Source organism: Oncorhynchus masou, chromosome 2 (assembly GCF_036934945.1).
Source record: "Oncorhynchus masou masou isolate Uvic2021 chromosome 2, UVic_Omas_1.1, whole genome shotgun sequence".
NCBI classification, from domain to species: Eukaryota; Metazoa; Chordata; class Actinopteri; order Salmoniformes; family Salmonidae; genus Oncorhynchus; species Oncorhynchus masou.
The window spans coordinates 12824582-12964581 of NC_088213.1; the positions used below are offsets into that span (position 1 = coordinate 12824582).

Here is a 140000-nt window from a genome sequence, read left to right on the forward strand (position 1 = left end):
AGATAACTAAGGTCAGGGCGTGACACTTAGGAAGAGTTCAGAAATCAATATTTGGCGGAATAACCCTGATTTTCAATCACAGCTTTCATGCGTTTTGGCATGTTCTCCTCCAGTCTTTCTCATTGATGTTGAGTGACTTTATGCCACTCCTGTTGCAAAAAAATCAAGCAGCTCGGCTTTGTTTGATGGCTTGTGACCATCCATCTTCCTCTTGATCACATTCCAGAGGTTTTCAATGGGGTTCAGGTCTGGAGATTGGTCTGGCAATGACAGGGACTTGATCTGGTGGTCCTCCATCCACACCTTGATTGACCTGGCTGTGTGCCATGGAGCATTGTCCTGCTGGGAAAACCAATATGCAGAGTTGGGGAACATTGTCAGAGCAGAAGGAAGCAAGTTTTCTTCCAGGACAACCTTGTACGTGGCTTGATTCATGCGTCTTTCACAAAGACAAATCTGCCTGATTCCAGCCTTTCTGAAGCACCCCCAGATCATCACCCATCCTCCACCAAATTTCACAGTGGGTGCAAGACACTGTGGCTTGTTGGCCTCTCCAGGTCTCACACCCACTGTGAAATTTGGTGGAGGATCAGTGATGATCTGGGGGTCAGCATGAATCAAGCCACGTACAAGGTTGTCCTGGAAGAAAACTTGCTTCCTTCTGACAATGTTCCCCAACTCTGAGGATTGTTTTTACCCAAACACATACCTATAAATAGTCAAACCAGAGAAACTGATCATTTTGCAGTCGTCTCTTAATTTTTCCAGAGCTGTATATCTAACCTACATTTAATTACGTAAAGGGCAGGTGCTCAGAGGACATGTTACAAATGGCACTCTATTCCCTACATAGTTCACTATGGGCCCTGGTCAAAAGTAGTGCACTATATAGACAATAGGGTGCCATTTTGGATGTAACCATAATCATTGGCTGTAGAATTCCTGTGACATACAGTTTTCCCTTTCATCTCGTAAATCTCAGTTTTGGACTGAGACTGACTTTATGATCAAAGTGATCATATTTACACTTTGTAGTCAATGTTGACACTAGAATAAGTGTTTCTGACTCATATCGAAGCCACACAGGACATTTTCTAAACGAGAAGTTACTTTTCAGGGGCAGTCGCTCTTTAATATCAGGAAGCACAGAAATAGCAGACATAGCACAGATCTACCGCTTCTCAGAATTGCTTTCAATGAAAACAACAGATCTATAACTCAGACTTTGACGTGAATTTGGTCATATTGTTTTTCAAGTCTGTCAGACACTCTTGAGAGCTTAGAAACTTGCTACGCGAGGCTACATTTTCTAAATCATGGGCAAACTGTCTGTCTTTTTGTTTGCTCTTTCCTTTTGCACCATTGTCAACTCAGGTAATATGGACTATTTACTCTTACCTCAATTAATGATTGTTTTATGTTATAAAATATAAAATGTTCATAACTTATTTTAATATATCTGCTCTCCCAGGTTCAGGATCACATTCTCTGTGGGCACTTGCAACATACATCATCGGAGAGACGCCTTTCCCTGAGTTTACAGTTGTGGGGATGTTGGATGATGTTCAAGTGACTTACTATGACTCCAACATGAAACACTTCATCTACAGGGGTCATAACACCTCAGACAAAATACATGATGACGAAGCTCAGGATGGAGCTTATGTATTCGGAATTATGTACCACCACATGAAGGAGAGATACTTTCACCTAAAGCACCACTTGAATCTCACAAGAGGTGTTCAAGTTCAGCAAAGAATGGCTGGCTGTGAGATGTTGGACAATGGTAAACCAGCCCTGATCATGACAAAGAACACTTTCAATGCAGTTTTTGCAGATCATGCAATATATTACAATATGACACATTTTACATATGATGCTGGTCAACTACTGCAAGGATGGGATGGAATAAGGCAAGCATATCAAAGAACAGTTTATGAGAATTTTTACGTTCCCATTTGCATCAGAACACTGAAGACACTCCTGTCTCGAGAGAAGAACGTTTTGATGCGTAAAGTTCCTCCCAGACTCAGGTTGATAAAGAAAGAGGTTTCTGGAGGGTTCCAGGTGAGCTGCTTTGCGTTTGGTTTCTACCCCCGCCACATCAACATGACCCTGCTGAGAGACGGCCAGCCAGTGGCAGAACAGGAGCTGACAGGGGGGGAGGTGCTGCCTAGTGGAGATGGGAACTACCAGCTGAGGAAGAGTCTGGAGGTCAGTACTGAGGAGCTAAAGAAGAGACACAACTACACCTGTACTGCCTCTCACCTCAGTCTGGACAACAAGCTGGATGTCAGTTGGGAGTCTGGGGCAGAGAGAGTTCACCTATCCACCCTCTCAGTTCTACTGGTGATGCTGCTGGTTGTTATTCTATTGGGCATTTTCATTTGTGTCAAAAGGAGGTGGAGTAACACTGCCTCCCAGTCTAAACTGGTCAACGTTGATGCAACAGTGTCAGAGAAAACAAACCTTTCTTCAGATTCTGAGACCTAATACATTTTTGGGACACTGAGGCAGCTTTGTCGATTCAGCTCAAATCACAATGAAAATATGACTGCCAGAGTACCTATGAGGGAAGACACAAAATGCATGAATGATTGTTATGGTCAGTCAATCTTCCCTTACCCTCAATAAAGGACTGTAAAGGATCCGTTTGGAGAGACTGTTGACAATAACAAATATCTGGTCATTAGTCCAGATCTACATTTATATATTTTATAGGCTGGTTTGGCATCCTGAGCATTAACAAAGGTAATCTGATAGTTAGACAGTTGAAGTCGTAAGTTTACATACACCTTAGCAAAATACATTTAAACTCATTTTTTCACAATTCCTGACATTTAATCCTAGTAAAAATTCCATTTTAGGTCAGTTAGGATTACCACTTTATTTTAAGAATGTGAAATGTCACAATAATAGTAGAGAATGATTTTTAAAAACTTTTATTTCTTGCATCGCATTCCCAGTGGGTCAGATGTTTACATACACTCAATTAGTATTTGGTAGCATTGCCTTTTGTTTAACTTAAATTGTTTAACCTGGGTCAAAAGTTTCAGGTAGCCTTCCACTAGCTTCCCAAAATAAGTTGGGCGAATTTTGGCCCATTCCTCCTGATAGAGCTGGTGTAACGGGGTCAGGTTTGTAGGCCTCCTTGCTCACACACACTTTTTCAGTTCTGCCCACAGATTTTCTATAGGATTGAGGTCAGGGCTTTGTGATGGCCACTCCAATACCTTGACTTTGTTGTCCTTAAGCCATTTTGCCACAACTTTGGAAGTATGCTTGGAGTCATTGTTCATTTGGAAGACCCATTTGCGACCAACAGCATCAATGTAACAGTATAGCTTCTGTCCATCTCCTCACCCCTCCCTGGGCTCGAACCAGGGACCCACACATCGAAAAGTCACCCTCGAAGCATCGTTACCCATCGCGCCACAAAAGCAACGGCCCTTTCAGAGCAAGGGGAACAACTACTCCAAGGTCTCATAGCTAGTAACGTCACATATTGAAACACTATTAGCACGCACCACCGCTAACTAGCTAGCCATTTCACATTGGTTACACTACTACAGAGGCTACATCATGAATGCGCAAATCCGATATGGGTCACATGTAAAACGGAGTGTGAACAGTCAGAAAAAAAAGATTGGATATGGAGAGAAAACAGTACTGGGTTCTTCAGGTGGTTGTGTAATCATAGCCATGGAGCTTTCAATAAATCAGATTTTTGTTAAATATAAAAGCTTGCTAAAGTGCTAACATTCAGCATTTTGACATGTCCCTCTGTCAACCATGTGTCACTTCTAGGAAGATTTCAACCCATTTAATCCCAAAATGTCTCCCAATTTTTATCATCATTGTAAAGCCCTAGCTATTTTTGAGAAGTCAAAGGAACTAAATAAGCTTCAATTCCCCCCTGTCAACAAAACAAGCTTTCATTCCCCCTGTCAACAAAACAAGCTTCCATTCCCCGTCAACAAAACAAGCTTTCATTCCCCGTCAACAAAACAAGCTTTCATTCCCCCGTCAACAAAACAAGCTTTCATTCCCCCCCCGTCAACAAAACAAGCTTTCAAACAAAACAAGCTTTCATTCCCCCGTCAACAAAACAAGCTTTCATTCCCCGTCAACAAAACAAGCTTTCCATTTTCCCCGTCAACAAAACAAGCTTCCATTCCCCCCGTCAACAAAACAAGCTTCCATTCCCCCCGTCAACAAAACAAGCTTTCATTCCCCCCGTCAACAAAACAAGCTTTCATTCCCCCTGTCACAAAAGGATTTAATAATAAATAGTTAACCTTGTTACTTAATTTAGCACTTCATCGGCACTTACTATATTCAGTTGACCAACCCTGGAACGACCCTATAAAAGGATAGCTAAAACTGTCTGGTGAGAGAGAGTGCGATAGAGATGCTGAATTAATAAAATTAAAATAAATAATTCATAAACACATGACAGCTTTATTGATTAGGTATGCCAACAACATAGTAAATATTCATATTCATAATATTCATTACAGATATTACCTAAAAGAGAACACCAGGCCTGACTCGTGAGGTAAGGGGTACCTAGACAGTGGGCAATATTTTCATGGTGCAACAATATTCAAATATGTGCAAAGAATCTGTGTTTTAATATGCCACTTCAGCAAAATGCAAAATAAAAAGGCCACTATTTATGAATCGCTCAGTTTATTAAACTCTAGTTAAATAATCACCTTTTAATAACGCACATTGTTCAAGAAAAGTGTCAAATTAAATTATACTGCCAGATTGTAATGCCTTTCATGGTACTTTTGCACATATTTGACCTACAGTATTTTACACCATGAAGATGTCACTCAGTAAGTCAATAGGATGAAAAGAAAACAGAAAGTCACAGGAGGGTTGAAACATTTATAGGTCTTAGATGTCAGGTCCCAAACCACAAAGTTACAACATTATGGAATATAACACTGCTTCTGGCAACAATACTTTAGAATGATAAACAAGAATCCTCAATTCAAATTTAAATGGTCAATCCTGGATTGGTACGTACATTCATCCAACTGATTTGTTGTATTTAAAATCCCGGATTTTCCCTTTTAAAGGACTTCAGTAACAACATTACTCCCCCCAGGATGGAAGAGACATTGAGGGGAGATGATTCTCAGGGTTACAGGGCTGGTAGAATGGTCCCCGCACACGGTCCGAAACCCACCCTATACCCACTCCCCTCACAGTAACCTAGAGAGAGAGAGGGAGACGGTGAGAGAGGGAAAAATAAATGAAAGGACAACAGACAACACAGACCAACAGGAGCGTGTGTGTGTGAACGGTGTCTAATAGAAGCTGTGGTCACTAACACATAGGTGACAGACCGAGGTTCAAATAGCATTTAACTTCCTGATGGGAGGGGTTTGCACTCCACCTGCCTTCCCAAACACTTCCTCTTTTCTGACTAGGACTGAAGTAGCTGAGGGCTGCTTTATAGAGGGATGTTCTACTTCCAGGGACATGTGGTTGTCTAACCTAGCTAACGTAAGTTCATATAATAACCAATGCCATTCAGCAGACACTTTTATGCAAAGCCACTTACAGTCATGTGTGCATGTACAGTATTTTATATTTCTGTAGTGGGTGGTCCCGGGTTTCTGTAATCAAACCCTGAATCCTGGCAATAGAAGTGCCATGCTCTCACCAACTGAGCAATACAGTTTAATTGTTGAATGCACTGACTGTCAGCTAAATGACCAAAATGTACATCTAAACAACAACAGAGTAATCTCTTGATTTCTGTAGTGGTTCTGTCTGTAACAGTGTTTGTAGAGAGCTCAGTAAGGTTGTATCATGGTTTCTGTAGAGGTTCTGTCTGTAACAGTGTTTGTAGAGAGCTCAGTAAGGTTGTATCATGGTATCTGTAGAGGTTCTGTCTGTAACAGTGTTTGTAGAGAGCTCAGTAAGGTTGTATCATGGTTTCTGTAGTGGTTCTGTCTGTAACAGTGTTTGTAGAGAGCTCAGTAAGGTTGTATCATGGTTTCTGTAGAGGTTTCTGTAACAGTGTTTGTAGGTTCTGTCTGTAACAACAGTGTTTGTAGAGAGCTCAGTAAGGTTGTATCATGGTTTCTGTAGAGGTTCTGTAACAGTGTTTGTAACTCAGTGTTTATCATGGTTTCTGTAGAGAACAGTGTTTGTAGAGAGCTCAGTAAGGTTGTATCATGGTTTCTGTAGTGGTTCTGTCTGTAACAGTGTTTGTAGAGAGCTCAGTAAGGTTGTATCATGGTTTCTGTAGAGGTTCTGTAACAGTGTTTGTAACTCAGTAAGTTTGTAGAGGTTATGTCTGTAACAGTAAGGTTGTATCATGGTTTCTGTAGAGGTTCTGTCTGTAACAGTGTTTGTAGAGAGCTCAGTAAGGTTGTATCATGGTTTCTGTAGTGGTTCTGTCTGTAGGTACAGTGTTTGTAGAGAGCTCACAGTGTTTGTCTGTAACAGTGTTTGAGAGCTCAGTAAGGTTGTATCATGGTTTCTGTAGAGGTTTGTAGAGAGCTGTAAGGTTGTATCATGGTTTCTGTAACAACAGTGTTTGTAGAGAGCTCAGTAAGGTTGTATCATGGTTTCTGTAGTGGTTCTGTCTGTAACAGTGTTTGTAGAGAGCTCAGTAAGGTTGTATCATGGTTTCTGTATTCTGTCTGTAACAGTGTTTGTAGAGAGCTTAAGGTTGTATCATGGTTTCTGTAGAGGTTCTGTCTGTAACAGTGTTTGTAGAGAGCTCAGTAAGGTTGTATCATGGTTTCTCTGTCTGTAACAGTGTTTGTTCTGTCTGGTTCTGTAGGTAACAGTGTTTGTAACAGTGTTTGTAGGGAGCTCAGTAAGGTTGTATCATGGTTTCTGTAGTGGTTCTGTAGGTAACAGTGTTTGTAGGGAGCTCAGTAAGGTTGTATCATGGTTTCTGTAGTGGTTCTGTCTGTAACAGTGTTTGTAGGGAGCTCAGTAAGGTTGTATCATGGTTTCTGTAGTGGTTCTGTCTGTAACAGTGTTTGTAGAGAGCTCAGTAAGGTTGTATCATGGTTTCTGTAGAGGTTCTGTCTGTAGTGTTTGTACCTCCCACCTGTAAGAGTGACCTCTCCATCCTTTAGGAAGGTTCTTGTCTCTCCTCCTCCCAGGTCCACGGTCTTAGAACCCTTCCACGACAACTCCAACATAGAACCAAAGGTTGTAACTGTCTGGATCCTACACACAGAGACAGAGAGAGACAGGCAGAGAGAGAGAGAGAGACAGACAGGCAGACAAAGACAGGCAGGCAAAGAGAGACAGACAGCCACGAGAGACAGAGACAAGAGAGAGAGAGAGTGAGTGGGTCAGGAGAGAGAGACAGTCAATACTGAATAAACAACAACAACTCATCAGAACATACACAGAAAATGTGAACACATGTGAACACTAATTCAGATAGAAAATGCTCAGACACACACAGAATAACACATACACTACCGTTCAATAGTTTGGGGTCACTTAGAAATGTCTTTGTTTTTGAGAAAACAATGAGGAAAAAAGTCCATTAAAATAACATCAAATTGATCAGAAATACATGGTAGACATTGTGAATGTTGTAAATGACTATTGTAGCTGGAAACAGCAGTTGTTTTAATGGAATATCAATATTGGCGTACATAGGCCCCTTATCAGCAACCATCACTACTGTGTTCCAATGCCACGTTGTGTTAGCTAATCCAAGTTTATCATTTTAGAAGGTAATTGATCATTAGAAAACCCTTTTGCAATCGTTAGCACAGCTGAAAACTGGCCTTTAGACTAGTTGAGTATCTGCAGCATCAGCATTTGTGGGTTCGATTACAGGATCAAAATGGCCAGAAACAAAGACGTTTCTTCTGAAACTCGTCAGTCTATTCTTGTTCTGAGAAATGAAGGCTATTCCATGCGAGAAATGATCAAGAAACTGAAGATCTCGTACAACGCTGTGTACTACTCCCTTCACAGAACCAGTCTCAACATCAACAGTGAAGAGGCGACTCCGGGATGCTGGCCTTCTAGGCAGAGTTGCAAAGAAAAAGCCATATCTCAGATTGGCCAATAAAAAATAAAAGATTAAGATCGGCAACACAGACACTGGACAGACAAATCTAAGTTTGAGGTGTTCAGATCACAAAGAGGAACATTCATGAGACGCAGAAACAATGAAAAGATGCTGGAGGAGTGCTTGACGCTATCTGTCAAGGATGGTGGAGGCAATGTGATGGTCTGGGGGTGCTGTGGTGATGATAAAGTGGGAGATCTGTTCAGGGTAAAAGGGATCTTGAAGAAGGAATGGTATCACTCCATTTTGCAACTCCATGCCATACCCTGTGGACGGCGCTTCATTGGAGCCCATTTTTTTAAACCTTTATTTAACTAGGCAAGTCAGTTAAGAATTTGTTCTTATTTTCAATGGAACAGTGGGTTAACTACCTGTTCAGGGGCAGAACGACAGATTTGTACCTTGTCAGCTCGGGGATTCGAACTTGCAACCTTTCGGTTACTAGTCCAACGCTCTAACCACTAGGCTACCCTGCCGCTCCAAATTCCTCCTACAACAGGACAATGACCCAAAGCACAGCTCCAAATGATGCAATAACTATTTAGGGAAGAAGCAGTCAGCTGGTATTCTGTCTATAATGGAGTGGCCAGCACAGTCACCAGATCCCAACCCTATTGAGCTGTTGTGGGAGCAGCTTGACTGTATGGTACGTAAGAAGTGCCCATCAAGCCAATCCAATTTGTGGGAGGTGCTTCAGGAAGCATGGGGTGAAATCTCTTCAGATTACCTCAACAAATTGACAACTAGAATGCCAACTCATTTCATGTATGCTTTCATGGAAAACAAGGACATTTCTAAGTGACCTCAAACTTTTGAACGGTAGTGTATATGCATGCACACACACACTCACCGGTCCACTGATGGTTCCTGAGGCCAGCAGGTCTCCAGGTCTGACGTTACAGCCGTTGACTGTGTGATGGGCTAACTGTTGCTTCATAGTCCAGTACATATACTGGAGAGAGAAAGAGAGAGATGGAGAGAGAGAAGTGAGAGGGAAAGAGAGAAGTGAGTGACACACACCAACACACACACACCATGTGAATACAATGATGCACAATTTAAACACTTGCGCCCCAATCCACCCTTGCCCAGAACACATGTCAATATTGGACTGTAAATTGTGCCTTCCTGTATTATACTGATGTTAAAATGTTTATTCTATTCTACTGAGCCATTTACTTAATGTTAGTAGTCTTATATGTTATTATTGGTTATTGCTGTTGCATTGTGGAGAAGGAACCTGCAAGTAAGCATTTCATTGGACGTTGTATACCATGTGTATCCTGTACATACCACTAATACAACATAACTGTAACACACACAGAAAGACAGGTCTAAAAGAGGCAGTGAGTCAGTCAGAAAGACATCCTGTACATACCACTAATACAACATAACTGTAACACACACAGAAAGACAGGTCAAAAAGAGACAGTGAGTCAGTCAGAAAGACATCCTGTACATACCACTAATACAACATAACTGTAACACACACAGAAAGACAGGTCTAAAAGAGACAGTGAGTCAGTCAGAAAGACATCCTGTACATACCACTAATACAACATAACTGTAACACACACAGAAAGACAGGTCTAAAAGAGACAGTGAGTCAGTCAGAAAGACATCCTGTACATACCACTAATACAACATAACTGTAACACACACAGAAAGACAGGTCAAAAAGAGACAGTGAGTCAGTCAGAAAGACATCCTGTACATACCACTAATACAACATAACTGTAACACACACAGAAAGACAGGTCTAAAAGAGACAGTGAGTCAGTCAGAAAGACATCCTGTACATACCACTAATACAACATAACTGTAACACACACAGAAAGACAGGTCTAAAAGAGGCAGTGAGTCAGTCAGAAAGACATCCTGTACATACCACTAATACAACATAACTGTAACACACACAGAAAGACAGGTCTAAAAGAGGCAGTGAGTCAGTCAGAAAGACATCCTGTACATACCACTAATACAACATAACTGTAACACACACAGAAAGACAGGTCTAAAAGAGGCAGTGAGTCAGTCAGAAAGACATCCTGTACATACCACTAATACAACATAACTGTAACACACACAGAAAGACAGGTCAAAAAGAGACAGTGAGTCAGTCAGAAAGACATCCTGTACATACCACTAATACAACATAACTGTAACATACACAGAAAGACAGGTCTAAAAGAGGCAGTGAGTCAGTCAGAAAGACATCCTGTACATACCACTAATACAACATAACTGTAACACACACAGAAAGACAGGTCTAAAAGAGACAGTGAGTCAGTCAGAAAGACATCCTGTACATACCACTAATACAACATAACTGTAACACACACAGAAAGACAGGTCAAAAAGAGACAGTGAGTCAGTCAGAAAGACATCCTGTACATACCACTAATACAACATAACTGTAACATCGTAGATGCTGTCACTCCTGCACTCTTAACTGCCTCTGACATGACAAATATTAACAACTTAAGAAAATTGAGTGACCTATCCCTTTAATGCAGTAAACACTAATGTATCTCAATGAAGGAAACAATCAATCATCTATTGCTGATTACAAATTATCTATAGGGATAGGTCACTATTTTCTTAAGTTGTTAATATTTGTCATGTCAGAGGCAGTTAAGAGTGCAGGAGTGACAGATCTAAGACAATGCCAGAGGCATCACAGGCTAACGGTTAGCATTGACCATTGAGTTTCAATGTCAGAGCATCACAGTAGTGACCGTGATGTATCGCTAATGTATCTCATCTACAGCTCGTCAAAACCCTGGGCCAGTCCTGCATTCCATAAGAAAGCTGCATTCCAATTCAGAAAGTAAACCATATTCCAAATGTTCCTCATTGAAAATAATTGGAATTTTCGTGTACTTACTAAATTGACTGGAATTGAAATGGAATTGCCCCAACCAAGTCACAAGCAAGTCTGGAGCAGTACAGTTCATCTCTGCATTCTAAGTGCATGTTGAGTCAAGTTTGTTCAAGTCAAGCAAAATATATACAGTGCCTTGCGAAAGTATTCGGCCCCCTTGAACTTTGCGACCTTTTGCCACATTTCAGGCTTCAAACATAAAGATATAAAACTGTATTTTTTGTGAAGAATCAACAACAAGTGGGACACAATCATGAAGTGGAACGACATTTATTGGATATTTCAAACTTTTTTAACAAATCAAAAACTGAAAAATTGGGCGTGCAAAATTATTCAGCCCCTTTACTTTCAGTGCAGCAAACTCTCTCCAGAAGTTCAGTGAGGATCTCTGAATGATCCAATGTTGACCTAAATGACTAATGATGATAAATACAATCCACCTGTGTGTAATCAAGTCTCCGTATAAATGCACCTGCACTGTGATAGTCTCAGAGGTCCGTTAAAAGCGCAGAGAGCATCATGAAGAACAAGGAACACACCAGGCAGGTCCGAGATACTGTTGTGAAGAAGTTTAAAGCATACAAAAAGATTTCCCAAGCTTTAAACATCCCAAGGAGCACTGTGCAAGCGATAATATTGAAATGGAAGGAGTATCAGACCACTGCAAATCTACCAAGACCTGGCCGTACCTCTAAACTTTCAGCTCATACAAGGAGATGACTGATCAGAGATGCAGCCAAGAGGCCCATGATCACTCTGGATGAATTGCAGAGATCTACAGCTGAGGTGGGAGACTCTGTCCATAGGACAACAATCAGTTGTATATTGCACAAATCTGGCCGTTATGGAAGTGGCAAGAAGAAAGCCATTTCTTAAAGATATCCATAAAAAGTGTTGTTTAAAGTTTGCCACAAGCCACCTGGGAGACACACCAAACATGTGGAAGAAGGTGTTCTGGTCAGATGAAACCAAAATTGAAAACAATGCAAAATGTTTGGCGTAAAAGCAACACAGCTCATCACAATGAACACACCATTCCCACTGTCAAACATGGTGGTGGCAGCATCATGGTTTGAGCCTGCTTTTCTTCAGCAGGGATAGGGAAGATGGTTAAAATTGATGGGAAGACGGATGGTGCCAAATACAGGACCATTCTGGAAGAAAACCTGATGGAGTCTGCAAAAGACCTGAGACTGGGACGGAGATTTGTCTTCCAACAAGACAATGATCCAAAACATAAAGCAAAATCTACAATGGAATGGTTCAAAAATAAACATATCCAGGTGTTAGAATGGCCAAGTCAAAGACCAGACCTGAATCCAATCGAGAATCTGTGGAAAGAACTGAAAACTGCTGTTCACAAATGCTCTCCATCCAACCTCACTGAACTCGAGCTGTTTTGCAAGGAGGAATGGGGAAAATTTTCAGTCTCTCGATGTGCAAAACTGATAGAGACATACCCCAAGCGACTTACAGCTGTAATCGCAGCAAAAGGTGGCGCTACAAAGTATTAACTTAAGGGGGCTGAATAATTTTGCACGCCCAATTTTTCAGTTTTTGACTTGTTAAAAAAGTTTGAAATATCCAATAAATGTTGTTCCACTTCATGATTGTGTCCCACTTGTTGTTGATTCTTCACAAAAAAATACAGTTTTATATCTTTATGTTTGAAGCCTGAAATGTGGCAAAAGGTCGCAAAGTTCAAGGGGGCCGAATACTTTCGCAAGGCACTGTATGTGTATGTAGCCAATTAAAATCCGTTTAAAAATTCAGTTTCATACTCACAACAAACATTCCCTCTAAACTTTCGGGGGTGTGCAGTAGTCTGTGAATGCAGCGCAGCTCACAGAAGAAATATCAGACACGAGATTCCCTCCACTTTCTAGACTTTTCACAGTTAGTTAACACTATCAACGTTTCCCTTTACTGTGGCGATTGTGATGGAATCAACACATTAGCCACTGTCAATGCAACATACTGAAACAAAACTAACCATGCTAGAGATGATGTTGTAGGCAGAACGCATCGCAGTAGGATTCTATTGCAACGACTCAGCCCTACTCTACACAGACCGGCGGCATAACCAATCAGAGCTGCAGTAGGCCTGCATGCAAAATGACCATTGCCACATATGGATCAATGCCATTAACTTTGAACTGGACTGTGTTTCCAGCTGTGGTCATGAGTAGATGTGTTTGTTTTGAGATCAAAGCAAGAGCTTCATGTAGTCACGTGTTCATATTCTTTGCTATTTAGTGAGGTATTAGCCCAGTTCTAGATCATTTGTCATCAGCAATAGATGATTGATTGCTTCCTACAAGAACACAAAACATGTACATTTCTAGATATCTTTGAAAAGCAAGACAGATTAACATCTATTTTTTTGTCTTAAAGGGGCAGTGTTGTATTTTGAGACAGGCTTAAATAAACTAAGTAACCAATAGTCATAGGGTAGCATAATTTGTCTGATTCTCTGTAATAATGGTATGGGAATAATAATTAATTTGATTTTGTAAAGTGGTTTCTTGCATCAAACACAAAAACATTTTCAGTCACCTCCTTGTCTGAAGGACAAGTGGATAAACAGGTTAATGTCAAGCCCTGCATTTTTTTTAATGGACTACAATGAACCCCACACATTGACTGTTACTGTAGGCTGAATGAGAGAACAGCTACTTCCATGTTAAAATGTTATGGGATGCATTTTCTCCACTCTGGTAGGCCTCCATTATGATAAAATAGCCAGTGTAGCCTACTTGGTCACTGTTAAAAATATCTTAAAGCAGATACAGCCTCAGTGTTCACAGTAAACATGCACTGGAAGTTGCACAGAATTTTCACAACGTTCAAGTTTGTGCTCATCAGAACTTAAATTATCTCAGTGCCAGAAAAAATGAGGGAACATTGCTCACGACCCCACAAATAAATCCTTCTACGCTTCGAGAAACACTGCTCTACCTCACCAGACCTGTATTAATTGACCATTTTCTGGTCCAATCAGAGGGCCAAGTGTGCGTTTCACTAGCCAATCTGTTGCTCTCTGGCCACGTGGAGAGTAATGTGCCACAAAATGAGTGACAAATAATTTCAAGTCATCAGTCTCAAGTCAAACTTGGGTCCCAAGTTTTGAGGCTCCAAGTCAAAGTCAAGCATAAAGTTAATTTATTTTGTGTCGAATCTGAAGTCATCAAATATGTGACTCGAGTCAGACTTGAGACCAAGTCATGTGACTCGAGTCCACAACTCTGCACATTGATGCAACTGTAGTAAACTATCCAAAGTCTACTTCACCAACTGCTTACCTTGAAGTTGGACTTGCATATAGTGGCTGCTTCCTTCATTGCCTCTCCTGAAAAAAACAACCCACAACAGTTGATTGGGACAGGATATCAACACCTGATATACCCCCTCAATAATACCTCAGAATACATAGGAAGAGCAGTGGAGAGAGTCAGTGGAGAGTCATGAGAGAAAGTCAGGACGGAGAGTCAGTGGAGATAGACAGGAGAGAGAGTCACTGGAGAGTCATGAGAGAGTAGGGACAGAGGTCACTGGAGTTAGTCAGGACAGAGAGTCAGGAGAGAGAGTCAGGAGAGAGTGTCAGGAGAGAGAGTCAGGAGAGAGTGTCAGGAGAGAGTCAGGAGAGAGAGTCAGGAGAGAGAGGAGAGAGAGTCAGGAGAGAGTCAGGAGAGAGAGTCTGTGGAGAGTCAGGAGAGAGAGTCTGGAGTCAGGAGAGTCTGGAGAGAGAGTCTGTGGAGAGTCAGGAGAGAGAGTCTGTGGAGAGTCAGGAGAGAGTCTGTGGAGAGTCAGGAGAGAGAGAATCTGTGGAGAGTCAGGAGAGAGAGTCTGTGGAGAGTCAGGAGACAGAGAGAGTCTGTCAGTGGAGAGTCAGGAGAGAGAGTCTGTGGAGAGAGTCAGGAGAGAGAGTCTGGGAGAGTCAGGAGAGAGAGTCTGTGGAGAGTCAGGAGAGAGAGTCTGTGGAGAGTCAGGAGAGAGAGTCTGTGGAGAGTCAGGAGAGAGTCTGTGGAGAGTCAGGAGAGAGAGTCTGTGGAGAGTCAGGAGAGAGAGTCTGTGGAGAGTCAGGAGAGAGAGTCTGTGGAGAGTCAGGAGAGAGAGTCTGTGGAGAGTCAGGAGAGAGAGAGTCTGTGGAGAGTCAGGAGAGAGAGTCTGTGGAGAGTCAGGAGAGAGAGTCTGTGGAGTCAGGAGAGAGAGTCAGGACAGAGAGTCAGTAGAGAGTCAGTACAGAGAATCAGGACAGAGAATCAGGACAGAGTGTCAGTGGAGAGTCGGGAGAGAGAGTCAGTGGAGAGTCAGGAGAGATAGTCAAGCCAGCGAGTCAGTGGAGAGTCAAGACAGAGTCAGCTCCAGATACAGACTTATCCAGTTTAATTTCCTCCATCAGCTCTATATCACCCCATCTAGACTGCACAGGTTCAACCCAGATATCTCCTCCCTATGTTTTAGATGTGGCTCAGATGAAGGAACATTCCTCCATTCCACTTGGCAGTGTTCAAAACTACACGGTTTCTGGCAGGGGGTATGCGATACCATATCCTCAATTCACGGGGTTGCATTCCCTTTAGACGCGGAGGTCTGTCTACTGGGTAACTTTACTAACACCAATCTTAGGCAAAGCCATACTATAAAGCTAACAGAAATATTGCTAGCGATTGCCAAGAAATGTATTGCCTTGAAATGGAAATTGGATTCCTCCCTGCCAGTTGCAATGTGGCTTTCGGAAGTTAATAGTTGTATCCCTTTGGAGAAAATCACTTACTGCTTGAGGAATAAGTTAAAGACATTTTACAGAATTTGGCAACCTTTTATTGACTATATGGAGAATCTCCCCCCATATCTCATTGATTCAATCTATATATAATCCTCACATAATGTTTCACACGTAATGTATAATATGTAGCCTACGGCAGGTGATCCAATGTCTCGTTATTTTGTTATTTTTTATTTTTTAATTATTGTATGTTTGTTTATATAATTATAATTTATTTTGGTTACGTTCGTCTGTTACTGTCACTTTGTCCTATCGTTGTCTAATATCTTTTCACTTTGTTTTGAATGTTCTTAATTGGAAAATGCAAAAATAAAATACTTAATTTTTTTTTTTTAAAGACAGAGTCAGGACAGAGTCAGTAGAGTGTCAGGAGAGTCAGGACAGAGAGTCAGTGGAGAGTCAGGAGAGATAGTCAGGACAGAGAGTCAGTGGAGAGAAAGTTAGTGGAGAAAGAGAGTCAGTGAAGAGAGAGAGTAAGTGGAGAGAGAGAGTCAGTGAAGAGAGAGAGTAAGTGGAGAGAGAGAGTCAGTGGAGAGAGCGAGTCAGTGGAGAGAGCGAGTCAGTGGAGAGAGCAAGTCAGTGGAGAGAGAGAGTCAGTGGAGAGAGAGAGTAAGTGGAGAGAGCGAGTCAGTGGAGAGAGAGAGTCAGTGGAGAGAGAGAGTAAGTGGAGAGAGAGAGTAAGTGGAGAGAGCGAGTCAGTGGAGAGAGCGAGTCAGAGAATCAGTGGAGAGAGCGAGTCAGTGGAGAGTGAGTCAGGAGAGAGAGAGTCAAGAGAGAGAGGGTCTGGAGAGAGAAAGTCAGGAGCGAGAGAGAGAAAGTCAGAACAGAGAGAATGAACAGTCTTGGTCGTAAGGAATACAAAGCTCTTAATGGTAAATCATTACCTCCCTTGTGTGTGTGTGCTTAATTACCAAGGCAAGGCACTCATTCACCAACAATTCCTTTTTACTGTGTGTCTGTGCACGTACGTGTGTGTTGTGTGTGTTTGTGTAAAACCCAACATACCTTTCACTGACACAAATAAGTTAATGTTGAAGGTGAAGGCATCGTCATGGCATAGATAAGGGAGGGGCTTTGGATCCTGAAACAGAAAGTGGAAATAGAAGAGCATGAAGAGCCACAACACTCTTAGAAAAAAGGGTTCTTCAGCTGACCCCATAGGAGAACCCTTTTTGGTTCCATGTTGAACCTTTTTTGGTTTCAGGTTGAACCCTTTTGGGTTCCATGTAGAAAATTGAGCCCAAAAGGGTTGGAACCAAACAGGTTCTTCAAAGGGTTCTCTTATGGGGACAGCTGAATAACCCTTTTAGATTCTAGATGGCACCTTTTTTTCTAACACAGCGTGGATACTGGCTCTCATTACTAAAAGCTTACCTGAATGGTGAAAATGTAAGTGTTAATGTAATGTAAAATACATCCAGACCATCCGCAGTATAATGTAATGTAAAATACATCCAGACCATCCGCAGTATAATGTAATGTAAAATACATCCAGACCATCCACAGTAGAATGTAATGGAAAATACATCCAGACCATCCGCAGTATAATGTAATGTAAAATACATCCAGACCATCCACAGTATAATGTAATGTAAAATACATCCAGACCACCCGCAGTATAATGTAATGTAAAATACATCCAGACCATCATCCAGACAGTATAATGTAATGGAAAATACATCCAGACCACCCGTATAATGTAATGGAAAATACATCCAGACCATCCCGTATAATGTAATGTAGTATAATGTAATGGAAAATACATCCAGACCATCCGTATAATGTAATGGAAAATACATCCAGACCATCCACAGTATAATGTAATGTAAAATACATCCAGACCACCCGCAGTATAATGTAATGGAAAATACATCCAGACCACCCGCAGTATAATGTAATGGAAAATACATCCAGACCATCCACAGTATAATGTAATGGAAAATACATCCAGACCACCCGCAGTATAATGTAATGGAAAATACATCCTGATATAATGTAATGGAAAATACATCAGACCACCCCAGACCAGTATAATGTAATGACCACCCGCAGTATAATGTAATGGAAAATACATCCAGACCACCCGCAGTATAATGTAATGGAAAATACATCCAGACCATCCACAGTAGAATGTAATGGAAAATACATCCTGACCACCCATAATGTAATGGAAAATACATCCTGACCACCCGCAGTATAATGTAATGGAAAATACATCCTGACCACCCGCATAATGTAATGGAAAATACATCCTGAATGAATGTAAAATACATCCAGACCACCCGCAGTAGAATGTAAAATACATCCAGACCACCCGCAGTAGAATGTAAAATACATCCAGACCACCCGCAGTAGAATATAAAATACACCCAGACCACCCATAATGTAATGTAAAATACATCCAAACCACCCATAATGTAATGTAAAATACATCCAGATCACCCGCAGTATACTATAGGGCAGCAGGACCACCAGGTCTATACTATATTACACTACTATACGGTTTGCGTTCTTCACCTGGACAGTGTTGGGCTCAGCGAAGGGCAGCAGGGCCTCCATAGGAACCACCCAGGGTGAGATGGTTGTCCCAAAGTTCTTCCCCAGAAACGGACCCAGAGGAACGTACTCCCACGCCTGGATATCCCTGGCTGGAACACACACAGGAAGAAGAGTGGTTACCCTTTATTTTACCATTAGATGTTGAACTGGTATTTACTGAATATTCCTCAGTGGACACACAGATCACAGGTAGGTTTGAATACTATGTAACCTGCCCAGTGATGAGTCCATCCTATGTTGATTGGATGATCGTAGACCAACACAGCTAAAGTACCTGTACTAACAGTACCTGTGCATAGCTTCAAAACCTTGGTATTGTGTAGGTGAAGTTGTGGGATGTTCAACTGAACTACTGGTCTTTTTGACTATTGACAATCCAGGAATTATTCTATGAAATATTGTGTTGAGGGATGTGATAAATGATCATGTACTGTAGTCAGCAGGAAAATCTATTTCAACTATCAATACCCCTCTCCTCTACATATTACCCAGGTGGAACCTGGCTCAGACTCCCTTACATCTGGGAGTCTGAGCCGCAGGGGTGTAAAATACGTCCCAAATGGCATCCTATTAACCTGTATAGTGCATTCCTTTTGACCAAAGCCCTGAGTGCTATACACTGAGCGCACAAAACATTATGAACACCTGCCTTTTCCAGACTGACCAGGTGAAAGCTAAGACCCCTTATTGATGTCACTTGTTAAATCCACTTCAATCAGTGTAGATGAAGGGGAGGAGACCGGTTAAAGAAGGATTGTTAAGCCTTGAGACATGGATAGTGTGTGTGTGTTATTCAGAGGGTGACTGGGAAAGACAAAATATTTAAGTGTCTTTGAACGGGGTATGGTAGTAGGTGCCAGGCGCACTGGTTTGTGTCAAGAACTGCAACGCTGCTGGGTTTTTCACACTTAACAGTTTCCTGTGTGTATCAAGAATGGTCCACCACCCAAAGGACATCCAGCCAACTTGACACCACTGTGGGAAGCATTGGAATCGATATGGGATTTGGCACACGAACAATAAGGTGAAGCCTAGTAGGCTGCGTTCCAAATAGCACCCTATTCCCTACAGTGGTGGTAAAAGTACCCAATTGCCATACTTAAGTAAAGATACCTTAATAGAAAATTAAAAGTCGCCCAGCATTATACTACTTGAGTAAAAGACTAAAAGTATTTGGTTTTAAATATCCTTAAGTATCAAAAGTAAAAGTCATTTCAAATTCCTTATAATTAGCAAACCAGACGGCACACTTGTTTTTTAAATGTACGGATAGCCAGGGGCACACTCCACCACTCAGACATCATTTACAAACAAAGCATTTGTGTTTATTGAGTCCGCCAGATCAGAGGCAGTAGGGATGACCAGGGATGTTCGCTTGAGAGAGAAAGAGACAGAGAGAGAGACAGATCGCGACAGAAAGAGAGAAGACGATGTTGAAGTCTCAAGGCTACAGTCGAAACCACTCCTCCTCCTGAGATCGTTCTGCCTCATCAATAATCAATAACCTGTCATGTTTTCCTGAGTAACTTACCCTGATCCCAGTGACTAAATATGAAATGTTTACATCAACATGTATAATGCAGAACTACATTAAGGAACTTAAGTTAGTGTTATTATGGAAAGTGGATGTTTTTCAATTAGTGTTATTGACGTTAGGATTTTTCATTTACTGATATATAATTTTTGGCTAATGATTCTACTATTGGCTGTTATAGTTGATAGATACATTATTTTGATTTTGATTTTTTTTAACCTTTATTTAACTAGGCAAGTCAGTTAAGAACAAATTCTTATTTTTAATGACGGCCTAGGAACAGTGTACCTTGTCAGCTCGGGGATTTGAACTTGCAACCTTTCGGTCACTAGTCCAATGCTCTAACCACTAGGCTACACTAAAATAAAGAAATACGGTATGGTGCTTATTAATTTATGTCTTAAAGTGAGGTGGGCTGTGTAGGTGTGTGGGTATGCACATATGAGTGTGTAAATAAGTGAGTCAGTGTGTGTGTGTTATCGTGACTTGTGAGTGTTCTCATGAGTGAGTAAGCGTGTGTGTAGGTGTTAGTGACTGTGTGTGTACTCATGTGTGTGTGTGTGCGTGTGCATGAGTCTGAGAGTGAGTGTGTGTATAAGTGTGTGTGTGTGTGAGGCCTTACCACTCCAGTCATTCATTAGCACCATGCCAAAGATGTGTTGGTGGGCTCTCTCTATGGGAATGGGCTCACCAAGACGATTACCTCCACCTACAAAGAATGCCTGAGAGAGAAAAAAAAGAGCCAGCAAGAGAGAGACAGAGAAAGAGAGCCAGCAAGAGAGAGAGACAGAGAAAGAGAGCCAGCAAGAGAGAGAGAGAGACAGAGAGAAAGAGAGCCAGCGAGAGAGAGAGACAGAGAGAAAGAGAGCCAGCGAGAGAGAGACATAGAGAGAAAGAGAGCCAGCGAGAGAGACAGAGAGAAAGAGAGCCAGCAAGAGAGAGAGACAGAGAAAGAGAGCCAGCAAAAGAGAGAGAGAGACAGAGAGAAAGAGAGCCAGCGAGAGAGAGACATAGAGAAAGAGAGCCAGCGAGAGAGAGACATAGAGAGAGAAAGAAAGCCAGCGAGAGAGACAGAGAGAGAGACAGAGAGACATAGAAAGAGAGCAAGCGAGAGACAGAGAGACATAGAGAGAAAGAGAGCCAGCGAGAGAGACACAGAGAGAGAGAGAGAAAGAGAGCCAGCGAGAGAGACAGAGAGAGAAAGAGACAGAGAGAGAACGAGAGCCAGCGAGAGAGAGAGAGACAGAGAGAAAGAGAGCCAGCGAGAGAGACAGAGAGACATAGAGAGAGAAAGATAGCCAGCGAGAGAGACAGAGAGAGAAAGAGAGAGACATAGAGAGAGAAAGAGAGCCAGCGAGAGAGACATAGAGAGAAACATAGAGAGAGAAAGAGAGACATAGAAAGAGAGCCAGCGAGAGAGACAGAGAGAGAGACATAGAGAGAGAAAGAGAGCGAGAGAGACAGAGAGAGAGACATAGAGAAAGAGAGCCAGCGAGAGAGACAGAGAGGGATATATAGAGAGAAAGAGAGAGACAGAGAGAGAAAGAGAGACAGGCGAGAGAGAGCCAGTGAGAGAGAGAGACAGAGAGAGAAAGAGAGCCAGCAAGAGAGAAAGAGAGCCAGCGAGAGAAATTAGATAAAAGGCAGAGAGAGTGAGAGAGAGATCATTGTTTTGTGATGCCATTGATATGAACCATCTCCTTGGTTGTAATAAAGTGTAGCCATATAAAGTGTATATTGACCATCTCCAGCTCAATGTCCAGCTGCTTGGACTGGCCAAACACAGGAGGCTTAGCTAAGAGAGAACACAATGGAAGAGGAAGACCGTTAGTGAGGGACACAAAAACAAGGTGACACTGGTCTGAGAGGTTTTGTGTGTGTGTGTGTGCGTGTGTGTTTCTCTTTGAATTCAGAGTCTGCTTTGATTTTCAGACTAGGTGTTGTGTTTCATTACATTGGTCGGGTCTCATCTGTCCAGAGGGTCTCCGTATGGGGGTTCCAGACACCACTATGGAAGAAGCCCTGCCATGATACCCCACGGGCAGCCTCAACCTGAGGGACACAATCAGTCAGTCAGTCAGTCAAACAAACATAATAATAATTTGGGGGGGGGGGGTTATATTTGTCCTGTCACACATAAGTGTTTCTTGCATATCCCAACTCCCCCTAAGACAGCCACAGGGAGTGTGATCACCATTGTCAAGAGCCCCTAGAGACATTGGGGTTAAGTGCCTTGCTCAAGGGCACAGGGACCAATTTTTTTCACCTTATCAGCTCCGGGATTGGAACCAGCAACCTTTTGGTTACTGGCCCAACACTAACCTTGAGGCTACCAATCAATTATTCAGCCAGCCAGCCAGTCCAATAAACAGGCTATTAGACAGCCAGCCAGTCAGTCAGTTAGCCAGCCAGTCAATGCATCAGTCAGCCAGGCAGTCAAACAAACAGCTCGTCAATCAGTCAGGCAATCGTTCAGCCAATCAATCCGTTTGTTTATAGCATTGTACAAATACAGAAATACGGACCCAGAGAGAGTAAGAAATGAAGAAAAATGGAAAGAGAGACAGAAAGAAGAGAGGTTCTACATAGAGGTTCCCAACTGTGACAAAGACAACAGCAGCTGTGGTGTCTGAAGGATGGTGCAGTGTTGGACTGCAGACTCACTGACTGACTGGAAGGATGGTGCAGTGTTGGACTGCAGACTCACTGACTGACTGGAAGGATGGTGCAGTGTTGGACTGCAGACTCACTGACTGACTGGAAGGATGGTGCAGTGTTGGACTGCAGACTCACTGACTGACTGACTGGAAGGATGGTGCAGTGTTGGACTGCAGACTCACTGACTGACTGGAAGGATGGTGCAGTGTTGGACTGCAGACTCACTGACTGACTGGAAGGATGGTGCAGTGTTGGACTGCAGACTCACTGACTGACTGACTGGAAGGATGGTGCAGTGTTGGACTGCAGACTCACTGACTGACTGACTGGAAGGATGGTGGTGCAGTGTTGGACTGCAGACTCACTGACTGACTGACTGGAAGACTGATGGGATGGTGCAGTGTTGGACTGCAGACTCACTGACTGACTGACTGGAAGGATGGTGCAGTGTTGGACTGCAGACTCACTGACTGACTGGAAGGATGGTGCAGTGTTGGACTGCAGACTCACTGACTGACTGGAAGGATGGTGCAGTGTTGGACTGCAGACTCACTGACTGACTGGAAGGATGGTGCAGTGTTGGACTGCAGACTCACTGACTGACTGGAAGGATGGTGCAGTGTTGGACTGCAGACTCACTGACTGACTGGAAGGATGGTGCAGTGTTGGACTGCAGACTCACTGACTGACTGACTGGAAGGATGGTGCAGTGTTGGACTGCAGACTCACTGACTGACTGGAAGGATGGTGCAGTGTTGGACTGCAGACTCACTGACTGACTGGAAGGATGGTGCAGTGTTGGACTGCAGACTCACTGACTGACTGACTGGAAGGATGGTGCAGTGTTGGACTGCAGACTCACTGACTGACTGACTGGAAGGATGGTGCAGTGTTGGACTGCAGACTCACTGACTGACTGGAAGGATGGTGCAGTGTTGGACTGCAGACTCACTGACTGACTGACTGGAAGGATGGTGCAGTGTTGGACTGCAGACTCACTGACTGACTGGAAGGATGGTGCAGTGTTGGACTGCAGACTCACTGACTGACTGGAAGGATGGAAGGATGGTGACTGACTGGAAGGATGGTGCAGTGTTGGACTGCAGACTCACTGACTGACTGGAAGGATGGTGCAGACTGACTGACTGGACAGTGTTGGACTGCAGACTCACTGACTGACTGACTGGAAGGATGGTGCAGTGTTGGACTGCAGACTCACTGACTGACTGGAAGGATGGTGCAGTGTTGGACTGCAGACTCACTGACTGACTGGAAGGATGGTGCAGTGTTGGACTGCAGACTCACTGACTGACTGACTGGAAGGATGGTGCAGTGTTGGACTGCAGACTCACTGACTGACTGGAAGGATGGTGCAGTGTTGGACTGCAGACTCACTGACTGACTGACTGGAAGGATGGTGCAGTGTTGGACTGCAGACTCACTGACTGACTGGACTGGTGCAGGATGGTGCAGTCACTGACTGACTGGAAGGATGGTGCTGTTGGACAGACTCACTGACTGACTGACTGGAAGGATGGTGCAGTGTTGGACTGCAGACTCACTGACTGACTGGAAGGATGGTGCAGTGTTGGACTGCAGACTCACTGACTGACTGACTGGAAGGATGGTGCAGTGTTGGACTGCAGACTCACTGACTGACTGGAAGGATGGTGCAGTGTTGGACTGCAGACTCACTGACTGACTGACTGGAAGGATGGTGCAGTGTTGGACTGCAGACTCACTGACTGACTGACTGGAAGGATGGTGCAGTGTTGGACTGCAGACTCACTGACTGACTGGAAGGATGGTGCAGTGTTGGAAGACTCACTGATGGTGGTGCAGTGTTGGACTGCAGACTGACACTGACTCACTGACTGGAAGGATGGTGCAGTGTTGGACTGCAGACTCACTGACTGACTGGGAAGGATGGTGCAGTGTTGGACTGCAGACTCACTGACTGACTGACTGGAAGGATGGTGGTGCAGTGTTGGACTGCAGACTCACTGACTGACTGGAAGGATGGTGCAGTGTTGGACTGCAGGATGGACTGACTGGAAGGATGGTGCAGTGTTGACTGCAGACTCACTGACTGACTGGAAGGATGGTGCAGTGTTGGACTGCAGACTCACTGACTGACTGACTGGAAGGATGGTGCAGTGTTGGACTGCAGACTCACTGACTGACTGGAAGGATGGTGCAGTGTTGGACTGCAGACTCACTGACTGGAAGGATGGTGCTGACTGCAGACTCACTGACTGGAAGGATGGTGCAGTGTTGGACTGCAGACTCACTGACTGACTGACTGAAGGATGGTGCAGTGTTGGACTGCAGACTCACTGACTGACTGACTGGAGGATGGTGCAGTGACTGCAGACTCACTGACTGACTGGAAGGATGGTGCAGTGTTGGACTGCAGACTCACTGACTGACTGGAAGGATGGTGCAGTGTTGGACTGCAGACTCACTGACTGACTGACTGGAAGGATGGTGCAGTGTTGGACTGCAGACTCACTGACTGACTGGAAGGATGGTGCTGTTGGACTGACTCACTGACTGACTGGAAGGATGGTGCAGTGTTGGACTGCAGACTCACTGACTGACTGACTGGAAGGATGGTGCAGTGTTGGACTGCAGACTCACTGACTGACTGGAAGGATGGTGCAGTGTTGGACTGCAGACTCACTGACTGACTGGAAGGATGGTGCACTGACTGACTGGAAGGATGGTGCAGTGTTGGACTGCAGACTCACTGACTGACTGACTGGAAGGATGGTGCAGTGTTGGACTGCAGACTCACTGACTGACTGACTGGAAGGATGGTGCAGTGTTGGACTGCAGACTCACTGACTGACTGGAAGGATGGTGCAGTGTTGGACTGCAGACTCACTGACTGACTGGAAGGATGGTGCAGTGTTGGACTGCAGACTCACTGACTGACTGACTGGAAGGATGGTGCAGTGTTGGACTGCAGACTCACTGACTGACTGGAAGGATGGTGCAGTGTTGGACTGCAGACTCACTGACTGACTGACTGGACTCACTGGATGGTGCAGTGTTGGACTGCAGACTCACTGACTGACTGACTGGAAGGATGGTGCAGTGTTGGACTGCAGACTCACTGACTGACTGGAAGGATGGTGCAGTGTTGGACTGCAGACTCACTGACTGACTGGAAGGATGGTGCAGTGTTGGACTGCAGACTCACTGACTGACTGAAGGATGGTGCTGTTGGAAGGATGGGAAGGATGCAGTGTTGGACTGCAGACTCACTGACTGACTGACTGACTGGATGGATGGTGCAGTGTTGGAAGGATGGTGCTGCAGACTCACTGACTGACTGGAAGGATGGTGCAGTGTTGGACTGCAGACTCACTGACTGACTGACTGGAAGGATGGTGCAGTGTTGGACTGCAGACTCACTGACTGACTGGAAGGATGGTGCAGTGTTGGACTGCAGACTCACTGACTGACTGGAAGGATGGTGCAGTGTTGGACTGCAGACTCACTGACTGATGGAAGGATGGTGCAGTGTTGGACTGCAGACTCACTGACTGACTGGAAGGATGGTGCAGTGTTGGACTGCAGACTCACTGACTGACTGGAAGGATGGTGCAGTGTTGGACTGCAGACTCACTGACTGACTGACTGGAAGGATGGTGCAGTGTTGGACTGCAGACTCACTGACTGACTGACTGGAAGGATGGTGCAGTGTTGGACTGCAGACTCACTGACTGACTGGAAGGATGGTGCAGTGTTGGACTGCAGACTCACTGACTGACTGACTGGAAGGATGGTGCAGTGTTGGACTGCAGACTCACTGACTGACTGACTGGAAGGATGGTGCAGTGTTGGACTGCAGACTCACTGACTGACTGGAAGGATGGTGCAGTGTTGGACTGCAGACTCACTGACTGACTGACTGGAAGGATGGTGCAGTGTTGGACTGCAGACTCACTGACTGACTGGAAGGATGGTGCAGTGTTGGACTGCAGACTCACTGACTGACTGAAGGATGGTGCAGTGTTGGACTGGAAGGATGACTGGAAGGATGGTGCAGTGTTGGACTGCAGACTCACTGACTGACTGGAAGGATGGTGCAGTGTTGGACTGCAGACTCACTGACTGACTGGAAGGATGGTGCAGTGTTGGACTGCAGACTCACTGACTGACTGACTGGAAGGATGGTGCAGTGTTGGACTGCAGACTCACTGACTGACTGGAAGGATGGTGCAGTGTTGGACTGCAGACTCACTGACTGACTGGAAGGATGGTGCAGTGTTGGACTGCAGACTCACTGACTGACTGAAGGATGGTGGTGTTGGAGGATGGTGGAAGGATGGTGCAGTGTTGGACTGCAGACTCACTGACTGGAAGGATGGTGCAGTGTTGGACTGCAGACTCACTGACTGACTGACTGGAAGGATGGTGCAGTGTTGGACTGCAGACTCACTGACTGACTGACTGGAAGGATGGTGCAGTGTTGGACTGCAGACTCACTGACTGACTGGAAGGATGGTGCAGTGTTGGACTGCAGACTCACTGACTGACTGACTGAAGGATGGTGCAGTGTTGGACTGCAGACTCACTGACTGACTGGAAGGATGGTGCAGTGTTGGACTGCAGACTCACTGACTGACTGGAAGGATGGTGCAGTGTTGGACTGCAGACTCACTGACTGACTGACTGAAGGATGGTGCAGTGTTGGACTGCAGACTCACTGACTGACTGGAAGGATGGTGCAGTGTTGGACTGCAGACTCACTGACTGACTGGAAGGATGGTGCAGTGTTGGACTGCAGACTCACTGACTGACTGGAAGGATGGTGCAGTGTTGGACTGCAGACTCACTGACTGACTGACTGGAAGGATGGTGCAGTGTTGGACTGCAGACTCACTGACTGACTGACTGGAAGGATGGTGCAGTGTTGGACTGCAGACTCACTGACTGACTGGAAGGATGGTGCAGTGTTGGACTGCAGACTCACTGACTGACTGGAAGGATGGTGCAGTGTTGGACTGCAGACTCACTGACTGACTGACTGGAAGGATGGTGCAGTGTTGGACTGCAGACTCACTGACTGACTGGAAGGATGGTGCAGTGTTGGACTGCAGACTCACTCACTGACTGACTGACTGGAAGGATGGTGCAGTGTTGGACTGCAGACTCACTGACTGACTGGAAGGATGGTGCAGTGTTGGACTGCAGACTCAGACTGACACTGACTGAGACTCACTGACTGACTGACTGGAAGGATGGTGCAGTGTTGGACTGCAGACTCACTGACTGACTGGAAGGATGGTACAGTGTTGGGCTGCAGACTCACTGACTGACTGGAAGGATGGTGCAGTGTTGGACTGCAGACTCACTGACTGACTGACTGGGAAGGATGACTGTGGTGCAGTGTTGGACTGCAGACTCACTGACTGACTGGAAGGATGGTGCAGTGTTGGACTGCAGACTCACTGACTGACTGGAAGGATGGTGCAGTGTTGAAGGATGGTGGTGCAGTGTTGGACTGCAGACTCACTGACTGACTGACTGGAAGGATGGTGCAGCGTTGGACTGCAGACTCACTGACTGACTGACTGGAAGGATGGTGCAGTGTTGGACTGCAGACTCACTGACTGGAAGGATGGTGCAGTGTTGGACTGCAGACTCACTGACTGACTGACTGGAAGGATGGTGCAGTGTTGGACTGCAGACTCACTGACTGACTGGAAGGATGGTGCAGTGTTGGACTGCAGACTCACTGACTGACTGGAAGGATGGTGCAGTGTTGGACTGCAGACTCACTGACTGACTGACTGGAAGGATGGTGCAGTGTTGGACTGCAGACTCACTGACTGACTGGAAGGATGGTGCAGTGTTGGGCTGCAGACTCACTGACTGACTGGAAGGATGGTGCAGTGTTGGACTGCAGACTCACTGACTGACTGACTGGAAGGATGGTGCAGTGTTGGACTGCAGACTCACTGACTGACTGACTGGAAGGATGGTGCAGTGTTGGACTGCAGACTCACTGACTGACTGACTGGAAGGATGGTGCAGTCACTGACTGACTGGAAGGATGGTGCTGCAGACTCACTGACTGACTGGAAGGATGGTGCAGTGTTGGACTGCAGACTCACTGACTGACTGACTGGAAGGATGGTGCAGTGTTGGACTGCAGACTCACTGACTGACTGGAAGGATGGTGCAGTGTTGGACTGCAGACTCACTGACTGACTGACTGGAAGGATGGTGCAGTGTTGGACTGCAGACTCACTGACTGACTGACTGGAAGGATGGTGCAGCGTTGGACTGCAGACTCACTGACTGACTGACTGACTGGAAGGATGGTGCAGTGTTGGAGACTCACTGACACTGACTCACTGACTGACTGACTGGAAGGATGGTGCAGCGTTGGACTGCAGACTCACTGACTGACTGACTGACTGGAAGGATGGTGCAGTGTTGGACTGCAGACTCACTGACTGGAAGGATGGTGCAGTGTTGGACTGCAGACTCACTGACTGACTGAAGGATGGTGCTGGAAGGATGGTGGTGCAGTGTTGGACTGCAGACTCACTGACTGACTGACTGGAAGGATGGTGCAGACTCACTGACAGTGTTGGACTGCAGACTCACTGACTGACTGACTGGAAGGATGGTGCAGTGTTGGACTGCAGACTCACTGACTGACTGGAAGGATGGTGCAGTGTTGGACTGCAGACTCACTGACTGACTGACTGGAAGGATGGTGCAGTGTTGGACTGCACTGCAGACTCACTGACTGACTGGAAGACTCACTGACTGACTGGAAGGATGGTGCAGTGTTGGACTGCAGACTCACTGACTGACTGGAAGGATGGTGCAGTGTTGGACTGCAGACTCACTGACTGACTGACTGGAAGGATGGTGCAGTGTTGGACTGCAGACTCACTGACTGACTGGAAGGATGGTGCAGTGTTGGACTGCAGACTCACTGACTGACTGACTGGAAGGATGGTGCAGTGTTGGACTGCAGACTCACTGACTGACTGACTGGAAGGATGGTGCAGTGTTGGACTGCAGACTCACTGACTGACTGGAAGGATGGTGCAGTGTTGGACTGCAGACTCACTGACTGACTGGAAGGATGGTACAGTGTTGGGCTGCAGACTCACTGACTGACTGGAAGGATGGTGCAGACTCACTGACTGACTGACTGGAAGGATGGTGCAGTGTTGGACTGCAGACTCACTGACTGACTGGAAGGATGGTGCAGTGTTGGACTGCAGACTCACTGACTGACTGGAAGGATGGTGCAGTGTTGGACTGCAGACTCACTGACTGACTGACTGGAAGGATGGTGCAGTGTTGGACTGCAGACTCACTGACTGACTGGAAGGATGGTGCAGTGTTGGGCTGCAGACTCACTGACTGACTGGATGGTGCAGTGTTGGACTGGATGGTGCAGTGTTGGACTGCAGACTCACTGACTGACTGGAAGGATGGTGCAGTGTTGGACTGCAGACTCACTGACTGACTGGAAGGATGGTGCAGTGTTGGACTGCAGACTCACTGACTGACTGACTGGAAGGATGGTGCAGTGTTGGACTGCAGACTCACTGACTGACTGGAAGGATGGTGCAGTGTTGGACTGCAGACTCACTGACTGACTGACTGGAAGGATGGTGCAGTGTTGGACTGCAGACTCACTGACTGACTGGAAGGATGGTGCTGTTGGACTGCAGACTCACTGACTGACTGGAAGGATGGTGCAGTGTTGGACTGCAGACTCACTGACTGACTGACTGGAAGGATGGTGCAGTGTTGGACTGCAGACTCACTGACTGACTGGAAGGATGGTGCAGTGTTGGACTGCAGACTCACTGACTGACTGACTGGAAGGATGGTGCAGTGTTGGACTGCAGACTCACTGACTGACTGGAAGGATGGTGCAGTGTTGGACTGCAGACTCACTGACTGACTGGAAGGATGGTGCAGTGTTGGACTGCAGACTCACTGACTGACTGACTGGAAGGATGGTGCAGTGTTGGACTGCAGACTCACTGACTGACTGGAAGGATGGTGCAGTGTTGGACTGCAGACTCACTGACTGACTGACTGGAAGGATGGTGCAGTGTTGGACTGCAGACTCACTGACTGACTGACTGGAAGGATGGTGCAGTGTTGGACTGCAGACTCACTGACTGACTGGAAGGATGGTGCAGTGTTGGACTGCAGACTCACTGACTGACTGGAAGGATGGTGCAGTGTTGGACTGCAGACTCACTGACTGACTGACTGGAAGGATGGTGCAGTGTTGGACTGCAGACTCACTGACTGACTGGAAGGATGGTGCAGTGTTGGACTGCAGACTCACTGACTGACTGACTGGAAGGATGGTGCAGTGTTGGACTGCAGACTCACTGACTGACTGAAGGATGGTACTGTTGGGCTGCAACTCACTGACTGATGGAAGGATGGTGCAGTGTTGGACTGCAGGCTCACTGACTGACTGACTGACTGGAAGGATGGTGCAGTGTTGGACTGCAGACTCACTGACTGACTGGAAGGATGGTGCAGTGTTGGACTGCAGACTCACTGACTGACTGGAAGGATGGTGCAGTGTTGGACTGCAGACTCACTGACTGACTGACTGGAAGGATGGTGCAGTGTTGGACTGCAGACTCACTGACTGACTGACTGGAAGGATGGTGCAGTGTTGGACTGCAGACTCACTGACTGACTGACTGGAAGGATGGTGCAGTGTTGGACTGCAGACTCACTGACTGACTGGAAGGATGGTGCAGTGTTGGGCTGCAGACTCACTGACTGACTGGAAGGATGGTGCAGTGTTGGACTGCAGACTCACTGACTGACTGACTGGAAGGATGGTGCAGTGTTGGACTGCAGACTCACTGACTGACTGGAAGGATGGTGCAGTGTTGGACTGCAGACTCACTGACTGACTGACTGGAAGGATGGTGCAGTGTTGGACTGCAGACTCACTGACTGACTGACTGGAAGGATGGTGCAGTGTTGGACTGCAGACTCACTGACTGACTGGAAGGATGGTGCAGTGTTGGACTGCAGACTCACTGACTGACTGACTGGAAGGATGGTGCAGTGTTGGACTGCAGACTCACTGACTGACTGACTGGAAGGATGGTGCAGTGTTGGACTGCAGACTCACTGACTGACTGGAAGGATGGTGCAGTGTTGGACTGCAGACTCACTGACTGACTGACTGGAAGGATGGTGCAGTGTTGGACTGCAGACTCACTGACTGACTGGAAGGATGGTACAGTGTTGGGCTGCAGACTCACTGACTGACTGGAAGGATGGTGCAGTGTTGGACTGCAGACTCACTGACTGACTGACTGGAAGGATGGTGCAGTGTTGGACTGCAGACTCACTGACTGACTGGAAGGATGGTGCAGTGTTGGACTGCAGACTCACTGACTGACTGGATGGTGCAGTGTTGGACTGCAGACTCACTGACTGACTGACTGGACTCACTGGATGGTGGTGCAGTGTTGGACTGCAGACTCACTGACTGACTGGAAGGATGGTGCAGTGTTGGACTGCAGACTCACTGACTGACTGGAAGGATGGTGCAGTGTTGGACTGCAGACTCACTGACTGACTGACTGGAAGGATGGTGCAGTGTTGGACTGCAGACTCACTGACTGACTGACTGGAAGGATGGTGCAGTGTTGGACTGCAGACTCACTGACTGACTGACTGGAAGGATGGTGCAGTGTTGGACTGCAGACTCACTGACTGACTGACTGGAAGGATGGTACAGTGTTGGGCTGCAGACTCACTGACTGACTGGAAGGATGGTGCAGTGTTGGACTGCAGACTCACTGACTGACTGACTGGAAGGATGGTGCAGTGTTGGACTGCAGACTCACTGACTGACTGGAAGGATGGTGCAGTGTTGGACTGCAGACTCACTGACTGACTGACTGGAAGGATGGTGCAGTGTTGGACTGCAGACTCACTGACTGACTGACTGAAGGATGGTGCAGTGTTGGACTGCAGACTCACTGACTGACTGACTGGAAGGATGGTGCAGTGTTGGACTGCAGACTCACTGACTGACTGGAAGGATGGTGCAGTGTTGGACTGCAGACTCACTGACTGACTGACTGGAAGGATGGTGCAGTGTTGGACTGCAGACTCACTGGAAGGATGGTGCTGACTGACTGACTGGAAGGATGGTGCAGTGTTGGACTGCAGACTCACTGACTGACTGGAAGGATGGTGCAGTGTTGGACTGCAGACTCACTGACTGACTGACTGGAAGGATGGTGCAGTGTTGGACTGCAGACTCACTGACTGACTGACTGGAAGGATGGTGCAGCGTTGGACTGCAGACTCACTGACTGACTGACTGACTGGAAGGATGGTGCAGTGTTGGACTGCAGACTCACTGACTGACTGACTGGAAGGATGGTGCAGTGTTGGACTGCAGACTCACTGACTGACTGACTGTTGGAAGGATGGTGGTGCAGTGGACTGCAGACTCACTGGACTGCAGACTGTTGGACTGACTGACTGACTGAAGGATGGTGCAGTGTTGGACTGCAGACTCACTGACTGACTGGAAGGATGGTGCAGTGTTGGACTGCAGACTCACTGACTGACTGGAAGGATGGTGCAGTGTTGGACTGCAGACTCACTGACTGACTGACTGGAAGGATGGTGCAGTGTTGGACTGCAGACTCACTGACTGACTGGAAGGATGGTGCAGTGTTGGACTGCAGACTCACTGACTGACTGAAGGATGGTGCAGGATGGTGCAGACTCACTGACTGGACTGCAGACTCACTGACTGACTGACTGGAAGGATGGTGCAGTGTTGGACTGCAGACTCACTGACTGACTGGATGGTGCAGTGTTGGACTGCAGACTCACTGACTGACTGACTGGAAGGATGGTGCAGTGTTGGACTGCAGACTCACTGACTGACTGACTGGAAGGATGGTGCAGTGTTGGACTGCAGACTCACTGACTGACTGGAAGGATGGTGCAGTGTTGGACTGCAGACTCACTGACTGACTGACTGGAAGGATGGTGCAGTGTTGGACTGCAGACTCACTGACTGACTGACTGGAAGGATGGTGCAGTGTTGGACTGCAGACTCACTGACTGACTGGAAGGATGGTGCAGTGTTGGACTGCAGACTCACTGACTGACTGACTGGAAGGATGGTGCAGTGTTGGACTGCAGACTCACTGACTGACTGACTGGAAGGATGGTGCAGTGTTGGACTGCAGACTCACTGACTGACTGACTGGAAGGATGGTGCAGTGTTGGACTGCAGACTCACTGACTGACTGACTGGAAGGATGGTGCAGTGTTGGACTGCAGACTCACTGACTGACTGACTGGAAGGATGGTGCAGGATGGTGCAGTGTTGGACTGCAGACTCACTGACTGACTGACTGGAAGGATGGTGCAGTGTTGGACTGCAGACTCACTGACTGACTGACTGGAAGGATGGTGCAGTGTTGGACTGCAGACTCACTGACTGACTGACTGGAAGGATGGTGCAGTGTTGGACTGCAGACTCACTGACTGACTGACTGGAAGGATGGTGCAGTGTTGGACTGCAGACTCACTGACTGACTGACTGGAAGGATGGCGCAGTGTTGGACTGCAGTGAAAGAAGTGAAACAGACTCACAATTAGACTGGATTGGTGTCCTGACTCTGACTGGACATCATAGGTCACAGTACAGCACCAGACCGTGCACTTTCTCTGTTGGACTGCAGACTCACTGACTATCTTGTTCTCTCACTTTTCATTCTTATTTCATCCTTTCTCTTGACTGACTGGAAGGATTTTTGGGCTGCAGACTCACTGACTGACTTATTCTCTCCTTCTGTCTCACTGACTGACTTGGAATTCATCATTTATTTTCTGCAGACTCTCTGACTTACTTATTCTCTCCTGGACTGTCTCTCTTTTTATTCATCTGGAAGGATTTGCAGTGTTGGACTGCAGACTCACTCTACACTGTCTCTCTTTTTATTCATCATGGTTAGTTTTTGGGCATCATTTATTTGGACTCTCAGACTCTTATTCTCTCCTTCTGTCTCTCTTTTTATTCATCATTTATTTTCTCAGACTCACTCTTATTCTCTCCTGGAAGGATGGTGCAGTGTTGGACTCTCTTTTTATTCATCATTTATTTGGACTGCAGACTCACTGACTCTCTTATTCTCTCCTTCTGTCTGACTTTATTCATCATTTATTTTTCCCTGTTGGACTGCAGACTCTCTTATTCTTCTGTCTGACTGGAAGGATGGTGCAGTTCATCATTTATTTATCCCTCTCTCTCTGATTCTCTCCTTCTGTCTCTCTTTTTATTCATCATTTATTTTCACTGCAGACTCACTGACCTGGAAGGATGTCTCTCTGGAAGGATGGTTCATCATTTATTTTGTTGGACTTATTCTCTCCTCTTCTGTCTCTCTTTTTATTCATCATTTATTTTTCCCTCACTGACTCTTATTCTCTCCTGACTGTCTCTGACTTTTATTCATGGTGCATTTATTTATCAGACTCTTATTCTCTCCTCTTCTGACTGACTGGAAGGATGGTCATCATTTATTTAGACCCTCTCTCTCTTATTCTCTCCTTCTGACTCTGGAAGGATGGTTGTTGGACTCATCATTTACCCTCTCCCTCTTATTCTGACTGACTGACTGGAAGGATGGTCAGATTCATCATTTGGATGGTGCAGTGTTGGACTTAGCAGACTCACTGACTTATTCATCTAATAATATGGTTAGCAGACTCACTCTGACTCTCTTGGTGCAGTTATTTTGCAGACTCTCTGACTCTGACTAAGGATGGTGCAGTGTCCTGGACTGCAGACTCACTTTTGACTCAAGGATGGTAGTTTGGTTCTCTCTCTCACTCTTATTCTCTGCAGACTCACTGACTAATAACTGGAAGGATGGTGCAGTTTACATCTTCATCACTTTAATCATTTAGTTAGTGAGTTACTCTGTCTACATCTCTCTATGGTTAATTATTCAGTCTTCTAATCAGTCTGGTGCAGTGTTCACTCATTTAAGGATGGTTCTTCCAGACTCTCTGACTTATGGTCTGTTGGACTGACTGTCTCATCTAACTTTATTCAGTTACTCATTTAAGTTAGTGCAGTTACTGCAGACTCACTAATCATATGGTTAGTTAGTGGTTACAGACTCATCTAAATATGGTTACTCTGACTGACTAATAATATGGAGTTAGATGGTACAGTGTGGGCTACAGACTCACTGACTGACTGGAAGGATGGTGCAGTGTTGGACTGCAGACTGGAAGGATGGTGCAGTGTTGGACTGCAGACTCACTGACTGACTGACTGGAAGGATGGTGCAGTGTTGGACTGCAGACTCACTGACTGACTGGAAGGATGGTTTTACTGGAAGGATGGTGCAGTTGGACTGCAGACTCACTGACTGACTGACTGGAATATGGTTAATTAGTGAGTTAGTGGTTGGACTCTGTCTACATCTAATTGGTGGTTACAGTGTCTACATCTAATAATATGGTTAGTTAGTTACAGAGTTACTGACTTACTGACTCTAATCTGGTTACTGTCTACATCTAATAATATGGTTACTGACTGACTGGAAGGATGGTGTTAGTGTTGGACTCAGACTCTGACATCTAATCAAGGTTAATTAGAGTTACTGCTGTCTCATCTAATCTATGGTTAGTTAGTGAGTTACTGCAGACTATCTAATCCTTATGGTTAAGGTGAGTTACTCTGTCTACATCTAATCAATATGGTTACTGGAAGTTACATGTCTAGTGTTATTTTCTCACTGACTGACTCTAATGGATATGGATGGTAGTTAGGACTGCAGACTCTGTCTGACTCTAAAGGATGGTTTGTTCAGACTCACTCTGACTCTAATCATATGTGGTAGTTAGTGAGTTCTCTGACTGACTCTACTGGAATATGGTTAGTTAGTGTTGGACTCTGTCTACATGGTTAGTTAGTGAGTTCTCTGTCTGGACTAATCTCATTTATTGACTGGAAGGATGGTGCAGTTTGAGACTACATCTAATCATATGGTTAGTTAGTGAGTTACTCACTGACTGATTTGTTAGTTACTCTCACTGATATGGTTAGTTAGTGAGTTACTCTGACTACATCTAACTCAGACTCACTGACTACTGACTGGAAGGATGGTGAGTTACTGCAGACTACTCTAATCATATGGTTAGTTAGTGGACTCTGTCTACATCTAATGGAATATGGTTAGTTAGTGAGACTCTGTCTACATCTAATCATGGATTACTCTGTCTACATCTAATCATATTTTAGTTAGTGAGGTTACATATGGTTAATTAGTGTTGGACTGTCTACATCTAATCATATGGTTAGTTAGTGAGTTACTCTGTCTACTGGAATCATATGGTTAGTTAGTGAGACTACTCTGACTTCTAATCATATGGTTAGTTTGAGTTACTCACTGACTGACTGTTGGACTGCAGACTCATCTAATCTGGAATCATATGGTTAGTTAGTGACTGCAGTCTACATCTAACTGACTGATGGAAGGATGTTACTCTGTCTAGTTAAGTTGGAGTTACTCTGTCTACACTAATCATATGGTTGGTTAGTCACTGTCTCACTTGGAAGTGTCTACATTCATCATATTTACACTGTCTACATCTCAATTATGACTCTTTTACTCTAATCATTGGTTAAGGAGTTACTCTGGGTTCTTTTTATTCATCACATCTAATAATATGTTAGTTGTGAGTTACTGCTCTCACTGTCTACTCTAATCATATGGTTAGTTACTCTGTCTCCATCTTCTGTGAGACTCTAATCATTTTATGGAAGTCTGTCTCTACTTTTTATTCATCATCATTTATGTGTTAGTGAGTTACTCTGTCTACATCTAATAATATGGTTAGTTGTGAGTTACTCTGACTGACTCTTCTGTCTCTCTTTTATTCATCATTTAGTTAGTTTACTCTGTCTACATCTAATCATATGGTTAGTTAGTCCATCTAATCATATGTTAGTTAGTGGACTCACATCTGGTTAGTTATCATTAATCTATCTTTCTTAGTGTTACTCTGTCTACATCTAATCATATGGTTCATTAGTGAGTTACTCTGACTCTTATTCTATCCTTCTGTCTCATCTTTTTATTCATCATTTATTTTCCCTCTGAATTCTCTCCTCTTCATCTAATCATTTGGATTTTTCCTCTCTCTCTATTCTCTCCTCTGTCTCTCTAATTATTCATCATTTATTTGAGTTACTCTCTCTACATCTTATTCTCTCCTCTTCTGTCTCTCTTTTTATTCATCATTTATTTACTCTCCTCTCTTATTCATCTCTCTAATAATATGGTTAGTTAGTGAGTTACTGACTGTCTACTCTAATAATCATTTAAGGATTCATCTAATCATATGGTTAGTTATCATTACATGTCTACATCTAATAATATGGTTAGTTAGTGAGTTACTCTGTCTACATCTTATTCATCATTTATTTATCTATTCTCTCCTTACTTCTGTCTCTGTCTACATCTAATTCATCATTTATTTTCCTCTCCTCTCTTATTCTCTCCTAGTTAGTGAGTTACTCTGTCTCTCTTTTTATTCATCATTTATTTTTCCCTCTCTCTCTTATTCTCTCCTTTCTCTGTCTCATCTATCTTATTTATCATGTCACATCTGGTTAGTTAGTTAGTTACTCTGTCTCTCTTTTATTCATCATTTATTTTCCCTCTCCCTCTTATTCTACTCTAATGTCTCTCTTTTATGGTTTATTTTCCCTGTCTAGTCTCTCTTTTATTCATCATTTATTTATTGGTTAGTTAGTGAGTTACTCTGTCTACATCTAATAATATGGTTAGTTAGTTTACTCTGTCTACATCTAATATATGGTTAGTCTTCTGTTACTCTGTTTAATCATCATTTATTTTTACCTGTCTACATCTAATCATATGGTTAGTTAGTGAGTTACTCTGTCTACATCTAATCAATATGGTTAATTAGTGAGTTACTGTCTACATCTAATCATATGGTTAGTTAACATCTAATAATATGGTTAGTTAGTGAGTTACCAGTTAGTTAGAGTTACTCTGTCTACATCTAATCTATGGTTAGTTACAACTTACTCTGTCTATCAAACATTTTAGAAAAGTTTACATTGTTATCTGAGGAGTTTGACTCTAATCATATGGTTATTCAGTGAGAACTCTGTCTACATCTAATATGGTTAGTTAGTGAGTTACTCTGTCTACATCTAATCATATGGTTAGTTAGTGAGTTACTCTGTCTACATCTAATCATATGGTTAGTTAGTGAGTTACTCTGTCTACATCTAATCATATGGTTAGTTAGTTACTCTGTCTACATCTAATAATATGGTTAGTTAGTGAGTTACTCTGTCTACATCTAATAATATGGTTAGTTAGTGAGTTACTCTGTCTACATCTAATCATATGGTTAGTTAGTGAGTTACTCTGTCTACATCTAATCATATGGTTAGTTAGTGAGTTACTCTGTCTACATCTAATAATATGGTTAGTTAGTGAGTTACTCTGTCTACATCTAATAATATGGTTAGTTAGTGAGTTACTCTGTCTACATCTAATAATATGGTTAGTTAGTGAGTTACTCTGTCTACATCTAATCATATGGTTAGTTAGTGAGTCTACATCTAATCATATGGTTAGTTAGTGAGTTACTCTGTCTACATCTAATAATATGGTTAGTTAGTGTCTACATCTAATCATATGGTTAGTTAGTGAGTTACTCTGTCTACATCTAATAATATGGTTAGTTAGTTACTCTGTCTACATCTAATAATATGGTTAGTTAGTGAGTTACTCTGTCTACATCTTATAATATGGTTAGTTAGTGAGTTACTCTGTCTACATCTAATAATATGGTTAGTTAGTGAGTTACTCTGTCTACATCTAATCATATGGTTAGTTAGTGAGTTACTCTGTCTACATCTAATCATCTAATCATATGGTTATTAGTGAGTTACTCTGTCTACATTAATCATATGGTTAGTTAGTGAGTTACTCTGTCTACATCTAATCATATGGTTAGTTAGTGAGTTACTCTGTCTACATCTAATCATATGGTTAGTTAGTGAGTTACTCTGTCTACATCTAATCATATGGTTAGTTAGTGAGTTACTCTGTCTACATCTAATCATATGGTTAGTTAGTGAGTTACTCTGTCTACATCTAATCATATGGTTAGTTAGTGAGTTACTCTGTCTACATCTAATCATATGGTTAGTTAGTGTCTACATCTAATCATATGGTTAGTTAGTGAGTTACTCTGTCTACATCTAATAATATGGTTAGTTAGTGAGTTACTCTGTCTACATCTAATCATATGGTTAGTTAGTGAGTTACTCTGTCTACATCTAATAATATGGTTAGTTAGTGAGTTACTCTGTCTACATCTAATAATATGGTTAGTTAGTGAGTTACTCTGTCTACATCTAATAATATGGTTAGTTAGTGAGTTACACTGTCTACATCTAATAATATGGTTAGTTAGTTACTCTGTCTACATCTAATAATATGGTTAGTTAGTGAGTTACTCTGTCTACATCTAATAATATGGTTAGTTAGTGAGTTACTCTGTCTACATCTAATAATATGGTTAGTTAGTGAGTTACTCTGTCTACATCTAATAATATGGTTAGTTAGTGAGTTACTCTGTCTACATCTAATAATATGGTTAGTTAGTTACTCTGTCTACATCTAATAATATGGTTAGTTAGTGCATGGGGAATGAAAAACAGAGATATACACTGAGTGAATAAAACATTAAGAACACCTTTCTAATACTGAGTTGCAACCCACCTCCTCAATTCGTCGGAGCATGGACTCTACAAGGTGTTGAAAGCCTTCCACAGGGATGCTGTCCCATGTTGGCTCCAATGCTTCCCACAGTTGTGTCAAGTTGGCTGGATGTCCTTTGTGTGGTGGACCATTCTTGACACACACAGGAAACTGTTCAGTGTGTAAAACCCAGCAGAGTTGCAGTTCACAACAAAACCCGGTACACCTGGCACCTACTACCATACCCCGTTCAAATGCACTTAAATCTTTAGTCTTGCCCATTCACCCTCTGAACGGCACACATACACTATCTATGTTTCAATTTTCTCAATGATTAAATTATTATTTAACCTGTCTCCTCCCCTTCATATACACTGATTGAAGAGGATTTGACAAGTGACATCAATAAGGGATCATATCTTTCACCTGGATAGTCTATGTCACAGAAAGAGCAGATGTTCTTAATGTTTTGTCCACTCAGTGTAGTTGTGGAACAGGGAACCCTACAGGGAACCCTATTCCCTTTGTAGTTTACTACTTAGAAAAGAGCTCTTTGGGCCGAGTGGCGCAGCAGTTTAAGGCTCTGCATCTCAGTGCTAGAGGCATCACTACAGACCCTGGTTCGATTCCAGGCTGCTTCACAACCGGCCGTGATTGGGAGTCCCATAGGGCGGTGCACAGTTGTCACAGTGTCGTCCGGGTTTGGTAGGACGTCATCGTAAATAAGAATTTGTTCTTAACTGACTTGCTTAGTTAAGTAAAGGTAAAAAAAAAAAAAAAGTTGTGCACTATAAAGGGAATAGGATGCCATTTGGGACACAGATGAAGTGTTGGTTGTCATATCATACCAGTTGGGCATCAGGGCATTCTCCTTCCCTCGGAACATAATGCCAACATTGGTGGCATGGTCCCTGGATGAGTAGAAGTCAGTGTAGTCACCTGTGTGTGGTTATATATAGATGCATGTTTGTGTGTGTGATGGAGAGAGAGAAAGAGGGCAATTAAGTGACACTGTTAAATATGTACAGTGAACCAATGATCAGCCTTCAGAACCTTTTATATCAACATTTAGAAAGCAAACAAATCTCACAATCACTAGTAAAGTTATATTGGTTAACAGCGCCCCCTCTTGTTCAAGCATTATACAAACACCTCAATTGCATTGTCTTGACTCCTCGCGTCCTATCTCCTTGCTTCCTTCTCAAACACATTGGATGATCCTCTCATCTGATACAGGGTCAGATTTTGTTTAATACCACTAAGAGTTAAAGTTAGCAATGGCAGAGCCATAAATCTGATCCTAGATCTATGCTTAGGGACAAATCAAGCTCAGTGTAGGGACAATTGTAGGACACATCAAGCTCAGTGAAGAGACAGGAGGAGTGAAATATTGGGTGCATGTCAATAGTCTAAAGTGGCTTCCTCTCCTTGCCTCTTGTCCTACTGTTTAAAAACTCACCTATCTCAGCAGGCAGATGCATGATGGCTGAACTCTTATGGAAGAACGCTCTGAGACATAAACACACACATTACAGAAAAGTAAACATGCTACAAACCACGATAGAAAATTAAAGGATAAGGGAATACAAGAACATAATATGATTTTGATTGTGGCCAAAAACCATATCTTAAACAATTAATATAATAATTCAATATATTTGACATGAACTGTTGAAGTGTTATAGAAGTACTATAAAAGTGATATAAAAGTGTTATTGAATACAGAAGTGCTATAAATTATATACGTGTTATTGAATATAGAAGTGTTATTAATATAGAAGTGCTATAAATTATAGACGTGTTATTGAATATAGAAGTGTTATTGAATATAGCAGTGCTATAAAGTATAGAAGTGTTATTGAATATAAAGTGTTATTGAATATATCAGTGCTATAAATTATAGAAGTGTTAGAATATAGAAGTGCTATAAAGTATAGAAGTGTTATAGAATATAGAAGTGTTATAGAATATAGAAGTGCTATAGAAGTGCTTCTTACATATGGCAAAATCCAATAAATAATAGTAAAAAAGTGCTACAGAAGTGCTGGAGGCTGACCTGCTCCTGAGGCTGACGTCGTCTCTGAGCGTGGTCTCGTTGGCAGACAGCAGCTGCTGTAGACTCCTCCTGGCCTCCCTCCATGCCTCGTACCCCAGACCCATGAACGCATTCAGGGTCGGCTAGTCGAGAGGTTGGAACATATGATGGGGGAAACGCATAGAAATCTAAAGTATTATTTGATTTCATACTGTACATAGCCCTCATAACAAGTAACCCAGCCTGGACCCCCAAGGAGCAAGTAACAGCACAGTGGCAAGGAAAAACAACCTAAAAGGAAGAAACTTCAAGAGAAAACAGGCATGTTTGCAAGTTGAATGCAAGTCCACTTTGTTTTGACGTTGGTGTGGGGGCGGCTCTCACTCATGCAAGCAGGTCTCTTCATTGACGCCCCCAGGGGTGGAAATGGGGGGAACCGGGTTCCAGGAGGGAAAATATCCTCAGGGGAACCTGTGCATTTAAGATTGAATTCAAGGAGTGAAATCATGACAGAAAATATTCTTCTTTCATTTCCTGTTGATACCTCATGTGATTTCAACAGCATGATGAGGCTTTCTCTCCTTGTCTCATTCCCCTATCAGCACTAATGTGACAGAACTGGACAGGCGAAAGACAATTCCCTGTAGGAATTCACCATTGTGCTTTAACGGATCCTGTTATGTCAGAGCAGCACCCAGCTGACGGGGGGAGACAGTTGGGAGGCAGCAGCACACAAGGTCTCCAGACAATAGTGGTATTAGGGACCCATTCACAGGCAGAGGGCGAGAGGTGACACTCCAAACCAATTCACACTACTCGCTTGTAGATTTAATGTACTGTATAGTCCACAATATATGAAGCATACATCCTAATTGATGACTCGGGTATGGATTTTCTCAAGGAAGAAAAGCAGTGCATCGTGGCCATTGAATAGACCTACCCTCCTAGCATACTGCACTATTGGCTACATAAGGTAGGCCCATGTAGCTGTAAGAAAACTAGTGGAGATACATAGTAAACGTGCCATGTTACATTTCCAGGTGAATGCATAATGTATATTGCCATCCGTGCCGATAAGAAATATCAACCATCAATAGGAGACATTGAGGAGCATTATACATTTTGATGGCCTTACCTGGTCAAACACATCCTGGTGATTGGAGAGCACAGGACCTCTGAAGAGTGATTTTATAACGCTCAAATCCAAAATCTGATCTCCAATCGCAACCCCAATCCGGTGCCTGGGCTAAGTGACACGAGACATTCGTGAAAACAGTAAACAGGAATGAAATACCAAAATGGAACGATATTGGAGAAGCTACTTTGTAAACTACAATGTTTCATTCAAGAGAACCTCACGTTTCCACAGTGGTTTGTAACATTTTATCCCAAGAAAATCTATTTACATGCCCTAGTTTTATGGCACAGGAGACGGTGTATGAAACCGATTCAACTAAAAGTACAACACATTTATCGTCATACTCACATTTTCCGGTGTCGAGAACACGCCATATGGTAAATTGTGATAGGAGAAGTCGGACTTTTCGTCAATTTTTACAAAAGACATTTTGAAATTGCAGTTGTACTCCGGTATACTTTCCAAGGTAAGCAACAGCGTGAGTAACTTCTTCCAGATGTTAACCGCAGCCATAGGACAGCCCGCCTCCCACAGAATGAACCAACGACCAATAGGAAACGCTCTCTTATATCCACCCTTTTTCAAGAACTGTTATTAACCCAAAACGGGTTGAAAATGACTCAGCAAAAATGATGCGGTCTAGAACTGATTACGCTTTATTGATTGGGGTGTGATAAATATTACCCTATTAAAAAAGTTAAAAGTTACGAGTGACGTTATTTTGTGATATCAATGAAGTAGACTTAAACTGCGTTTACACAGGCAGCACAATGCTGATTTTTTTCCCCCTACAAATTGGTATTTTGATCAATCACAAAATCTTTTGTCATATTTTTCAGAGATGAGCTGACTGGCCAAATTGCAAATGAGTAATAAAAAAGACGAGAATTGGGCTGCCTGTGTAAAGGCATATGACAGTACTCATTAACATCCAAAACCACTTTTTGGACCTTCATTTGTTTTCTGAGAAAATTGTACCAAATGCATAACGTTTCAAATTTTCAAAAATGTGTTAGAGCTTTATTCAGATCAAAGTTAAGACAGTGAATAAACTAACATAAATACAGAACAATAGATTCAGGTCATACTCCTGTGCACCCATAAATGAACTTTATAATCCTCAAAACGCACAACCGGAAACATGCATACAGGCTATTCATAATCATATGATAAACATCAACTCTTTTACACAGCAGATCACACAGTCTTTAAAATGACTCAATTATACAAAAAGGTCTGGGAGCAACGGCACACTCCTGGTTTCTGCTCTCTCGCTGATAATGTCAAACACAATCTGTTCCGTGGTCTGTGTCAGGCTACATACAGTCCAAAAGGAGGAATGGAAAGATCCTTGATGCTTTTTAACATGCTTGTTTTTTGTAATTTTTTTTAACACCAGAAAAACACAGCCTTTCCAGTAGTAGCCAACAAAGTAATTAAAGCCCAATTAATCAATCTAAATATTGTAACGGTTTAAATCTTCAGATTTTTCATAAACCACAACATTTAAGGGATAAAAGAATTAAAACTACAAAAGGAAACAGGTTAAGTAAAAATACATTTACAAAGACAGTTTTTGCAGCTGACATGCATGATTTTAAAGTGTCCGATAGGAATGGAGCGTTGCTCACATAAACAACTTCAAATCAAAAGAGGAAACGGAGAAAGGAAGAGGTGGTTGATGGTTCATCTAAAAGCGCAGGCTTCCGGGTGGACATCGATTCTCAGCAAATCTGTTTTCAGATCTTCTGTATCTTCTCCCCGACGCAGACAGGGTTCGCCTTCCTGATCTTCTCCGCTGCTTGGGCCTTGTAGTTGAAAGTGCAGTTGTGAACGTCTGAGTACCGGTGCAGGCTGCAGAACACGTTGCCGCATCGGCAGTCGAAGCCTGGGAACACAGACGGAAGAGTTTGAAGGTAAAACAAAAAACTAAATGGCTGACCGCCAAATGTATCTCCAGGATATAAAGTACATGCAGAGACAGAGCGAGAAAAGGGGAACTATTAAATCACTGCACTAAGCCAACAGGAGAATGTGTCAGAACCTTACCCGTGAGGCCGACTTTCTTACGGCAGGAGAAGCAGCGATTCTTCTTGGCGGCTTTGGGTTGGTCTGAGTCCGAGGGTTTGTCCTGTCCGTCTACCGAGGCCTGGTCCGTGTCCTCGGATACCGATACAGACACTGGATGGATCACACAGAACAACAACTTTACAGTCTCGCCTTCTCAGCAATACTGCTGCAGCTTTAAAGGAATTCCCAATACCCATGCTTTTCAGGAGATGGCCCTCCGTTTCACTGTGCTACAGACTAACGCTTCCATCACACAGACAGCGTCATTGCAGTTTGGTACGCCAGAAGTACATTCATTTCCAGTGAAAACACTGCGTTTGCAGCATTGCAGAGCGTTCGGTGTGGTGCATACGGTGGATTTATCGATGTGTCAAACTGTCTGCGTAGACGACATGACAAATGGTAGCAGAAGGTGAATGTTGAACATTCGGAACATACATATCCAGATGTTGCGTACTATTTTGCACAAGGACGCTGTCAGTGTGATCGATGCTTGTTGCCACAACATATTTTCAGTAGGAAATAAAAAAACAGGCGAAAAACGATGCAGACATTTTTACAACACATTTGCTTTTCTTTGTTTAGATTCACTTGTGAACATAATGGGTAGAAAAGCTGATCTTATCTGGCACAAAGCCAGCGCCCTTCCCTGTCATGGAGAAGAGAAGTCACAACTCAAGTGACTGGGTTATTGCATGGTGCCAGTACTTGCCTTTGGGTAAACGTATCACACAGTAAGCATTCAACTGGAAGAATTAAGTGTTTAAGTACTAACCAGTTCCTTTATTGTTCGTTTCTTGATATTTTTTCCTCCTATTAACAAAGTAAACATTTTTATATACACGTGTCCTTTTTAAGTTCATACAAAACCCATATTGTACAGTCTTGACCATATGGATATGAAGGGATGATTTTTAGAAGGGGCCTGAAGATTGGGACTGTGTCCCAGTCCTCTCAGAGCATCCTTTCTTCATTACCTTTGAATAGTAGTGGATGGGGTTTCTACAATACCCTTTCACCCATCGTGACATGGAAGATCAGTGGTCGTGGGGGAAAGTAGATAAGGAAAGGTGGCCATTGGGATTAAGTAGAAACCAAACGGAAGGAAATGTACTGAAACGGGGAGAACCTGAACTTGTTCAATAAGAAACGCTTGTTTTCATTTTTCATTGCAAAACATTTAGCTACGGTGTGCACTTATGAATACGACCCAGGTTTTGGCCACCCTTGGTACAGGGGAAGCAGCTAGCAGCTGTTCTCAGGCTCTCACTGCTCTAGAACTCACTCAATCCACTCTCTAAAAGCTTATAAGCCATTATAACAACCATTGACAGCAGTCTGTTCTGTCTGTGTGCGTCCCAAAATGCACCCTATTCCCTATATACACAGTAGTGCACTACTTTAGACCAATCCCCATAGGCCATGGTCTGAAATAGTGCACTACACATTGGGAATAGGGTGCCATTTGTCGCGATTGTCCTCACTCACCCTTCTCTCCATGTGGCTCCTCGAGCTTCCTCTTGCGAGAGCCGTCCTCTAGGGCAGGCCTTCTGACTGACTTCCTGTCCTGGCTATCCTGGCTTCTCACTGGCTGACTGTCCTGTCTATCAGGGCAAGTCCCTGAGCTACCTGCTGTGCTGGGCTCCTGCTGTTCACTTTCTATAGCTGCTCTACATGGTGCTCGCTCTGCACACAGACACACACACAGAGACATACACACACGTATGTAGGCACACAGAGACACACAGACAGACAAACTTTAGCGACTGGTTTGTAATTCAAGACTAAAAGCTTAACACTTTGGGGTATTTTCTACCCTTCTAACACAGTTCCTCTTTAATAAATGTTGAATTGGGTATATTTACTGTAACTGTTCTAGAAGACAGAAACACGAGAGCACTATAGGTTATGACTGTAACCCCGGTTCTCTGATAGTATGAGTGAGGTATTTCACTATGGGATACGCCCCCAGTTTATTCGTCAGAAGCCTTACTACACTACGCCAGCCATGATTGGCTGGACGTCGAGACGTGCGAGCCGGGAAAGGGTGTCCCTCCTACCCTATAAAAGAGACCAACGCAACATCTGAGTCATTCAAGAATAAGCCACACCTCTTCCCCACTCATGCAAAGAGGGGGTTCTAGTGAAATACTTCACTCATACTATCAGAGAACCGGGTTACAGTTGTAATCCATAGTTCTCTTAAGTATTAGTTTCAGTATTCCACTATGGGATATACTGACTCCCGTATTGCCAGACAAGCTTATCCTGACGACCGACTGCCCTGTGCTATATATCACAAACGCTGGGGGCGTATCCCATAGTGAAATACAGAAAATAATACTGTTCTAGAAGAGGGTAGACAGAAACACTAGAGAACCAGTGTAACAGGAAGCTCCCGTGCTCAGGTCTGTTCAACGCTGGTTCGACCAATTGGATTCCACGCTTCAAGATTGCATCGATCACGTGGACTGGGATATGTTCCGCATCGCGGCGAACAACATTGATGTATATGCTGATTCGGTGAGCGGGATCATTAGAAAGTGCATCGGCGATGTCCCCATAGCGTCTGTTAAAACATTCACAAACCATGAAACTGTGGATTGATGGCAGCATTCGCGCAAAACTGAAAGCGCAAACCACTGCTTTTAAAATCAGGGCAAGGTGACCAGAAACATGACCGAATACAAACAGTGTAGCTATTCCCTCCGCAAGGCAATCAAACAAGCTAAGCGTCAGTATAGAGACAAAGTAGAGTCGCAATTCAACGGCTCAGACACGAGAGGTATGTGGCAGGGTCTACAGTCAATCACGGACTATAAGACTATAAGCAAGACATCCTGGTCCCCGTCGCGGGGTTCTAGAAGAGGGTAGACAGAAACACTAGAGAACCAGTGTAACTGTTCTAGAAGAGGGTAGACAGAAACACTAGAGAACCAGTGTAACTGTTCTAGAAGAGGGTAGACAGAAACACTAGAGAACCAGTGTAACTGTTCTAGAAGAGGGTAGACAGAAACACTAGAGAACCAGTGTAACTGTTCTAGAAGAGGGTAGACAGAAACACTAGAGAACCAGTGTAACTGTTCTAGAAGAGGGTAGACAGAAACACTAGAGAACCAGTGTAACTGTAATCCAGCAGGAGAGGATTGTGTCTGAAATCCTTCCTGAAATCCCTAGGCTGAACTTTGGGCTTTCTCTACTACCGATCTCTAAGCAAATAGAGATGGGACAACAATGTGCGTCTGTGTGCAAAACCACCCCACGGACTGAGATTGACTGCAAGAGGGTATGAGGTGAAGGGTTCCCATGGTAGTGAGCCCGCATTTGGTGTGAGACCTCAGGCTATTCACAGGAACATGAGAGGGTAGCAAAGCAACAGCACTATTGTCGGAATCCTAACTTGAGTCGCCTGCATAACTCAAGTCTTATGTACACCATGCATTGATGTCAATGAGAACACATGTACAGTGCCTTGCGAAAGTATTTCGCCCCCCTTGAACTTTGCGAACTTTTGCCACATTTCAGGCTTCAAACATAAAGATATAAAACTGTATTTTTTTGTGAAGAATCAACAACAAGTGGGACACAATCATGAAGTGGAACGACATTTATTGGATATTTCAAACCTTTTTAACAAATCAAAAACTGAAAAATTGGGCGTGCAAAATTATTCAGCCCCTTTACTTTCAGTGCAGCAAACTCTCTCAAGAAGTTCAGTGAGGATCTCTGAATGATCCAATGTTGACCTAAATGACTAATGATGATAAATACAATCCACCTGTGTGTAATCAAGTCTCCGTATAAATGCACCTGCACTGTGATAGTCTCAGAGGTCCATTAAAAGCGCAGAGAGCATCATGAAGAACAAGGAACACACCAGGCAGGTCCGAGATACTGTTGTGAAGAAGTTTAAAGCCGGATTTGGATACAAAAAGATTTCCCAAGCTTTAAACATCCCAAGGAGCACTGTGCAAGCGATAATATTGAAATGGAAGGAGTATCAGACCACTGCAAATCTACCAAGACCTGGCCGTCCCTCTAAACTTTCAGCTCATACAAGGAGAAGACTGATCAGAGATGCAGCCAAGAGGCCCATGATCACTCTGGATGAACTGCAGAGATCTACAGCTGACGTGGGAGACTCTGTCCATAGGACAACAATCAGTCGTATATTGCACAAATCTGGGCTTTATGGAAGAGTGGCAAGAAGAAAGCCATTTCTTAAAGATATCCATAAAAAGTGTTGTTTAATGTTTGCCACAAGCCACCTGGGAGACACACCAAACATGTGGAAGAAGGTGCTCTGGTCAGATGAAACCAAAATTGAACTTTTTGGCAACAATGCAAAACGTTATGTTTGTCGTAAAAGCAACACAGCTCATCAACCACAACACACCATCCCCACTGTCAAACATGGTGGTGGCAGCATCATGGTTTGGGCGTGCTTTTCTTCAGCAGGGACAGGGAAGATGGTTAAAATTGATGGGAAGATGGATGGAGCCAAATACAGGACCATTCTGGAAGAAAACCTGATGGAGTCTGCAAAAGACCTGAGACTGGGACGGAGATTTGTCTTCCAACAAGACAATGATCCAAAACATAAAGCAAAATCTACAATGGAATGGTTCAAAAATAAACATATCCAGGTGTTAGAATGGCCAAGTCAAAGTCCAGACCTGAATCCAATCGAGAATCTGTGGAAAGAACTGAAAACTGCTGTTCACAAATGCTCTCCATCCAACCTCACTGAGCGCGAGCTGTTTTGCAAGGAGGAATGTGAAAAAATGTCAGTCTCTCGATGTGCAAAACTGATAGAGACATACCCCAAGCGACTTACAGCTGTAATCGCAGCAAAAGGTGGCGCTACAAAGTTTTAACTTAAGGGGGCTGAATAATTTTGCACGCCCAATTTTTCAGTTTTTGATTTGTTAAAAAGGTTTGAAATATCCAATAAATGTCGTTCTACTTCATGATTGTGTCCCACTTGTTGTTGATTCATCACAAAAAAATACAGTTTTATATCTTTATGTTTGAAGCCTGAAATGTGGCAAAAGTTCGCAAAGTTCAAGGGGGCCGAATACTTTCGCAAGGCACTGTAAATTCATGTCAATGACATTAGCACAGAAATGGGAGTTACACGCGCAGATCTCAAATGAGGATTGACTCGTCCCTATAAGAAAAGGTTTGTGTGAAACACGCTGGTAATACACACCTTGTACCTCTTCTGTTTTCAGGTGTTCTTCAGATGTGGCTGTCCTCTCCTCTTCTGAATGAGTAGCTGGTGCTGTCGTTAAGAGTGACTGGCTAGATACAACCCTGGGGGGGGGGGGTGTAAGTGTTCAATTAGCCTAAAGCATGAAAACTGACATGCGGCTCATTGTCATCAACTATGGCAATCATACTACAAAGCATTTCACCACTAATGCCCACCTCACTGTCAGACAGTCAGAATGATTGGCATTCACATGAGGCATTTAGCAGACGCTCTTATCCAGAAAGACTGTGGCTTCATAATAGGGTCTCTGTGGTTATAGATAGAGCTACAAGCTTTCAATGTTGAAGCAATAAAAAGTGTATTAAAAATGGATAAAACCGTAACGACCGTAGAGAAATGAGCAGAACTCAATTCTATACAGTGATTTTTTTTTTTAATTTCAAATAATTTTCTGTGGGTTTGAGAAAACAGTGTCCCTGTAGATTTCGGCAGGGCTAGGTACAGTACAGATTGACAAAGAGAGAGCTCATTAGATAAAGACACGAGACCTTCTGTGGTTAACACACACACTGGGGGGGAAACAGACATGGCAGGTGGAATCTGTCTCATAGAAGAGACAGAAGCGTCCAGGGAGATGACATCACACTATTCAGACAGAACTATAGATGATTGACTTCCTTGTACTGTACTTCAATGGGGCACAGGAAGACCATTGTGCAAAAATAACCTTCACTTCCTCTGAGAAACCACTTAATGATTGACACACTAATTTAAAAGGACACATCATCTTTGAATTTTGTAACAGGAAATAAATGATCCAGGTTTAAAATAATAATAAAAGCCTGGGAATCCACCGTCATACTAGCCTTGACCATACGTAATAAGCAATGCAAGAACTACAAATAGCGACGCAAAATTATTCTACTTAGTTGCATAGCAAAAATACTCAGACATGGGCAGCCCCACATCTATAAACAGGTGTGCAAGTATGCAGGATTGCCATGTGTTTTTTTTGGCATTGCGTACATACAGTAATAACTATGTAGATCTAGTGAACCTACGTTTCACATAGGCTACTTTACTACATTGATTTCCACATGGCCTGTGTATCCCATACTGTATGTTGCATGGCTGGCTTGGCAGCCACACCGTAGACATGGTGGAGGTGTGATCATGCTTATAGCGTGTTTCAGAGAAGAGGAGCTCTATACCTACTGTACCTGTTCATCCTGGTGTCTGTGTGGGTCGTGGCTGATGGCACGTCTACAGTACTGCTCTCTGAGCACTGGGCGAGGAGGGACTCCCCCAGGCTGCTAACCGCCGCAGAGGACGACACTGCAATGACAACACACGTTTCAATCAGAGCAGCCCCAAAACAGAGAGGAAGAGGCAAAGCGAGAGGGACAACTGGGCCCAAAATCTGTCTCCTCCAGCAGGTGCCGTTTTTATTTGATTTGTCACTCACCAAGCAAGGAGGTTTTCTATGTCGGTCAATGAGTGTAGAATCTGATAGAATCTTACCCTGATGAAGACAGCTTGTCTGTCGAAACATTGGATATTAAATTATTGGATCCTCCTAGAGTGTGGGCTCTCCTTTAAATGTTTCAAGTGTTCTACTCCGCTAGCCAGCACCTCGCCTAAATAGCTGTGTGTTTCAAGTGTTCTACTCCGCTAGCCAGCACCTCGCCTAAATAGCTGTGTGTTTCTTTCGCCACTTGTAGAATTTGATTAACATAAAATTTAATGGCTTATTTGATAGAATATATATTTTATAATGCTTAGGTTGTTACGAGTGTACTGATGTAAGTAGGATACATGACATCCCGGAAACTTAGAGAAAAAATATGTTATATTGGAGTTGTGCCTGTTGTTCATACAGGCATCTGCCCTCTCATTGGCTAGAATGGGCCAACTTGATCTTGCCTCCTGACTGCCTTCCATTTTTAAAGACATTTCTTTTAATTGGGTATCTGCTAAATATAATGGATAATCTGTGGCAAACATCACTCACTCAAACGAGACAGTCTAAAGTTACAGTCACTGTCTGGTTTACTGTTGCTGTCATTAGACTTTCAAACAAACTTCAGTCTTTTATTGTAAACTAACTTCATTGTGAAATAGTAAGTCCCAAACACCAGTAATTGTGCTCACTCAGTCAAAAGTCAAAAAGGGTCGGTGTCAATATTTTGGTCTAACAGGTCTTTTTTGATTGATAAACTAAATGATCATCAATAAGATACTGGAAAGCTCTGTGGAATATCTTTCCTCCTCACCTGGTGGACTGACTCGTCCATTGTTGTTTTGTCTCTGGAGGAAGTCCTTGTAGCACATCGAACACATGCCATTGTTTCGCGGGTTGCTGTAGAAACCGCAGCCAGTGGTGCAGAGCAGTGGCCCTTGGTTCTGGTTGGTCTCCTGGGCCATGTCCCTCCTGTGGAGGTCAAGAGGGGAGAGATCAAAGCCATATTGACCTATCACGCCATTTCAGGATTGGCTGCTGCCTAGGTCTAAAACATGCAGGTATTGGTGAAAGCCAAAGGCTAGTTTCTTGAAAAGGGAGCGGAGATGGCCAGTGTGCTGTTGCAAAAGGCTAGACCACTTAGCACACACTTTTATCCAAGGTGACTTTTAGAATAAGTATGTGATCCTTGTGGTAATTGAACACACACCTGTGGTGTTGCTAGTGCCATACTCTTACCAACGGAGACACACAGAACCGGAAGGAAGATTGTCTTCTAATCTCTAGCCAGCTGTAGCATTGAAAGTGGTGTAAACCAAAACAAGTTGGTCACAATTCCCTAGACTTGGACTCACAAGTTCTAGAAGTTGTTTGTTGCATCACGATGCCTGAGCCTTCGATGGCAACACAATGACCTAAGCACTGAAAACGTATAATCACTGGTACTTAGGCTATCTGATATTAACACATAGGAGAGCTATATAGGTTAATTGCTGAAAGTGGAAGATAACAGTAGCTACTACTAATCTGTGTCTTTGGTCACGCCCAATCTCTGACCGACCGACTGCTGAGTGTGTATGGTGTAACTCTCACTTCTGTTTCTCTGGGCCAGCCTGCCCTTGTAAGGCAGTCAAAACAACATATAGCCTAAGAGCAGAGTTATAATGTGCTGTATTAAAAATGAGAGGAGAAACCCAAGCCTCATACTCACTCTCCTGTATAACAAGTGACAGGCTGACACAGACTTGAGAGAAGAGGGTAAGAAGAGGGGCAGAGAATGAGGCTGCTTATGTCACCAGTACAACTGGATATGGGTGACCTAGAGACAGAAACTAGAGAGCATAGAGACTAACTACAGGTCAATTTATTTATTTATTTTACCTTTATTTAACCAGGCAAGTCAGTTAAGAACAAATTCTTATTTTCAATGACAGCCTGAGAACAGTGGGTTAACTGCCTGTTCAGGGGCAGAACGACAGATTTGTACCATGTCAGCTCGGGGGTTTGAACTCGCAACCTTCCGGTTGATTTACAGCTCACTTTGTTGTTATACACTAAGTCAGGGTTCCCCAACTGGCAGCCCGCAGTTCAATTTATTTGCCTCCCAAGTTTTCTGAGCAAGAAAAATGGACATAAGACTAAAAGACTAAAAACACTAGCAAATCAGCTCCAAATTAGAGATCTTTTCCAAAGAATTTCCACACATAAAGAGATATGTAATCATACACAAATGTAAGCAAGGTTTGAAATGACAATTTTAGTCAAATGATATCTGTTTGGGCTTCTTGCAGTCAATTTGCACATTTACAGTAATTATGTTCTGGCCCCCTGACCATCTGCCTGCTGCTGAATCTAGTTGATGATCCCTGCACTAGGCTATATAATTGAGCCTAATACATTCTATGCGGCCTCATTTTCTGTGCGGGGAACAGCATTAGGCCTAATTCGATACAGGCTACTGCTCCATAGCCAAGTTGATAGCCTACACTCTTTGTAACACTTAGGCTACTATGTCAAAACATCAAAGAAGCCACAGAAATGAAAACTCTGCTAATGTGGCATAAGCTACATAAGGATGCATCCCAAATTACATTATATTAGGCCCTGCTCAAAAGTAGTGCACTCAATGTTTATGCATTTAACCTTTATTTAACTAGGCAAGTCAGTTAAAAACAAATTCTTATTTACAATGACAGCCGACACCGACCAAACCGGGACAACGCTGGACCAATTGTGCGTTGCCCTATGGGACTCACAATCACAGCCGGTTGTGATACAGCCTGGAATCAAATCAGAGTGTCAGTAGTGACCCCTCTAGCACCGAGATGCAGTGCCTTGGACCGCTGCACCACTCGGGAGCCCAAATATAGGGAATAGGGTGCCATTTGGGACGTAGTCTAAACTAAGCCTGGATATGGTAACACTGATCTGGGTAGTAGTGATGTAATGGTGCATCTGCTGGGTTGGACATCTGGTGTATGGTTTAGTACACTGCCATTTCCTCCATGGGAGACAGGATAGGGAGGGCTGCTTCACTACCCTGAGAATGCATAGGAAAATAAACAGAACGCATAACAAGTTTAAGAGCGCGTGGACGTGTGACGCCAAAGTGTCGTCAGCATCGTACTGGGCTATTAAGGTAATACGGAGAGGACATCATTTGACTTCATCATCCTAATTCTATCTTTTACATAAACCGAGTGATTTGACAGAGAGGAGAGGAGAGTGAGAGAGAATAATCCAGTGGTAATCTCAGGGACTGTCTTTAATCAGGGTGGATAGCAACCACTCACAGAGGGGCTGAAATACCAAGATTACCATGGTGAAAAGAAAGCGAGCCATACAACAGCAGGTTAACTCAATGAAGATCATGCTAACAGTGAGCTGAGATTCACGCTCTTTCTATTGCTACAGCCTGAAACCATAGACCGCCTGAAGGCTCAGGTATTGTGCCACGTTCAGAATGTGCCGTGCCTGTGTGATTTCTCTCCTTTGATCTGAAACAGCCTACTGGTGGAAGAGACATGCAGAGGTCCTAAGTCAGCATGTCGTTGGACGGTGTATATCATGTGTATCCTGTACATACGACTAATACAACTTATCCAGAGCCCGTATTTATGAAGTGTCTGATCTAGGATCAGATCCTGCCTGTCCATAATAATTTGATTCATTATGATCGGAAAGGCTAAACTGATCCTAGATCAACACTCCTACTTTGAGACACTTGATAAATACAGGCTCAGATCTCAGGTTCCGAAGATCAGCACCATTCCATTCTGTCCTTCTCAATATTACTGTAATTAAAAAGCCCCTCCTCGCTCCCCTTCCTTACACCAATCATTGGCCCAATTCTCTACCCCTGCCCCCCTGATGCCAATCTCCAGATGAATTAGTGAGATTTCATGATGGCCTCCTCTAGTCTAGATTATGTTATGCAATCTGACATTTAAAATCTACAATAGTAACAATCCCACACAAACACACAATACGCCCACACACGTGAGAGAGAAACACACACACATCATCAATGCATATAGACCGAAATCAGATCAAGCTTGAGTAGGCTACGTGGAAGCGATAAGTGGTGACTTCACACACAACAGGGTACTTTCACATGCTGAACATAGAAAAGATGTGGACTGTCTTTACAGCAGGCCAATGAGATGCTCCAGTCAAAACAATGGCACCATAGTATTCCCTACATAGCCCTACGGGCCCTGGTCAAAAGTAGTGCACTATATAGTAAATAGGGTGCCATTTAGGACCCACACCTGGTGAGAGGTGAATCATTCAGAGAACACAACAACCATTAGGCCTACCTGGAGCTGAAACTATGTTTGGCATGCCATCGTTACGCAGTACAGTAACGCATCTTTAACGAACATGGTGAGGAATCCAATATGTAGACTAGCCTGAACATCTTCCCTAATCATACATCTTAGCTAACAGGCAAGAGACATAAGGCCCATCAAAATGCCAAAACATGTGTAGACCTACACATTCAGTTTAGCTGAAATCTGGAAAACAAACATATGAACTCCAGCTGAAGCCTTGTTGCACACATCACAGCAGAGGCTAAGGACAGTGTTATGGCATTGGCCTAGTTGTGTAACCACAGTGAACCAGTTCAACCAAGACTGACACACAGTCACTCATGACTATAGGCTACATGCTGACTCTCACACAGATAGGCTGATATATTCACCTTGGCTGTGGAAAGAACTCTCTCGTCTACTAGCAAGGATGTCATCTGAGGGTATCGGCCAGGGACTTGTCATCTGAGTCCATTGATCTAAAATGGCGTAATGTGGTTTGGGGGAACCAATAGAAGTAAATAACTGTTCTTATAGGCTGGGGTAATAGCCTACTTGTGTTGTTTGAATAGGCCAACACTATCCAAGTCACAGGAACCCATTGCCATAGGCTAGCCTACATCCACATGACATCACAGGTGTTAGCCTACATTATGATTTGCCATTGGCTTTGTTTATTTAGCAAGTAAGCTATAATTTTAACTGAACAGCTGTCTTACAGCAACACTGGGCCTCTAGTAGTAGATGGACCTAGCAGCAACAGGAAGTATGGGTCCTCCGTTGAGACTCAAAAGAGTCCAATATAAGCTCTGAGATGCAACAAAGCCAAGGGCATTGTACGATAATGTAAAAGCTATTTGATTTTGCTAGTCCCAAGCACATTAGCTACAAAAACAAACTGGGGAAATAAATGATGCCATCAACTAGACAACATTATCCAAACATATAAATCAAACAATGAAAACTTGCAACAATGAAGCTAGTCAGGAGCTCTTACAGTAGCTTGCAGTGAGCGCAGTAAATTGCGATTAAAATCACACTGAACTGTGTGAAAAATGTTGTTAGAAATCCCCAGCCTAGTCTGTATTATCGTTTTACTGCCTGCCTCAACAGTGCCCAGTATTCTTCGGATAAGTGCATCATTGTAACTGGCAACTTAGGCAGAGACAAATAACGTTGGTTGAGAATAAACCTGAAATGGGTGTCCATCACAATCATGTAACTTTGTATTGAACCAACCTCAAGAAATTTCCCCCTCTCTCCTACTCCTCTCTTTCTTCGTCTCTACACCAGCAGATTACGTCCGACATCATACGCAGAATGATCCCACAACGAAACGTACTCAACTGACTACACATAATCCATTGTCATTGGCTGTTTGTTTAGTAAACCACGCCCATATATATTATCGTCTAGCACAAATTACACGTCAATCATTTACAGCCTTTTAAAAACACAGCTGGTTGGACAGGGTATGTGAAAGTATACACCCCGAATACAACTGTGACAGAAAACAAGTATAATAACAAATTGTCACGGACAAAGTATTTTAACCAGCCATAACGTAAATGCAACGTTAGCGACCTCTTAATTAGCTGCCATTTATCAGTGTAACGTTAAGCAAACGTTATCTACTGTATGTCTAAGAAGTTGTTGACATCAACATGATTATGATGTAGTTAACTGCCTATGCATCTACTGACCTATTATAGTTAAAATCCAACTTTAAAACAGGGAATGTAAATGTAACATTTGTTTTAAAGTAGCTAGCTAACGTTAGCTAACATCAAGTGTTAAAGTCTTGTGCAGGCTAGCCGTCCTTGGATAAGTGGACACTAACCTAGTTTTCAAGGACCGAGGTCATACACTGTATGATACAGTTACAGTAGCTAACGTCGTTAACTAGCTAACGTAGTAGCACTGGCAGCATAGTATATCGTGTATATATATAGTCACACTAACGTTAGTTAGATAACTTAGCTGTACCAGAACATCAGATGCTGTAGCTAAATAAAGATCCAAAGCATCGTTAAAAGTTGGCTGGCTGACTAGCCAGCTAGCTACACAGACCTATCAGTAGCTAGCTTGAACTGACGCTGCCTTACCTTCTGTTTAACGTTACGTTTCTACTCGTAAGTAGCTAGACCACGATAACTTTCTTGGACTTCGGAAAAGACTAGCTTGGTAAGAAAAACAAACGATATCTACAACCACGATTGTAGGCTTGCTAACTCTACGCGGTGTTGTTGGGTCTGTCTTTTCTCGCCTCTCCCCTACCCCCGACCAGACACTGTCTATTTGTTACTTTTTACACTTCAACTCCGACTGTTAAACTGGCGGTGACGTCACAGACAATCCTTCACACGTCACTGGGCTGTCAAATAATGCCAGTGGGGTAGTGTGATAGCCATATAGATAGATGATAATTATGTTATTGCAGTCTGTTTAATGATTGATTGGCGTGGCTAGCTGAGTCCAATCCAAATGTAGAATTTGCTAATTTCAAGGCCAGCCTAACTTGCTGCCTTCCCTGAACTCACACACATTGCAACATTTTTATCTTTGGACACGAGTTTTACATTAGCCAGCATGGCCGCCTTGCGTGCAGCCAAACAAGCTATGAGGAGAGAAATAAAGAAACGAGTAGCTGCGTTGGACGATCAAGAGAAACTTCGCCAGTCTCGAGTCATTTCGCAAAAGGTAACTGCAATCATGTAACAAAAAACTGGGTATCACATTTACAGTGTACTAGTGTTTTTTTTACAACGCTACAAACTCATTTTGTGTATGCATATGTCCTGTCGTCATCGTCGCGTGGCCAAAGAGTTCACTAGTTTGTAGTCCTAAAAACCGGAAACCGTTCAGCGATTCCAATGGGAAATTGAATGCGGAAAAAAATGGGGTTCTGGGATAAATGTCGAAAATTAGATCTGAGATTAACACGGGTTTATGGTGCTTTCAAGACAAATGGGAACTTGGAAAAAATAGATCAAATCACGACGTCAGTGATCTTCATTTCGGAAATTCAATGCTCTAGAAACATGCCAGAGTTTTGGACTTCCCAGTTGACCTTTCAAAAAAAAAATCCAGTCAGAGTTCGTTTTTTTTCCACTCAGAAGTCTGAGATTTCCGAGTTCCCAGTTCATTTGAATGTTGCATTAGGATATCTGGTATGTTTTGTGACCTCCTAGAGTGTTAAACTGGCAGTACCTTAATGCTGTAATCATATAATTACCAGTCTAACACCTCATACCTAATTACTTTCATAAAACCTAACGGCACATTTTGAATGGTTAATTTACATGCATTATTTGATGTAATTTGCTCTGGAAATAACAGGGAAGTAGAAAAACTATGACTACACTAACCCGTTTATACTCTCCTCTCAACCAGCTCTTCAAGCACCCCAAGTATGCTAGGTGTGAGCGCATCGCTGTGTTCCTCAGCATGCACGATGAGGTGAGAACAGAGGAGATCATTCAGGACTTGTTTAAGCACGGTAAGACCTGCTTTATGCCCAAGTACTTGACCCAGGGCACCAGTAACCACATGGACATGGTGAAGCTCACCAGCATGGAGGATATGATGTCACTGCCTCTGACGTCTTGGAACATCAGACAGCCTGCCGCCGACGACAACACCAGAGAGGAGGCCTTGGAACATCAGACAGCCTGCCGCTGATGGCACACTGTGGAATTTCACCCAGTAGATACGACAACACCAGAGAGGAGGCCTTGGAGACAGGTTAGTGTTAGTCTACACACACACACACACACACACACACACACACACACACACACACACACACACACACACACACACACACACACACACACACAAACTTTTTGCCCTGCTGCTGCAAGAAAAAAGAAAGAAAAAAACACTGAAAAAATCACAAAGAAGAAGATATTGGGGTCTGTCCACTTTGTGTGAGAACCTATTCTATTTTTCTGTGATCTCTTTATTGGTTTTACACAACAACCAAATATCCTTTATATCCTACCGAGTCAGGTAAGCGTGATGGTACCTTCTTTCAGTATGCACATAGGGCCACACACACGCACAGCGCTTAGTTTTCGTGATTCATTTTTTACTTTTTGGGGAGTAAAAATGTATTCCCAATCAAAATCCTATTTTCCCTAACCCATAACCTTTAACCTAACTCAAACCCAAATGCCTAACCTAAACCTAACTCTTAAACCTAACTCTTAAGCATAAAATATAATGTTAACGAATTCAGGACATGAAAAAAGTCCTGACTGTTTTCCTACCTTGTCAGGAAATTCAGGTGACTTGTCAGGACATTATGGACCTGATAAGGTTGAAAACACACACACACACACACACACACACACACACACACACACACACACACACACACACACACACACACACACACACACACACACACACACACACACACACACACACAGACAGGGTGCCCTATGGTGATACGATCCTCACAGTGTGTGTTGACATATTGTACTTTAGTTTTCCTGTTGTATATTACCATCTGTGTGTATCATAACACACTTATGACCTATTTGTTGGAATGACCTAAATCCTGGCACGGCCTTGCAATGTCCGTCTTTCTTCCCTTATACACAGTTCATCTTTGTTCCCCTATGGGCCCTGTTCAGAAGTAGTGCACTATTTAGGGGAAAGGGTGCCATTTGGGATGTGTGCACAGTCTCCAACGAGGGACACCATATCAGTGTCAGATCAAAGTTCCTGTTTTGGTTTCCTCCACAAGATGGTGGTATAGCATCATCAGCAAGACTGATCAAAATGGTCGTCTCCTGCAATAGCAATCTTACGTCTGGACACACACCTGTCATGTGACACTTAATGGAAATACTATGCAAGGGGATGGATGGAATTGCCCCAACACTGATCCAAGGTCATTTACCCTCTAAAGGTTAATCATTGGGTATGGGGAGGATAAACCGATCCTAGATCTGGTAACATCTACCCTGAGCACCAAATAAGCACTGTGAATCATTGGTGAGGTTGCATAATTCTATTGTAATCAACTCTGCTGCTGCTGTATAATAAGAAAGATCATATTGATAACAGTTATTAGCATTGTAATCTCTTGGAGGGTGAATATGTATTTTTTCCTCTGTCAACCTCAGCTATTTTAATCCAGACCGTCACAGCTTTAATCATTAGACAGGATATGAAATAGCGACGCCTGGGGAGGAGATGTGTGAACACAGATTCTCTGAGTCTATTTGAGCTGTGCAAATAATGTCATCATTACTTCTGGAACCAAACTGGTCATAACCCCGCTCCTTCATTGTGTATGTGTAACAGTATTGCTTCCGTCCCTCTCCTCACCCCTACCTGGGCTCGAACCAGGGACCCTCTGCACACATCAACAACAGCCACCCTCAAAGCATCGTTACCCATCGCTACACAAAAGCTGCTTGCAGAGCAAGGGGAACAACTACTTCAAGGTCTCAGAGCGAGTGACATCAGCGATTGAAACGCTATTAGCGCGCACCCCGCTATAACGAGCTAGCCATTTCACACCGGTTACATATGTATGAATTCACTCCTGTCTGGCAATAACCTGTGTCAATTCTAATTATCGCTCTCACTCACCTCATGCACTCCACTCACCAGCTCAAGTAACCAGGTTCACTTGCAACCAGGTTCACTTGCAACCCGGTTCACTTGTAACCAGGTTCACTTGTAACCAGGTTCACTTGTAACCCGGTTCACTTGTAACCAGGTTCACTTGTAACCAGGTTCACTTGTAACCCGGTTCACTTGTAACCCGGTTCACTTGTAACCCGGTTCACTTGTAACCAGGTTCACTTGTAACCAGGTTCACTTGTAACCGTTGGTGACTATAGAAAGTCTACACTCCCTTTAACTTTTTCCACATTTTGTTGCGTTCCAAAGTGGGATAAAAATTCATTTTATTTTTTATTTTTTGTCAACGATCCTCACAAAATACTCATGTCAAAGTGGAAGAAAAAATTCAATAAAAAAATAATGAAAAATAAAACCCTAATATACCTTGATAAGATAAGTATTCGCCCCTCTGTGTCAATACATGTCAGAAACACATTTGGCAGCGATTTCAGCGGTCAGTCTTCTTGGGTAAGTCTCTAATAAGAGCTTTGCACACCTGTATTGTGCAATAATAGCCCATTATTCTTCAGAAAATTCTTCAAGATCTGTCAAGGTGTTGGGGATCATGGCTGGACAGCAATTTTCACATCTTGCCATATATTTTCAAGCAGATTTCAGTCAAAATTGTAACTTGGCCACAGGAACATTCAGTGTGTTCTTGGTATGCAACTCCAGTAGATTTGGCTTTGTGTTGTAGGTTATTGTCCTGTTGAAAGGAGAATTCCTCTCCCAGTGTCTGGTGTAAAGCAGACTGAAGCAGATTTTCCTCTAGGATTTTACCTGCGTATAGCTCCATCAAATTCATCCTGAAAAACTCCCCAGTCTTTGCCGATGTAAAGCATACCCATACCATGATGCAGCCACCACCATGCTTGAAAATAAGGAGGCAGTTACTCAGTGATGTGTTGTGTTGGATTTGGCATAAGGCTTTGCATTTCTTTGCCTTGTTTTTTTTGCAGTATTACTTTAGTGCCTTGTTGCATAGATATGCATGTATTCTGTATATTTGTATTCTTCTTTTCACTCCGTCATTTAGGTCATGATTGTGGAGTCACTACAATGTTGTTGATCCATCCTTAGTTTTCTCCCATCACAGCCATTGAACTCTAGCTGTTTTAAAGTCACCAATGGCCTCATGGTGACGTCCCTAAGCAGTTTCCTTCCTGTCCTGCAGCTCAGTTCAGAAGCACGACTGCATCTTTGATGTGTCTTGGTGGTTTAATACATCATCCACAGCATCATTAGTACCTTGACCATGCTTAAAGATATATTCAATGTCTAATTTGTTATTGTTACCCATCTACCAATCACTGCCCTCCTTTTATGAGGCTTTCGATAAAGCTCCCTGGTCTTTGTAGCTGAATCTGTGCTAGAAATTCAATATTTGACAGAGGGACCTTACATATGTTGTATGTATGGGGGACAGAGGAAAGTATAGTCATTAAAAAATCACACATAGGGAGTCCTTATTTGTTTTGTTAAGCCAAATAACTCATTTAGGTTTGCCTAAACAAAGAGGGTGAATACTTTTGCAATGACTATTTTAGTTTATTTTTTATTCATTTGTAAAAATATATATATATATATTGACTTAAAAAAACAACAGTTAAATCTATTTCAATCCCACTTAAAAATGCAAGAAAATGTGAAAAAAGTTCAAGGGGGTGGAGCCTTTCTATAGTCTCTGTATACCAACCAATCACGTCTTCAGTTTAGGGCTCCCTCTGACAGTGAACAGCTGGTTTGATTAATTTCTCTCTACTCTGACTCAGTCCTGCAGCCTTGAATACCTCTCATGAACCTATCATGGCTGTTGTCAAGGAAACTACAGATAGACCATAATGCAAAGCAAATTTAAATACATGAGAAGAGATGGTGGGGAAAAAAAAGGTCTGTCTTGCCGTGCCACCAAATTTGCTTTGATTAACGTCATGGTTTTCACATAGCAACAAGAAGGGCACCTTATTCCAAGTACCTTGAATATTCCCAGTAGCTGACAGAAGGTTTTAGACCATATTATTTCCCCCTCTTTTCATAACAGAAGTTCCATCCTCATAACGAATGTCTCTTTGTCCTGGGTGCATAGAAAGCAAAGGTCTGGAGGTGTGGTGTGTGTGTGTGTGTGTGTGTGTGTGTGTGTGTGTGTGTGTGTGTGGACAACACAACACAAATTGCTACCTGCCAGGATTTACATCCTGCAGAGCATCTGAAACTTGTTTCAGAGCATTTTCCTCTTGTTCAGATACTTACTTACATGTGGAGAGAGAGAGAGAGAACACGAGAGAGAGAGAACACGACAGAGAGAGAGAGAACACGACAGAGAGAGAGAGAACACGACAGAGAGAGAACACGACAGAGAGAGAGAGAACACGACAGAGAGAGAGAGAGAACACGACAGAGAGAGAGAACACGACAGAGAGAGAGAGAACACGACAGAGAGAGAGAGAGAGAACACGACAGAGAGAGAGAACACGACAGAGAGAGAGAGAGAGAAACACGGCAGAGAGAGAGAGAGAGAAACACAGCAGAGAGAGAGAGAGAGAGAGAGATGGCAAGAGAGAGAGAGAGAGAACACGACAGAGAGAGAGAGAGAGAGAACACGAGAGAGAGAGAGAGAGAGACACGACAGAGAGAGAGAGAGAACACAGCAGAGAGAGAGAGAGAGAGAACACGGCAGAGAGAGAGAGAGAACACAGACACAGAGAGAGAGAGAGAACACAGCAGAGAGAGAGAACACAGCAGAGAGAGAGAGAGAGAGACACACAGAGAGAGAGAACATGGCAGAGAGAGAGACAGCAGAGAGAGAGAGAGAACACAGAGAGAGAGAAACACAGCAGAGAGAGAGAACACAGAGAGAGAGAGAGAACACAGCAGAGAGAGAGAGAGAGAACACACAGAGAGAGAGAGAGAGAGAACACAGCAGAGAGAGAGAGAGAGAACACAGCAGAGAGAGAGAGAACACAGCAGAGAGAGAGAGAGAAACACAGCAGAGAGAGAGAACACAGCAGAGAGAGAGAGAGAGAACACAGCAGAGAGAGAGAGAGAGAACAGAACACGACAGCAGAGAGAGAGAGAGAGAGAACACGACAGAGAGAGAGAGAGAGAACACGACAGAGAGAGAGAGAGAACACGACAGAGAGAGAGAGAGAACACAGCAGAGAGAGAGAGAGAGAGAGAGAGACGACAGAGAGAACACAGCAGAGAGAGAACACAGAGAGAGAGAGAGAGAGAGAACACGACAGAGAGAGAGAGAACACGACAGAGAGAGAGAGAGAGAACACGAGAGAGAGAGAACACGAGAGAGAGAGAGACACAGCAGAGAGAGAGAGAGAAACACGAGAGAGAGAGAGAGAGAGAAGAACACGACAGAGAGAGAACACGAGAGAGAGAACACGACAGAGAGAGAGAGAGAGAACACGAGAGAGAGAGAGAGAGAGAACACGACAGAGAGAGAGAGAGAGAGAACACAGAGAGAGAGAGAGAACACGACAGAGAGAGAGAGAGAGAACACAGAGAGAGAGAGAGAGAGACACACGAGAGAGAGAGAGAGAGAACACGACAGAGAGAGAGAGAGAGAGAGAACACGACAGAGAGAACACGGCAGAACAAAGCAAGTAAGGTAGATAATATATAAGAACACGGCAGAGAGCGAGAGAGAACACGGCAGAGAGAGAGAGAGAACACGGCAGAGAGAGAGAGAGAGAACACGGCAGAGAGAGAGAGAGAGAGAACACACAGCAGAGAGAGAGAAGAGACACACAGAGAGAGACTGAGAGAGAGAACACAGCAGAGAGAGAGAGAGAGAACACATGCAGAGAGAGAAGAACACACAGCAGAGAGAGAGAGAGAAACACAGCTGAGAGAGAGAGAGAACACAGCAGAGAGAGAGAGAGAGAACACAGCAGAGAGAGAGAGAGAGAACACAGCAGAGAGAGAGAGAACACAGAGAGAGAGAGAGAGAGAGAGAACACAGCAGAGAGAGAGAGAGAGAGAACACAGCAGAGAGAGAGAGAGAGAACACAGCAGAGAGAGAGAGAGAACACAGCAGAGAGAGAGAGAGAAACACAGCAGAGAGAGAGAGAGAACATAGCAGAGAGAGAGAGAGAACATAGCAGAGAGAAGAGAGAGAACAAGGCAGAGAGAGAGAGAGAACACAGCAGAGAGAGAGAACACACAGCAGAGAGAGAGAGAGAGACACAGCAGAGAGAGAGAGAGAACACGGCAGAGAGAGAGAGAGAACACAGCAGAGAGAGAGAGAGACACAGCAGAGAGAGAGAGCAGAGAGAGAGAGAGAACACAGCAGAGAGAGAGAGAGAGAACACAGCAGAGAGAGAGAGAGAGAACACAGCAGAGAGAGAGAGAACACAGCAGAGAGAGAGAGAGAACACAGCAGAGAGAGAGAGAGAACACAGCAGAGAGAGAGAGAGACACGGCAGAGAGAGAGAGAGAACAGAGAGAGAGAGAACACACAGCAGAGAGAGAGAGAGAACACAGCAGAGAGAGAGAGAGAGAACACAGCAGAGAGAGAGAGAGAACACAGCAGAGAGAGAGAGAGAACACAGCAGAGAGAGAGAGAGAACACAGCAGAGAGAGAGAGAGAGACAGCAGAGAGAGAGAACAGAGAACACAGCAGAGAGAGAGAGAGAGAGAGAACAGAGCAGAGAGAGACACAGCAGAGAGAGAGAGAGAACAGCAGAGAGAGAGAGAGAAGAACACAGCAGAGAGAGAGAGAGAACACAGCAGAGAGAGAGAGAACACAGCAGAGAGAGAGAGAACACAGCAGAGAGAGAGAGAGAGAACACAGCAGAGAGAGAGAGAGAAACACAGCAGAGAGAGAGAGAGAGAAACACAGCAGAGAGAGAGAGAGAACACAGCAGAGAGAGAGAGAACACAGCAGAGAGAGAGAGAGAGAACACAGCAGAGAGAGAGAGAGACACAGCAGAGAGAGAGAGAGAGAACACACAGCAGAGAGAGAGAGAACACAGCAGAGAGAGAGAGAGAACACAGCAGAGAGAGAGAGAGAGAACACAGCAGAGAGAGAGAGAACACAGCAGAGAGAGAGAGAACACAGCAGAGAGAGAGAGAGAGAGAGAGAGAGAGAGAGAGAGAGAGAGAACACAGCAGAGAGAGAGAACACAGCAGAGAGAGAGAGAACACAGAGAGAACACAGCAGAGAGAGAGAGAGAACACAGCAGAGAGAGAGAGAGAGACGAGAACACGGCAGAGAGCGAGAGAGAGAGAGAACACAGCAAAGAGAGAGAGAGAACACAGCAGAGAGAGAGAGAGACACACAGAGAGAGAGAGAGAGAGAACACAGCAGAGAGAGAGAGAGAGAACACAGCAGAGAGAGAGAGAGAACACAGCAGAGAGAGAGAGAGAACACAGCAGAGAGAGAGAGAGAACACAGCAGAGAGAGAGAGAGAGAGAGAACACAGCAGAGAGAGAGAGAGAGAGAACACAGCAGAGAGTGAGAGACAGCAGAGAGAGAGAAACACAGCAGAGAGAGAGAGAGAGAGAGAACACAGCAGAGAGAGAGAGAGAGAACACAGCAGAGAGAGAGAGAGAACACAGCAGAGAGAGAGAGAGAACACAGCAGAGAGAGAGAGAGAACACAGCAGAGAGAGAGAGAGAGAGACACAGCAGAGAGAGAGAGAACACAGCAGAGAGAGAGAGAGAGAACACAGCAGAGAGAGAGAGAGAGAGAGAACACAGCAGAGAGAGAGAGAGAACACAGCAGAGAGAGAGAACACACAGCAGAGAGAGGGAGAGAACACAGCAGAGAGAGAGAGAACACACAGCAGAGAGATAAAAGGGACAATGACATTTTGGCACAGCAGGAGTAGATGTCCTTCAGAAAGTGAATGATTTAACATTCATCTGAGATCTTTGTTATTGGCTAGGAATAGAAAAGACGAGTCGATAAAAACAGAGGCCTTTGATTGGGCTCTGTGTTATTTACACATCGGGAGGGTGTGTGTGTGTGTGTGTGTGTGCGTGTGAGAGTGTGCGTGCGTGTCAATAACCATCAGGGTTCAATTGTTAGCATTACATCCTTACTGCCATTTAAAGTGGATGATGTGATGCCAGATGAGTCATGTGAACAACAGTAGGCTATATGCATCAATAATAGATGGATGTTACCCTGCAGTCTGGAGGGCCGGAGAAGAGACCACAGCAGTATGGCATCTCCAACCTGCTGCTGTTCTGAGGAACGTGTATGCATAATGTCCCTGCCTAATCTGCATAAATGATTCATGAACGTCATGGTTGCGTGACAACAGGAAGAGCTTTTAATATTGGAGTCTCAGGCTACACCGAGCAGAATGGAGTGAGAGGTTCACATCATCACCAGAAGCCTGGTGCCTCGTTCATAAAGTGCTGATCTAGGCTCAGGTCCACTCTTTCCATGTAATCTTGATCATTTTAATCTTGAAGGCAAAACTGATTCTAGATCAGCACTCCTACCCTGAGACGATTGATACATACAGGCCCTGATATCAGATGTTCTAAGAAACATTCTGTGAATCATCTCATCTGTTATTTCTTTGGGTTGTCAGTGAGCACTTGATGCTATGGTTACACCAGGATGTTGTGAAATATTGATCCAACACCATCCATCTTTTGACTCCTTAGAGAATCTGTAGCTTGTTGGGTCTGATGGAATTATAAAGAATTGATCATGCTGGAGACTGTAGAACTGGCAGTGCAAGTTTTAGTTCTGGTATTTATTGAGGCAGGCCTGCAGTTCACTGCTACGAAGCAACAATAGCATTTTTAGCCACATTTATTTTGTAGGTTGAAGTGTGTTTCTGTTTTAAATAGGATGAACAGCGTTGTTTTATAGCTTTGAGAAACTCCTTTCATGTTCTTGAACCAACCAATCCTTTCATAGTGTTGAACTTGGATCACCATACAGGGGTAAGGCAACACTTTAACAAGATGTATTGTCATTCAGGTTGAAGATCAGACAGACTGTTTTAAACATGCATAGAGATGGCTAACTATAGACCTATATCACCACTGCTGTATAACCTCTGACCCAGATAACAGGTTTACATTGTGAGATGGCATCAGCTCTCTGAAAAATGGTTCATAAGGTATTCTAGTAAGCCTCCTCCTCATTCATGTATTGTCATGTCTTCCTCCCATGCAGGAGGTCTTGACCTGATCTTGATGCCAGGCCTGGGATTTGACAGGAATGGGAATCGGCTGGGCCGAGGGAAGGGCTTCTACGACTCATACCTGGAACGCTGTATGAAGCACCCCAAGGGGAAGCCGTACACCATCGCTCTGGCCTTCAGGGAGCAGCTGTGTCAGGACATACCTGTGGGCGACAACGACGTGCTGATCGACGAGGTCCTGTGTGATGTCCTGGACTAGTTTAAAGGCACATTTTCATATTTCTGAAGTAAAACTCTATTTGTGATGTAAATGAAATGTCCTAGAAGGGTTCAGACACCTTTTTTGTGATTTGTCTTGTGTTTGAGAAACTTACCCCAGCCGTGACACACTTCCTTGCTCGTTGTGCAGTAATCGGGCAACGCAAATGACATGAACAAAAGCCACCAAAATATGTTGTTTTAGAAACGGACTTTCAGTATAGTGATGTAGGTCTTTAGATGTTGTACTCATTAAATTGTGTCATTCCAAACTTGATCCACAACGTTATGTTCCATTTTGTGTGACTGGAGCCGTTTGTTCCAGCAGCTGTGCTGCGCGGGCTGTGTCCCTGTACTAAAGGGGCTCAACCTGCACAACTGTGCTGCGCGGGCTGTGTCCCTGTACTAAAGGGGCTCAACCTGCACAACTGTGCTGCGCGGGCTGTGTCCCTGTACTAAAGGGGCTCAACCTGCATGGCTGTGCTGCGCGGGCTGTGTCCCTGTACTAAAGGGGCTCAACCTGCATGGCTGTGCTGCGCGGGCTGTGTCCCTGTACTAAAGGGGCTCAACCTGCCCTGTGGGGCTGTGCTGCGCGGGCTGTGTCCCTGTACTAAAGGGGCCTGCAACCTGCACTGTGTCCCTGTACTAAAGGGGCGCCTGCACGGCTGTGTCCCTGTACCCTGTAAAGGGGCTCAACCTGCATGACTGTGCTGCGCTGTGTCCCTGTGTCCCTGTACTAAAGGGCTGTGTCCCTGTACTAAAGGGGCTCAACCTGCATGGCTGTGCTGCGCGGGCTGTGTCCCTGTACTAAAGGGGCTCAACCTGCACGGCTGTGCTGCGCGGGCTGTGTCCCTGTACTAAAGGGGCTCAACCTGCAACCTGCACGGCTGTGTCCCTGTACGCTCAACCTGGCTGTGTCCCTGTACTAAAGGGGCTCAACCTGCATGGCTGTCAACCTGCATGCTGCGGGCTGTGTCCCTGTACTAAAGGGGCTCAACCTGCACGTGCTGCGCTGGCTGTGTCCCTGTACTAAAGGGGCTCAACCTGCACAACGCGGGCTGTGTCCCTGTACTAAAGGGGCTCAACCTGCATGGCTGTGCTGCGCTGGCTGTGTCCCTGTACTAAAGGGGCTCAACCTGCATGGCTGTGCTGCGCGGGCTGTGTCCCTGTACTAAAGGGGCTCAACCTGCATGGCTGTGCTGCGCGGGCTGTGTCCCTGTACTAAAGGGGCTCAACCTGCATGGCTGTGCTGCGCGGGCTGTGTCCCTGTACTAAAGGGGCTCAACCTGCATGACTGTGTTGCGCGGGCTGTGTCCCTGTACTAAAGGGGCTCAACCTGCATGGCTGTGCTGTGGCTGTGTCCCTGTACTAAAGGGGCTCAACCTGCATGTGCCCGGGCTGTGTCCCTGTACTAAAGGGGCTCAACCTGCATGGCTGTGCTGCGCGGGCTGTGTCCCTGTACTAAAGGGGCTCAACCTGCTTGGCTGTGCTGCGTGGGCTGTGTCCCTGTACCTCAACCTGCACGGCTGTGCTGCGCGGGCTGTGTCCCTGTACTAAAGGGGCTCAACCTGCACGGCTGTGCTGCGCGGGCTGTGTCCCTGTACTAAAGGGGCTCAACCTGCACGGCTGTGCTGCGCGGGCTGTGTCCCTGTACTAAAGGGGCTCAACCTGCACGGCTGTGCTGCGCGGGCTGTGTCCCTGTACTAAAGGGGCTCAACCTGCAACCTGCACGGGGCTGTGTCCCTGTACTAAAGGGGCTCAACCTGCATGGCTGTGTCCCTGTACTAAAGGGGCTCAACCTGCATGGCTGTGCTGCGCGGGCTGTGTCCCTGTACTAAAGGGGCTCAACCTGCATGGCTGTGCTGCACGCCCTGTACTAAAGGGGCTGTGTCCCTGTGTCCCTAAAAGGGGCTCAACCTGCATGGCTGTGCTGTGTCCCTGTAACCTGCATGGCTGTGCTGCGCGGGCTGTGTCCCTGTACTAAAGGGGGCTCAACCTGCAAAGGGGCGATGGCTGTGCTGCGCGGGCTGTGTCCCTGTACTAAAGGGGCTCAACCTGCACGGCTGTGCTGCGCGGGCTGTGTCCCTGTACTAAAGGGGCTCAACCTGCATGGCTGTGCTGCGCGGGCTGTGTCCCTGTACTAAAGGGGCTCAACCTGCATGACTGTGCTGCGCGGGCTGTGTCCCTGTACTAAAGGGGCTCAACCTGCATGGCTGTGCTGCGCGGGCTGTGTCCCTGTACTAAAGGGGCTCAACCTGCATGGCTGTGCTGGTGTCCCTGTACTAAAGGGGCTCAACCTGCATGGCTGTGCTGCGCGGGCTGTGTCCCTGTACTAAAGGGGCTCAACCTGCACGGCTGTGCTGCGTGGGCTGTGTCCCTGTATTAAAGGGGCTCAACCTGCACGACTGTGCTGCGTGGGCTGTGTCCCTGTACTAAAGGGGCTCAACCTGTACAGCTGCAGGGGGGAAACAGTGCAAGTCGACCAAAATGGAATATAATGTTGCAGATACATTTGGGAATGACACAATTCAACATGGACAACATCTTAAGACCTACATCACTATACTGACAGTCCATCTCTAAAAGGACACCTTTGGGTGTTTTTGGAGCTTTTGTTCATGTCTTTTTTGTGCCCTGATACTGCACAATGAGCAATGAGGAAGTGTATCATGGCTGGGAGAAACATATGAAAAACAAGACAAATCACACAAAACACTGTCTGGACCCTTCTAGAACATGCCATTTACACCAGAGATCTCATTCAGAAATAGGAAAATGCTCCTTTAACTGTGATGGGAGTCGTCAACTGGACTCCAGTGGTATGATGATGAAACCAGTGGAGGCTGAGGGGAGGACAGCTCATAATAATGTCTGGAACGGAGTAAATGGAATGGCATCCAACCATGTATTTACATACCATTCCACTGATTCCGCTCCAGCCATTACCACAAGCCCGTCCACTCCAGTTGAGGTGCCACCAACCTGTGGATGAAATTGTATTTTTCAGCACGTTATATCATATTATGTGATCCCAGCTAACAGATATTGGTTCCCAGAACACTGTAGGAAAGTTATTTCAAACAAAAAGAGAACCTTTAGGGAACGTTCTGCTAGCTGTGATGATATTGTTTGGTATGATAATATGACATTCTCATAAGACATGAAGCTGTGAACTAGTCAACAAGACAATGGTGGAGCTGAGTCTGGTGGCCCCATTCCAAACGGATCATTAGCCCTTACTCCAAGGTTTTTGTTTAAATACTGATCCAATCCATTTAAATCTTCTAGTGGGGGCATCAACAAGGGCCTAAGTAAGGGGCCAGGGTTCAGTTTGGACTTGGGACCTCTTAAGTGCTTGCTAAAGACCCCTAGTAATCATAATTGTCAAAGGAGTTGTCTTAGAATGTGCCTGAATTGGTGAGGAATAAACTGTTCTCTACAGATGACACTTCTACCAGGTGACACTACCTTGTTTCCATTTCAAGATTCCTGTGATTTCAGTTATTATATTTTTTCTAACTGTCAAACATCCTGGTCTTCTGTAATGCGATGGTTATGCTGCCATTAGGGGACACAGGAAGTTCGGTTAGGAATAAAGATGTCTGAATGAACACACACTTGTGTGTTGCTCTCTAAAGCTAGCTAGCATAGTTTGGTGTCAGAAGTGGGGTCCAAAACCCTCGGTTGTCTTAACAAAGGAATAAGAGTATTATTACTAGAGACTGAGAGCATGCTGAGAATGAGTGTTTGACTGGCTGAATGCTAATGAACTGCCTAGTGACTGCCTCGCTTGTTTGCCTAATTGCTGTGATGCCCTTGGGAATGAATCTATCATTTTCTTTTTATGTTTTGCTTATCAAAGTGTTGCCTGTTTTAAACTGAGACTGAATGACATGACATTGCTAAGTGCAGCAGCATGAATGGCAGAAAGCTGGACCGGCTCACCGTAGATCCAAGAGGAAACACTAAGATTCTCTCTCTTCTTGTGTGACTGCACTTCAACATACATTTCTGGTCCTCCGTTCCTTTTATTTATTGAAGACCATTATTATTTAGATCAGGAAACTTTTGTTCCTGGGCTTTAACAAAAGGCTGTACACACCTACAGTAGACCTTCAGAACCACAGTCATCCATCCATGATCTAAACAAGACCTTCAGAACCACAGTCATCCATCCACGATCTAAACAAGACCTTCAGAACCACAGTCATCCATCCACGATCTAAACAAGACCTTCAGAACCACAGTTATCCATCCATGATCTAAACAAGACCTTCAGAACCACAGTCATCCATCCATGATCTAAACAAGACCTCCAGAACCACAGTTATCCATCCATGATCTAAACAAGACCTTCAGAACCACAGTCATCCATCCATGATCTAAACAAGACCTTCAGAACCACAGTTATCCATCCACGATCTAAACAAGACCTTCAGAACCACAGTCATCCATCCATGATCTAAACAAGACCTTCAGAACCACAGTTATCCATCCATGATCTAAACAAGACCTTCAGAACCACAGTCATCCATCCATGATCTAAACAAGACCTTCAGAACCACAGTTATCCATCCACGATCTAAACAAGACCTTCAGAACCACAGTTATCCATCCATGATCTAAACAAGACCTTCAGAACCACAGTCATCCATCCATGATCTAAACAAGACCTCCAGAACCACAGTTATCCATCCTAAACAAGACCTTCAGAACCACAGTTATCCATCCAATCTAAACAAGACCTTCAGAACCACAGTTATCCATCCACGATCTAAACAAGACCTCCAGAACCACAGTTATCCATCCATGATCTAAACAAGACCTTCAGAACCACAGTCATCCCATCCAGATCTAAACAAGACACAGTCCATCCATCCATGATCTAAACAAGACCTCCAGAACCACAGTTATCCATCAATCTAAACAAGACCTCCAGAACCACAGTCATCCATCCATGATCTTAACAAGACCTTCAGAACCAAATCCATCCATGATCTTAACAAGACCTTCAGAACCACAGTCATCCATCAATGATCTTAACAAGACCTTCAGAACCACAGTCATCCATCAATGATCTTAACAAGACCTTCAGAACCACAGTTATCCATCCATGATCTTAACAAGACCTTCAGAACCACAGTCATCCATCCATGATCTAAACAAGACCTTCAGAACCACAGTTATCCATCCATGATCTAAACAAGACCTTCAGTACCACGGTTATCCATCCATGATCTTAACAAGACCTTCAGTACCACGGTTATCCATCCATGATCTAAACAGGACAGAAAAAGGCACCTGTCAGAAAGAATACGTGACCTGTGTGATCCAGTGATTATAGTGCCACTGACCCACGTCTACCAGAGTCAACATGGGTTCAAATCCAATCCTCCGACTCAATCTCCCCAGTCTCTCCTGACTTCTCTCTACGGTCCTCTGTTCAATGCAAACCATTAAAACATATGAAAGGAGTGAGGGGGCAAAAGATAGATTACAAAAGACCTTGTCTCAATCTTAATATTTAGACTGTGGCTGTACTTCCACCACGTCCTGCCCACTCATTAAATCCCCAGGGTGATGTATAGTTTGTTCATCTGCTGAAATCACAAAAGTGGTTTTACATAAACGTTATTCGCTTCCTTTATGTGTTTAAGATTGGTTTCAGTTGTAAAGCCCCGGTTACCTAACAGTCCCATCTTTCAAAGGCTGTGTCTGTCTGTCTGTCTGTCTGCTCAGCAGTTGATTTATTACCATAGTGGGAAGGAAGTCTTTCTCCAGCTGTACAGAACAGAACACACACACACAGTACATCTCGCTCAGTATCAGCCAGCTTTATAATGACATGGATCAAGAACATATATGTAGGACTGCAGCTACACACACACACACACACACACACACAGTACATCTCGCTCAGTATCAGCCAGCTTTATAATGACATGGATCAGGAACATATATGTAGGACAGCAGCTACACACACACACACACACACACACACACACACACACACACACACACAGTACATCTCGCTCAGTATCAGCCAGCTTTATAATGACATGGATCAGGAACATATATGTAGGACAGCAGCTACACACACACACACACACACACAGTACATCTCGCTCAGTATCAGCCAGCTTTATAATGACATGGATCAGGAACATATATGTAGGACAGCAGCTACACACACACACACACAGACTTTTTCACCTACCACTGCCTTCTCTCCATCACTCTCTCATCCTCTCTTTCTCTGCTTGCTCAATCTCTCCCAGAGAGTTACAGCTGCCTGCTTCATCAGAACCAATGTGATGATGGTTTATTAAAGAAATGAGACTGTGTGTGTGTGTGTGTGCGCGCACTCAGCATGGCTGCTCATTACAGAGAGGTAACACAATTAGATAGGACAGGCACATTTTTAAATTCATTTTTACTTAACGAGGACTGTCAGTGTCGGGTGACACAGCCACCAGGTGACAGTTCTGGCTACGATGACGCAGGTAGCTCTGATGTCACAGCCATTCTGCATGATCAGGGGCCAAGCATCTCAGAGCAGGAGTGCTGATTTAGGATCAGTGTAGCCTTTTAGATCACAATGAAAAAAAGACATGGACGGGGGGGACCTGATCCTAGATCAGCACTCCTACGTTAAGACGCTTGATACTGTACTGTACGGCCCCTGGGGTGCGTCTCATACGGCCCCTGGGGTGCGTCTCAACAGTCTAGAAAACTCAGGAAATCATTACAACAAATGACAGATCTATTTTTATTCATAAATACAAGTAAGCCTACCCATAAATACTGTTATATTTATGAACAGTATAAACCATTTAAGTCTGAATGTCATCATATATAAATCATGAACAACAGGCCTTATACATGTTCTAACAAACTGGAAACATGTTAAATAAAAGCAGATCCATAAATAAAGTGCTAGGATGTGCTCCAAATAGCACCCGATTCCCTTTATAGTGCACTATCTTGGACTGGGACTCATAGGACTCTGGTTAAAAGTAGTGTACTATATAGAGAATAGGGTTGCTCTCTTCCACAGTCATTTGGCCGTCTCCTTGTGTTTAACCTGTTTGTAAATTGCCTGCGTGTGTTTTCTCTCTCCCCTATCCGTGTGTGTGTGTGTTTTCTCTCCCCTATCCATGTGTGTGTGTGTGTGTGTGTGTGTGTGTTTTCTCTCCCCTGTCCGTGTGTGTGTGTTTTCCCTCTCACCTGTCCGTGTGTGTGTGTTTTCTCTCTCCCCTATCCATGTGTGTGTGTGTGTGTGTGTGTGTGTGTGTGTGTGTGTGTGTTTTTTTCTCTCCCCTGTCTGTGTGTGTTTTCTCTCTCCCCTATCCGTCTGTGTGTGTGTGTTTTCTCTCTCCCCTGTCCGTGTGTGTGTGTGTTTTCTTTCTCCCCTATCCGTGTGTGTGTGTTTTCTCTCTCCCCTGTCCGTGTGTGTGTTTTCTCTCCCCTATCCATGTGTGTGTGTGTTTTCTCTCTCCCCTATCCATGTGTGTGTGTGGATTTCTTCCCCAATGATCCACAAGAATGAGGTCTCTTCAATATTTCATGAGAACGGGAAGAGTGTTTATGCTCTGGGGACTGCACCGAAAATGAGCACGAGTTCAGATTTCACACCCCAAGTACACCACAGGTGAACACACACACACACACCTGTTGGTCTCATTTCTTTGATGAACCATCTTCAGAATGACACTGGTTGTGATGAGATGATCTCAGAGAGCCAACACATGTCCTCAGGTTACTCATCATAGTTCACTAACTCAACTTGTTTAGGTAAATCCATTGAATAACTGATATGGTAGATATTAAACCAGAGATGTTTTCCACAGTTACTTGCAGTTGAATAATCAACTAAATGAGGCTTGATTAGAAATAGGAACATCATGAACTAGATTGTCAGTGTACAGAGATTGGCCTACTAAAGTATTTTTAATGTTTGATTCTGTTTTGGGGTGATTCCCGAGGCAATGACTTGATGGCATCTATGCTGGAGCCTTATGCTGTGTTCGTAACCAAGAGGGAAGTGTGCATTTACCACACGCCGGGAGAGATCCACTGCAACAGCCCTCGAACTGGTAATTACCAGCAGGAAAGCTTCCCTGATCTCCGACTTCTACCATATGCTGATCTCTGACATCACCTACTAGGAAAAGGACATCGATAACAGCATCTTTGACAGTTAAAAAATCTATTAATATAATTAATTGTTGATAATTGTTGATTCAATCGCAGAATCCTGGAGGGACTGCTTTATCCTTACTCTTTAACTCACTCCCTTTCTCTCTCTCCCTCTCACACACACACACACATGCACAAATGTACACACACATATGCAACCACGCACACACACTCACACACACTCCCTGTGTGCCCGTACATGTAATCAGAGCCTGGCAGTGGCCCATGGAAATCTCATCAGCAGGTGGGATGCGACAGTGTGTGTGAGACTTTTGATGGTGGTGAAGGCCTGTGAGGCGTGAAGGGGGCGGATGTGTTTGGGGCAGAGGGTCAAGGACAGGTTGGGGTGGTGGGGGTGGCTCTCTGAGCCATGTGGATGGAGGAGGGATGACTTACAAGCAATCTGGGGTGCGGGTGGTAGTCAGCACTGGCATTTACACACAAAAACACACACCCTCTGTCTGAGATAGAACGTGCCTCGACTCCGGATGACCAGATGAAAGCCAGGTCAGACAAGGTTTAGATAGGTAAAGATGTGTGATAAAAAAGACAGTGTTCTCTCAACCATTGTGTCAATATACAACCTGAATGTGTACCTCTGAGATGAATATACCAGCGATGCACAGCCTGTCAGTACAGAAAATAATACCATTTGAAATTACAGTCAGAGCCTTTTAAAGGTGAGATCCAAGCACAATAGCACTGCATACAAAACAGGTTCTCTCTTGTGCTGTTAGCAAAAGACACCCACTTCCATTGAAATTCAGAAGCAGCTCTGAGTCTATACATTTTCATATGTACCTGTACTGCTACTGTCTTGAATGCTTGTGTGTGGGTGGGCAGGGCCGGATCCAGGGATAAGGGACCTAAGTTGTTGGTTAGGTTCCCCCGGCTGCTAGTTTTCTTTTTAGGAACTCAATCAGGGTCTCAACTTACTACTGAGAGTAAGAATAGTAGAATACACCAGGTGCAATTAGAAATTTGGTTGTGTCAGCAATTTGTTCTCTTGTTATGTCTGTCACTGACAGTCGCTCAATTAGCCATATCAGCAAATGTTTGATTGGTAGTTAGTCTAGCCAGCTATCTAAACTTGTAGTAATCATGGCCGGATACTGACCGGGCACGCAGGGCATATGCCCAGGGGCCCTGACCTCCAGGGGGCCTCTTTGATTTTGTTAATCATTCTCATTCAGATATTCTATTTACATGGAATAAGTCATTACAAAATGTGTAGAATTGCTGGAAATTAACTTTCAAACTGCAGAAATTTCTCTCCACCCCATGGGAAAATGAGTAGAATTGCATGACGGTTTTATAAAATTGCAAAGTTTTCTTGCTTTGAAACTGTAACATTTTCCAACCAGCTCTCACAGTTTCACGTCAGAATTAGACATTCATCCATGTTTCTCAAACGTCAAATTTCTAAGTTGTTGAAAATGTTAAATTTGGAAATGTTGAAGATGAACGTTAGACATAAACCTTGAGGTTAGGCATGAACTCTGAATGGTTAAGGTAGGGTTTGGGATAGGCTTAAAACAAAGATCTCAAAAACAACTCTCTCTCACTCACTCACTCACTCACTCACTCCCTCTCCTTCAATCTCTACTTCTCCCCATCCCTTCCTCCCTCCGTATCTACCTCTCCTCCCCATCCCTACCTCTTCTCCCCATCCCTTCCTCCCTTCCTCCCTCCGTATCTACCTCTCCTCCCCATCCCTACCTCTCCCTCCCCATCCCCATCCCCTCCCCATCCCTATCTCCTCCCCATCCCTACCTCTCCCCTCCTCTCCTCCCCATCCCTACCTCTCCCTCCCCATCCCATCCCTTCCTATCTCCTCCCCATCCCTTCCTATCTCTCCCCATCCCTTCCCTATCCCCATCCCCCCATCCCTTCCTATCTCCTTCCATCCCTACCCTTCCATCTCTACCTCCTCCCCATCCCCATCGTAACTCCCTCCGTCTCTCCCTCCTATCTCCCTCCCTCTTCCCTCCCTTCTTCCTCCCATCCGTTCTCCTCCCCATCCCTTCCTATCTCCCTCCCCATCCCTCTCTATCTCCTCCCCATCCCTACATCCCTCCTATCTCCTTCCATCTCAACCACTCCTCCATGTCCCCCATCCCCCCTTCCCTCTCCCTCCTCATCCCTCCCCACCCCCTTTCCTCCCTCCATCCTTCCATCTCCCCCATCCCCCATCTCTCCCTCCTACCTCTGTGGTCCCCATCCCTTTGCTATCTCCCCCATCCCTTCCTATCCCTCCCTCCTCCCCTCCCTCCCTCCCTCCCCATCCCTTCCTATCCCTCCCTCTCCTCCCTCCCTCCTCCCTCCCCCTCCCTCCGCCTAATCCCTTCCTATCCTATCCCTCCCCATCCCTACCCTCTCCTCCTCTTCCCAGCCCCAGTATCCTCCATCCCACTCTCCATGTCTCCCCATCCCCATCCCCCTTCCTTTCATCTCCCTCCCCCTCCCCATCCAGACCTCCTCCCTCCATCCTTCCATCTCTACATCTTTCCATCCCTCTCCCTCCCACCTCTGACAGAAACCTCCTATCTCTCCTTTACAGACAGACAGACAGACCCATCCCTCCTACCTCCCATCCAACCCTCTCCATGTCTCCCTCCCCCCTCCCATCCCCTCATCCCTCCCAGACCCCCTTCCTCCTCCATCCCCAGACACTCCCAGACTCCAGACAGACCCTCAGACAGACAGAAATCCTCAGTTGACGAGGACCCTCCCTCCCTCCCTCCCTCCCTCCTCATACCCCCAGATCCATACTCCTCCTTCCTCCTCTTCCCAGCTCACCAGTAGCTCCAGCTCTGCAGATGGTCCCTCTTTTGGCAGTCCGGTATCACAGCAGCTCAGTCACCTCAGACAGACTCAGACAGACAGACAGACACAGACAGACACACACACACACACACACAGACAGACAGACAGACAGACAGACAGACAGACAGACAGACAGACAGACAGACAGACAGACAGACAGACAGACAGACAGAAGACACACAGACAAGAAAGACAGACAGCCTGCCTGCCTGCCTGCCTGCCTGCCAGCCAGCCAGCCTGCCAGCCAGACAGACAGCCTGCCTGCCAGCCAGCCAGCCAGCCTGCCAGACTGCCAGACAGCCAGCCAGCCTGCCTGCCTGACAGACAGACTGCCAGACAGACAGACAGACAGACTGCCTGCCAGACAGACAGACAGACAGACAGACAGACAGACAGACAGACAGCCTGCCTGCCAGACAGACAGACAGACAGACAGACAGCCAGCCAGACAGCCAGACAGACAGACAGACAGCCAGACAGCCAGACAGCCAGCCTGACAGACAGACAGACAGACAGACAGACCTGCCTGCCAGACAGACTGCCAGCCTGCCTGCCTGACAGACAGACTGACAGCCTGACAGACAGACAGCAGACTGACAGCAGACAGACTGACAGACAGACAGACAGACAGACAGACAGCAGACAGCCAGCCAGCCAGCCTGCCTGCCTGCCTGCCTGCCAGCCTGCCTGCCTGCCAGCCTGCCAGACAGCCTGCCTGCCTGCCTGCCTGCCTGCCTGCCTGCCTGCAGACCAGACAGACAGCAGCCTGCCAGCCTGCCTGCCTGCCTGCCAGCCAGCCTGCCAGCCAGACAGCCTGCCTGACAGACAGCCAGCCTGCCTGCCTGCCAGCCAGCCAGCCAGCCTGCAGACAGACCTGCCTGCCTGCAGACGACAGACAGACAGCCAGACAGACAGACAGACAGCCAGCCAGCCTGCCTGCCTGACAGACAGACAGCCAGACAGACAGACAGACCAGACCCCTCCCTCCTGCCTGCCTCCTCCCTCCTCCTCCCTCCTCCCTCCCTCCCGGCAGTGCAGTATTCATGCAGGGAGGTTTGATGGCTGTGTCCATAAAGCCACTGATAGGGATACAGAGGCCACAACATGGCCATGTGTGTATGGTGTGCATACACACATGTGTGTGTGCCAGAGAAAGAGAGATGGTCATAAGTGTTAATGTTCTAAATCACCCGACTGTGTTCACAGCACTACCGTAGACTCTAGTTCACATCAAATCAAATGTTATTTTTTTTACATGCGCCTAACAATGAAACGCTAACTTAGAAGCCCTCAACCAACAATGCAGTTTTAAGAAAAACAAGTGTTAAAGTATTTACTAAAATAAACTGTAGAAAAATAATAATAATCTCTGTTATTGTCCTAAATCACTAGTCTGTGTTCACAGCATTAACATAGATTAGTTCACACCAAGTGTCAATTATTTCATCTCAACAGATGTGAAGGTGATTCACAGCAATTGGGTTCACTACCGAAACAATCTCACTAAGAAATGCTCTTCCTTGCAGCGCTGAGAGTACTGATATCAAGTGGAGTGTGTGTGTGTGTGTGTGTGTGTGTGTGTGTGTAGGCATGAACACACACACACACACACACACACACACACACACACACACACACACACACACACACACACACACACACACAGTTTTCTATCCAGCAGGGTATCAGCCAGGAAGGGCTGCTGGGGGAAGAATAGAACAGCCTAGTTTCTCTAATCCTTTTGATAACACATCTCATCTGTACCAGATGACACATACTTTAATACACAGTCAGAGAGGAAATCTGAGGAAACATCATCAACATCTCAAATGGTTGTGTCAGAATTCCTCTCTGACTGGTGTTGCAGTATGTGTCATTCCAACATGCACTACGACCAGGTCAGATCCCTACAGAACGGGTTGGCTGACAACGTCACCAGAACGGTGCTCAGGCTTCAATGGGGCAGAAGGCCGTGTGTTCTGGTGATTCTGGGTGGCCAGATAGATAGCAACAATGACATAGAAGCTGCCATGTGAGGAATCGTAGGTTGCTCATTTCAGCTAGTTTTATCTGATTATTGATATGCTAATATGGCAAAGCTTTGCTAGTTAGCTAACCAACAAATGTAACACTGTATTTGAGAGACAACAAGTGCTCATTGTGCAAATGTATGTCTATTTTCAATAAATATTGGAGACGAAATAGAGTTTCCATGTTGTCAACAATCTAAACCAACCCAGTCTGTTTTGCCCTATAGTTGACATGTTTCCAACAATGATCCCTTATTGATGTCACTTGTTAAATCCACTTCAATCAGTGTAGATGAAGGGGAGGAGACAGGTTAAAGAAGGATTTTTAAGCCTTGAGAGAATTGAGGCATGGATAGTGTGTGTGTGGTATTCAGAGGGTGAATGGACAAGATGTAAGTGCCTTTGAACAGGGTCTGGTAGTTGATGTCAGGCACACTGGTTTATGTCAATAATAGCTTTTTCACGTTCAACACTTTCCTGTGTGTATCAGGAATGGTCCACCATCCAAAGGACATCCAGCCAACTTGACACAACTGTGGGAAGCATTGGAGCCAACATGGGCCAGCATCCCTGTGGAACCCTTTCAACACCTTGTAGTGTCCATGCCTTGACAAATTGAGGCTGTTCTGAGGGCAAAAGGAGGGGATGCAATTCAATATTAGGAAGGTGTTCCTAATGTTTGGCATACTCAAGGTATGTTGCTCCCTAATCCCTATCTAGTGCACTACCTTTGGCCAGATCCATATGGAGCCACATGAGGCTCTGGACAAAAATAGTGCACTAATGACTAGGGTGTCATGAGATTTGACCAATGGCCATCATCTCATCTGTCACCAACTTCATCACAGAAACCTAGAAGTCCTGGCAAACTGTTCTGTGTCCCAAATGGACCCCTAATCCCTATGCTATGCACTACTCTTGACCATTAGGCTGTGGTGAAAGGTAGTGGACTATATAGATGATATGGGTACCATTTAGGATGCAAGCCTGTGCCTCATTGAAACATGTATGCATATCCCATCAGATGCTGGACATGTAATCTGTGCATATTTTACACCAATATCTCCTCTAAACCCACAGGGAGAGAGATGAGGCGGCCCTATTGAATTATTCAAAGCTTCTCCATTTCAATATCTGGAATGCTGTTTATTTCTATTCCTCGGGCTGAACAGGATTCGCCGGCAGAGGTTGGCGACTTTCCACAAGGTGAATATTTTTAAAACTGTCCTCAACAGGGTTAAAACCTAGCTGAGGTGAAATGTCACACACACACCCACACACACACAAAAGCAGAGTCTCAGCATGTTCTCTGTCTATCTGTCTGATGTACTGAAGAGAGCAGAGACATCAAATGTTCTCCGTCTCAGAGATATGCTCTCTCTTTTTGAAAGCTCTCTGTTCTGATCTAGATGTGAAGTTCATATGGGCCCAGACAGTGTTAAATAGTGCAGAATACTGCATAAATAGTGCAGAATACTCATAAATAGTGGAGACTGTATAAGGCCTCGCAGCTCAGCTCACTCTCTTCCACTTCCTATCTTCTGCCCCTCTCTCTCCTGCATATCTCTGTCTATCTCCTGCATATCTCTGTCTATCTCCTGCATATCTCTGTCTATCTCCTGCATATCTCTGTCTATCTCCTGCATATCTCTGTCTATCTCCTGCATATCTCTGTCTATCTCCTGCATATCTCTGTCTATCTCCTGCATATCTCTTTCTTCCTCTCTTGTTCTATCTTTTCTGCCCTTCTCTCTTCCAGTCTACACCCTGCTAATCTTTCTCTTCCCCCTATATCTTCTCTATCTTTCTGTCTCTCTCTCTCTAATGAGCTCATCCACGCTAACTTCATTATGGCCTCATCTTATCGTAATATCACTTCAGGCATCAGAGTCAATTCATTTCCCCATCCACATGAATGGCATATGGAGCCTAGTAAAGCCATGGATAAGATGGAAGATGTTTTGTCAGTATTTCTCCCACCTGATATTATGTTGTGTGTTGAGGTGTTAACGATGCTCCATCACAAACCTCAAACACCAGAGTTCTAAAGGTCCTAAAGCTCACCCTCAATTCTTACCTAAAAGAAATCCACGAGTGTGGACACTTTCTGGGGCGGTTTCCCAAACACAGATGACATTTTAGTAATTTAGCAGACTCTCTTATCCAAAGTAACTAGGGTTAAGTGCCTTGTTCAAGGGCACATCGACAAGTCAATTCAAAATAGCGACCTCTGGGTTACCGGCCTAAAACTCTTAACTGCTAGGCTATCTGCAGCCTAGAATGATCCTAGACAAAATGCATTTTCTATTGAGATTGCTTTTTAGGCCAGTGCCTAATTTGTGTCCGGGAAATCTTTAGTCAAAGATATATATGATATATATGAGAGTGTAGATATTGTTAATGTGGAATATCTACATTGGCGTACAGAGGTCCATTATCAGCAACCATCACTCCTGTGTTCCAATGGCATGTTGTGTTAGCTAATCCAAGTTTATTGTTTTAAAAGGTTAATTGATCATTAGAAAACCCTTTTGTAATTATGTTAGCACAGCTGAAAACTGTTGTCCTGATTAAAGAAGCAATAAAACTGTTCTTCTTTAGACTAGTTAAGTATCTGGAGCATCAACATTTGTGGGTTCGATTACAGGCTCAAAATGTCCAGAAACAAATAACTTTATTCTGAAACTCATCAGTCTATTCTTGTTCTGAGAAATTAAGGCTATTCCATGTGAGAAATTGCCAAGAAACTGAAGATTTTGTACAACGCTCTGTACTACTCCCTTCACAGAACAGCTCAAACTGGCTCCAACCAGAATAGAAAGAGAAGTGGGAGGCCCCGGTGCACAACTGAGCAAGAGGACAAGTACATTAGAGTGTCTAGTTTGAGAAACAGATGCCTCACAAGTCCTCAACTGGCAGCTTCATTAAGTAGTACCCGCAAAACACCAGTCTCAACGTCAACAGTGAAGAGGCGACTCTGGGATGCTGCTTTCTAGGCAGAGTTGCAAAGAAAAAGCCATATCTCAGACTGGCCAATAAAAAGAAAAGATTAAGATGGGCAAAATAACACAGACACTGGACAGAAATTTGTCCAACTGGGGAACTTTTGTTAGTTCCCACGAGGTCAAATGGTATTTCTAGGTGGTTTAGGGTTAACGTTAGGATAAGTGTTAGTGTTAGGGTTAGAATTATGTTAAGGTTTATTTTTGTTATTTAACCTTTATTTAACAAGGCAAGTCTGTTAAGAACAAATTCTTATTTACAATGAAGGTCTACTGAAAGGCAAAAGGCCAACTGTGGGGATGGGGGCTGGGATTAAACATGAATAAATAAATAATATAGGGCAAAACACACATCACAACAAGAGAGACAACACAACGCTACATAAAGAGAGACCTAAGACAACAACATTGCATGGCAGCAACACATGACAGCATAGCAAGGCAGCAACACATGACAACATAGCAAGGCAGCAACACATGACAGCATAGCAAGGCAGCAACACATGACAACATAGCAAGGCAGCAACACATGACAACATAGCAAGGCAGCAACACATGACAACATAGCAAGGCAGCAACACATGACAACATAGCAAGGCAGCAACACATGACAACATAGCAAGGCAGCAACACATGATAGCATGGCAGCAACACACGACATCATAGCATGGCAGCAACACATGACAACATAGCATGGTAGCAACACATGACAACATAGCATGGTAGCAACACATGACAACATAGCATGGTAGCAACACATGACAACATAGCATGGTAGCAACACATGACAACATAGCATGGTAGCAACACAGCATAACCACAACATGGTAGCAACACAAAACATGGTACAAACATTATTGGGCACAGACAACAGCACAATGGGAAAGAAGGTAGAGTCAACAATATATCACACAAAGCAGCCGCAACTGTCAATAAAAGTGTCCATGATTGAGTCTTTGAATGAAGAGATGGAGATAAAACTGTCCAGTTTAAGTGTTTGTTGCAGCTTGTTCCAGTCGCTAGCTGCAGCGAACTGAAAAGAGGAGCGACCCAGGGATGTGTGTGGTTTGGGGACCTTGAACAGAATGTGACTGGCAGAATGGGTGTTGTATGTGGATGTTGAGGGCTGCAGTAGATATCTCAGACAGGGGGGAGTGAGGCCTAAGAGGGTTTTATAAATAAGCATCAACCAGTGGGTCTTGCGATGGGTATACAGAGATTACCAGTTTACAGAGGAGTATAGAGTGCAGTGATGTGTCTTATAAGGAGAATTGGTGGCAAATCTGATGGCCGAATGGTAAAGAGCATCTAGCCGCTCGAGAACACCCTTATCTGCCGATCTCCGTAATCTAGCATGGATAGGATGGTCATCTGAATCAGGGTTAGTTTGGCAGCTGAGGTGAAAGAGGAGCGATTACGATAGAGGAAACCAAGTCTAGATTTAACTTGAGCCTGCAGCTTTAATATGTGCTGAGAGAAGGACAGTGGACCGTCTATCTATACTCCCAAGTACTTGTATGAGGTGACTACCTAAAGCACTAAACCCTCAGAGGTAGTAATAACACCTGTGGGAAGAGGGGCATTCTTCTTACCAAACCACATGACCTTTGTTTTGGAGGTGTTCAGAACAAGGTTAAGGGCAGAGAAAGCTTGTTGGACACTAAGAAAGCTTTGTTGTAGAGCGTTTAACACAAAATCCGGGGAGGGGCCAGCTGAGTATAAGACTGTATCATCTGCATATAAATGGATGAGAGAGCTTCCTACTGCCTGAGCTATGTTGTTGATCCAGAACTTCTTGTGTTTTTTCAACCTTCATTTAACTAGGCAAGTCAGTTAAGAACACATTCTTATTTTTAATGATAGCCTAAGGGGTTAACTGCCTTGTTCATGGGCAGAACGACAAATGTTTACCTTGTCAGCTCTGGGATTCGATCTTGTGGTTAGACCGTTACTAGTCCAACGCTAGGAGCTAGGAGCTAGGAGCTAGGGTTAGTTGTAGGGTTAGGAGCTAGGGTTAGTTTTAGGGTTAGGAGCTAGGGTTAGTTTTAGGGTTAGGAGCTAGGGTTAGTTTTAGGGTTAGGAGCTAGGGTTAGTTTTAGGGTTAGGAACAAGGGTTAGTTTTAGGGTTAGGAGCTAGGGTTAGTTTTAGGGTTAGGAACTAGGGTTAGTTTTAGGGTTAGGAGCTAGGGTTAGTTCTAGGGTTAGTTTTAGGGTTAGTTCTAGGGTTAGTTTTAGGGTTAGGAGCTAGGGTTAGTTTTAGGGTTAGTTTTAGGGTTAGGAGCTAGGGTTAGTTTTAGGGTTAGGAGCTAGGGTTAGTTTTAGGGTTAGGAGCTAGGGTTAGTTTTAGGGTTAGGAGCTAGGGTTAGTTTTAGGGTTAGGAGCGATGGTTAGTTTTAGGGTTAGGAGCTAGGGCCAGGTTTAGGGTTAGGAGCTAGGGTTAGTGTTAGGGTTAGGAGCTAGGGTTCGTTTTAGGGTTAGGAGCTAGGGTTAGTTCTAGGGTTAGTTTTAGGGTTAGGAGCTAGGGTTAGTTTTAGGGTTAGTTTTAGGGTTAGGAGCTAGGGCCAGGTTTAGGGTTAGGAGCTAGGGCCAGGTTTAGGGTTAGGAGCTTGGGTTAGTTTTAGGGTTAGGAGCTAGGGCCAGGTTTAGGGTAAGGTTTAAGGTTAGGTTTTTGGGTAAAGGTTATGGTTAGGGTAAGAGTATGGGTTAGGGTTATGTTTTGCATTAGGGATTAGGGAAAATAGGATTTGGAATGTGACTGAATGTTGTGTTTCCCCAAGGTTAGGTGTGTGTGTGTGTGTGTGTGTGTGTGTGTGTGTGTGTGTGTGTGCACATGTGAGTGCGTATATGCTCCTGAGCACATTAACTAGATCATTGACAAGCTGAATACCGTAGGTATAACCTGAAATAGGTATAAACCAAAATAGGCTGTATGTTAATATGATTCAGATCAAATGTCCCTCTTGTGTCATGTCTATTTAGAGGTGGCTTTACTTTAGTACTGACCAGCCAACCTCTATTCCAACCTGAAACTATGCCACTATATACAGTACTTTACAACTCATCAGAGCTTCTCCCTCCAAAATACATCTTACACCCAAAGTCCCCAAGCCAACTCTGAGAGTTGGGCGTTTGAGACCAAACTGGGTCAAGAATCCTCCAGAAAACAGAAAGAGGTAATTTGGGTCTTAGAAATTTCTGTGCTCACACAAGCATAAGCATATTTTCAATTATGCACAGACACACACAGACACACACAGACACACACACAGACACACACAGACACACACACAGGTCCCCTGTAGGGCTAGATTAATAGTATATGATTACATCAAAGGAGTTGCAGCATTTCCTGTTCTGTGTTCAAGTGGGGCTTCACACATCCAGATAGAGGAGAGAGAGAGAGGAGAGGGAGGGAGAGAGAGAGAGATGAGAGAGAGGAGAAAGAGAGTGAGAAGAGAGGAAGAGAGAGAGAGATGTTTGCCAGGACGTGACACTTGGTAGACAAACACCCCGTGCCTCACTTGACATAGGACAGATGACCATCCACTGCAACACATTTACATTTAAGTCATTTGGCAGACGCTCACAGGCAGGGAGCCCAGCCAACAGCGAGTTGCAGTAATCCAGACGGGAGATGACAAGTGCCTGGATTAGGACCTGCGCCGCTTCCCGTGTGAGGCAGGGTCGTACTCTGCGGATGTTGTAGAGAATGAACCTACAGGAACGGGCCACCGCCTTGATGTTAGTTGAGAACGACAGGGTGTTGTCCAGGATCACGCCAAGGTTCTTAGCGCTCTGGGAGGAGGACACAATGGAGTTGTCAACCGTGATGGCGAGATCATGGAACGGGCAGTCCTTCCCCGGAAGGAAGAGCAGCTCCGTCTTGCCGAGGTTCAGCTTGAGGTGGTGATCCATCATCCACACACTGATATGTCTGCCAGACATGCAGAGATGCGATTCGCCACCTGGTCATCAGAAGGGGGAAAGGAGAAGATTAATTGTGTGTCGTCTGCATAGCAATGATAGGAGAGACCATGTGAGGTTATGACAGAGCCAAGTGACTTGGTGTATAGCGAGAATAGGAGAGGGCCTAGAACAGAGCCCTGGGGGACACCAGTGGTGAGAGCGCGTGGCGAGGAGACAGATTCTCGCCACGCCACCTGGTAGGAGCGACCTGTCAGGTAGGACACAATCCAAGCATGGGCCGCGCCGGAGATGCCCAACTCGGAGAGGGTGGAGAGGAGGATCTGATGGTTCACAGTATCGAAGGCAGCCGATAGGTCTAGAAGGATGAGAGCAGAGGAGAGAGAGTTAGCTTTAGCAGTGCGGAGCGCCTCCGTGATACAGAGAAGAGCAGTCTCAGTTGAATGACTAGTCTTGAAACCTGACTGATTTGGATCAAGAAGGTCATTCTGAGAGAGATAGCGGGAGAGCTGGCCAAGGACGGCACGTTCAAGAGTTTTGGAGAGAAAAGAAAGAAGGGATACTGGTCTGTAGTTGTTGACATCGGAGGGATCGAGTGTAGGTTTTTTCAGAAGGGGTGCAACTCTCGCTCTCTTGAAGACGGAAGGGACGTAGCCAGCGGTCAGGGATGAGTTGATGAGCGAGGTGAGGTAAGGGAGAAGGTCTCCGGAAATGGTCTGGAGAAGAGAGGAGGGGATAGGGTCAAGCGGGCAGGTTGTGGGCGGCCGGCCGTCACAAGAAGCGAGATTTCATCTGGAGAGAGAGGGGAGAAAGAGGTCAGAGCACAGGGTAGGGCAGTGTGAGCAGAACCAGCGGTGTCGTTTGACTTAGCAAACGAGGATCGGATGTCGTCGACCTTCTTTTCAAAATGGTTGACGAAGTCATCTGCAGAGAGGGAGGAGGGGGAGGGGGAGGAGGATTCAGGAGGGAGGAGAAGGTGGCAAAGAGCTTCCTAGGGTTAGAGGCAGATGCTTGGAATTTAGAGTGGTAGAAAGTGGCTTTAGCAGCAGAGACAGAGGAGGAAAATGTAGAGAGGAGGGAGTGAAAGGATGCCAGGTCCGCAGGGAGGCGAGTTTTCCTCCATTTCCGCTCGGCTGCCCGGAGCCCTGTTCTGTGAGCTCGCAATGAGTCGTCGAGCCACGGAGCGGGAGGGGAGGACCGAGCCGGCCTGGAGGATAGGGGACATAGAGAGTCAAAGGATGCAGAAAGGGAAGAGAGGAGGGTTGAGGAGGCAGAATCAGGAGATAGGTTGGAGAAGGTTTGAGCAGAGGGAAGAGATGATAGGATGGAAGAGGAGAGAGTAGCGGGGGAGAGAGAGCGAAGGTTGGGACGGCGCAATACCATCCGAGTAGGGGCAGTGTGGGAAGTGTTGGATGAGAGCGAGAGGGAAAAGGATACAAGGTAGTGGTCGGAGACTTGGAGGGGAGTTGCAATGAGGTTAGTGGAAGAACAGCATCTAGTAAAGATGAGGTCGAGCGTATTGCCTGCCTTGTGAGTAGGGGGAAGGTGAGAGGGTGAGGTCAAAAGAGGAGAGGAGTGGAAAGAAGGAGGCAGAGAGGAATGAGTCAAAGGTAGACGTGGGGAGGTTAAAGTCGCCCAGGACTGTGAGAGGTGAGCCGTCCTCAGGAAAGGAGCTTATCAAGGCATCAAGCTCATTGATGAACTCTCCGAGGGAACCTGGAGGGCGATAAATGATAAGGATGTTAAGCTTGAAAGGGCTGGTAACTGTGACAGCATGGAATTCAAAGGAGGCGATAGACAGATGGGTAAGGGGAGAAAGAGAGAATGACCACTTGGGAGAGATGAGGATCCCGGTGCCACCACCCCGCTGACCAGAAGCTCTCGGGGTGTGCGAGAACACGTGGGCGGACGAAGAGAGAGCAGTAGGAGTAGCAGTGTTATCTGTGGTGATCCATGTTTCCGTCAGTGCCAAGAAGTCGAGGGACTGGAGGGAGGCATAGGCTGAGATGAACTCTGCCTTGTTGGCCGCAGATCGGCAGTTCCAGAGGCTACCGGAGACCTGGAACTCCACGTGGGTCGTGCGCGCTGGGACCACCAGATTAGGAGGCCGCGGCCACGCGGTGTGGAGCGTTTGTATGGTCTGTGCAGAGAGGAGAGAACAGGGATAGATAGACACATAGTTGACAGGCTACAGAAGAGGCTATGCTAATGCAAAGGAGATTGGAATGACAAGTGGACTACACGTCTCGAATGTTCAGAAAGTTAAGCTTACGTAGCAAGAATCTTATTGACTAAAATGATTGAAATGATACAGTACTGCTGGAGTAGGCTAGCTGGTAGTGGCTGCGTTGTTGACTCTTTGTAGGCTAGCTGGCAGTGGCTGCGTTGTTGACACTACACTAATCAAGTCGTTCCGTCGAGTGTAATAGTTTCTACAGTGCTGCTATTCGGGGGCTAGCTGGCTAGCTAGCAGTGATGATTATGTTACGTTACGTTAAAAGAACGACAATAGCTGGCTAGCTAACCTAGAAAATCGCTCTAGACTACACAATTGTCTTAGATACAAAGACGGCTATGTAGCTAGCTAGCTACGATCAAACAAATCAAACTGTTGTACTGTAATGAAGTGAAATGAAAATGTGATACTACCTGTGGAGCGAAGCGGAATGTTGACCGGGTAGTTGAAGTACTATTCGGTAGACGTTGGCTAGCTGTTGGCTAGCTAGCTAGCAGTATCTCCTACGTTAAGGACGACAAATAGCTGGCTAGCTAACCTCGGTAAATTAAGATAATCACTCTAAGTCTACACACTCTAAACTACACAATTATCTTGGATACGAAGACAGCAAAGACAACTATGTAGCTAGCTAACACTACACTAATCGAGTCGTTCAGTTGAGTGAATAGTTTCTACAGTGCTGGTATTCGTTAGCTAGCTGCTGGGCAGATAGCAGTGTAGACTACGTTAGGACGACGAAATACGATAATTACGCAATTATCTTTGATACAAAGACGGCTATGTAGCTAGCCCCAGACCCAGTCCCAGACCCAGCGCACCCCACTGGTCCCACCCACCACCAGAGTATCACCACCTTCATTGGCGCAGCCAGACTGGACGGGGCTAGCCTACTACCCCACAGCCCCCCGGCCCAGACCTGGCCCCCCTCCCCTCCACTGCAGGACCTGTGCAGCTACGCAGAGGCCCTCAGAGGACAGGACAACTCTGTAGGATTGAGTGAGATTAAACAGCTCCTCCAATACAACTGCACTACAAGCACACGCACACACTTCCTTCCTCCTAACTTCCTGTGTGATTGTGTGTAAGAGAGGTGAAGTTAGGTGTGTGTGTCCACAGGGAGTCATTCAGGAGGCTAAGGGTAATAAATAACATTTTACTAAGCCCTGACAGGAGTCGTGCCATGTTGCTATGGTGATGATTGAACAGTATGGGAGGCCATGACTCCAAAATATTTTTTTGTGTTCCAGAATGTTCTTTTTACAGTGCACTATATGCAAGATTCTTTCAGACACTATCACGTATACTGTAGACACAACACAGGAACCTGCTGCCTTGCCTTGGGTGTGATCACATCCTATCTGTCCTACGGGCGCGCGTTGTGTGTGTGTGTGCGTGTGCGAGCAAGTGAAAAAATGTATGATTTTCACATAAAAATGTAGGTTTCTAGTTTCACATCAATATTTGAATATCTTATTACATTTTTGTGTTCAAAAAGCAGTACATTAGAAAATGTACATAAAATGTAATATACTGCAAAATCTGAACGATTATTTGCGTGTAAAAAATAACTACAAGGGAAACTCTGTTTAATTTACTCCAATTTAACCCCTTTTGTTATTCACCCAATGTTTGGGGGTCTGATGGACCCACAATATTATTGGGTTTTTAAAACAATACAGCCATAACAATTTACATAAAAATACTTCATACTTAGATGTTGACTCATCAATTGCAAGCAATATAGACACCATCCATGGTTAATATTTGCCATTTACCTAGATCACCCTGGTTACATCCTTATCACATTGGCAGCCATGCGGGGTGGCTCATTCCTTGGGCAAGAAGATCATTCAATTTCACTATTATCTGACATCCATATTTCTCTTCCTACAGGCTGCTGACTCACTGGTCCTGGATGCTGGCTGAGGGCCAATCTCATCCTCTTCTACCAACTCACTGTCAGACTCTGAAATGACAGAGGCATGATCCTCATATTCGGGAATATTCTTCATCTTGCAAAGTGGAAGATGTTCCCTCCAAACCGGCTTCTCTCTCTGAAGACGTTCCCTCCACACCAGCTTCTCTCTCTGAAGACGTTCCCTCCACACCAGCTTCTCTCTCTGAAGATGTTCCCTCCACACCAGCTTCTCTCTCTGAAGACGTTCCCTCCACACCAGCTTCTCTCTCTGAAGACGCTCCCTCCACACCAGCTTCTCTCTCTGAAGACGTTCCCTCCACACCAGCTTCTCTCTCTGAAGACGTTCCCTCCACACCAGCTTCTCTCTCTGAAGACGTTCCCTCCACACCAGCTTCTCTCGCTGAAGACGCTCCTTCCACACCAGCTTCTCTCTCTGAAGGCGCTCCTTCCACACCCGCTTCTCTCTCTGAAGACGCTCCTTCCACACCAGCTTCTCTCTCTGAAGATGCTCCTTCCACACCAGCTTCTCTCTCTGAAGACGCTCCTTCCACACCAGCTTCTCTCTCTGAAGACGCTCCTTCCACACCAGCTTCTCTCTCTGAAGACGCTCCTTCCACACCAGCTTCTCTCTCTGAAGATGCTCCTTCCACACCAGCTTCTCTCTCTGAAGACGCTCCTTCCACACCAGCTTCTCTCTGAAGACGCTCCTTCCACACCAGCTTCTCTCTGAAGACGCTCCTTCCACACCAGCTTCTCTCTCTGAAGACGCTCCTTCCACACCAGCTTCTCTCTGAAGACGCTCCTTCCACACCAGCTTCTCTCTCTGAAGACGCTCCTTCCACACCAGCTTCTCTCTGAAGACGCACACCAGCTTCTCTCTCTGAAGACGCTCCTTCCACACCAGCTTCTCTCTCTGAAGACGCTCCTTCCACACCAGCTTCTCTCTCTGAAGACGCTCCTTCCACACCAGCTTCTCTCTCTGAAGACGCTCCTTCCACACCAGCTTCTCTCTCTGAAGACGCTCCTTCCACACCAGCTTCTCTCTCTGAAGACGCTCCTTCCACACCAGCTTCTCTCTGAAGACGCTCCTTCCACACCAGCTTCTCTCTCTGAAGATGCTCCTTCCACACCAGCTTCTCTCTCTGAAGACGCTCCTTCCACACCAGCTTCTCTCTCTGAAGACGCTCCTTCCACACCAGCTTCTCTCTCTGAAGACGCTCCTTCCACACCAGCTTCTCTCTCTGAAGACGCTCCTTCCACACCAGCTTCTCTCTCTGAAGACGCTCCTTCCACACCAGCTTCTCTCTCTGAAGACGCTCCTTCCACACCAGCTTCTCTCTCTGAAGACGCTCCTTCCACACCAGCTTCTCTCTCTGAAGACGCTCCTTCCACACCAGCTTCTCTCTCTGAAGACGCTCCTTCCACACCAGCTTCTCTCTCTGAAGACGCTCCTTCCACACCAGCTTCTCTCTCTGAAGACGCTCCTTCCACACCAGCTTCTCTCTCTACAAAAATGATTTCTAAGTCCCTCTGAGCAGAGATGATTTTTGGCATGCTGACTGATTGTGGTAAGGAGCCACACATACAAAGCTATTTATTTGTTGTGTCCCTCCCCCAATTTGCACCTGGCTGGGGTAGAGTGTGGGAAAATACATTGTAAAAAATGTTGTATCTAAATAATGTATTGTAATAACGTTGTGCAGGTTCTCGCAAGACATTGTGTAGTTTCACACACTACAAAGGGTAAAGAGTGAGAGAAAAGCGGGAGATAGGTAGGGAGACAGACAGGATATTGGTGGTATGTTGAAACAGCAGGCCCAGGGAGGAGGAAGACAGAGTGAAGGCACACAGCAAACCTTTTTGCTCAATTTTGACTTGTTTTCACATACACACACACTTTCCCAGACTTTTATTACCCTCGGGGCCTGTGGACCCGAACACCACATATGTAATATAATATGTAGGGAGGTGCACAGTGTACTCTCAATGAAAATGTGTTATTTTACACATTCTTCACAGAAAATGAGCCAAGGCCAATGAGTCTCAGGTTGAAATAATCATTAATTCTGTCATTTTTCTTTGAATAAACATTGAAAATGGGTCCCACAGACCCGAACACAACACAAGGGTTAAGAATTGTATGTTTTTGCAACAACTTGCCATGTGGCTCAGTTGTTAGAGGATTGTGGGTAATTCAACATTTTAAGATGTTATGATACCTTTACACAATGTTGTATGCATGTTTGAAGAAAGAAAGTACATTTCTATATTAGTATTAAGCAGTGTGTTGTGCTATGAGGTGTAATGGACCAGGATGAACGGATATCAGAACTGTCAGGCTTTGTGACATTCTGATCTGACCAGCCATTCCCACCATCAGCTAGTCCGCATGCATCACCCTTAATATCAGAGGCAAATGCAGCATCCTACAAGGCTTGCAGCTCTACCTCCACTTACTGCAAGGAGAATGAGCACTGTGTTCAGCAATGCCTGCTAAAGTGGGTTAAAATGACTAATAATTAGAAACATAAAAGAATGGTAAACAAATGCAAAACTGAAAGTAAGATTCAAGTAGATCTGACGAATAATAACAGTTTTGGAATTGATCAAATGAAGTTGGACATAAGCCATTTTTTGATGCTGGACTTAATATATGAGTGTTTGTGAAACAGCATAAGTTAAGTAGGTATACCATATACTATTCATAAGAATACCTCATGTTTGAAATACTCAAAAAACTGATGTAAATAGTTGTTATATTTTAAAAGTAGAACTAACACAATATTTTGTACAATGTATGTGCACATTTTTTTTATGCAAAGTTGTGTGTACATTAACGTGTGTGCATGTGAGCTTGCATGTTCATGTGTACAAGTGTGTATATTTATTTGTGTGTGTGTGTATGTGTGTGTGTGTGAGGGGGGTGCAGTAGGTTCATCCTGTAGGCTGTGAATGTTCATGACACACAGCACTCATGGGACGGGCTGTCAAGCATAACAGCACAGACTAAGCACATTCTGCGTGTGTGTGCTTGATCTGTGTGTGTGTTTTTTGAGCGTGTGTGTGTGTTCTGTGTATGCGTGAGTGTGTGTGTGTGTGTGTGTGTGTGTGTGTGTTCTTTGCATGCGTGATTGTGTGTGTGTGAATATCAGCATGAGACCTCCACATCCATGACTTTACCACAGTGACTGGAGAAGAGATGATGCCTCAATCATCATTGAATTGCCAAGGCTGCTTATTCAGTGGCGTTCAATCATATCACTGCAGATAGAAATGCAATATATAGAGTTGACACTGTTTTCTATTTTCCATCACAGAGAAGCATGTCTGGTCAACAAACAAACATCTCAATCTGAACTTACTTTCTCTCCTGTATACACCTCTAATGAGGATGTTTTCAGCTGTATTTCTGTGACAGAATGTACTGACTGCTGATACCTTACACTACTTTCTCATCTTTCTTTGTTTTCCAGAGAGAGGTAGGTTGCAACCCAAATGGCCCCCTATTCCACAGGTCAAAAGTCACGCACTATTTTTTTAAACCACATCTCTCTACCATCGCTCCATGGTGTATACAGAGAATGAGTAATAACAGTCTTTACTCAACAAAACAACAAAATATTCCACGCAGGGAAAATGTACCAGCTCACAAATATAAGCGACCGCTTAACACAGAACAAACACGCACAAAACCATGGGTGGAACCAGAGGGTTGAATAAGGAACATCATTATGGGAATGGAAACCAGGTGTGTACAATGAAGACAAAACAAATGGAAAATGAAAAGTGGATCGGTGACGGCTAGAAAACCGGTGACGTCGACCGCCGAACGCCGAACAAGGAGAGGGACCAACTTCGGCGGAAGTCGTGACACCCACTCTTCATCTTTCTCCATCTCTCTGCATCTCTAAGAAATTATTACAATTGCACCATTCATGGTCGTATTCACACATAACAGTAAATACACATTATCTCTCACATACAGTTCAGCTACCTCTATTACTGCAGCTCACCTATTTATAGGCCCCAACTGGTAGAATGTACTGTATGTCTCAATCTCTCTCTGTTAGATGTAAGCTTATTAAGTTAGAGAACATTACTGCTAAAGACGAGATGGTCACAAATGGAGCCACTGCTGGGATTTCAACATAGGATCTCCTGTTTACCATTCTAAGCAGATGGTAATGGTAATGTCTTATCAGAATCATGTTAGATGAATAAATGATATTTTTTAATCGGACTTCAGGGCTGATTATGCTGCTTCTATAATCCCTTTCATATCCTCTTGTCCTTAACTTGTCCTTAATCTTTTTCAACACATTCTTCACTTACAGAATCAAAGTTGACTAAAACCATCGCTCTGTATAGACTGAGTTGAGAAATCCCTCTTAACCTCTCTCTATGGGAGATGGATATATTGTCATCACATCTCACATGGGCGGTATAGATCTGATATAATGCTTGCCTTACCTGAAGCATATCTAAATTATACATTTCACATTACTACAGTAGAAATTGAGATTGGTTATCAGAGTTAATCAATTAAAACATTTAGGACCACCATTAAAATTGGATGAGCTTTAATTGCTCAAGACAAATTCACAGCCAATTCCTCTTTTTCTAGAGGGAGAGTTAAAAGTGAAATATTTACATGACTTCTTTTACCAGTGCCTGTAAAAGACACACAAAAAGGGAAGCTTAGTTCTGCCTACTTCATTATTTGGAACTGTGTCCCACTGAGACTATCCTAATGTAACGTGGCGTTACTGTGTCCTACTGCGACTATCCTAATGTAATGTGGCGTTACTGTGTCCTACTGAGACTATCCTAATGTAACACAGAGTTACTGTGTCATACTGAGACTATCATTTACATTACATTTACATTTAAGTCATTTAGCAGACGCTCTTATCCAGAGCGACTTTCCTAATGTAACGTAGAGTTACTGTGTCCTACTGAGACTATCCTAATGTAATGCAGAGTTATTGTGTCCTACTGAGACTATCCTAATGTAACACAGAGTTACTGTGTCCTACTGAGACTATCCTAATATAACGTGGCGTTACTGTGTCATACTGAGACTATCCTAATGTAACGTGACGTTACTGTGTCCTACTGAGACTATCCTAATGTAACGTGGCGTTACTGTGTCATACTGAGACTATCCTAATGTAATGTGGTGTTACTGTGTCCTACTGAGACTATCCTAATGTAACGTGGTGTTACTGTGTCCTACTGAGACTATCCTAATGTAACACAGAGTTACTGTGTCATACTGAGACTATCCTAATGTAACGTAGAGTTACTGTGTCCTACTGAGACTATCCTAATGTAACACAGACTTACTGTGTCCTACTGAGACTATCCTAATGTAACGTGGCGTTACTGTGTCCTACTGAGACTATCCTAATGTAACGTGACGTTACTGTGTCATACTGAGACTATCCTAATGTAACGTGGCGTTACTGTGTCCCACTGAGACTATCCTAATGTAATGTGGCGTTACTGTGTCATACTGAGACTATCCTAATGTAACCTGGTGTTACTGTGTCCTACTGAGACTATCCTAATGTAACGTAGAGTTACTGTGTCCTACTGAGACTATCCTAATGTAATGCAGAGTTATTGTGTCCTACTGAGACTATCCTAATGTAACACAGAGTTACTGTGTCCTACTGAGACTATCCTAATATAACGTGGCGTTACTGTGTCATACTGAGACTATCCTAATGCAACGTGACGTTACTGTGTCCTACTGAGACTATCCTAATGTAACGTGGCGTTACTGTGTCCCACTGAGACTATCCTAATGTAATGTGGTGTTACTGTGTCCTACTGAGACTATCCTAATGTAATGTGGTGTTACTGTGTCCTACTGAGACTATCCTAATGTAACACAGAGTTACTGTGTCATACTGAGACTATCCTAATGTAACGTAGAGTTACTGTGTCATACTGAGACTATCCTAATGTAACGTGACGTTACTGTGTCATACTGAGACTATCCTAATGTAACGTAGAGTTACTGTGTCCTACTGAGACTATCCTAATGTAATGCAGAGTTATTGTGTCCTACTGAGACTATCCTAATGTAACACAGAGTTACTGTGTCCTACTGAGACTATCCTAATGTAACGTGGCGTTACTGTGTCCTACTGAGACTATCCTAATGTAACGTGACGTTACTGTGTCATACTGAGACTATCCTAATGTAACGTGGCGTTACTGTGTCCCACTGAGACTATCCTAATGTAATGTGGCGTTACTGTGTCATACTGAGACTATCCTAATGTAACCTGGTGTTACTGTGTCCTACTGAGACTATCCTAATGTAACACAGAGTTACTGTGTCCTACTGAGACTATCCTAATGTAACGTAGAGTTACTGTGTCATACTGAGACTATCCTAATGTAACGTGACGTTACTGTGTCATACTGAGACTATCCTAATGTAACGTAGAGTTACTGTGTCCTACTGAGACTATCCTAATGTAATGCAGAGTTATTGTGTCCTACTGAGACTATCCTAATGTAACACAGAGTTACTGTGTCCTACTGAGACTATCCTAATGTAACGTGGCGTTACTGTGTCCTACTGAGACTATCCTAATGTAACGTGACGTTACTGTGTCATACTGAGACTATCCTAATGTAACGTGGCGTTACTGTGTCCCACTGAGACTATCCTAATGTAACGTAGAGTTACTGTGTCATACTGAGACTATCCTAATGTAACGTAGAGTTACTGTGTCCTACTGAGACTATCCTAATGTAACGTGGTGTTACTGTGTCATACTGAGACTATCCTAATGTAACGTAGAGTTACTGTGTCCTACTGAGACTATCCTAATGTAACCCGGTGTTACTGTGTCCTACTGAGACTATCCTAATGTAACGTGGCGTTACTGTGTCCTACTGAGACTATCCTAATGTAACGTAGAGTTACTGTGTCATACTGAGACTATCCTAATGTAACGTAGAGTTACTGTGTCCTACTGACACTATCCTAATGTAACGTGGCGTTACTGTGTCCTACTGAGACTATCCTAATGTAACACGATGTTACTGTGTCCTACTGAGACTATCCTAATGTAACACGGTGTTACTGTGTCCTACTGAGACTATCCTAATGTACAGTGGCGTTACTGTGTCCCACTGAGACTATCCTAATGTAACGTGGCGTTACTGTATCCCACTGAGACTATCCTAATGTAACGCAATGTTACTGTGTCTCACTGAGACTATCCTAATGTAACACGGTGTTACTGTGTCTCACTGAGACTATCCTAATGTAACGTGGCGTTACTGTGTCCCACTGAGACTATCCTAATGTAACGCAGAGTTACTGTGTCATACTGAGACTATCCTAATGTAACTTGGTGTTACTGTGTCTCACTGAGACTATCCTAATGTAACGTGGCGTTACTGTGTCCTACTGAGACTATCCTAATGTAACGTGGCGTTACTGTGTCCCACTGAGACTATCCTAATGTAACGTGGCGTTACTGTGTCCCACTGAGACTATCCTAATGTAACGTCGCGTTACTGTGTCATACTGAGACTATCCTAATGTAATGTGGCGTTACTGTGTCCCACTGAGACTATCCTAATGTAACGCAGAGTTACTGTGTCCTACTGAGACTATCCTAATGTAATGTGGCGTTACTGTGTCATACTGAGACTATCCTAATGTAACGTGGCGTTACTGTGTCCCACTGAGACTATCCTAATGTAACGCGGGGCGTTACTGTTACTGTTTGGAGCGTTCCCGAAAGTGGAACATCTTTCATAAAGTTAACCAGACAGAGGCAGCATACACCAGTTTTACTCAGCTTACACCAGCTCTATCCTTCATACAGGCAGCATACACCAGCATACACCAGCTCTACCCTGCATACAGGCAGCATATGTCAGCTCTACCCAGCATACACCAGCTCTACCCTTCCATACACCAGTTCTACCCAGCATACACCAGCTCTACCCTGCATACAGACAACATACACCAGCTCTACACAGCATAAACCAGCTCTACCCTGCATACAGGCAGCATACACCAGCTCTACCCTGCATACAGACAACATACACCAGCTCTACACAGCATAAACCAGCTCTACGCTGCATACAGGCAGCATACACCAGCTCTACCCTGCATACAGGCAGCATACACCAGCTCTACACAGCATACACCAGCTCTACCCTGCATACAGGCAGCATACACCAGCTCTACACAGCATACACCAGCTCTACACAGCATACTGTGTCCCACTATATCCTAATGTAACGTGCAGGCAGCATACACCAGCTCTACCCTGCATACAGGCAGCATACACCAGCTCTACACAGCATACACCAGCTCTACACAGCATACAGTCAGCATACACCAGCTCTACCCTGCATACAGGCAGCATACACCAGCTCTACACAGCATACACCAGCTCTACCCTGCATACAGGCAGCATACACCAGCTCTACACAGCATACAGGCAGCATACACCAGCTCTACCCTGCATACAGACAACATACACCAGCTCTACGCTGCATACAGGCAGCATACACCAGCTCTACGCTGCATACAGGCAGCATACACCAGCTCTACCCTGCATACAGGCAGCATACACCAGCTCTACACAGCATACACCAGCTCTACCCTGCATACAGGCAGCATACACCAGCTCTACCCTGCATACAGACAACATACACCAGCTCTACACAGCATACACCAGCTCTACCCTGCATACAGGCAGCATACACCAGCTCCACCCTGTATACAGGCAGCATACGCCAGCTCTACCCAGCATACACCAGCCCTACCCTGCATACAAGCAGCATACACCATGGGACAAGGACAATCTGGCTGGCCAAACCCGCCCCTAACCCGGATGACGATGGGTTAATTGTGCGCCACCTCATGGGTCTCCCAGTCGCGACCAGCTGCAACACAGCCTGGGATCGAGCCAGGATCTGTAGTGACACAGCTATCACTGCAATGCAGTGCCTTAGAATGCTGTGCCACTTGGGAGGCCTTTGAAGTTACACTGCCTTTGGACAGATTTGTGCCTGATAAGCCAAAGTAGCTAGAAACAGGCGTTCATGTAGAAGACGGCGTTCACGGCTTGGAGAAGGGTTCTACGGGTACAGCAGTCGGACATTAAACAAGACTATTCTCATGCTAGCCAAGAGGCTAACATTTGTATTGATTTGAGCTCAGAATTAACAAGAGCTATTTTTTCTCATAAAGCCAGACAAAAATCTAACATTGTGAATCGCTCCCAAACGCTCCAATTCAAGAATTGAAAATCGAATTCCATCCTACTCCGAACATATTGTGACCAGAAAATACGAAAGCAACAACATTCTCAGTTCTATTTGTTTTGTTCTGCTGTTGTCAGCAGCTGTTTGCGGCTTGCTCTATTTAATGCATGGCTGAATACATTCTCCCAGACAGGGCAGTCTATAAAGTCGGCGACGGGAGGAGAGCCAATTGCAGGGCCGGCTGACAGCGCTATCAGTCACATGTCCAATACCAGAATGGGGAGAGAGAGACGGAGTTACACTTTGGCTGAAAACAGATTCCAATCCTCACATGACTCAAGGAACGTTTGGTGCAATTCCACGAACACAATAAATACTGTGCCACAGTGCATTGTCCCTCATTTGCTGAACTGTTCACCTCTTGACTGACATGTGCAGAGTTTTAGGAAGGCCTCGGAGCTTACGTGTAGCATTACTTCTCTCCACTTCTCTCCACGAACATCCCAGCTGCACAAAGAGAAACAATTCAAAAATCAATACTTTGTGCATGAAGGAAAGGCATTTGTGAATCAAAGCACTTAGCTGTTGTACGAGTTCCGTGGTTTTGTCCTGGGTCATCCAGTAAACATCCATGTTAGATACACAGGTTTAGAGATGACCCAGGTTTTGTCCTGGGTCATCCAGTAAACATCCATGTTAGATACACAGGTTTTGTCCTGGGTCATCCAGTTAACATCCATGTTAGATACACAGGTTTAGGGATGACCCAGGTTTTGTCCTGGGTCACCCAGTAAACATCCATGTTAGATACACAGGTTTAGAGATGACCCAGGTTTTGTCCTGGGTCATCCAGTAAACATCCATGTTAGATACACAGGTTTTGTCCTGGGTCATCCAGTTAACATCCATGTTAGATACACAGGTTTAGGGATGACCCAGGTTTTGTCCTGGGTCATCCAGTAAACATCCATGTTAGATACACAGGTTTAGGGATGACCCAGGTTTTGTCCTGGGTCATCCAGTTAACATCCATGTTAGATACACAGGTTTTGTCCTGGGTCATCCAGTAAACATCCATGTTAGATACACAGGTTTAGAGATGACCCAGGTTTTGTCCTGGGTCATCCAGTAAACATCCATGTTAGATACACAGGTTTAGGGATGACCCAGGTTTTGTCCTGGGTCATCCAGTAAACATCCATGTTAGATACACAGGTTTAGAGATGACCCAGGTTTTGTCCTGGGTCATCCAGTAAACATCCATGTTAGATACACAGGTTTAGGAATGACCCAGGTTTTGTCCTGGGTCATCCAGTAAACATCCATGTTAGATACACAGGTTTAGAGATGACCCAGGTTTTGTCCTGGGTCATCCAGTTAACATCCATGTTAGATACACAGGTTTAGGAATGACCCAGGTCATTATCGGAAACAAGTGTTTTCAATGACTCCTTCACTAGATAAAGCAAAAATAGTTCAAACAAAGAAATATCATTATTTAATCTTTCTAACAATGTAGATTTCGAGAACATGTTCTCTACTGGATGTCGAGAGTGACTGAACAGGAGAATGGCAGTGATGGGGAGAGATATGGTTGAATATAAATGTCACAATGTAATTTTCTTACAGTATATGCCTGACCGCACTCAGCACAGACAAAGCTGAAGGTTGGTCGGGTTTCTGTTTAAAAGGGAGCACAGAACCACATCTTGTCTCATATCTTTCTTCGTGTCCTGCCTGATCACGTTCTCTGGTCAAGTTGACCTTGAAATAGAAATCTGTTTTATTCTTCTTAATATCATGACTCATATAGCTTGTTCAGGCTACATCATCTGGCTTCTTCAGAGACCTGAAACACAGCCGTATTGACAGGGGTGATGAAGGGAAGGGTACAGTGTGTTCGACCAATGTGGAATCCATGTGAAGGTGACAGGGAAGCAGTGGCAACAGAGAGCAATGGCAGTACGGAGGGCAATGGCAGTAAGGAGGAGAGTTAATGGCAGTACGGAGAGCAATGGCAGTACGAAGGAGAGCTAATGGCAGTACGGAGAGCAATGGCGGTACGAAGGAGAGCAATGACAGTACGAAGGAGACCAATGACAGTACGAAGGAGAGCAATGGCAGTACGAAGGAGAGCTAATGGCAGTACGGAGAGCAATGGCAGTATGAAGGAGAGCTAATGGCAGTACAAGAGCAATGGCAGTACGAAGGAGAGCCAATGGGCTCCCGGGTGGTGCAGCGGTCTAAGGCACTGCATCAACTCAGTGCAAGAGGCGTCACTACAGTCCCTGGTTTGAATCCAGGCTGTATCACATCTGGCCATGATTGGGAGTCCCATAGGGCGGTGCACAATTGACCCAGTGTCATCCGGGTTTGGCTGGGGAAGGCTATCATTGTACAGTTGAAGTCGGAAGTTTACATACACTTAGGTTGGAGTCATTAAAACTCGTTTTTCAACCACTCCACACATTTCTTGTTAACAAATTATAGTTTTAGCAAGTTGGTTAGGACATCTACTTTGTGCATGACACAAGTAATTTTTCAAGCAATTGTTTATAGACAGATTATTTCACTTATATTTCACTGTATCACAATTCCAGTGGGTGAAAAGTTTACATACACTACGTTGACTGTGCCTTTAAACAGCTTGGAAAATTCCAGAAAATTATGTCATGGCTTTAGAAGCTTCTGATAGGCTAATTGACATAATTTCAGTCAATTGGAGGTGCACCTGTGAATGTATTTCAAGGCCTACCTTCAAACTCAGTGCCACTTTGCTTGACATCATGGGAAAATCAATAAAAATCAGCCAAGACCTCAAAAAAAAATTGTAGACCTCCACAAACCTGGTTCATCCTTGGGAGCAATATCCAAATGCCTGAAGGTACCAAGTTCATCTGTACAAACAATAGTACGCAAGTATAAACACCATGGGACACGCAGCCGTCATACGGCACAAGTAGGAGACGTGTTCTGTCTCCTAGAGGTGAATGTACTTTGGTGCGAAAAGTGCAAATCAATCCCAGAACAACAGCAAAGGACCTTGTGAATATGCTGGAGGAAACAGGTACAAAAGTATCTATATCCACAGTAAAACGAGTCCTATATCGACATAACCTGAAAGGCCGCTCAGCAAGGAAGAAGCCACTGCTCCAAAACCGCCATAAAGAAGCCAGACTACGGTTTGCAACTGCACATGTGAAATGTGGCCAAACAGAAACTGGAGAGGTAATGGAAGTACGGAGAGCAATGGCGGTACGAAGGAGAGCAATGACAGTACGAAGGAGAGCAATGACAGTACGAAGGAGGGCAATGACAGTATGGAGGAGAACTAATGGCAGTACGGAGGGCAATGAAAGTACGAAGGAGAGCCAATGGCAGTACGGAGGGCAATGACAGTATGAAGGAGAGCTAATGGCAGTACGGAGGGCAATGACAGTATGGAGGAGAGCTAATGGCAGTACGGAGAGCAATGACAGTACGAAGGAGAGCTAATGGCAGTACGGAGGGCAATGACAGTATGGAGGAGAGCTAATAGCAGTACGGAGGGCATGACAGTATGGAGGAGAGCTAATGGCAGTACAGAGGGAAATGACAGTATGGAGGAGAGCTAATGAAAGTACGGAGGGCAATGACAGTATGGAGGAGAGCTAATGGCAGTACGGCGGGCAATGACAGTATGGAGGAGAGCTAATGGCAGTACGGCGGGCAATGACAGTATGGAGGAGAGCTAATAGCAGTACGGAGGGCAATGACAGTATGGAGGAGAGCTAATGGCAGTACGGAGGGCAATGACAGTACGAAGGAGAGCTAATGGCAGTACGGAGGGCAATGAGAGTATGAAGGAGAGCTAATGGCAGTACGGAGGGCAATGACAGTATGGAGGAGAGCTAATGGCTGCACGGAGGGCAATGACAGTATGGAGGAGAGCTAATGGCAGTACGGAGGGCAATGACAGTATGGAGGAGAGCTAATGGCAGTACGGAGGGCAATGACAGTATGGAGGAGAGCTAATGGCAGTACGGAGGGCAATGACAGTATGAAGGAGAGCTAATGGCAGTACGGAGGGCAATGACAGTATGGAGGAGAACTAATGGCAGTACGGAGAGCAATGACAGTAAGGAGGAGAGCTAATGGCAGTACGGAGAGCAATGACAGTATGGAGGAGAGCTAATGGCAGTACGGAGGGCAATGACAGTATGGAGGAGAGCTAATGGCAGTACGGAGAGCAATGGCGGTACGAAGGAGAGCAATGACAGTACGAAGGAGACCAATGACAGTACGAAGGAGAGCAATGGCAGTACGAAGGAGAGCTAATGGCAGTACGGAGAGCAATGGCAGTATGAAGGAGAGGTAATGGCAGTACAAGAGCAATGGCAGTACGAAGGAGAGCCAATGGGCTCCCGGGTGGTGCAGCGGTCTAAGGCACTGCATCAACTCAGTGCAAGAGGCGTCACTACAGTCCCTGGTTTGAATCCAGGCTGTATCACATCTGGCCATGATTGGGAGTCCCATAGGGCGGTGCACAATTGACCCAGTGTCATCCGGGTTTGGCTGGGGAAGGCTATCATTGTACAGTTGAAGTCGGAAGTTTACATACACTTAGGTTGGAGTCATTAAAACTCGTTTTTCAACCACTCCACACATTTCTTGTTAACAAATTATAGTTTTAGCAAGTTGGTTAGGACATCTACTTTGTGCATGACACAAGTAATTTTTCAAGCAATTGTTTATAGACAGATTATTTCACTTATATTTCACTGTATCACAATTCCAGTGGGTGAAAAGTTTACATACACTACGTTGACTGTGCCTTTAAACAGCTTGGAAAATTCCAGAAAATGATGTCATGGCTTTAGAAGCTTCTGATAGGCTAATTGACATAATTTCAGTCAATTGGAGGTGCACCTGTGAATGTATTTCAAGGCCTACCTTCAAACTCAGTGCCACTTTGCTTGACATCATGGGAAAATCAATAAAAATCAGCCAAGACCTCAAAAAAAAATTGTAGACCTCCACAAACCTGGTTCATCCTTGGGAGCAATATCCAAATGCCTGAAGGTACCAAGTTCATCTGTACAAACAATTGTACGCAAGTATAAACACCATGGGACACGCAGCCGTCATACGGCACAAGTAGGAGACGTGTTCTGTCTCCTAGAGGTGAATGTACTTTGGTGCGAAAAGTGCAAATCAATCCCAGAACAACAGCAAAGGACCTTGTGAATATGCTGGAGGAAACAGGTACAAAAGTATCTATATCCACAGTAAAACGAGTCCTATATCGACATAACCTGAAAGGCCGCTCAGCAAGGAAGAAGCCACTGCTCCAAAACCGCCATAAAGAAGCCAGACTACGGTTTGCAACTGCACATGTGAAATGTGGCCAAACAGAAACTGGAGAGGTAATGGAAGTACGGAGAGCAATGGCGGTACGAAGGAGAGCAATGACAGTACGAAGGAGAGCAATGACAGTACGAAGGAGGGCAATGACAGTATGGAGGAGAACTAATGGCAGTACGGAGGGCAATGAAAGTACGAAGGAGAGCCAATGGCAGTACGGAGGGCAATGACAGTATGAAGGAGAGCTAATGGCAGTACGGAGGGCAATGACAGTATGGAGGAAAAGTAATGTCAGTACGGAGGGCAATGACAGTATGGAGGAGAGATAATGGCAGTACGGAGGGCAATGACAGTATGGAGGAGAGCTAATGGCAGTACGGAGGGCATGACAGTATGGAGGAGAGCTAATGGCAGTACAGAGGGCAATGACAGTATGGAGGAGAGCTAATGAAAGTACGGAGGGCAATGACAGTATGGAGGAGAGCTAATGGCAGTACGGCGGGCAATGACAGTATGGAGGAGAGCTAATGGCAGTACGGAGGGCAATGACAGTATGGAGGAGAGCTAATAGCAGTACGGAGGGCAATGACAGTATGGAGGAGAGCTAATGGCAGTACGGAGGGCAATGACAGTACAAAGGAGAGCTAATGGCAGTACGGAGGGCAATGACAGTACGAAGGAGAGCTAATGGCAGTACGGAGGGCAATGACAGTACGGAGGAGAGCTAATAGCAGTACGGAGGGCAATGACAGTATGGAGGAGAGATAATGCCAGTACGAAGGGCAATGACAGTATGAAGGAGAGCTAATAGCAGTACGGAGGGCAATGACAGTATGGAGGAGAGCTAATGGCAGTACGGAGGGCAATGACAGTATGAAGGAGAGCTAATGGCAGTACGGAGGGCAATGACAGTATGAAGGAGAGCTAATGGCAGTATGGAGGGCAATGACAGTATGGAGGAGAGCTAATGGCAGTACGGAGGGCAATGACAGTATGGAGGACAGCTAATGGCAGTACGGAGGGCAATGACAGTATGAAGGAGAGCTAATGGCAGTACGGAGGGCAATGACAGTATGGAGGAGAGCTAATGGCAGTACGGAGGGCAATGACAGTATGAAGGAGAGCTAATGGCAGTACGGAGGGCTATGACAGTATGGAGGAGAGCTAATAGCAGTACGGAGGGCAATGACAGTATGGAGGAAAAGTAATGTCAGTACGGAGGGCAATGACAGTATGGAGGAGAGATAATGGCAGTACGGAGGGCAATGACAGTATGAAGGAGAGCTAATGGCAGTACGGAGGGCAATGACAGTATGGAGGAGAGCTAATGGCAGTATGGAGGGCAATGACAGTATGGAGGAGAGCTAATGGCAGTACGGAGGGCAATGACAGTATGAAGGAGAGCTAATGGCAGTACGGAGGGCTATGACAGTATGGAGGAGAGCTAATAGCAGTACGGAGGGCAATGACAGTATGGAGGAAAACTAATGTCAGTACGGAGGGCAATGACAGTATGGAGGAGAGATAATGGCAGTACGGAGGGCAATGACAGTATGGAGGAGAGTTAATGGCAGTACGGAGGGCCATGACAGTATGGAGGAGAACTAATGGCAGTACGGAGGGCAATGACAGTATGGAGGAGAGCTAATGGCAGTACGGAGGGCAATGACAGTATGGAGGAGAGCTAATGGCAGTACGGAGGGCCATGACAGTATGGAGGAGAGCTAATGGCTGAGTACCACATGGTCCCCTATTTCCCTATATAGAGGACTACCTTTGACCATAGAGCCCTAATGGTGATGGAATGGCTGTTTGGCTTGTGAAGGCATTTTCAATCTGGGTTTTAACAACCGTCCAATCTCTGGTCTGTTCATTCATCCTCAAACACATGCACGGGAAAATGTGTCACAGACCCACTTGTGCACACACACACGCACACACACACACTTGTGCACAAACACGCACACACACACACTTGTGCACACACACGCACGCACACACACACACACACACACACACACACACACACACACACACACACACAGAACTGCTGCTCCCAGACTCCTGTTTATACACTGCCCCCGCATGCCCCCTTCCCAAATACACGTAAATATTGGACTGTAAATTGTGCCTTCCTGTATTATACTGATGTTAAAATGTTTATTATATTCTACTGTGCCATTTACTTTCTTTTTCTTCTATTTTATTGTTTCTTATTGTTGTTGCATTGTGGAGAAGGAACCAGCAAGTAAGCATTCAGTTGAACGATGTATACCATGTGTATCCTGTACATACCACTAATAAAACTTGAAACACACTCACACACACTTTCCCACATTCCTCCTCTCTGGTCTGCGGGCCTCGTAAATCAGTGGACAGAGAACGTAGATAAATTGGATGCATTTATTTCATTTAGTGGTGAACACTGACCCAATAAAGTCACACAGCATGAGCACAACATCGATTAACGTGAATGGAAGAAATGGAGGACAAGAGGGGGGGGATTAAAACACACTCACACAAATCCCTCCTTTCCTTTTGCTGGGAATAACAGCCTGATAATCCCATGCCAGAATACTTGCATGCAGTACAGTAGGTAATTGTGTGCGTGGGGGAGGCATTATTGTATGGGGAAATAATTTTTACGTCCAGCTTTAAACAACTGAAAAGAGATAGACTCCCTACAAGGTTCATGAAGGTATTAGAAGATGGCCTCCAGGAAGACCCCAGGAAGAGTGTGGAGAGAAAGAGTACATGTGTAGGATCTTAATTTGAGCCAGTTTTCTACAGCAGGAAATCAAAAGGAAATGTGAGTTATTATGTTGATTATAATTAATGTACATTTCTGTAGGGGTTGAAATTTCAAAGTGGAAATTACAAGCTTCTGAAGCATTTTAAAAAGTGAAATACATTTTGTTGTGTAACTGCATGAATTTAAAATGGATTACATTTAGATGTTGTGTCACTGGCCTACACACAATACCCCATAACGTCAAAGTGGAAATGTTTACAAAAAATGTATTGAGTCAATAAAGTACTCAACCGCTTTGTTGTGGCAAGCCTAAATAAGTTCAGAAGTAAAGATTTGCTTAACAAGTCACATAATAAGTTGCATAGACTGATTCTGTGTGCAATAATAATAATGTTTAACATCTCTGTACCCCACACATTCAATTATCTGCAAGGTCCCTCAGTCGAGCAGTGAATTTCGAACGCAGATTCATCCATAAAGACCAGGGAGGTTTTCTAATGCCTCGCAAAGAAGAGCACATATTGGTAATTCAGTAAATACATAAAAAGACAATGAATATCTATTTGAGCATGGTGAAGTTATTAAATAAGCTTTGGCTGGTGTATTAATACACCCAGCCACGACAAAGATACAGGCATCCTTCCTAACTCAGTTGCCGGAGAGGAAGGAAACCGCTCAGGGATTTCACCATGAGGCCAATGATGACTGAGGATGGATCAACAACAGTGTAGGGCAGCAGATAGCCTAGTGGTTAAGAGCGTTGGGCCTGCCTCCCGAGTGGCACAGCAGTCTAAGGCACTGCACTGCATCGCAGTGCTATATGCATCAATCCCAGGCTGTGTCGCAGCCGGCCACGACCGGGAGACCAATGAGGCAGCTCACAATTGGCCCAGTGTCGTCTGGGTTAAGGGAGGGTTTGTCCCATTGCGCTCTACCAACTCCTTGTGGCGGTCAGGGCGCATGCATGCTGACTTCGGTCGCTAGTTGTACGATGTTTCCTCTGACACATTGATGCAGCTGGCTTCCGGGTTAAGCGAGCAGTTTGTCAAGAAGCAGTGCAGCTTGGCAGGGTAGTGTTTCGTAGGATGCATGGCTCTCAACCTTTGCCTCTACCGAGTCCGTACAGGAATTGTAGCGAGGGGACAAGACGATAACTACCAATTGGTAGAAAAAAAGGGGTAAATAGTACAACAAAAAAAGAGAGTTTGGTCAATAACTGGAGGGTTACTGGTTCAAATTCACGAGCAGACTAGATGAAAAATCTGCCGAGGCAAAGAAATTAACTTCATGTCCTGAATACAAAGTGTTATGTTTGGGGCAAATCCACACATCACTGAGTACCACTCTTCATATTTTCAAACATGGTTGTGGGTGCATCATGTTATGTGTATGCTTGTCATCGGCAAAGACAAGGGAGTTTTTTAGGATCAAAATAATGGAATAGAGCTAAGCCCATGCAAAATCCTAGAGGAAAACCTGCTTCAGTCTGCTTTCCAACAGACACTGGGAGACAAATTCACCTTTCAGCAGGACAATAACCTAAAACAGGCCAAATATACACTATAGTTGCTTACCAAGATAACATTGAATGTTCCTGCAAAAAAATAATAATGTGCAAATATTGTACAATCCAGGTGTGCAAAGCTCTTAGAGACTTACCCAGAAAGGCTCACAGCTGTAATCGCTGCCAAAGTTGATTTTAACATGTAGTGACTCAGTGGTGTAAATACTTATGTAAACTAGATTTTTCTTTATTTCCTTCTCCATAAATTTCAAAGAACATGTTTTCACTTGCCATTTTGTGAAATTGTGTGTATATGGGTGAGAAAAAAATGATTTAATAAATTTAGAATTCATGCTGTAACACAACAAAATGTGGAATAGGTCAAGGGGTATGAATACTTTCTGATGGCACTGTAGATGGATAGTTGTAAATAATTTAGTAGGGCTGCATCAGAGGCCTCCCAGAGAGAATGTGATGGGACTCAACATGAGGTGGTAACCATGGCAATAACCAGGAAGTGAGAGAGGGGCTTGCATGACTCACTTGACACTAAAGGTCAACTAAAGGGGGAGAAATATTGAAGGATGATGTCCAAGGGTGCGTCTCCATAATAAACTCAGCAAATAAAGAAACATCCCTTTTTCAGGACCTTGTCTTTCAAAGGTAATTGGTAAAAATCCAAATAACTTCACAGATCTTCACTGTAAAGGGTTTATACACAGTTTCCCATGCTTGTTCAATGAACTATAAACAATTAAACAACCTGTAACATAAACAACCTGTGGAACGGTCATTAAGACACTCACAGCTTAAAGACTGTAGGCAATTAAGGTCACAGTCATGAAAACTTAGGACACTAAAGAGGCCTTTCTACTTACTTTGAAAAATACCAAAATAAAGATGCCCATGGTCCCTGCTTACCTGCGTGAACGTGCCTTAGGCATGCTGCAAGGAGGCATGAGGACTGCAGATGTGGCCAGGGCAATAAATTGCAATGTCTTAGGAATGAGCGTTACACTAAGGCCTGTACTTTGGAGCGGGATGGATTTGGAGGTGGATGGTCTGTCATGGTCTGGGGCGGTGTGTCAGAGCATCATCGACTGAGCTTGTTGTCATTGCAGGCAATCTCAACACTGTGAGTTACAGGGAAGGCATCCTCCTCCCTCACGTGGTACCCTTCCTGCAGGCTCATCCTGACATGACCCTCCAGCTTGATGCCTCCAGCTATACTGCTCGTTCTGTGCATGATTTCCTGCAAGACAGGAATGTCAGTATTCTGCCATGGCCAGTGAAAAGAGCCCAGATCTCAATCCCATTGAGCACGTCTGGGACCTGTTGGATTGGAGGGTGAGGACTAGGGCCATTCCCCCCAGAAATGTCCGGGAACATGCAGGTGGCTTGGTGGAAGCAAGAACTGGCAAATCTGGTGCAGTCCATGAGGAGGAGATGCACTGCAGGACTTAATGCAGCTGGTGGCCACACCAGATACTGACTGTTACTTTTGATTTTGACTCCTCCTTTGTTCAGGGAAACATTATTCCATTTCTGTTAGTCACGTGGCTGTGGAACTTGTTCAGTTTATGTCTCAGTTATTGAATCTTGTTATGTTCATACAAATATTTACATACTGTATGTTAAGTTTGCTGAAAATAAACACAGTTGACAGTGAGAGGACGTTTTTGCTGAGTTTATGTTCCTTCTCTTCAAATGTGCACTTGTTAACTAATTCCCATACATCTAGAAGCATTGGATTGATGTAGGAATGTGTTACGACTTCCGCCGAAGTGGGCTCCTCTCCTTGTTCGGGCGGCGATCTACGTCACCGGCTCTCGAGCCATCACCACTCCATTTTTCATCTTTCCATTTGTCTTGTCTTGTTTCCATACACACCTGCTTTTCATTTCCCCAATCAATCTACTTGTATTTAACCCTCTGGTTCCCATCATGTTTTGTGTGTAATTGTTTCATGTTATGTGGTGTTAGTTTAGGCGCTTTACTTTTACGTTTCATTTTTTGAGCGAGTTTGATTTATGTAGTGCTCTCGTTTTTGGAACAATAATAAAAGTGCGCCTGTACATTAGACTCTGCTCTCCTGCACCTGACTTCGCCTCCAATACACCATTTGACAGCATGGTCTTGTTTCCACCATATATATTTTACCTGGCATCTCCTTTAAAATCAGTGAAGAGAAATTAACAAGTGCACACTTCCGGAGGCAGGATGGGCAATTGGGACATACCCCCAGACACTGATCTGAGCTCAATTACTAATTTTCCCCACTAAAAAGTAACAAAGTTTAGCATTTAGGAAGAATAATCTGATCATAGATCTGTGTCTAAATAAATCTCCTACCTCCAGCAGAAAAATCCAACTGTATAATCTGATTTGATACAGTGTTATGGTAGCTCATCATTATGCAGAGTCACACAGACTTGGTTTTATGTTACAGAAATGTTCTTGGAGGACATCCACGAGATTTGCATGAAGATATCTCACTGTCAGTTACAAGCTGTCACAAAGTGCATCTCATCAAAGTTGCTTTGAGTAACCACCAGAGACAGCGACAATGACTGTCCCAGAAACACTTCTCAGAATGAGATGCCACAAATAGTTCAAGGGGAGCTGAAACAAGATATGTTGTATTGTATCTGACACAACATCACTCCACGCCAGACTGTCTTCACACTCCTGATCCCAGCCATGTGTCAAACTGAGGAAGTGGGAACTCTTGTTGTGGAACTATCAGCTTCAACCCTTGTGTCTGTCTTTCTAATTATATCTGTGCGCGCAACATGTGCCTTTATTTACAAATCCCTTGACAAAACCAAACCGCTTGAATGAGATATTATTAGGACGCACCCATGTCTTTGCTCACAGGAAACTGACCTATGGGTGCTGCCCTTAGACGCTGAACTTGAGTCAGTTTATAATTTTCCGCAGTAATGGTTGCAGTTAGGATTGGAAAAGGGGAAGCTGATCCTAGATCTGTACCTCAGGGACTCTTCACCCTGGAGCATGGTGTTGTCAGAATGACTAGTGGGAGGGCTATAAACCGCAGCAGCTGAAAGATCTGAAAGATCATGACCTTTTGGATTCATACCCATAATTCTGGACATATTGGAGAGAGAGAGAAGAGGGTGGGGGTGTATGATATAATGTGTGGATGTGTGTGTGTGTGTGTGTGTGTGTGTGTGTGTGTGTGTGTGTGTGTGTGTGTGTGTGTGTGTGTGTGTGTGTGTGTGTGTGTGTGTGTGTGTGTGTGTGTGTGCGTGTGTGTCTGTGTGTCTGTGTGTGTGTGTGTGTGTGTGTGTGACACACAGACAGAGAGAGAAACATAGGCAGAATGAGCCAATGTTCACATAACTCTCCCCCTGTCACAATGTTAAACTAGGAGGTTTATTAGAGAACATTAAGACAGGATGAGATCTCTGGAGGGGGAATGGTTTAAAGCAATGTTAATCTAGTCTACCCTACAACAGATCAGGATGAGAGGAGACGCTTCAGAGCAATACTGTGTGAACGTTCTATTCCATTCATCATCTGAAGGGGATCAGTAGTGCTGGTGGTGATGGTGGTGGTGGTGGTGCTGGTGGTGATGGTGGTGGTGGTGCTGATGGTGGTGGTGGTGATGGTGGTGGTGATGGTGGTGATGGTGGTGCTGGTGGTGGTGGTGATGGTGGTGGTGGTGCTGATGGTGGTGGTGGTGATGGTGGTGGTGATGGTGGTGGTGATGGTGGTGATGTGGTGGTGATGGTGGTGGTGGTGCTGATGGTGGTGGTGGTGATGGTGGTGGTGGTGGGTGGTGGTGATGGTGGTGGTGGTGGTGGTGGTGATGGTGGTGGTGGTGGTGGTGGTGATGGTGGTGGTGGTGATGGTGCTGGTGGTGGTGGTGATGGTGATGGTGGTGGTGATGGTGGTGGTGGTGCTGATGGTGGTGGTGGTGATGGTGGTGGTGATGGTGGTGATGGTGGTGGTGATGGTGGTGGTGGTGCTGGTGATGGTGCTGGTGGTGGTGGTGGTGGTGGTGGTGATGGTGATGGTGATGATGGTGGTGGTGATGGTGGTGGTGGTGATGGTGATGGTGGTGATGGTGATGGTGATGATGGTGATGGTGGTGGTGATGATGGTGGTGGTGGTGGTGGTGGTGGTGGTGATGATGGTGGTGGTGATGGTGGTGGTGATGGTGGTGGTGATGGTGGTGATGGTGGTGGTGGTGGTGGTGGTGGTGATGGTGGTGGTGGTGATGGTGATGGTGGTGGTGATGGTGGTGGTGATGGTGGTGATGGTGGTGGTGGTGGTGGTGGTGGTGATGGTGGTGGTGATGGTGGTGGTGATGATGGTGGTGATGGTGGTGGTGATGGTGGTTTGGGACGACATTCTTAGAAAAAAAGGTGCTATCTAGAAACAGAAAGTGTCCCCGTAGGAGAAACCTTTGAAGAGCCTTTTGGTTGCAGGTAGAACTTGTTTGGGTTCCATGTATGACCCTTTCCACAGAGGGTTCTCCATGAAACCCAAAAGGATTCTACCTGGAACCAAAAAGTGTTATACCTTGAACCAAAAAGGGTTCTACCTGGAACCCAAAAGAGTTCTACCTGGAAACAAAAAAGGTGCTCCTATGGGGACAGCAGAAGAACCCAATTGGAATCTTTTTTTCTAAGGGTGTACACTCTGTTTTCCTGCATCTCCACTATTCACTATAACACTCTGTTTTCCTGCATCCCCACTATTCACTATAACACTCTGTTTCCTGCATCCCCACTATTCACTATAACACTCTGTCTTCCTGCATCCCCACTGTTCACTATAACACTCTCTCTTCCTGCATCCCCACTGTTCACTATAACACTCTGTCTTCCTGCATCCCCACTATTCACTATAACACTCTGTCTTCCTGCATCCCCACTGTTCACTATAACACTCTCTCTTCCTGCATCCCCACTGTTCACTATAACACTCTGTCTTCCTGCATCACCACTATTCACTATAACACTCTGTCTTCCTGCATCCCCACTGTTCACTATAACACTCTGTCTTCCTGCATCACCACTATCCCCTATAACACTCTGTCTTCCTGCATCACCACTGTTCACTATAACACTCTCTCTTCCTGCATCACCACTATCCCCTATAACACTCTGTCTTCCTGCATCACCACTATTCCCTATAACACGCTGTCTTCCTGCATCTCCACTGTTCACTATAACACGCTGTCTTCCTGCATCTCCACTGTTCACTATAACACTCTGTCTTCCTGCATCCCCACTGTTCACTATAACACGCTGTCTTCCTGCATCTCCACTGTTCACTATAACACTCTGTCTTCCTGCACCCCCACTGTTCACTATAACACTCTGTCTTCCTGCATCTCCACTGTTCACTATAACACTCTGTCTTCCTGCATCACCACTATTCACTATAACACTCTGTCTTCCTGCATCACCACTATTCCCTATAACACTCTGTCTTCCTGCATCCCCACTGTTCACTATAACACTCTGTCTTCCTGCATCACCACTGTTCACTATAACACTCTGTCTTCCTGCATCACCACTATTCACTATAACACTCTGTCTTCCTGCATCACCACTATTCCCTATAACACTCTGTCTTCCTGCATCACCACTGTTCACTATAACACTCTGTCTTCCTGCATCACCACTATTCCCTATAACACTCTGTCTTCCTGCATCACCACTGTTCACTATAACACTCTGTCTTCCTGCATCACCACTATTCACTAAAACACTCTAAGCCTAGAAGTTAAATCGATCATCCTTTGTTCCTAAACCAAAGGATGACAGGGGGAGAGGAGAAGATCAGCAGAGGGTGTTCTGGAGCTCCTCTAGTCTACACTGCACACGTCTGCCATGAACAAAATAAATGATGAAGAAAATGTGAAAAGACTGACATGGCCCGGTCTGATATGAGAAGAACAGAGAGACAGGAGAAAGATGACTGACATGGCCCGGTCTGATGTGGGAAGAACAGAGAGACAGGAGAAAGATGACTGACATGGCCCGGTCTGATATGAGAAGAACAGAGAGGCAGGAGAAAGATGACTGACATGGTCTGGTCTGATATGAGAAGAACAGAGAGACAGGAGAAAGATGACTGACATGGTCTGGTCTGATATGAGAAGAACAGAGAGGCAGGAGAAAGATGACTGACATGGTCTGGTCTGATATGAGAAGAACAGAGAGACAGGAGAAAGATGACTGACATGGCCCGGTCTGATATGAGAAGAACAGAGAGACAGGAGAAAGATGACTGACATGGTCTGGTCTGATATGAGAAGAACAGAGAGGCAGGAGAAAGATGACTGACATGGTCTGGTCTGATATGAGAAGAACAGAGAGACAGGAGAAAGATGACTGACATGGCCCGGTCTGATGTGAGAAGAACAGAGAGGCAGGAGAAAGATGACTGACATGGCCCAGTCTGATGTGGGAAGAACAGAGAGGATGGAGAAAGATGACTGACATGGCCCGGTCTGATATGAGAAGAACAGAGAGGATGGAGAAAGATGACTGACATGGCCCGGTCTGATGTGAGAAGAACAGAGAGGCAGGAGAAAGATGACTGACATGGCCCAGTCTGATATGAGAAGAACAGAGAGGATGGAGAAAGATGACTGACATGGCCCGGTCTGATGTGAGAAGAACAGAGAGGCAGGAGAAAGATGACTGACATGGTCTGGTCTGATGTGGGAAGAACAGAGAGGATGGAGAAAGATGACTGACATGGCCCAGTCTGATGTGAGAAGAACAGAGAGGCAGGAGAAAGATGACTGACATGGCCCAGTCTGATGTGGGAAGAACAGAGAGGATGGAGAAAGATGACTGACATGGCCCGGTCTGATATGAGAAGAACAGAGAGGATGGAGAAAGATGACTGACATGGCCCGGTCTGATGTGAGAAGAACAGAGAGGCAGGAGAAAGATGACTGACATGGTCTGGTCTGATGTGAGAAGAACAGAGAGGATGGAGAAAGATGACTGACATGGCCCGGTCTGATGTGAGAAGAACAGAGAGGCAGGAGAAAGATGACTGACATGGTCTGGTCTGATGTGAGAAGAACAGAGAGGCAGGAGAAAGATGACTGACATGGCCCGGTCTGATGTGAGAAGAACAGAGAGGCAGGAGAAAGATGACTGACATGGCCCGGTCTGATGTGAGAAGAACAGAGAGGCAGGAGAAAGATGACTGACATGGCCCAGTCTGATGTGAGAAGAACAGAGAGGCAGGAGAAAGATGACTGACATGGTCTGGTCTGATATGAGAAGAACAGAGAGGCAGGAGAAAGATGACTGACATGGCCCGGTCTGATGTGAGAAGAACAGAGAGACAGGAGAAAGATGACTGACATGGCCCGGTCTGATGTGAGAAGAACAGAGAGGCAGGAGAAAGATGACTGACATGGCCCGGTCTGATGTGAGAAGAACAGAGAGGCAGGAGAAAGATGACTGACATGGCCCGGTCTGATATGAGAAGAACAGAGAGACAGGAGAAAGATGACTGACATGGCCCGGTCTGATGTGGGAAGAACAGAGACGCAGGACAAAGGCAACAGAGCCACACAGGGTTCATGTGGAGAAGGCTTGTCTTTGTCTTTGTTGTTTGACCATCAAAGGGGGAAGAGTTGCCAGACACAACCTCAGGTCTCACGAGATGAAACACTGAATGTGTCCCAAATGGCACCCTATTCCCTACATAGTGCACTACATTTCTACCTAATTTGAATAGTGCACTACTTTTTTATAGCCCTGGTCAAGAACACTGCACTAAATAGGGAATAGGGTGACATTTGGGATGCAGCCTCAGCTATTATTGCAAAGTATGTCCCTGACGTTGCAGTTCATCGGCAACTGGATCTGTGTGTTGCCTTTTGTACTGAGGAGCTGAACTGTGATGAACAGCTGTGAGTCTGGTGCTAACATGACCAGAAGAGAGGGGATACACTGGGGGATGGAATCAATGAACAGAAGAGAGGGTACAGATGTGGGATCTTAATTTGAGCCAATTTGATACAGCAGAACAATTATCCTGCAGCAACAGGAAATGTGAATTATTATGTGGATTATAACGAATAGACATTTTTGCAGAAGTTGATAAATTTTTCATAATGGTTAATCAAGTCTGAAATTTCTATGTGGAAATGACAAACTTCAGAAGCCTTTGTAAACCTCAAATACACTACACATTTAAAATGTCCTGTATTTCAGGAAAGCTCCAACAACAGGTTGATCAAATTAAGATCCTACATCTGGGGGATGGAATCAATGAAGAGGAGAGAGGGGATACACTGGAGGATGGAAACAATGAAGAGGAGAGCGGGGGATACACTGGGGATACACTGGAGGATGGAATCAATGAAGAGGAGAGAGGGGGGGATACACTGGGGGATGGAATCAATGAAGAGGAGAGATACACTGGGGGATGGAATCAATGAAGAGGATGGAATCAATGAAGAGGAGAGGATGGGAAGATACACTGGAGGATGGAATCAATAAAGAGGAGGGGATACACTGGAGGATGGAATCAATGGAGGAGAGGGGGATACACTGGGGGATGGAATCAATGAAGAGGAGAGAGGGGATACACTGGAGGGATGGAATCAATGAAGAGGGAGAGGGGGATATGGGGGATGGAATCACTGGAGGATGGAATCAATGAAGAGGAGAGATACACTGGGGGATACACTGGGGGATGGAATCAATGAAGAGGAGAGAGGGGATACACTGGAGGATGGAAATCAATGAAGAGGAGAGAGGGGAGGATACAATGAAGAGGAGAGAGGGGATACTGGGGGATGGAATCATTGAAGAGGAGAGAGGGGGGGGATGGAATCACTGGGGATGGAATCAATGAAGAGGAGAGGGGATACACTGGATGGAATCAATGAAGAGGAGAGAGGGGATACACTGGAGGTTGGAAACAATGAAGAAGAGAGGGGATACATGGAATCAATGAAGAAGAGGATACACTGGGGGATGGAATCAATGAAGAGGAGAGAGGGGATACACTGGGGGATGGAATCAATGAAGAGGAGAGAGGGGATACACATACACATACGCAATACATACATTAAAAAGACCCAATAGAACCACTACTGTTCTATAACGGAACATTTAGAATATTGGATGATCTACAATGGAATCTTTAGAAACACTACTGTTCTATAACGGAACATTTAGAACAACAGGTGTTCTGCAATGGAACCTTAAGAACCTCTGATATTCTCTCCCCTCTCTCCATTTCTCTCTAGCTTTCCCCTCACTGTTGTCTCTTCTCCTCCTCTCTTTTTCTCCCTTCTATCCTTGAAACCGGTAAAATATCAAGAAAACTAAATGGAAAGTTCATTGGCCCACTTTGTCTCTCTGAAACTATAGCAGGGATTGATGTAGAATACAGAAACACTGAGATGTATTCAAACTGTGGGAAAAGGAGAGATAGAGAAGGAGAGAGTGAGATCAAGTGTATGTGTGTGTGTGTGTGTGTGTGTGTGTGTGTGTGTGTGTGTGTGTGTGTGTGTGTGTGTGTGTGTGTGTGTGTGTGTGTGTGTGTGTGTGTGTGTGTGTGTGTGTGTGTGTGTGTGTGTGTGTGTGTGTGTGTGTGTGTGTGTGTGTGTGTGTGTGTGTGTGTGTGTGTGTGTGTGTTTGTGTGCGTGTGTGCTCGCGTACGTGCATGTGTGTGTTCCCCTGAATCCTAAGTATGACAGGCAGACAGGTTGTTGTTTGTTATTTTATCATTGTTTTTGGCAGATTGCTGTTTGACTGAGTGCTGTCTGGCAGAAATGTAGAGTTGGGGCTGATTCCACATGCCCTGCGAGAAAGGGAGTTGATGCCTTGGCTGCACACACACACACTCTCTCTCACACACACACACACACACACACACACACACACACACACACACACACACACACACACACACACACACACACACACACACACACACACACACACACACACACACACACGCACACACACGCTCCCACAAGTCCTTGGCTGGTTAAACTGTTGTCTCCTTCACAGTCCCACAAATTGGTTTATGATGCTCGAAAAGGTCATGCAGTACTTGAAGATAAACTTTACACTTCCCTAAATAATCTTCTAAGATTCTGAGAAGGTCTCTGAGTAGGTCCCAGGAAGGCTCAACTGAACATCTATTGACATAGTATTGCTAAATGATAACGATGATTGGAAAGTGGAGAAGTCATCGAATTTCAAAAAGCACACACTCCTGGAGACACCTTTATATTTTGGAGACAGCGTTACGTTGGCTAGAAAAGAGATTTGCAGTGGCTGATTAAGGGTAAATAAGTAAATTATTTAGCCCACTATGGTACTATTTTGCCACTATGGTAGGCTGACATATTACTTGTCTTAATAAATGGTGTTTACATTTGACCATTGTGATGCTCATCCATGCATATCCACTTTCTATGTGTAAGCAGACCCAGAAAAAACTCAGGGCCCTAGATGAAGCCTAACCTAGAACTAAGACCCAGAGTTTGTCCAGGTCAGGTCACATGGTCCTATGAATAAGCCGGTGTGTGAAATTGGAGTCTGCTGTATTTCAATGGTTGGGATTTCTGCACTATGCAGACCCAGAGAAAATGAAGGGACAGGAGGATTTGGAATGAATCCAGCCTTATGGAGATAGCAGAGGTAGTGGTACATTGCACGCGTGAGCACACACACGCAGACACACAGACACACAGACACACACACACACTCTCACACACATGCACACACACACGCACACACTCTCTCGCACACACACACACATGCATGCACACACACACACACACACACACACACACACACACACACACACACACACACACACACACACACACACACACACACACACACACACACACACACACACACACACACACACACACACACACACACACACAGAGCGCTTTTCTGACCTTATTAAGTGAGTCTGCTACAGCCAAGGTTAGTGGTTCTGTCTCAGTTGGCTGGGGAGGGTCGAGAGAGGCTCAGAGAGGGTGGTAGTGTGAGTGATGGAACAGTCTGAAGATGTTTAAAACCATCCTACATTCACAGAGGATTACGTTCCACTCAGTTAGAGCGCTCAACATATTCTAATACAGGTTTATTTGACTTTCTGAAGCTAGATGGATAGACTGATACAATCACTTCAAAAATCCTTCCTCACCAAACTAGTTACTTTACGGAATGTTTCCCGCGGAACATAATTACTGATACGTGACATGTCACAGTTTGTGATATGAATAAAGTGAACAGTTAGACAATGCTACATGTCATCAACACGCCTAATGGGCTACGGAAATGACTTGACAAGCAGACGCTCAATGATGGTGATAGAGATACGCCAGACATTTATCACAATGTTGCTATTTCCTTTCCCTGAAGCAGCAGTCTACAGATGTAATGGTTCCACAGTAATATCATTGCCATGGGCTATTGTGGACTAATTGCCATTTTAGTTCCCATTCAATTGGAACATTTGTGAAAGGTCTCCTCTAAACAGACTGGATAAAGCTGAAATTGGTTGCAAACGAATACATTCAACTGCAGTTGCGGTCTTTCTGTATATTTTCCACCCAGTTGAAATGCATTTATTTCCTGAACGTAACTTCAGGGATCTGCGTTCGCCAGATTGCAGAGCTGCATGATTCTGTTTTCCCCAGCTGCTATGAGTACAGCAGTGTGCTCTTTCCCTGCTTCAGAAAATCCCCGATTAGATTTGCTGTTCTGCAGCTGACTCCCGAAGAGGATGTCAAAAAAAATGCTGCAATAGCACAACGCTGCAACACAATTAGAGAGGTTTATCATTGTTTTGTAATGGGTTGCTTTTTTAGGGGGGGGGGGGGGGGAGACTTTTCAGCCAGCCTTGGCATATACTTCGTAATACCCAGGTTTGGGAATAATCTCAACACAACTCAAGAAATGAATAGAAATTCTCAATTGGTCCTGTAAAGTGTTAATTCTTTAACAGTCAAGTCCAGAGCCCTCGATGTATAACCTGTATCTCATATGATCTGCCCAGTTGGCTTGACTGATATCTCTCTGCCTTATCCAGATACAGAGCGTTCAGAAAATATCCAGACCCATTGACTTTTTGACATTTTGTTACGTTACAGCCTTATTCTAAACTGTTTCCCCCTCATCAGTCTACACACAATACCCCATAATGATAAAGCCAAAACAGGCTTTGTTTGCACATTTATACAACATAAAAACGCAAATATCACATTTACATTAGTATTCAGATCCTTTACTGAGTACTTTGTTGAAGCACCGTTGGCAGTGACAGTCTCCAGTCTTCTTGGGAATGATGCTACAAGCTTGACACACCTGTATTTGAGGAGTTTCTCCCGTTCTTCTCTGCAGATCCTCTCAAGCTCTGTCAGGTTGGATGGGGAGCGTTGCTGCACAGCTATTTTCTGGTCACTCCAGAGATGTTAGATCGGGTTCACGTCTGGGCTCTGGCTGGGCCACTCAATGACATTCAGTGACTTGTCCCGAAGCCACTGATATATATGTGGATATATTGAGGCAACATCTCAAGACATCAGATAGGAAGTGAAAACTTGGAAGCAAATGGGTCTTCAAATGGACAATGACCCAAGCATACTTCTAAAGTTGGGGCAAAATGGCTTAAGGACAACAAAGTCAAGGTATTGGAGTGGCCATCACAAAGCCTTGACCTCAATCCCATAGAACGTTTGTGGGCAGAACTGAAAAAACGTGTGCGAGCAAGGAGGACTACAAACCTGAATCAGTAACACCAGCTCTGTCAGGAGGAATGGGCCAAAATTCACCCAACTTATGTAAACCTCTGACCCACTGGCAATGTGATGAAAGAAATAAAAGCTGAAATAAATCATTCTCTCTACTATTATTCTGACATTTCACATTCTTAAAATAAAGTGGTGATCCTAACTGACCTAAGACAGGGATGTTTTTCTAGGATTAAATGTCAGGAACGGTGAAAAACTGAGTTGAAATGTATTTGGCTCAGGTGTATGTAAACTTCCGACTCCAACTGTAGTTCAGGTCTATGCTAACTATACTGTAAACCTCATAATAATATATCAGCGTGGTTTCATTTGACACTTTTCTCCATCAATGTGTGCTATAAAAAGTTGATTATTGAACAGAGTTTAGTCAACAGAGCGATGCATAATTACCGACCTTTTTATAAAACACATTGCTGAAGAAGTGTCAAATTAAATCACACTGCAAGATTATAATGAGTTTTATTGTATTTGTCACCCCAAATGTTATCAGTGCAGTTGTAGTCCAGTATTCTAGGCCAAATCCTGGACTCCAGTACCAACAATCCCCCTGTGCCAGGTTCCTTGTCGGCTGGCCCAGTTAGAGTTTTCTATGAGGAACATCAGACAGTTCTCACTGGGGATGTACAGTATAGCAGACTCAATGTGGACTTGGCTCAGTTAGAAACTCCTCTAAGGCCTAATTTATAACCTACATAGGTATGGACGCAAGAACTACGATTAGCTTAGGAAAATGGTGATCCTGCGAAGTCACATAGCAAAAATACCCTAACGTGTGCAGCTCCGCAATTTGTAACTCGACCCAAGTACGCAGATCGTAGTAGTAGCTCATTGTGTTCTTGTGTTGCATACGTATGTACGTAAGGTATAAATGATCTAATTGCTTTCTAAACCAGTGATCTGGACATGTTCATAAAGTGCCCCAGGGCGAGACCGGTTCTGCTTTTTAAATTATAATGAATAAGGAAGGAGACCTGATCTTAGATCAGCACTTTTACTCTGAGATGCTTGATTGATGTATACTGTACGGTCCCTGACCTTTTCACAAATCCTGCTGTATTAGTCTAACCGGAGTATTATGCAAACGATGAACTGAAGAACACTAAAAAGAATCTCATAAATGAATAGTGAACAGCTAGATAAAAACATAATAAAACCCTCAGAAAACCACAGGCTTTGTTATGCTGAGCAATATTCTGTCATCTCTCCACTGAACCTCTTCTTCGAACTGAAGACAAAAAAGTGAACGATAAAAAAGCATCACAAAACAATAAAGAGTAAGTATGACAACCACTTCACACAGCCAATATTCATTTCAAAGGACACCTACAAACAAAAGTTGCTACTTTGCGAGAGAGAGGTCCAGTCACACAGACACAGTAACAGTCAGAACAGTTGCCTTTTATTGTGGTATATTCCAGTTTACACCTGTTGCCATGATGTGTGCATCTAACTATTTACAGACTACTACAGTGTGCTGCGGCTCACAGTCCCTGTGCTCAGGGGAGAAGTTTCCCCGAGGTACAGATCTAGGATCAGCTTCCCCTCCCCAATCCATCGGTGAGGAAAATGCTAAAGTGACCCAAGATCAGCATCTAGAGGCATCTTCGTAGGTCAGAGTTTTTCATCCTGAATCTTGTTCTGGAGGCAGCTCGGCAGAGTGGTCACTAGAGGGCGCAGCCACAAAGTAATAAAATCTGATTTTAAACCTAACCCTAACGTTAACCACACTGCTAACCCTAATGCCTAACCCTAACGTTAACCACACTGCTAACCCTAATGCCTAACCCTAACATTAACCACACTGCTAACCCTAATGCCTAACCCTAACGTTAACCACACTGCTAACCCTAATGCCTAACCCTAACGTTAACCACACTGCTAACCCTAATGCCTAACCCTAACGTTAACCACACTGCTAACCCTAATGCCTAACCCTAACGTTAACCACACTGCTAACCCTAATGCCTAACCCTAACCTAACCACACTGCTAACCCTAATGCCTAACCCTAACGTTAACCATACTGCTAACCCTAATGCCTAACCCTAACGTTAACCACACTGCTAACCCTAATGCCTAACCCTAACCACACTGTTAACCACACTGCTAACCCTAATGCCTAACCCTAACGTTAACCACACTGCTAACCCTAATGCCTAACCCTAACGTTAACCACACTGCTAACCCCCTAATGCCTAACCCCCTAACGTTAACCCTAATGCCTAACCCTAACGTTAACCACACTGCTAACCCTAATGCCTAACCCTAACGTTAACCACACTGCTAACCCTAATGCCTAACCCTAACGTTAACCACACTGCTAACCCTAATGCCTAACCCTAACGTTAACCACACTGCTAACCCTAATGCCTAACCCTAACGTTAACCACACTGCTAACCCTAATGCCTAACCCTAACGTTAACCACACTGCTAACCCTAATGCCTAACCCTAACGTTAACCACACTGCTAACCCTAATGCCTAACCCTAACGCTAACCCTAACCTACACTGCTAACCCTAATGCCTAACCCTAACGTTAACCACACTGCTAACCCTAATGCCTAACCCTAACGTTAACCACACTGCTAACCCTAATGCCTAACCCTAACGTTAACCACACTGCTAACCCTAATGCCTAACCCTAACGTTAACCACACTGCTAACCCTAATGCCTAACCCTAACGTTAACCACACTGCTAACCCTAATACCTAACCCTAACGTTAACCACACTGCTAACCCTAATGCCTAACCCTAACGTTAAATAACATTTTTACAATATAGACAATTTTGACTTCGCATCTGTCTAAGGAGGATTCGCCCAATTCTGCTCCAGAACAAGACTCATGACAATAAACGTCAACCGGCAGTAACTTCACCCTTCACCCATTAGGTGGGGGGCTCAACTCCAGTCCTCTCCTAACGGGCAAACCTGACATCAAACTGAGTGGTCCAGTGCTTCATTATCACGTTATTGTGTCTACTTTTGAATGATTATATTAAACAAGAGAAATCCTAGTTTACAACCTGAAGTGCGTACTTCCTCATGTTCATTTTTGCAGTATGAAAATGTTCTCTCCCATTTGTGCCAGGAACACCTGAAGTGGCAAATAAATCACTAGCATAAAAGGTTGTGTTCCAAGCCAACTACATTGCAGACGTTGCATTGCATCAACCAACGGTTGCTTGCCACGTCATCGACTGCAGTCAGGCATCAGATTGCTACATCATAGGATGTGGTTTGCTGATATCTTCAACATCTATCCAGGCGTTTTGATATCTGCCAGGAGTCTGCAATGTAGTCAGCCTGGAACACGGCCTAAATGAACTAACTTGAGAGGGAAACCAAGGAGGACTGGAGTAGAGCATCCCCTGGTTTACTGTTAACTGGGTGACGTGTGTGTGATCGGCCATCTTGGTTTGCGTACTGTCTCTGAGCTCAGGTTCATGAGTGGAGATGTGAATCTCACGCTGTGTCCCAGAACTAGGAAATAGCTTCCCCAACCTTTCATCACCACCGCTACAGTTGATGATGAGACAAGGACGTTCTTCAAACTATTGGGACACAGCCTTAACGGCAGGCAGTTTGCATTCAGTGGTTTTAAGGCCTCTTAGGAGACTAGATGGGTAGGCAGGGCTTGAGTGGAGGGACTGTTTCTTTACTTGAATCAGATTCTTATGAAGTGTTACAATGCCTTATAAACGTTCATAGCACATTCAAACCACATTGCAATGCAGTCATGGACCGTTACCAAACTGTAAAGTAAAGCAACGAGGCATGGGGCCACTAAGATGTCATACATCCACGATACATCAGAACCTATTGTGTCGTGTTGCTTAATTAATACAACATGTCATAATGCTCTATAGAAGGTGCTATGAATGTTTAGAAGGTGACACAGCACCTCATAAGAAGCTTCTGCAAGTGTTAGTGTTTCTGACAGCCTGGGAGATTGGTGCAGTCGATACCACTGACTGAACTAATACAAGTGTCTCTCCCAGTGACTGAACTAATACAAGTGTCTCTCCCAGAGGTGCTCAGTTAGTCAACAGTAGAAACGTCAAGTATTTACTGTATTAAACACTCTCACAAGGCAGAGAATAACTCCCTACTTCAGAGCTCCCTACTGCAGCTATGTGCTTTTGGCTAGTAGTTAAACTATCTAAAGCAAGGAAAGGAGAGCAACATTCAACTTAATTCTGCTCAAGAGACGATGAGAAATGATATGTGTGTTTTGCTCTCTCTGTGAGTAATGCTACTTTCAATACATTCAGGTTAGCTCTGTAGTGTTTTATATTGTTTTTACAATCTACTGTATGTACTGTCTGTTATTCGTCTATTTCAACTACAGTACTTCAATATACTGTATATGTCTATTTAGAAAAGGCATTGCACAAAATCCCATGAATTAAAACTCTGGTTATTATTATAATAGCTAAAGATAAATAATATCTGGTGCACCTCATCACATTCTACCAGATAATTCATCCAAAAATAACTCTCATTAAAATACATTATACAGCAATTATACTAAAATAAAAATATCAGAAGCTGTGTACAGAAACAAATCCAGCTGTTGACCGTATACTGTACAGATCATCTGTTTCAGTTCACAAAAACATTGGCTGGGTAGCCGCTTTGTTGTTTTTGTTTGAATTGCAGATTGCCCCTTTAACAAAGAGAAAAAAGTGAAATAAACATTGTACTCGTAATATTCTGGAACATCGTACACCAATACAATATAAATGTAAATGTAAAAGATATACTGTAGACATTGTGTACCGTCTGTCTTTCATCATAAATACACAAATGTCAATAAGTAAATATAGGCAACAATAAATATAAAGGATCAAACTTGCAACATTCCCCTCTGAACAAAGTCATTTTGAATGTGTACTGACGTTTTCCTAATACCACTGCCCATCCCGTGGCATAACAACTAAATCATGTAGAAAAGAACATAGACTTGATTCCAATACCACGAACATAGGTCAGATTCACATTAAACAATACATGTACCTCACTCTTCAAACGTCCACATAGTCAATCAGAGGGCTGCTCCTGTAATTGGACTGATACCTTATAGCTCACACGTATTCAGTCCTTTTACAATTATCCAGAATAAACAGGGGCAGAGGGAAAGTGTGCGACTTTGAGCACTTCGTAGAGCACGACTCGGAGCACTTCATGACTTCATAGTGCATATGGGCACGACGATGACCAGGATCACAGTGCAGGCGGCCGCGGCAATCAGCGCTCCAATCTTGCACACCTTGGCCCTCCGAAACTCCGCTTCCTTCCTCTTCAGCAGCGAATCGTAACCCGGCGTGTAGATATCCTCCATCCAGTACTCCAGGTTATTGGGGTTCAATGACTCCTGCGTCTGAAAAGGAAAGAAGGGGTTTGGGGGTGGAAAGGACATTTGGAGTTCAAGTCAAACAGTTTTCCCACTGGGATGTGATTTTAGCAGGTTGGGGTCATTTAAATTTTTTACGCCAGTCAACTCAGAAAGTAAACTGAATTTCAAATTCAAAAATGGAAGAAAAAAAATCTATTTTCTTTTCAATTAATTCTTAATAAACTGAAAAAGAAAGGTATTTATGTCAAAAGTTGTAACATAAAATTAAAAAACAAATTCACTGCCTGAACTGAGTAACATCAATTCAAATTGAGCTCAACCCTGGATTTTAAATAGAAAGGCTACGTCCCAATTCTGCACTCTTCTTGCAAAGTGCACACTTGCACATTCCTAGTCATGGATTTAAAATAATTGGATTGTTGTAAATATTGTCCAGAGGGATATTTCACCATTGGGAAATGCATTATGGAAAGTGTGCAAGTGCACACTTTGGGAAAGGGGTGGAGATTTGGGACTCAGCCAATGAGGAAGCAAGAGATTAAGAGAGAGATGGATTTAGTGGATCTGAAAGACAAAGAGGGAGAGAGATAGGGCAGTGAAAGAAGAAGACATTTAATGAAGGAGAGAGCTACTCTGAGTCTGTCTGATGAGGAGGGACAGCAGTATTCAAATGATTCATTCAAGTGTTATTGTGACACGCACAAATGTGGTTCTGCATGACGACTTCCTCACTGTACAGTATACTAGGGCCAAGTTACATTGTCGAGGATCTAGAACCACATTGACTGAAACAGGACGGTGGGAGAGAGTTTATGTAGGTGAAACAGAGAGGTACATTTCATGAAGAATTCATTGATTATTGAGGAGTTATTATGATTTCATTCTGGTTGAAACAGGACAACAGGCAAACAGATTGAATTCCCTTCTTATCCCATGTCTCATTTGGTTTGTGTGAGTATGCTATGGGGGGCAAAAATTATTCTTCCAAGATTGGATTTCTAGCAATTATACATTGATATTTTAATTGACTCTCACATTTCAAAGAAAGATTGTAAGAGAGAGCGATGGGGGGAGATAGAGAGAGAGAGAGAGGGAAAAAACAGGAGAGAGATCAGATGAGAGAGAGAGAGATAGAGAGGGAGAGAGAGAGGGATAAAACGAGAGAGAGATCAGAAGAGAGAGAGAGCGAGAGAGATCAGAAGAGAGAGAGAGAGAGAGAGAGAGCGAGAGAGAGAGAGAGAGAGAGAGAGAGAGAGGGGGGATAAAACAAGAGAGAGATCAGAAGAGAGAGAGAGCGATAGAGAGAGGGGACTCCTATGGTAGGTACACCTATAGCTCATCTCTTGGCAGTAGTACTGTAGACTACTTTATCACTGACCTCAACCCAGAGTCTCTCAGAGCGTTCACAGTCAGTCAGCCCACTGACACCCCTATCAGACCACAGCAAAATCACAGTCTACTTAAACAGAGCAATACTCAATCATGAGGCATCAAAGCCAAAAGGAACTGAGTAACATTAAGAAATGCTATAGATGGAAGGAATGCAGTTTGGAAACGTACCAAAAAACAATTAGGCAACAACAAATTCAATTCCTTTTAGACAATTTCCTGGGTAAACGTTCCACTGTAATAGTGAAGGTGTAAACTTGGCAGTAGAAAATCTTAACAGTATATTTGACCTCTCAGCTTCCCTATCAAATCTAAAAATCTCAAATAGAAAACCGAAGAAAATTAACAATAATGACAAATGGTTTGATGAATAATGCAAAAATCTAAGAAAGAAATTGAGAAACCTGTCCAACCAAAAACATAGAGACCCGGAAAACCTGAGTCTACGCCTTCACTATGGTGAATCACTAAAACAATACAGAAATACACTACGGAAAAAGAAGGAACAGCATCAGAAATCAGCTCAATGTAATTGAAGAATCCCATAGACTCTAACCACTTCTGGGAAAATTGGAAAACACTAAACAAACAACAACACGAAGAATTATCTATCCAAAATGGAGATGTATAGGTAAACCACTTTTCCAATCTTTTTGTCTCTATAACAAAGAATAAAGAGCAAAAACATATACATGACCAAATACAGATCTTAGAATCAACTATTAAAGACTACCAGAACCCACTGGATTCTCCAATTACATTGAATGAGTTACAGGACAAAATAAAAACCCTCCAACCCAAAAAGGCCTGTGGTGTTGATGGTATCCTCAATGAAATGATCAAATATACAGACAACAAATTCCAATTGGCTATACTAAAACTCTTTAACATCATCCTTAGCTCTGGCATCTTCCCCAATATTTGGAACCAAGGACTAATCACCCCAATCCACAAAAGTGGAGACAAATTTGACCCCAATAACTACCATGGAATATGCGTCAACAGTAACCTTGGGAAAATCCTCTGCATTATCATTAACAGCAGACTCTTACATTTCCTCAATGAAAACAATGTACTGAGCAAATGTCAAATTGGCTTTTTACCAAATTACCGTACAACAGACCATGTATTCACCCTGCACACCCTAATTGACAAACAAACCAAACAAAGGCAAAGTCTTCTAATGCTTTGTTGATTTCAAAAAAGCCTTTGACTCAATTTGGCATGAGGGTCTGCTATGAAAAGTGGTGTTGGGGGTAAAACATACGACATTATAAAATCCATGTACACAAACAACAAGTGTGAGGTAAAAATTGGCAAAAAACACACACATTTCTTCACACAGGGTCGTGGGGTTAGACAGGGATGCAGCTTAAGCCCCACCCTCTTCAACATACAGGAACTCAAATCCTTCTGTTCACCTGATTTAGAATTCCTCACAATCAAATGTAGACCGCATTACCTACCAAGAGAATTCTCTTCGATTATAATCACAGCCGTATATATCCCCCCCAAGCAGACACATCGATGGCTCTGAACGAACTTTATTTAACTCTTTGCAAACTGGAAACCATTTATCCGGAGGCTGCATTCATCGTGGTTGGGGATTTTAACAAGGCTAATCTGAAAACAAGACTCCCTAAATTTTATCAACATATCGATTGCGCAACCAGGGGCGGAAAAACCTTGGATCACTGTTACTCTAACTTCCGCGACGCATATAAGGCCCTGCCCCGCCCCCTTTCGGAAAAGCTGACCACAACTCCATTTTGCTGATACCTGCCTACAGACAAAAGCTAAAAAAGAAGCTCCCACGCTGAGGTCTGTCCAACGCTGGTCCGACCAAGCTGACTCCACACTCCAAGACTGCTTCCATCACTTGGACTGGGACATGTTTCGTATTGCGTCAAATAACAACATTGACGAATACGCTGATTCGGTGTGCGAGTTCATTAGAACGTGCGTTGAAGATGTCGTTCCCATAGCAACGATTAAAACATTCCCTAACCAGAAACCTTAGATTGATGGCAGCATTCGTGTGAAACTGAAAGCGCGAACCACTGCTTTCAATCAGGGCAAGGTGTCTGGTAACATGACTGAATACAAACAATGCAGCTATTCCCTCCGTAAGGCTATCAAACAAGCTAAGCGTCAGTACAGAGACAAAGTAGAATCCCAATTCAACGGCTCAGACACAAGAGGCATGTGGCAGGGTCTACAGTCAATCACGGACTACAGGAAGAAATCCAGCCCAGTCACGGACCAGGATGTCTTGCTCCCAGGCAGACTAAATAACTTTTTTGCCCGCTTTGAGGACAATACAATGCCATTGACACTGCCTGCAACGGAAAAATGCGGTCTCTCCTTCACTGCAGCCGAGGTGAGTAAAACATTTAAACGTGTTAACCCTCGCAAGGCTGCAGGCCCAGACGGCATCCCCAGCCGCGCCCTCAGAGCATGCGCAGACCAGCTGGCTGGTGTGTTTACGGACATATTCAATCAATCCCTATACCAGTCTGCTGTTCCCACATGCTTCAAGAGGGCCACCATCGTTCCTGTTCCCAAGAAAGCTAAGGTAACTGAGCTAAACGACTACCGCCCCGTAGCACTCACTTCCGTCATCATGAAGTGCTTTGAGAGACTAGTCAAGGACCATATCACCTCCACCCTACCTGACTCCCTAGACCCACTCCAATTTGCTTACCGCTCAAATAGGTCCACAGACGATGCAATCTCAACCACACTGCACACTGCCCTAACCCATCTGGACAAGAGGAATACCTATGTGAGAATGCTGTTCATCGACTACAGCTCGGCATTCAACACCATAGTACCCTCCAAGCTCGTCATCAAGCTCGAGACCCTGGGTCTCGACCCGCCCTGTGCAACTGGGTACTGGACTTCCTGACGGGCCGTCCCCAGGTGGTGAGGGTAGGTAACAACATCTCCTCCCCGCTGATCCTCAACACTGGGGCCCCACAAGGGTGCGTTCTGAGCCCTCTCCTGTACTCCCTGTTCACCCACGACTGCGTGGCCATGCACGCCTCCAACTCAATCATCAAGTTTGCGGACGACACAACAGTGGTAGGCTTGATTACCAACAACGACGAGACGGCCTACAGGGAGGAGGTGAGGGCCCTCGGAGTGTGGTGTCAGGAAAATAACCTCACACTCAACGTCAACAAAACTAAGGAGATGATTGTGGACTTCAGGAAACAGCAGAGGGAACACCCCCTATCCACATCGATGGAACAGTAGTGGAGAGAGTAGCAAGTTTTAAGTTCCTCGGCATACACATCACAGACAAACTGAATTGGTCCACTAACACAGACAGCATCGTGAAGAAGGCGCAGCAGCGCCTCTTCAACCTCAGGAGGCTGAAGAAATTCGGCTTGTCACCAAAAGCACTCACAAACTTCTACAGAGGCACAATCGAGAGCATCCTGGCGGGCTGTATCACCGCCTGGTACGGCAACTGCTCCGCCCTCAACCGTAAGGCTCTCCAGAGGGTAGTGAGGTCTGCACAACGCATCATCGGGGGCAAACTACCTGCCCTCCAGGACACCTAAACCACCCGATGTTACAGGAAGGCCATAAAGATCATCAAGGACATCTACCACCCGAGCCACTGCCTGTTCACCCCGCTATCTTCCAGAAGGCGAGGTCAGTACAGGTGCATCAAAGCTGGGACCGAGAGACTGAAAAACAGCTTCTATCTCAAGGCCATCAGACTGTTAAACAGCCACCACTAACATTGAGTGGCTGCTGCCTACACACTGACACTGACTCAACTCCAGCCACTTTAATAATGGGAATTGATGGGAAATGTTGTAAATATATCACTAGCCACTTTAAACAATGCTACCTTATATAATGTTACTTACCCTACATTATTCATCTCATATGCATACCTATATACTGTACTCTATATCATCGACTGCATCCTTTATGTAATACATGTATCACTAGCCACTTTAACTATGCCACTTTGTTTACATACTCATCTCACATGTATATACTGTACTCGATACCATCTACTGTATCTTGCCTATGCTGCTCTGTACCATCACTCATTCATATATCCTTATGTACATATTCTTTATCCCCTTACACTGTGTATAAGACAGTAGATTAGGAATTGTTAGTTAGATTACTTGTTGGTTATTACTGCATTGTCGGAACTAGAAGCACAAGCATTTCGCTACACTTGCATTAACATCTGCTAACCATGTGTATGTGACAAATAAAATTTGATTTGATTTGATTTGATATATATCAACGAATTGGCTCGGGCACTAGAAAAGTCTGCTGCACCCGGCCTCACCCTACTAGAATCCGAAGTCAAATGTCTGCTGTTTGCTGATGATCTGATGCTTCTGTCACCAACCAAGGAGGGCCTACAGCAGCACCTAGATCTTATACACAGATTCTGTCAGACCTGGGCCCTGACAGTAAATCTCAGTAAGACCAAAATAATGGTGTTCCAAAAAAGGTCCAGTAACCAGGACCACAAATACAAATTCCATCTAGACACTGTTGGCATAGAGCACACAAAAAACTATACATACCTTGGCCTAAACATCAGCGCCACAGGTAACTTCCACAAAGCTGTGAACGATCTGAGAGACAAGGCAAGAAGGGCATTCTATGCCATCAAAAGGAACATCAATTTCAACATACCAATTAGGATTTGGCTAAAAATACTTGAATCAGTCATAGAGCCCATTGCCCTTTATGGTTGTGAGGTCTGGGGTCCGCTCACCAACCAAGACTTCACAAAATGGGACGAACACCAAATTGAGACTCTGCACGCAGAATTCTGCAAAAATATCCTCCGTGTACAACGTAGAACACCAAATAATGCATGCAGAGCAGAATAAGGCTGATAACCACTAATTATCAAAATCCAGAAAAGAGCCGTTAAATTCTATAACCACCTAAAAGGAAGCGATTCCCAAACCTTCCACAACAAAGCCATCACCTACAGAGAGATGAACCTGGAGAAGAGTCCACTAAGCAAGCTGGTCCTGGGGCTCTGTTCACAAACACAAACACACCCTACAGAGCCCCAGGACAGCAGCACAATTAGACCCAACCGAATCATGAGAAAACAAAAAGATAATTACTTGACACATTGGAAAGAATTAACAAAAAAACAGAGCAAACTAGAATGATATTTGGCCCTACACAGAGAGTACACCGCGGCAGAATACCTGACCACTGTGACTGACCCAAAATTAAGGAAAGCTTTGACTATGTACAGACTCAGTGAGCATAGCCTTGCTATTGAGAAATGCCGCCGTAGGCAGACATGGCTCTCAAGAGAAGACAGGCTATGTGCTCACTGCACACAAAATGAGGTGGAAACTGAGCTCCACTTCCTAACCTGCCCAATGTATGACCATATTAGAGAGACATATTTCCCTCAGATTACACAGATCCACAAAGAATTTGAAAACAAATCCAATTTTGAAAACTCCCATATCTACATATCTACAGTGTGCCATCACAGCAGCAAGATTTGTGATCTGTTGCCACAAGAAAAGGGCAACCAGTGAAGAACACACACCATTGTAAACACAACCCATATTTATGCTTATTTAATTTATCTTCTGTCCTTTACCATTTGTACATTGTTAAAACACTGTATATATATATAATATGACATTTGTAATGTCTTTATTGTTTTGAAACTTCTGTATGTGTAATGTTTACTGTTAATTTTTATTGTTTATTTCACTTTATATATTCACTTTATATATTATCTACCTCACTTGCTTTGGCAATGTTAACACATGATTCCCATGCCAATAAAGCCCTTGAATTGAAATGAATTGAATTGAGAGAGAGAGAAAGGGATAAAACAGGAGAGAAAATAAGACAAACAGAGAGAATCAGCAGGAGCCAGCAACCTCATTTTCCACTGCTCTGCATGTACATGTCCTCTGTGGCTCTCCTCTCAGCATCCAAGATCCAGCAACAACCAGTGGTGTTCAGTATAGGTTGGCAGGCTACCACCCATAGAGCTGTAGTCAAAAGTAGTCAACTATGAAGGGAACAGGGTGCCATTTGGGACGCATCCCGTCCAATTTTTTGGAAGAAACGCCCCTTGAAACTGATTTTGGGACAGTTTTGCATATCCCCCATAATAGTTCAGGTTAGGATTCAGGGGGAATAAAATGATCCTACATTTGTGCCTGAGTGAGATCCTGGGAGACTTCTGTCTCTGACACTACAGCCTTCCCATTTCTCCCATCTGCTTGTTTCTCTGACAACCCCCACTTGGTTAGCCTCATCCCCCTTCAGTGTTATTGCCTATATGGACCCTGTGATAAACATTTGCGGTGGTTGGCGAGAATCAATGGCCGCCGACGGTAATCCGTGTCCTTGTGAATGTTTGTTTCCATCTGGCCCCCTGGGAGACATGGGAAGGAGAGGGAAGCTGTAACATTCTGGACAACAGAGTTGCAATCTGGGATTGGTACATACACTTTTTTACTTTGAAATCAATTACATAATATGTTATTTTTAAGAATATAAATATGATACAGTCGGAGGCCATCGGTTCTCGCCAACAACCGCTCAAGTTTATCACAGGGTCCATTATTCCTTATGAGCTTATATCAACTGTCGAACCCAAAATATGAGCTTGTTTACCTCCATTTGTTGTAAATAATGTTTTACATTTACATTTACACCCTTTTACAGAGCAATTTATAGGAGCCATTATGCCATTATAGTATCTTGCTCAAGGGCACGTCGGCAGATTTCTCACCGGCTTACTGGTCCAACACTCTGAAACGCCAGGCTACCTGCCACCCAATGTAAATGTAATCACTGTACAGCTTAAAAACAAGATTAGAACTATGACTTTCTCACGGTCAGTCCTTGCATCCACAGCTCCATCTATGAATCTGAGACTGGTTCCAGAGAGAGACAGAAAAGCATGTATTGTAAGAAGCTTAATGCCTAGCCGTTCATAATTGGAGATAAGATAATAACTAATTCACTGCAGAGTTGATTATCTCTCTCAACAGAACACTACTGGCCTCATTCACTATAGTTCAACTTTGAATAAGGAAATCTTAGTGATTTTCTGATCTACATATTACAAAAACCATGGTTTTCTATCTACTGTGCAGTGTGTCGATGCAATGCTTGCTTTTTTCAAATCAATCTCTCTCTCCTCTAGTCACACTGCTTTATTAAAATACATCCTGATCCTCCTCTGAGTAGTTTTTGCCCCTCATTAAGATTCACAACATACATCTGCAGTTCATGGGTATAGGGTTTATCCAAATCCCTCAATATTATGCCTCTCTCTCTCTCTCTGTGTGTACGGGTGTGTGTATGGGTCTGTGTACCAGGCTAATGAATAGGACAATGGGACATCTTCCCCGGCTTGTTACTGTTCTCTCTCTCTCTCTCTATCTCTCTATCTCTCTCTCTCTGTGTGTGTATCTCTCTCTCTATCAATTCAATTCAATGGGCTTTATTGGCTTGGTAAACATATGTTAACATTGCCAAAGCAAGTGGGGTAGATAATATACAAAAGTGAAATAAACAATAAAAATGAACAGTAAACATTACACATACAGAAGTTTCATAACAATAAAGACAAATGTCATATTATATATACATATATATATAGATATACAGTGTTGTAACAATGTACAAATGGTTAAGGAAAAGGGCTATATATATATATATATATATATAAACAATATAAATATACACTATATATATATATATATATTTACACTGTATACATATATACACTGTATATATATATATATATGGGCTTTATATATATATATATATATATATATATATATATATATATATATATATATATATATATACAGTGTTTACACTGTATACATA

At 44.5% G+C, this 140000-nt stretch overlaps 5 protein-coding genes across 7 annotated transcripts in view; 2 read left to right on the plus strand and 3 right to left on the minus strand.

The window, feature by feature from the left end:
- Window positions 1–1264: 1264 nt before the first annotated feature.
- LOC135555382 (major histocompatibility complex class I-related gene protein-like) lies at window positions 1265–2648 on the plus strand. Its single transcript, XM_064987760.1, has 2 exons — window positions 1265–1374; window positions 1472–2648. The coding sequence occupies exons 1-2, from the start codon at window positions 1317–1319 to the stop codon at window positions 2491–2493; spliced, it is 1080 nt and encodes a 359-aa protein (XP_064843832.1). The 5' UTR covers window positions 1265–1316; the 3' UTR covers window positions 2494–2648.
- Window positions 2649–4441: 1793 nt separating this feature from the next.
- Window positions 4442–44047, minus strand: fah (fumarylacetoacetate hydrolase (fumarylacetoacetase)). Its single transcript, XM_064987802.1, has 14 exons — window positions 43851–44047; window positions 43500–43610; window positions 42386–42507; window positions 41789–41838; window positions 41178–41268; window positions 21795–21892; window positions 21583–21635; window positions 20463–20562; window positions 18265–18395; window positions 16753–16828; window positions 14261–14307; window positions 8925–9026; window positions 7088–7202; window positions 4442–5226 (listed from the first exon to the last, which is right to left on the minus strand). Exons 1-14 carry the CDS (start codon window positions 44013–44015, stop codon window positions 5156–5158), a joined length of 1332 nt encoding a protein of 443 aa, XP_064843874.1. The 5' UTR covers window positions 44016–44047; the 3' UTR covers window positions 4442–5155.
- Window positions 44048–44493: 446 nt separating this feature from the next.
- On the minus strand, window positions 44494–58852 carry zfand6 (zinc finger, AN1-type domain 6). 3 transcript variants are annotated; one of them, XM_064987773.1, is made up of 6 exons: window positions 58665–58852; window positions 53061–53218; window positions 51999–52122; window positions 50785–50888; window positions 45552–45683; window positions 44494–45390 (listed from the first exon to the last, which is right to left on the minus strand). In XM_064987773.1, exons 2-6 carry the CDS (start codon window positions 53209–53211, stop codon window positions 45242–45244), a joined length of 660 nt encoding a protein of 219 aa, XP_064843845.1. In that variant the 5' UTR covers window positions 53212–53218; window positions 58665–58852; the 3' UTR covers window positions 44494–45241. The 3 variants fall into 3 exon arrangements, with proteins under 3 accessions (XP_064843845.1, XP_064843860.1, XP_064843852.1); XM_064987788.1 differs by having other exon boundaries at window positions 52008–52122; window positions 58665–58851; XM_064987780.1 differs by lacking the exon at window positions 58665–58852 and adding an exon at window positions 57799–58340.
- An 83-nt stretch (window positions 58853–58935) lies between these two features.
- mthfs (5,10-methenyltetrahydrofolate synthetase (5-formyltetrahydrofolate cyclo-ligase)) lies at window positions 58936–69858 on the plus strand. The gene is made up of 4 exons (XM_064987815.1): window positions 58936–59259; window positions 59953–60210; window positions 60291–60303; window positions 69356–69858. Exons 1-4 carry the CDS (start codon window positions 59149–59151, stop codon window positions 69580–69582), a joined length of 609 nt encoding a protein of 202 aa, XP_064843887.1. The 5' UTR covers window positions 58936–59148; the 3' UTR covers window positions 69583–69858.
- A 58025-nt stretch (window positions 69859–127883) lies between these two features.
- Window positions 127884–140000, minus strand: part of minar1 (membrane integral NOTCH2 associated receptor 1) — a 52899-nt gene continuing 40782 nt past the window's right edge. Inside the window, exon 4 of the mRNA XM_064985601.1 lies at window positions 127884–130751. Coding sequence (XP_064841673.1) covers window positions 130554–130751 — 198 coding nt within the window. The 3' untranslated portion in view covers window positions 127884–130553. The remainder of the gene's footprint in view (window positions 130752–140000) is intronic.

What these genes read in the sequence shown, in the direction of transcription:
- zfand6 (XM_064987773.1), bottom strand. Translation starts at nt 53,211, where the DNA reads ATGGCCCAGGAGACCAACCAGAACCAAGGGCCACTGCTCTGCACCACT. An exon ending in AGGATGAACAGGTACAGTAG is followed by an intron (nt 50,889 to 51,998) that starts GTATAGAGCTCC and finishes CCCCCCCCCCAG; the next exon opens with GGTTGTATCTAGCCAGTCAC. An exon ending in TAAGAAAGTCGGCCTCACGG is followed by an intron (nt 45,391 to 45,551) that starts GTAAGGTTCTGA and finishes CTGTGTTCCCAG; the next exon opens with GCTTCGACTGCCGATGCGGC.
- fah (XM_064987802.1), bottom strand. Translation starts at nt 44,015, where the DNA reads ATGGCTGCGGTTAACATCTGGAAGAAGTTACTCACGCTGTTGCTTACC. An exon ending in GCATCTGCCTGCTGAGATAG is followed by an intron (nt 41,269 to 41,788) that starts GTGAGTTTTTAA and finishes AACCACACACAG; the next exon opens with GTGACTACACTGACTTCTAC. An exon ending in CTGAGCCCAACACTGTCCAG is followed by an intron (nt 16,829 to 18,264) that starts GTGAAGAACGCA and finishes TTTCTGTTTCAG; the next exon opens with GATCCAAAGCCCCTCCCTTA.
- mthfs (XM_064987815.1), top strand. Translation starts at nt 59,149, where the DNA reads ATGGCCGCCTTGCGTGCAGCCAAACAAGCTATGAGGAGAGAAATAAAG. An exon ending in CTCGAGTCATTTCGCAAAAG is followed by an intron (nt 59,260 to 59,952) that starts GTAACTGCAATC and finishes CCTCTCAACCAG; the next exon opens with CTCTTCAAGCACCCCAAGTA.
- LOC135555382 (XM_064987760.1), top strand. Translation starts at nt 1,317, where the DNA reads ATGGGCAAACTGTCTGTCTTTTTGTTTGCTCTTTCCTTTTGCACCATT. An exon ending in TTGCACCATTGTCAACTCAG is followed by an intron (nt 1,375 to 1,471) that starts GTAATATGGACT and finishes CTGCTCTCCCAG; the next exon opens with GTTCAGGATCACATTCTCTG.